Genomic DNA, 144,179 nt, shown 5'->3' on the forward strand with positions numbered 1-144,179 from the left:
CAAATTGCTCCTGAAATCCGCATCTCACCCGACTTTGAAATCGCGTGACTTCGCTGTAAGTTGCACAATTTCAAAGTCAGGCTTGATGTCACTGGCGAGGGGTTAATGCAATGCAAGAGGCACAGTGACCTGAAATAAGGGCATGTGGATGTGATTGTGTTGCACGCAGAAGACTGTATGTGCAGCACATCTGCTATTCATGATCCATTTAGCCTCCCGGGTCAAACATTAACAGTTCCTGAAGAAAAGCTGATTTACAGCACACTTTAAACACTCCACCCCCTTCCTTTGTATTGCACAAGTCTCCTGAACAATCTCACATGGGAAAGCTCAGACTACCTCCAGCACTGTGCAGCCTGCAAAGCTTTTCAAACTACTGCTCAGCTATGAGGAAGGAGGGGCTGCAGCGAATCCTGGAAGCTCTTCCACAAAGCCCATGACGTAACTGAGCAGCACACCAATCACATATCCTCTTATATCAGTGGCTCTATGGTCTGCTCATGTGATTTCTCCTTTTACAATCACTTTGTATGAGTTCTCAGCTTACGATCATGAGCAGTAGGTGCTGGGATCAGCTGTGAGTCTGTGTGGAGCACACTCTGTATTAAACGTATTCAGGACTCATGAGTCAGGCTGTAAGGAAGAATCGCCTCCTATAAGAAGTTGGCATAATGAAAGTGGTGTTCATGATGCTGGTGGTGGTCTCCTGTCTTGGAGGGTCACTCTCAGGACGGAGGTTCCAGCCACTATCCCACCTAAAGCCCCAATCCAGTGACACCACACAGTCCTCCGCTGTACAAGATCTGCTACGTCGCCTGATCGGAGACCGCGCCAACGATTTTGTGGTCACTGTGGACAGCTCTTTGGCCACCAGCGATGGACTGGACACGTATCGGCTGAGTTCATTGGCTGGAGGAAAAGTGGTTGTGGTGGGCAGCAGTGGAGTGGCAGCTGCCACAGGATGCTACAGCTATCTGAAATCTTACTGCGGCTGCCACATTTCCTGGTCAGGGGTCCAGCTGAGAGTGCCGTCCCCTCTTCCTGTAGTGGCATCGCCCATCATCGTGACAACGCCAAACAGGTGACAGCTTTTGTATTTATTTGGAGTGAAAGGGGATACCTATGAGAATCCACTGTTGATAAATAGGATTTCCATTTCACCTTTCACAAAAATATTCGTGGTAAAGCTTGTATTTACTTTGAGCTGTAAGTAAACCTCTAACTGGCTAGTTCAGGTTGGAAATACTGGCCATGACAGGAAGCCACGATCACAAACAAGGGAACCTCAAACTAGCAGGAGGAAAGTTCTAAACCTTAAAAAGTATGATTTTACCAAGAGAAGCTGAGGTTGTGAGTCAGTGATCAGTAAATGGATTCAAACTTGCTTGGGACATCCATACTCTGACACAAAAAAGTAAAAAAAAAAACAAAAACATCTATTAACTCCTTTCCTGCTGCCCTATAGCAGAAATACTGCTACTGTGTGTGTGATATTTTGCATTTCTGAGTAGGCTGGTGATTTGCTTGCCAGCATCGGGTGATAGCTGAGTATTACCAAAAAAAAAAAAAAAAACAGATCTCTCCCCTGTCAGCTCCTGCACACTGCTTTGTATGGCTCTGCCTAGCACTCACACAGCTTACTGTGAAAGAGCACACAGTTAACCCTTTGATTGCCCCAGATGTTAGCCCCTCCTTGCCCAGTGCCATTAATACAGTGTCAGTGCGTTTATTTTTTTTATTAGCTCTGATCACTGTATTGGTGTCACTGGGGATGTCAGTGACACCAAGTCAGTTCTCACCAGTGTCAGAATGTCCGCTGCAGGCCCGCTATAAGTTGCTGACCGCTGCCATTATTAGTTAAAAAAAAAACAAATTCCAGTATCTATACTGCCATTTGTAAACGCTATAACTTTCACATAAACCAATTAATTTACACGAGGTATATATATATATATATATATATATATATATATATATATTTTTTTTTTTTTTTAGCAAAGATGTAGCAGAAAACAATTTGGCCTATGTTTATGATGAAATTAGATTTTTTATTTTTATTTTTTTCTTACTGGACATATTTAATAGCAAAATGTCAAAAAAAAATTTTCTTTCTCAAAATTGTCTTTTTTTTATAGCGCAAAATATAAAAAACCGCACAGGTGACCAAATACCACCGAAGAAAGCTCTATTTGTGGGGGAAAAAAGTAAATTGAAAAGCAAATCTTTTAGGGGGGTGAAGTAAACATAAGAAAATGTAAATTTCATTTGGATGCAGCATTGCATGACCAAGCAATTGTCAATTAAACTAACGCAGTGCTGTATCGCAAAAAAATGGCCTGGTCAGGAAGGGGGGTAAATCCTCTGGCGGGCAAGTGGTTAAAAAAAGGGGACGACTCCATGGACCACTTGATCTTTTTCTGCCATTACTGTTCTATGTTTCTATACATAGGCAGAGGATTCTGCACACCAGGCAGTAAGGACATATACATATTGGCAGCTTAAAATGACATGAAACTCCAATTTGTTTTTTTTTTTTATAAAATAAATTCAATATGTTTAAATATGACTAGAAGGTACCTTTTTTTTATTTTTCTTCTTTTTGCTACATCTTTCAAATGCAAGCATTTTTTTTTTTGCTACTCTTAGATTTCCTGACTTCCCTTTCTTGTTCACCTTGAGGTGGGCTACGCATGTATGTGCAGATGCATTCAGTGCTGTGGGAGTTGTAGTGCACATATAGCACAGCATGTGACAGTGGCAGTGAGGTGCTTCAGTGGAGAATAGGGAGCGTGCCCAGGATAAAGAAAAAAAAAAAAGCCTGGAACAACAGAGCCCTTTCACACCTGTGATGGAGTTTGATGCCTTCTGAAGAACAATCAGTGTTCAGATCACTGTTCAGAGGTCATTTGACTGGCAGTGAGGATGCACTATATATCTACGCACAGCCTGATTTAACATGATTGCATGTAATATTCTAATTTTCTGAGATTGTGGATTTGGGGTTTTCATGAGCTGTAAGCCATAATCATCACAATTATGACAAATCACCACTTGAGCTATCTTGCTTTGCATGTAATGAGTCTATCTCATATATTAGTTTCACCTTTTAAGTTGCATTACTGAAATAAATGAACTTTTGCACGATATTCAAATTTTTTGAGCTTCACCTGTATTTGACATTTAAAAGTATTGTAGTTGCAACATTGTATCTATTTGTATCCGAATAGAAACATCTGTATCCGAAATGGATACAGTTCTTCTTCTTCTTCTTCTTCTTCTTCTCCCATCATTGCTGTGAAAATTGGCTGATCGACAAAATCGGCCGTTTTTTTTCCAACATAACCAATTAAAAAAAATGTGTCAAAATCACAAAAAAACAGTCGACAAATTAACCCACTTAACGATCTGAAAATCGGCCGATTTATTATTTCGGCTGATTTTCGACCCATCTATGGCCTGCAGAAGTGTCCTCATAGAAATCCGCTTTATTACTGTTCTGGTGACAACCCAAAATTTGGTAAACAAGACAAATAGGGTGATCCTCCCTAACAGCGACAGATACCGAAATAAAAACCTACAAGGGTTCTAATCCCTCACTCTATTCAAAACTAAAAAAAAGCTTAGTTATAAAGTTTTGTTTGTTACTCTTTTTCCACATCCCCAGCCCCTTTATGGGTCCTTTTATATAATCAGAGTCTCTGGGGTGAGCAGTGCTCAGCCATTCATAGGCAAAAAAACCCAAACTCTGATTTAACACGTCTTCAGGAGGTTTCTATCTGCATGTACACTATGTATGTAAGCTCGAAAGAGTAGGGCCCTCTTACCCCTCGTACGTTGTTTGTTATTGTTGTACTGTGCCATGTATTGTCCCCCCTATATTGTACAGCGCTGAGCAAACCCTTTGGCGCTATATAAACTCGATGTAATAATAATAATATGTAACATAGCATTTTCTTGTGGTGGACAGAGAGGTCCTCCTTAATACCTTCCTTAAATGTAACCCTTTACCCAACTCTGAATGTCAACAATCAAATATGTGATATAAAACCCCAAAACAAAAAGTTATTAGTTCCCAGTTTATTGATGTGGTGGCTGCAATTGTTTCCTTTTCAGGCATTTATTTTCACCTAAAGATCCTGCCTGTACGGCTACTTGCTTTAACCACTTCAGCTCTGGAAGGTTTTATCCCCTTCATGACAAGACTGTTTTTTTGCTATACAGCACTGCGCTACTTTACCTGGTACTGAAACACTGTACCCAAAGATGATTTTTTTTTTTCACCCAAATAGAGCTTTTTTTTGGGTATTTGATCACCACTGGGTTTTTATTATATAAATGAAATGGGCTGAAAAACATGAACAAAAATCACACAATATTTTTTTACTTTCTGCTATAAAACATATCCAATGAGGAAAGCTAATTTCTACATAAATTTAGGCCAAAATGTTTTCTGTCACGGTAACAGAATATCCAATAAGGGTATATTGATTGGTTTGTGAGAAAGTTGTAGTATCTACAAAGTATGATCTATATACTGGAATTTTTATTTATTTTTTATATTACTAATGGTGGCGATCAGCGATTTATAGTGCTGCGGGCAATCTGACACTAGATGGCACTGGGTGGGAACTGAATAACTGACACTGACATCACCAGTGACACTAATACAGTGATCATACTATACACTGTAGCTGTACTAATGACACTGACTGGGAAGGGGGTTAACATCTCGAGGTAATCAAGGAGTTAGGTGTGTGCCTAACAAGTGTTAATGTACAGTATGTATTATGTGCTCCTTTTTACTAAAAATCTATTTGTTTCTCTGTACAGAGCCCTGTGTTGTTTTCCAACACAGGACTCTGGGTTGTGATTGGACAAAGCCGATCAGCAGGTCCTGGCCATGAATCATTGGCTGGGACTTGCTGACAAAATTCTGCTGTGTCTACTCACAATGGGAGTCGGCGAGAGGGGGCATGGACATGTTATCTGAACCCAGAAGCAGGGAGCGATGTACAGGTACATCTCTGTTCCTGTAGGAGGTATCCATCTGCAGTTCAACGTGGGCGGGCGGTCCTGAAGTGGTTAAAAGACAAAGCTGTCCAGCAAACGTGGCAGTTAGAGGGTTGAGTCAAACCATTTAACATTGATTGGGTGCTTATGATCAGCTTTTATTCGTTTATAACCTTTATCCCAAAAGCAAAAAAAAGTTGCTATAAGTGCGTAAAAAGTGTTTGCTGGAGTTTGACAATTAGTCAAGTCGATGTAAATTTGCTAATGCATCTAACATTACCCTCCCCCCAGACTGACAATTCTGCTGTGCAAAGATGTCTCCTTCCCGAGTGGAGAACCCCAAGGCCCCAGGCACACTGGGCGTTTAGTCCTGGTCCATGGGGCTCTGGCGTTTAGCAGCAGCCAGAGGGTACAAATATCCCATCCAGTCCCTCTGCTGGCAAACTGACAAACTCTAGGAGAGGCTGGCACCTTCTGCGACTGGATGGGGCACCTAGCATACAAATGTTTAGGGCAGCAATAAGGCCAGGGATGAAAGCCTTAAAAGCAAGAAGTCTACATTCCTGGCATTTGTCCCTGGCCACATCCTGCTCTAAACGGCAATGAGTATACACAGTAAAATAATTGATGAGTAACCTTACTGGGTAAACATGTTTTCGAAGGTGCTAGACCAGCCTTCCCGTTGCTGTACTTTTTTTTTTTTTTCTGTACACCGTCAGGAGATCTGTGCAAAATTATTTCATAATTTCTCATTTATTAAGCCTGGGTTCACACTGATGCGGTGCGGCATATCGCATGTGATTCGCACAGGGACCGCACTGCATTCCTGTGCAAATTGCATGCGAATTCTGTGCGGTGCAATTTGAGCCATATACTTTGGCTCTAATTGCACCGCATCCTCACCATAAAGGTGCTGAACCCTTTTTTTGGTCCGCCATAGAATCGGGTCGCATGGGTATTCACACCCATGCAATATGATTCTGCGCATTGCACTGTGTTTTGCGAACCAATTTCGAGGTGTTGTTAACTTAACATACACACCCACAGCAGTTTGCATGAACCGGGTGCGATTGTGATGCGGTGTGGAATTTGCACAGAAACCACTGCGAATTCCACACCACATCAGTGTGAACCCAGGCTAAAACAAGTTTTTTGTAAACCGTGAGATTTATTTGTATTTGGTTGTGCAATGTTAGTCTTCTATAACAACAGCTTAAGCCAAAAACCATACACAATGGCTACAGGTACAGTAGGGTGGGGGTGGATTGGGTTGCAGTATTGCAAAGCCGTACATAGACTAGATCTAGACCAGGAAGTTAACTAGAAGCAAAACCCAGGCTCTGTTCACACCTTGGTGTGAGTGAATGTGCACACATTTCCACGCATTGCCTGTAGGGCAGCTTGTTCATTTCCATGGGCTTCGAAAAAATGCCCAATGCTTTTGCAAAATTGTGCTGCACTGAATCACATGATGCTGAGGCACTATGTGTTTTTGAGCTAGTTAACAAATGTATGGAGGTGCTGTTAAGAATAAAAGGCACTGCCGCACGTCTGCTAAAGGGCAGTGTGTTTCTGTGTGTGCCGAGAAACAAATGTGATGCTCAGAATTAAAAGAAGTCTGTGGTCGCAGCATGCACTTTCATTTTATAACATCAGCATTGTAATCACAATAAAACGGGAATTATTTTCGACAATTTATTATTATACATGATTTCTATAGCACCAAGAGTTACATAGTTAGTCTGGCTGGAAAAAAAAGTCAAAAGTTCATCCAGTTCAACCATTAAAAAAAAAAAAAAAGTTATAATCCTATACCCACAGTTGATCCAGAGGAAGGCAAAAAAACCCCAGCAAAGCAAGATCCAAATTTCTCCTGCAGGAGAAATAATTCCTTCCCGATCCCCCGAGAGGCAATCGGATATTCCCTGGATCAACTTTACCTATAAATGTTAGCATCCAGTTATATTCTGTGTATCTAAGAAGGAATCCAGGACTTTTTTAAATCAATCTACTGAGCTGGCCAGAACCAACTCTTGAGGGAATCTATTCCACGTTTTCACAGCTCTTACTGTGAAGAAACCTTTCCGTGTTTGGAGATTAAATCTCTTTTCCTCCAGATGCAAAGAGTGCCCCCTTGTCCTCTATGATGACCTCAGGGTGAATAACTCTACACAGAGTTCACTATATGAACCACTGATGTATTTATACATGTTGATCACATCCCCCCTTAATCTCCACTTCTCAAGAGAGAGTAACTTTAGTTCCTCTAATCTTTCCTCATAGCTGATCTCCTCCATGCTTCTTATCAGTTTGGTTGCCCTTTATCTGCACTTTCTCCAGTTCCCCAATGTACTTTTTATGAACTGGTGCCCAAAACTGAACTGCATATTCCAGATGAGGTGTTACTAATGATTTGTACAGGGGAAATATGATATCTCTCTCTCTCTGGAGTCTATACCTCTTTTAATACAAGAGAGAATTTTGCTCGCTTTAGAAACCGCAGCTTGGCATTGCATGCCATTATTAAGCTTGTGATCTACCAGAACCCCCAGATTCTTCTCCATCTTTGATTCCCCCAGTTGTACTCCCCCCAGTATGTATGATGCATGCATATTCTTAGCCCCCAAGTGCATAACCTTACATTTATCAACATTAAACCTCATTTTCCACATAGTTGCCCAATTACACAGTGCATTGAGGTTGGCTTGTAAATTGGAGACATCCTGTAAGGACGTTATTCTACTGCACAGCTTGGTGTCATCTGCAAAGACTGAAATGGAATTTTTAATCCCAAACCCTATTTTGAGCAGCACTTTACAATATAACAATCCAAAATAACCTTATTTGAACATCTCCTTTTCATGTTGTGAGTTCTGTCTGTCTGCTGGTCATCTCATTTACAACTGTCTGGATCCCCTGCATGCTTTGCAGCTTCTCCTCTGCTATTTATTTTCAATTTGTAAGGACTACATATCCCATGGTACCTTGCCTTCAAGCAGTAATTACTGTACTGACTCCGCCTCCTGAAACTCCTTCTCTCAGCACCTCTGTAGTTCAGAAGGCAGGCTCTGTGAAATGGCTGACATAGCAGTGCCTACGCACAGGTCATAATGACTACATGTCACAGAATTCATGGAAGTAAATGTGTAGATATTGTCACAAAGTGGGTTTATAAACTTCAAGATCATTCAGATTAGCATGAGTAGCCTAGAAATAATTGAATTGTGGAAATGAATAAATGATTTTATATTTTGATCGTAGCTAGGCTTTCATTGTTCATATTTTCAGTGTTGCATGAAACCAGATTGCCTCTGTAACTGATACATTTCTGGAAGCTAGAACTTTGGTTGTTCTCAACAGATAAAAACCTTAAAGAAGAACTCTGAGATAGGTAAAAAAAATCACTCATTAGTACATCTCCCTACACTAAATAGTTAACAATTTTGTTTAAAATCCTTACCATTTATAGGATGCAGTGTGTTGTACACTCCTGTAACTCTTATTTAGCTGACGTCACTCAGCCGGTCCAGACTGGAGAAAGATCCTGACTTTAAAGTCAGGATCTACCCCGGAGTCTGGAGCCCTGGCTCAGCCTGTCAGCGAGCTGCTAAGAGCCTGAGCCAGCCACTCCCTCCCCCTCCACAGTCCAGCACTCCAGTGAGCGCTGGGGGTGCTGAACAGACAGCAGTGAGTAACAATCCCGCTCTCTGCTCAGAGAGGTTATGAGAACTCAGCAATCATGTGATCAAGGTTTTCACTCTTAGAGCCGGCGGGGGACAGATGCAGCATTAGATATATGCAGCATCCACCTAGGTAAATATAAATAGGAAAAAAAAGCCCTACTTTTGTTTTAAGACAAAAGTCTTAATTGAATTTTCATGACCTCATCTCTTTAATTCAAAAGATAACAGTATCTGTTCTGCCGAGGAGGAGGTGTAACAGCAGGGATTACATCATATCCTCTCCTTTCTTTGCAGTAACCATTCGCAGCCTCTGCTGTGAATCACCGGCTCCTGGCCCGTGATTACTCTTTGGCACCTGGTTATCGCCAAGTATCTCCAAAGAATAAACAATACAGAGCATAGCAGAGCCATCCAAAGCAGTGTGCTTACAGTAAAGCACACACACAGCCCCCATAGTGAAAGAGCATACAGGTAGTCCCAGTATATACAGTGAAGGAAATAAGTATTTCATCGCCTGCTGATTTTGAATGTTTGCCCACTCACAATGAAATGATCAGTCTAAAAATTGAATGGTAGGTGTATTGTAACACCGAGAGACAGAATAGCAACAACAAATTCAAAATAAATGCACGTCTAACAAATTATGCACTGATTTGCATGTTTATGAGTGAAATAAGTATTTGATCCCCTATCATTCAGCAGGATTTCTGGCTACCAGGTGTCTTTCATACAGGTAACAAGCTGAGATTAGAAACCGTCTCTTAAAGGGAGTGCTGGTAATCTCATTTTATTACCTGTATAAAAGACACCTGTCCACAGGAGCAATCAAACAATCGGATTCCAAACTCTCCACCATGGCAAAGACCAAAGAGCTGTCCAAGGATGTCAGGGACAAGATTGTAGACCTACACAAGGCTGGATTGGGCTACCAAACTATCGCCAAGCAGCTTGGTGACAAGGTGACAACAGTTGGTGCAATCATTCGCAAATGGAAGAAACAGAAAACAACTGTCAGTCTCCCTAGGACTGGTGCACAATGCAAGATCTCACCTTGTGAAGTGTCAATGATCATGAGAACAGTGCGGAATCATCCAGAACTACATGTGAGGATCTTGTCAATGATCTCCAGGCAGTCACCGAGAGAACAATTGGTACCACACTACGCCGACAAGGATTGAAATCCTGCAGTGTCCACAATGTCCCTCTGCTCAAGAAAGCACATGTCCAGGCCCGTCTGAGGTTTGCACTGAACATCTGAATGACACAGAGGAGGACTGGTTGAAAGTGTTGTGGTTGGATGAGACCAATATCGAGCTCTTTGGCATCAAATCAACTCTCTGTGTTTGGAGGAGGAATGCTGCCTATGACCCCAAGAACACCATCCCAACTGTCAAACATGGTGGTGGAAACATTCTGCTTTGGGGATGTTTTTCTGCTAAGGGGACAGGACAACTGCACCGCATCAAAGGGACGATGGACGGGGCAATGTACCATCAAATCTTGGGTGAGAACCTTTTTCCCTCAGCCAGGGCATTGAAAATGGGTTGTGGATGGGTGTTCCAGCATGACAATGACCCAAAACACACAGCCAAGGCAACAAAGGAGTGGCTCAAGAAGAAGCACGTTAAGGTCCTGGAGTGGCTTAGCCAGTCTCCAGACCTTAATCTGATTGAAAATCTTGGGAGAGAGCGGAAAGTTCGAGTTGCCAAACATCAGCCACCAAACCTTAATGACTTGGAGAGGATCTGCAAAGAGGAGTGGGCCAAAATCCCTCCTGAGAAACCTGGTGGCCAACTAAAGGAAGCATCTGTGATTGCCAACAAGGGATTTGCCACCAAGTACTAAGTCATGTTTTGTGAATGCAAATCAGTGCATAATTTGTTAGACATGCATTTCTTTTGATTTTTTTTTTTTTTTTTTGCTATTCTGTCTCTCAGTATTACAATACACCTACCATTCGATTTGTAGACTCATCATTTCTTTGTGAGTGGGCAAACATTCAAAATCAGCAGGGGATCAAATACTTCTTTCCTTCACTGTATACCGCCATTTTAAACGCTATAACTTTCATATAAATCAATTAATTTACATGCATTGAGACTTTTTTTTTTTTTTTTTTTTAAGCAGACATGTAGCAGAATACATTTTGGCCTAAACTTATGACGAAATTTGATTTTTAATTTTTTTTTTTACTGGACATGTTTAATAGCAAAAGGTTTTTTTTTTTTTTCTCAAAATTGTCGGTCTTTTTTTTTTTTTTTTTTTACAGCGCAAAAAATAAAAAACACTACCAAAAGAAAGCTCTATTTGTGGGGGAAAAAAAGGATGTACATTTCATTTGGGTGCAGCGTTGCATGACTGCGCAACTGTCAGTTAAAGTAATACAGCGCTGTATTAGGTAGAATAAAGTAAATTTCCTTTGAAATTTAACATTGAAATAGTTATCAGATGCCTGATCTTTTTCTTTTCTTTTCTTTTTTCCAGACATTTAGCCTTGGTTCACATATGTGTGGACCCGTAGGCGGGTGCCATTAATTCTAATGGTACGCCGCCCGCACTGGAAATCGCAACCGCACTGGGAACCAAGGTTCCCGTGTGGGCTGCAGTTTCTAAAGAAGTGCAGGGAGTTCTTCCCTGTGTGTCCCAGGGCACAGGAGTCCATTCAAATGAATGGGCTCTCGTGTCCACGCAAAATGCGGCCTACACGGACGCATATATGTGAACCAGGGCTAAAGCCTATGTAAATAATTACACAAGCATTTTTGTCAGGGGCTATTTCCCCTCTCTCAGCTTCACAAGTCATAGCTTTGTGTGCTCATTGTTGACAAACAGCATGGGTCCTATTAGGCTCCATGCACACTGGGCGTTTTAATAACGCTGGTAACATTCGCTGTGTAAAGTCACGTTTAAAAACGTGAGGTTTTTTAGCTTTTGTGTATTAGCATTTAGCGATGTTTTGCTGCATTTATTCGCATTTTGCATTTTTTTTAGAGTTCTATTTGCACAGTTACATAGTTTAGTTAAAAAATAAGCATCCAAAAACACTGGTTTGCAACAATGTACCGCATTTTGCTGCTTTTTTCAGCGTTGGAGCGTTTTACAGCAAAAAAACTCCCCTAGAAACCCATTATTCTTGTTTTTTTTTTTTCCAGCCAAAAACGCCCCTGCCAAAAAAAAGTTGAATATAGTCTGTGTGCACGGAGACCTAGGATAACATGTTGGGGAGCTGGCTGTAGAAAAAAATGTCAAAAACCGCAGCTGTAAACATCCAGTGTGCATGAGGACTTCTAATTGAAGCTTCCCTTTTGATACTTCCTTCACCTGCCCAGGAATAGCGGGACAAAAGAAGTACCGTATTTTCCGGCGTATAAGACGACTGGGCGTATAAGACGACCCCCTACTTTTCCTGTTAAAATATAGGGTTTGAGCTATACTTGCTGTATAAGACTACCCCTCTTCCAACGCACACCAAATAAAAATGAAAAAACATCAGATTTGATTTCAATATGGTATGCTATTTCAGTATGGTATTCCAATCATGGGGTGCTATTCTTCCCACTGACACCACTGATGGGGCACTATTTCATCCACTGACACCACTGATGGGGCACTATTTCATCCACTGACACCACTGATGGGGCACTATTTCATCCACTGACACCAATGATGGGGCACTATTTCATCCACTGACACCAATGATGGGGCACTATTTCATCCACTGACACCAATGATGGGGCACTATTTCATCCACTGACACCAATGATGGGGCACTATTTCATCCACTGACACCAATGATGGGGCACTATTCCTCCCACTGATACCAATGATGGGACACTATTCCTCCCACTGACACCAATGATGGTGCCCCATCATTAGTGTCAGTGTGTGAGGAATAGTGCTCCATCATTAGTCAGTGGGAGGAATAGTGCCCCATCATTAGTCAGTGGGAGGAATAGTGCCCCATCATTGGTGTCAGTGGGAGGAGTAGTGCCTCATCATTGGTGTCAGTGGCAGGAATTGCGCCCATCATTGGTGTCAGTGGGAGGAATTGCGCCCCATAGTTGGTATCAGTGGGGAGAATAGTGCCCCATCGTTGGTGTCAGTGGGGGAGGAGGAATAGTGCCCCGTCGTTGGTGTCAGTGGGGGAGGAACAGTGCCTCATCGTTGGTGTCAGTGGGGGAGGAACAGTGCCTCATCGTTGGTGTCAGTGGGGGAGGAACAGTGCCTCATCGTTGGTGTCAGTGGGGGAGGAACAGTGCCTCATCGTTGGTGTCAGTGGGGGAGGAACAGTGCCTCATCGTTGGTGTCAGTGGGAGAGGAACAGTGCCTCATCGTTGGTGTCAGTGGGAGAGGAACAGTGCCTCATCGTTTATGTCAGTGGGAGAGGAACAGTGCCTCATCGTTGATGTCAGTGGGAGAGGAACAGTGCCTCATCGTTGATGTCAGTGGGGGAGGAACAGTGCCTCATCGTTGATGTCAGTGGGGGAGGAACAGTGCCTCATCGTTGATGTCAGTGGGGGAGGAACAGTGCCTCATCGTTGATGTCAGTGGGGGAGGAACAGTGCCTCATCGTTGATGTCAGTGGGGGAGGAACAGTGCCTCATCGTTGATGTCAGTGGGGGAGGAACAGTGCCTCATCGTTGATGTCAGTGGGGGAGGAACAGTGCCTCATCGTTGATGTCAGTGGGGGAGGAACAGTGCCTCATCGTTGATGTCAGTGGGGGAGGAACAGTGCCTCATCGTTGATGTCAGTGGGGGAGGAACAGTGCCTCATCGTTGATGTCAGTGGGGGAGGAACAGTGCCTCATCGTTGATGTCAGTGGGGGAGGAACAGTGCCTCATCGTTGATGTCAGTGGGGGAGGAACAGTGCCTCATCGTTGATGTCAGTGGGGGAGGAACAGTGCCTCATCGTTGGTGTCAGTGTGGAGGAGGAATAGTGCCCTATCGTTAGTGTCAGTGGGGGAGAGGAGCGGCTGCTCCTTCTTCCAGTGCGGCCGCTCGATTTTCGCGGGGCCGCTCGGCTCCGCCTCCTCGCCGGTGATTGGTCGCCTGTGTGCCTTTCCAGTGCATGGCGCCCAATCACCGGTGAGGAGGCGGAGCCGAGCGGCTGCGTGACCATCGAGCGGCCGAACTGAAAGAAGGAGCAGCCGCGCTTCCTGGACCGGATCGTCGTGGGACTGGAGCCAGGTAAGGTACAGCAGCCCCTCTGCCCACCCCTGTACTTGGTGTCCGTTGGAGGAGGAGGAGGAGGGGGGGGCGGCGCCGCGCCGCCCCTCGAAAAAGTGCCGCCCTGACCTGGCTCGCACCGGCGACCCCCGACTTTTCAGAAGATTTTCAGGTGTTTAAAAGTCGTCTTATACGCCGGAAAATACGGTAATAAATAAGATCTACAAATGTTACATTTGTGTTCTTTAACCTCTTTACGCCGGCCGAATGCAAATGTGCGGCCTCCCGGCATCTGGGCCTAGACCAGCAATGGGCAAACTACGGCCCGCGGGCCGTATACGGCCCGGCGGACCTTTTAATCTGGCCCGCAGAGCTAGGCTCCTCTCACAGTCCACCCTGAAGACCGGTGTAGCATGAAAATCTGTCTCCTATGAGGATCTGTCCCCCTCGACGTATCTGCGCTTGTGCCGGAGATCGGCTGCTAATGCCTGAAACTGGCACATGCGCAGATACGTCGAGGGGGACAGATCCTCATAGGAGACAGATTTTCATGCTACACCGGAACGGCGCGGGAACACGGTGAGAGGAACGCGCGGAGCAAAGGTAAGTGAATTGACACATGGGGGATGAATTAATATGGGGAATGAATTACTATAGGGGGGATGAATTACTATAGGGGGGATGAATTACTATAGGGGGGATGAATTACTATGGGGGGGTGAATTACTATGGGGGGGTGAATTACTATGGGGGATGAATTACTATATGGGGGATTAATTACTATGCTTACTATGGGGGAATATTTCTATACTTACTATGGATGACACATACACATCATTCATCTACTCTTGGTCCGGCCCCCGGGTCCAATATATGAACCCATTGCGGCCCTCAAGTCAAAAAGTTTGCCCACCCCTAGCCTAGACGCTGAGCGGCCGCACATTTGGGTTCTATTAAAAAAAGACGTGCCGAGAGTGCGCGCCTTGCACGCTCCCAGCACACATGTCGGGTACTCACGGAAAGGTCCCGATCTCCTCTTTCAATCGGGACATTTCCCGATCATGTCACTACGGTCACATGACCCTAAACCCCGCCCCGCGTTTCGGCTTCTGAAACTTAAAGGGCTGGGAGGCGCCGGTGTGAAGGGGTTAAAGGATAAGTTCACCTTTTGGACAAAAATAATAAATGCACATTTTTTTTTATTTGCAGGTAAAAAAATGTGCATTTATTATTTTTGTCCAAAGGAGCCTGAAGTTAGCACTTGGCCTGCCAGTACTAGGGTCATTGGTTTGAATCCCAACCATAGCAACACCTGCCTGGAGATTGCATGTTCTCCCTGTACCTGCGTGGGTTTCCTCCAGGTACTCCGGTTTCCTTCCACACTACAAAGACATGCTGGTAGGTTAATTGTCTCCTGTCTAAATTGGACCTAGTATGTGTATGTATGAATGTGAGTTAGGGACTGATGTGAATGTACAAAATATATGTAAAGCGCTGAGTAAATTGACGGCGCTATATAAGTACCTGTAATAAAAAAAAAATATCTGTTGGGATGTACGAGGAAGCAGATATACTGACAGGAAGCTTCAATGAACTACCACAGTGCTCCACAGCGCCATGGTAGTTCATTGAAAACTACAAGTACACAGCCGCTAATGCTGTCAGGACTTGCAGTTCATTCATTCACGGCAGTCCATCTGCACTGTTTTCAAATGTAATTAGAGTACGGGCAGTCTCCCCATACTATCTGTCGGGATGGGGGGGGGATTGCGGCTATGGGAACATGTTACATTTTCCACCCTAAACATGGGTGGAACATGTAACCTGTTCCCGAAGGTGAACTTATCCTTTAAGGCTGGATTTAAAAGTGCATCTAAATCCATGTGTTCAAATCGCTTTCTAAAGGTGACTGACAGGTGGTGAGGGGGCAACGTGATGCCTCCTCACTGCCTGTATTATACACTTTTTTTTGCCAACAAACATGCTGCAACTGTATTCATTGCACATGGTTGTGAGGAATGTGCAGCACTTCTTAGTTTACTTGAATGGGTCGCATTTGATGGGCTTTCTGCCCACTAATCACATTTATGCCGTGGGCATAAAGCTAAGCATCACAGCCAATTGCGTGTGCGCAGCCTTGTGTGATTCAGGTGCAGCTTAAGGGGGGGGGGGGGACAAAAAACATGGCTCAACTGCATATTTTTACTGCCCCCCAAGTGCATGTTAGAGTTGGTGTTAGTCCACCCAGAACTAATGCCATTTTGTGATAAATCATTTATATTCTAAACTTCAGTCATTAAACCTTTGCTTGTTTTAGCCTGAATTGGTCAGATCAGGAAAGACTCTTGGGGGAGAATTACTAAAGCTGGCACACTCAGAATCTGGTGTGGCTTTGCATGGTAACTGTAAGGAAATATGTCTTAACTGGCATCCATTTTGTATAATGCCTCCATTGACCCGAACAACCTCAGACCCATCTCCCTGCTCCCATTCACATCCAAACTCCTCGAGCGCCTAGTCTACACCCTGCCAGACACACCGCCTCGGCCGTGTACGCTCCGCCCCTCCCGTTATTCTCTGCTGGGTCATCGCCTTAGGCACGGTATTTCCGGTGATCGTGCACCTCGCTCGGATGATTGATTAATGTTAGGAGAGCGGACCGCGGCTCCTTCTTTCCCCCAATGCTGCCGTCACCAGGGTAAAGAGAAAATCCACCACAGCCTTTGGCCTGTGGGTCCTTTTTTGTACTGAGGTAGCCCGGGCCCCTTTTTTTGAAGGTGGTCATATATTTCCTGTCCATCTGCTGGCTGATGACCTGGTTAATACCTCCATGGGTGGTTTCTGTTGTCTGTGGATTTCCTACCTTTGCCTGTCCTGGGAGATATGACACCTAGTGGCAAGATCTGAGATGACAACTACCTATCCAGTGGCCTATTTCCAGAGTACTATGAGTAGGTCTTAATTACTCCATGCTTCATCTGCTTATGCATCTGGTTAGTGCATCTTACTCTCAGTATAAGTACCACAAGAGTCACGAGCATTCCAGTTTATCAGATGCCGATACATCACAGAAGTCAGGTTTACTCTGTTTGATCTACATGCTATGATAACCTAGAGGTTTCTTATCATATCATATCTCAACTTTAATCATTGTATCTACTCATTTATGTTTAATCCTAAGCGCTGCATACCTTTATCGTTTATAGTCTACACCCGCCTAAGCTCTCACCTCAACGACAACAACCTCCTCGATCCCCTACAGTCCGGCTTCCGTCCCCTACACTCCACCGAAACTGCCTTACTCAAACTCTCCAATGACCTGCTAACCGCCAAAGCTAATGCCCACTATTCAGTGCTCCTACTCCTTGACCTCTCCGCAGCCTTCGACACAGTCGACCACCCCAGCCCGCACACCACCCCCCATTGACTTCTCCATCATGTCCAACAACGCCACCATCAAACCCGCCCCGCAGGCCAGAGTACTTGGTGTCATTCTGGACTCCAACCTATCCTTCCAGCCCCAAGTCCAATCTTTAACAAACTCATGCAGACTCCTCCTCTGCAACATCGCCAAAATACGCACGTTCCTAACCCCAGAAACCACTAAAAAGCTCATCCACTCCCTCATCATATCACGACTCGACTACTGCAACTCCCTCCTTACTGGCCTGCCTCGCCGCTGGCTATCCCTGCTTCAGTCGATCCTGAATACGGCTGCCAGACTCATTCACCTTTCCAACCGCTCCGTTTACACCACCCCCCTCTGCCAATCCCTCCACTGGCTTCCGATTGCGCAACGGATCAAATTCAAAATCCTAACACTGACGTACAAAGCTGTCCACCATACTGCCTTGAATTACATCACCGGCCTAATATCCAAGTACCACCCAACACGCACACTCCGCTCCTCACAAGACCTCCTTCTCTCTAGTTCCCTGGACTCCTCCTCCCATGCCCGCCTCCAGGACTTCTCCAGGGTGTCACCCATCCTCTGGAACTCCCTGCCCCAACCCATCAGATTATCACCTACTCTCCTCTCCTTTAGGTGCACCCTGAAAACCCACCTCTTCAGGGAAGCCTACCCCACCCCCTGCTAACTTGCCGACCTCCTCCACTCTTCCTACCACTCCATCCCCCACAGCTTTCTCCTCCTGTGCCACCATCTCCTCCCTCCTAGATTGTAAGCTCGAAAGAGCAGGGACCTCGATCCCCTCATGTTTTGCATTGTATTGTTATTGTTCTGTCCCCCATTGTAATGTACAGCGCTGAGCGAACTATTGGTGCTTTATAAATACTGTATAATAATAATTTCTTGTGTGAACAGTTAGTTTCGGTTTTGTAACTTCTCTCTTGTTTTCTTAGACTAGTTTCATTTCTGTAAATGGAACTATATGGTATCCCTCAACTATTTGCAGTTTCTGTTCTTCATGTAACTATATTGACAAGAATGGAATGTTTCATTGGTCATCCTGAGATTAAGCAATGCCTACTGAGTTCTGTATAACCGTTCTTGTTTTGCATTAAACTTTCAGAGATTTAGCTTGCACACTTCGGTGTCTGGAGCTTTATTTCTCCCAGGCCTGAGGGTGAAAATAACAAGGACAGGGGCTACAGACATAGGCTGATTCCTATCAGTAGCCATACAGCTTCTAACTTCAGCTTGTTTATTTGAGCTTTGACAAAAAAAAAACTGGAAGCTGATTAGTTTCAATGCACAGCTACACCACATTTTAGTAAATCTCCCTCTTGGTCTCTAAAGGTGCCAATATGCTGCCTTTGGCACTTTTTATGTGGACCTCCGAATGCCTGTGTTTCCCTATTGCCCTGTTATGTGCCTCCAGCCTATGACCGTCTTCTGAAGCATGTACCCAGTCTCCAGCAAATCCTATAGCATTTTCACAGTCTGACAGTTTCCTGAAGAATGTTTGCAGTCTCTGACCATCTCTTCCATCCTTTTCTGCAATCTCTGACAATCTTTTGTATCATGTCTACAACCTCTGACCCTCTCTTGCATCACGTCCGCAGTCTCTGACCCTCTCTTGCATCACGTCCGCAGTCTCTGACCCTCTCTTGCATCACGTCCGCAGTCTCTGACCCTCTCTTGCATCACGTCCGCAGTCTCTGACCCTCTCTTGCATCACGTCCGCAGTCTCCTGTATTCTTTCCAGAGTCCCTGGACATCATTCGTATCCTTCCAATAGTCTTTGGCTATATTCTGTTGTGTATCACTGTCTGTGATAATGAATTTTCACTGATTTAATGTGTGGCCCTTCGCTGATGTCGAGAGCCACCCTTGAGCTCCCCCCATATCAAGAAAGTTGACTACCACAGCTATAGGTAATGATGGGCAGCATCAGCTGATCTTGCTGACCTTAGTCTTTGTTCTTTAGGGTAGCTACTAAACAAATACAGATGCATTTTATGGCATCCAGGAAGGAGGTGTGGGTCACTCCCCCTTCCCCCACATTAGCAGATAATGTAACATATGTTTAACTCAAAACAGATACACACAGAAGACTCATTTTAGAATCATGTTTAAAGGATAAACTCCTCTTTTAAAGCTGCCCATTGATGGATTGAAATTCAGCCAGTTAAGCAGGGACCGGCTTAATTTTGTTCCATGTATGGGCACTGTGATTGTTCAGAAGTCAATCTATTGACGGACTTCTGTGTACAACCACCTTGCTGGAAAATTTCCTGCTGGAAAGTATCCCCGATGTCAAAATACAAATACTGTGGGAGTATTGCCCCCATCCACCTTGAATATGTGGATGGGGAATTGGGTCAGTTTTTTTGTTGTTCAACCCACTGACTGAACAAAAATAACCAGGCCCATCTATTGCCAGTATACCTCTACGGAGATACTTTATATTAGTTTATGTATTCCCAAATGCCTGTGAATTGATGCCGCTGTAACGTAACATATCCTATAGCTCAGGATTACTCAATTAAAGTTCATGGAGGTCCGGTCATTACAACTTTCATTCAGCAGAGGTCTGAGTTTCGTGTGTACTATGCCTCAGGTTCTTCATATCTCAGCCCCACCCCCTTACATTAGTTTCCCATTTACATCACAGCCCTCTTCGCATCACAGTCCCCCCCCCCCTTTATACCACAGTACTACCTTTTAAAATGGCTGAACCCCCTATTTACATCATGGCACCCCCCTTTTACAATACAGCTTCTTCTTTACATTACAGTGCCTACTTTACATCACAACATCCCTTTGCATTCAAATCCCCCTATATTATATCACAGTGCCTCCTTTACTTAATTGTCCTTTGTCTCTCCTTCACATCCAAACCCCACCCCCCACCACCACCACCTTTACATCATCAGTGTCCTCAGCCCCCACCTCACATCACATCAATGTCCTCTGTCACCCCTTTACATCACAGCCCCCTTACCTAAATTCCAGTCCCCGTCACAGCCCCCCTTCCTTGCATCCCAGTCCCCTTTACAGCCCCCCCCTTACATCTCAGTCCCCTTCACAGCCCCCCCCCCCCTTACATCTCAGTCCCCTTCACAGCCCCCTCTTCCTTGCACCCCAGTCCTCTTTACAACCTTACTTGCATCTCAGTCCCCTTCAGCGCACCCTGTCTTGCACCCAAGTCCCTTTCACAGCCCCCCTTTCTTGCACCCCAGTCCACTTTACAGCCTCCCCCTTACATCACAGTCCCCATCACAGCCCCACTTCTTTGCACCCCATTCCCCTTTACAGCCCCTCCTTAGTTACATCTCCGTTCCCTTCACAGCCCCACTTCCTTGTACTCCAGTCCACTTCACAGCCCCCCTTTCTTGCACCCAGTCCCCTTTACAAACCCCTGTTACTTGCATCTCAGTCCCCTCTTGCACCTCCAGTCCCCTTTTAAAAAAAAAAACAACCCTTTTTTGTATACTGTTCCCCTTTCACAGCCCCCACCTTCCTGTCTTGCAGCCATGTCCCCTTTTTATATGAATGCCCCCTCCCCTTATATTTCCCCCCTGCCATTCACAACCCTGCTTTTCGATCCTACCTTACACAGGTAGAAGGCACGGCATGCCTGGACAGATGGCGGGACATGCTTTTCATGTTAACAGGCAGGTCATTGCTTGCTAGGAACGCCTAGCAACGAACCATCGGCTTGTTAACTTGAAAAGTTGGATAGCTCCCGCCCGCCGGCTGGACATGCTGTGCCCTTTTGCCTTCAATAAAGATGAATGCTGTGGCGGCAGCTCAGCAGCTGTGGCAGGGAGTTTGGGGGTAGGATATCAGCTGTAGAGGGAGGACATCCAGACTGCTAAGTGTCGGAGCCGCGATCCGTATAGGATTGTCATTCAGTCCGTTTGCAGACCGCGGTCCATCATTAGTGATGCCTGCTATAGCTAAACTTATCCTTTAAAAAGGAACCTCCCCTTTCTGTTAATCTCCATCTACCTGTCATGCAGCATTGTCCTATATGCTGATAACCACCTGCCCAGTGGATCCAGCTTTTGCCTGCTGTGATCTGCTTATCATGTGCAGTAATCCGGGTCCAACATCTCCATCTTGGTCTTCCTCAGTCATCAGAGGCTGGCTGGCTCTTCTGGGTTCAGGCAGCTGGCCTCCAATGATGACCACAGCTTTGCTCACTGGCCACTGTTATTCCACACTCCTGCAGCCTCCTAGGATAGGTGGCGTGTAATCCCAGGAGGCAGGGACACATCATTCTTATCTAAGTAAGAATGGTGGGGAGACAGTACAGTCACAATGCAATACAAGAGGGTTAGGAGGGCCCTGCTCAGTAGTTGGGTGGTTAATAGGGTGGGACAAGTGGTAAATAAAGGTAACAATTGTGAGGAGGAATGAGCTAGTGTAAGAATTAAGTTTTTATTGGTGGAGGCAGGATGGCTTCCCTGAAGAGATGAGATTCAGGGATCAGCTAAAGGTGGACACGGTAGGAGATAGCCGGAAAGCTTGAGGTAGAGTGTTCCAGAGGATGGGAGAAGCTCTGGAGAATTCCTAGAAGTGACCAGGGCACTAAAGAGCAGGAAGTCTTGGGAGGGTTTGGGCAATATTAGTGATGTAGCTCGGGGCAGAGAATGAATGGCTTTGTTTGTTGTTTAGTCTTTTTGAATTTAATTTGCTGGGCAATGGGAAGCAAGTGGAGGGATCAGGATAAAGCAGTGGTGGACAATGAGTGGTTGGTAAGGTAAATGAGTCTGGCAGCAGCATTCATGATAGACTGAAGAGAGGATGGTCTGTGTAGAGGTAGGCCTATGAGAAGGGAGTTGCAGTAGTCATGGCAAGAGATCACAAGGCAGTGAATGAGTAGCATGGTGGTTTCATTGGCTAAAAAGGGTGAAATTTAGAGGTGTTATGGAGGTGAAGTCTACAAGCTTTTGACAGTGATTGGATTTGGGGGTGACAGGGCAGATCAGAATCTAGGATTACACCTAGCACCCTGGCAAAAGGGGAGGGACTGATAGTATTGATCTGGATGGGAAAGTCAGGGAAAAGGGCATGAGCAAGGGTGAATATTTAAGAGTTTTAGAAGGGTTTAGTTTGAGGAAGTGGTGAAACATCCATGCTGAAGATTTGGGTCCCTCTATAGTCCTCCACAGCCAGGCAACATGCATTTTCCACCGACTTACATTACAGAGACAGTAAACAGTCCTTGAGCTTGTTTTTTTTTTTTAGTTTTATTAGGGAAATTGAACTTGGATGGGGTAAGGGGTGTATGGGATGCCCAAGGGAACTGCAAACCAAGGACAACATCCTGTCAACTATATACAAGTCTTTATACAACAAAACTCTTTTAGGAGAGCTCTCCAGCCTCTCCTGGTGTACCACCCCAGATAAATCCTCTTCCTTACCCAGACGTCTCCCCGTACCATCTGTCAAATTTGACGAGCAAGCAGATATTCTGACAGGAAGCTTCAATGAACTACCATGGCGCTCCAGAGGTGAAGTCGTTTATTGAAAACTACAAGCCAACAGCCGCTAAGACTGCTGGAACTTGCAGTTCATTCATTCACGGAAGTGGGAAGCCCCACATGGCCGCGCTGTTTTCAAATTTGACAGATGGTACGGGGAGACGTCTCTCCGTACCATCTGTCAAATTTGAAAACATATCGCAGGCAGTTGGGTCTCCCCGTACTGTCTGTCAGAGGGAGGGCGGGCGGCGATACGGCTATGGGAACATGTTATATGTTCTACCCATTTTTAGGGTGGAAAATGTAACATGTTCCCAAAGGTGAACTTATCCTTTAAGATGTGATAGAGGAAAAGGGTGACTGTAGAAGTTGTGAGGGAACAGGGTCCAGGAGACAGGTGGTTAGGTGGGCATCTAAGAAAAATTTGGTATCCTCTCCTGTAGTAGCAAAGTCAAAAGAGGAAAGTATTGAATGTCCTGTTTGAGAGCCTATGTTAAGTGGAGAAGATATATGTACAGTGGAAATGGTCTCACAAATTGCATTAATTTGGTGGGAAGGGGGAAGAAGGGGCAGCTGTGCATAGAGTTTCAAATGATGTCTGGGGATGAATGTCCACTTTTTTATATATTTTGCCTTCCTGGTTCTTCGTTCCTCCTAGCATCAATTACATTTTTAATAAAACCTTTCTTTTTAAATATACTTAATTTCAGACCCAGTTATATTGTTTGTGGGTCTCTGTGCTTCTCTCTGCAATGCAGGAAGATCTTGGCTGGTAGAAGGAGCAAGTAGGATGCTGTACATAGCTTCCTGAGAATCTCTGGGTTGGCTCTTGAGAGGTAAACCTCAAATGCTTTGATGGGTTAATGTCAGTCTGGAGGAATAGATGTTCCTAGGTAGACTGTATTTGCATGCAGATAGCCTTAGGTAATGCCCACATGTACTGCTGAACCCTACATGGGGTCAGGAAGGCAGTGTACAGGGGGGTCAGGTAACACAGTACGGGGGGGTTAGGACGGGACAGTATAAGAGGTTGGGCACATACAGGGGACTCAGGAGGCCACAGTGCAAGTGGCAGTAGTCTATAGTACAGAAGTGGTTTCTTCCATGTGCAGAGCAACACGGGGAAGCTGCTGTGACCAATTTCTTCCTGTTCTGGCATGGTGATCCCCAATGGTCCTTCTCTCTCATACATCCCTTTTGATGTCACATACAAGCGCTTGGGATGGACTCTTCCCTGTGCTGCTTTGCATATGAGGGAGGAGTATTTTAGATGGAGTGTGAGCTAGGTGGGGATGCTATCTACCCATCAACTGCCTGCAATCAACAGATCACAGTGGAACCCTTGGGGACATCTCTTGGAACCCCGTTGAGATATCCTAGGCTAGATGATGCTGGATTTCCTAATGCACACTTTAAGAAGCTGACAGTGTGCAGTATAATCAAAGTAAATGATTTTAGTACAAGAGAGAGTCTGCACAACTGTGTAAGACTAAAGGAACATTTGGAGTTCAGCTTTAACCACTTGACTGCTGCGCTATAGTAGAACTACTGAGGCAGGGCTGCACAAAATCATATATACATACGTGAATTCCATTTCCATTGGTGGTTAGGCATGTCAGTCACTGGGTCCTGGCCAGAGATTCCCTGCTGGCACCTGGAGATTGCCATGTAGAACTGACAGGGGAGAGACCTGTGTGTAAACATCACAGGTCTCTCTCCTGCCACCATGCACAGCAAAGAAATACACCGCAGCATGTATCCCTAGTAAAACACACACACAGCACCCTTTGATCAACCTAGATATTAATCCTTTCCTGCCCAGTGTCATTAGTGCAGTGTCAGTGCTTTTTTATTAGCATTGATCAGTGTATTAGTATCATTGGGATGTCAGTGGCAGTTAGTTCCCACCGAGTGTCAGAATGCCCAGCCGCAGTCCCACTATAAGTCACTGATCACCGCCATTACTAGTATAATAAAAAATTCCAGTATACCACCATTTGTAGACGCTATAACTTTCATGTAAGCCAATTTATTTACATGTATTGGGTTTTCTTTTAGCAAAGATGTAGCAGAATACATTTTGGCCTAAATTTATGAAGAAATTTGAGTTTTATGTTTGTTTTATAGTGAAAAAGTCAAAAACATTTATATTTTTTTTTTCCAAAATTGTCGGTCTTTTTTGGTTTGTAGCTCAAAAAATAAAAATTGCAGAGGTGATCAAATACCACCAAAAGAAATCTCTATTTGTGGGGAAAAAGACGTAAATTTAATTTGGGTGCAGCGTTGCATGACCGCACAAAAAAAAAATTTCAGTATCTATACAGCCATTTGTAAACACTAATAATTTTCACAGAAACCAATTAATTTACACACATTGACATTTTTTTTTTTTAGCACAGACATGTAGCAGAAAACATTTTGGCCTAAATGTATGACGAAATTACATTTTATAAATTTTTTTACTGGACATGTTTAACCACTTCCCATCCGGCCGTTGTATATAAACGGCCGGACGGTGGCACTGCAGGGTCGGGTGGCCGTCTATAAACTGCCTCCCCGCACCCTGCTTGTGCGTGCTCCCTGGGAGCACGCAGCACCGCGATCCAGTGCCCGCTGTGTCCCCCGGACACAGTGAAACACCGATCGTCGGACGGGACCTCTGTACTCAATCAGTGATCACATGCAAAGTAGTAAGCAAGATGTCACTTGTGACATCATTGCTTACTACGTGTGAAATCTGTGAATGATCACAGAGGTCACATGGTACAAGGCTATTCACAAAAGCCTTGTACCATGTGACAAGCTGTGACCAATCACAGCTCACTCAGTACTTCTCAATGAGTGCAAGAATGCACACAGAGAGAAAGAGAAATGATTGCTTTTACATCCTATATGGGTGTAAAAGCAATCAGTGTAAAAAAAGAAAAAAAAAAATCTTCATCACCCCCCACAAGTAGTACAGTGTCACCATGGTGACACTGTACTGCTAGGGTGACCGTATGTAAAAAAAAAAAATAAAAATAAAAAAAAATATAAAAATGTAAAAAAAAAATGTTTAAAAATTATAATTTTTGCTTATAAACTAATTTGGATTTTTTTTTTTTTTACTACAAAGATAACGGAATAAATTTTGGCTAAGATTTATGATGAAATATTATTTATTTGCAAAAGTTTACAAAAAAAACACTTTTTCAAAATTTCATTTACATAGCAAATCCCAGTGGTGAATAAATACCACCAAAATAAAGCTTTATCTGTCTCAAAAAAATGGTAAAAAAATCATTTGGGTACAGTGGTGCATGACCGCGCAATTGTCGTTCAAAGTGTGATAGCGCTAAAAGCTGAAAATTGCCCTGGTCAGGAAGGGGGTAAAAGTGTCCGGACAGGAAGTGGTTAATAGCAAAAAGTCAAAAATATTTATTTTTTTCCCTCAAAATTGTCAGTCTTTTTTTATAGTGCAAAAAATACAAACGCACAGGCGATCACATACCACTGAAAGAGCTCTATTTGTGGGGAAAAAAGGATATCAATTTAATTTGGGTGCAGTGTTGCATGCCCGCGCAATTGTCAGTTAAAGTAATGTAGCGCCATATTGCAAAACATGGCCTGGTCAGGAAGGGGGGTAAATCCTCAGGAGGGCAAGTGGTTAACATCACCTTAATAAAGTACACAGTCAGAATTATACCTGTGAAAAGCAAATAAGAGGCTGGATAGTAAACCAGCTCACATGCAATTGAAAGACCGGATGTTGTTTAGAACTGGAAGTTGTGATAATGTTTCAGTACAATTGATCTTTCACATGATTTCCTTGCAATGTTAAATTAGCAGATTTTTAAAGCTTAAGTTTTTAATGGGGTTTTTATTTAGGACAGTACGTACCATGAACAGAAAGTGTTCCGTGTGCTGGTGACTGCCATGTGAAAATAAAATCCTCAATCCACAGCCCCAGATACCTTCACAACAGATATGTGCTAGTGCTGCAGGGTTTCATATTTATGAGAGGCACTTGTCAAGTGCTGACTATGCCCCCCCTTTTCTGCTCCTGTGCTCCTTTCTTAGAAACCCTAATATTGGTTCCCACAATAAAAACCTCTCTATGAATGGCGGAAAGGAGGATGAAAGAAAGGGCCATTGTCTCTATTCCCAGAATGCTTTTTATTGGCCAAACGGATAGTACGGCTTTCATGAATGGAGCCCAGGTCAGATAGGGTGGGCATAGCTGGTATCAGGGGCAGAGGACCAAGGATTTCTACACCACACACCAATCACCAGCACAGGGGGCCGTCTTCATTTATATTAAATTGGTTCTAAAGGCTGCCGGTAAAACATTTTTTGTTTGCAGCTCCCCCTCATCCCCCCAATACTTACCTGAGCCCCATCATGATCCAGCGATGTGCACAAGAGCATCAGCTCTCCCAGGTGTTTTCCTTCCTCATTGGCTCAGACTCAATCACAGCTTGTGAGGAGAGAGCGGGGCGGGCCAAGCTGTGCACTTTCTTGTGGACACATAGAGCATGGCTCAGGAGTGAGCATGCATGAGTGCCCCCAGGGCAAGCAGCTTGTTAAGGTGGCATTCAGCAGGGGGGAGGGGCCAGGAGCACCGGCGGAGGACCCAAGAAGAGGATTTTTTTTTTTCATTTTGTACATTTTACAATCACTTTTTGTACTGTACCTACACTTCATCTTTAAATTAGTTCTATGGTCATAGCGTACACTTTCATTTTAGATCATCAGCATTGAAAACCAAAACAAACAATTTTATTTGACAATCTAATGTAACCTTACTTGAAAAATCTCCTGCATATTGAGTTACCTGTCTGTCTGCAGGCCATCTCTTTTCACAACTTCTTAGATTCTCTGCATGCTTTGCAGCTTCTCCTCTATTTACTTTCAATTTCCAGGAACTACGTATTCCATGCTACTTGCAAGCAGTGATTCCTGTACTGACTTTACCTTCTGAAACTCCTTTTCTCAGCTCTTCTGTAGTTCATAAGGCAGGCTCTGTGAAATGTGTGACACAGCAGTGCCTACTCATAGGGTATAGTGAACACGTCACAGAATTTAACCACTCCAGTACCTGGCACTTTCACCCCCTCCTGCCCAGGCCAATTTTCAGATTTCAGCGCTGTTGCACTTTGACAATTGTACAGTCATGCAATATCGTACCCAGATGAAATCTTTAATTTTTTTCATACAAATAGAGATTTATTTTGGTGGTATTTAATAACCATTGGGTTTTTTTTTCTTTTTTTGCTAAAATAACCCCCAAAAAAGACCAAAATGTTGAGAAAAACCCATATTTTTCTTTTTTACTATTATAAAATTTTGCAAATTATTGTTCTTCATAAATTTTAGGTCAAAATGGATTCTGCTACATTTCATTGGTGAAAATAACCCAATAACTATGGTATGTAAATAAACAAAAGGGGGTAAAACGAGCGCTGGATGATATTAGAACAGGATATAAAGCGGCTCGCATGAAAGGCAAACCTCAAAACGCCTCATAAGATAACAGTCACAAAGAGAAAAAGCATGCAGCGCTAGAATATTAAGATTACCTCGTAATGCAATATGACAAACTCAATGGAGATAAACGCAGCTAGCATATAAGTACTGGTATTTACAACCCATACTGGAACACACTCTTAATCAAACTAAGGTGTACATGGTGACATGGGTGTCAAAGTCAATATATCAAGGTGTGGACCATGTGGACAGTGGTGGTAAGTCAAATAGCATCTCTCTAACGCGTTTCGTGGCAATGGCACGTTGTCAAAGGCTTTGACAACGTGCCATTGCCACGAAACGCATTAGAGAGATGCTATTTGACTTACCACCACTGTCCACATGGTCCACACCTTGATACGGGCAGCCATTCTTGTACCTACCTGGAATTGTGAATATATCATGTAAGTGCTTCGTTTGTTTTTACACCCCTTAATAAAAGTTACTACACTATCGGAGGCCTCTCTTTTGGGTTTATTTCCGAGCCTTCAAGGTGACTCCTGTCTTATGAGCGTGCACTGCACCCCCTGGAGGTTGCTGTCAGAAAGGATTCCACAACATATCGGATGAGCGTTTATCGATACAGATGTTTCTGGTGACTGTGGCAGAGACGACCAACACTCCGGCAGAGTTCCCTATCCAGTGACCAGGAGTAGGTCATTTTACTCCAATGCGCTATCAAATGCGCTATCTGGTTAGTGCATTCCACAGCCACACTACCTACCACAAAAGTCACAGATTTCCTTATGTTACTCCATTGATATATTGACTTTGACACCCATGTCACCATGTACACCTTAGTTTGATTAAGAGTGTGTTCCAGTACGGGTTGTAAATACCAGTACTTATATGCTAGCTGCGTTTATCTCCATTGAACTTTGGTATGTATCTGAAAATCCATCAGTCCTGATGTACCAATGACCTATCTCATTTCTTGAGGTCCGAAAATGTCAGGACAGTACAAATATTCCCCAAATGACCCCTTTTTGGAAAGTAGACAGTCCAATGTATTTAGTAAGTGGCAGGGTGAGTAAATAATCTTTTTCCAAACTTTTTTTTTTCTTTTTTTATTACATTTTTGTTTTTCTTTTTTATGATTTTTTTTTTTTTTTTAATATAGACTTTTAACCTATAGATTTTTTTTTTTTTTAACATAGAATTTTTCATTATGTATTGCTGTGATTGGCCACGGCTAATGACATGGTACAGATGAGCTATGATTGGCCCTGTCTGTACCATGTGATCAATCACAGCTAGCAACACAATTGTACACAATGAATGGCATGAACGAAGCCATTCATTGTTTACAATTTGTCGTGATCTGCAGTGATTGGCCACAGTGATCAAATAGTACTGGTAGTGGGCTGGTACAGTGGTCTGCCATTGGTTGTGTCTGGTGGACACAGCCAGTGAGAGATCATGGCCGGGCATGATGTGCGTTCCGGGTGGACGTCATATGACGTTCCCCTGGAACGACGAAAATCCCCGCCTGCCTGTCATTTTGCAATAGGCCAGATGGGAAGTTGGTAAGGAAGTAAATATGTGTTGTGATCTGGGAGATTATTGCTCTGCATTTGTACAGTGAGTCCATGGTAGACAAGAACTATAGTTAAGGGCGTGGTAACCCACTTTTATTAAAAAAAAAAGAAACTAGAGAAACAGCCTTTATAACATAGGGTTTCCCATGCAGGGGGTTTCAGCTTCACACAAAACAAAAATGCCTAGTCACCTGGCTCTTAAGCTTTATTTGTGGTACCACGCTGAACACTGCACTACACTGCACCTAGCTAGAGGTTCTTTTGATTCCCCAGGTGCTCTTACTCCAAGACTCAGATTCCTCTGGACTCTCTCCCAGTTGCCTTAGCTATAGTCTCATAGACTCTCTCAGCTAGTCCAATGGCCTGAAACCTCTCCCACACGGAGTGCTGTTCCGAGGATTTTACCTTGGTACACCTGGACACTGGATTGAAGGTTCCATCCTGCCCAATATTCTTTGGAACCTTCAAGCTCCCGGCACCAATCCAGAACTACCAAATCTAGAGAGAGGATAGAACACCCCTTTCTCCATTCACAATCAACCTGCCAGAGCTTCTCAAATTTCAACTTTGAAAATCCGGTGTCACTTTTATACCCATGTACATACTGGCAGGGTCTCACACTGTCACAGTGGGGTTCTTCACAAAGAAAGTTTACAAATGTCAAGATCATTCCAGATTAATAGAAGACGAGAAATAATTAAAATGTGGAGAAACTTTTGGCCTTGCATCCTAATTCCTTTTAGGTGCAGTATGTTCACAAAGACCAGTCAGGCTTCATATCTGGTTGCCAAACATTGGATAAGATTCGTTGGTCTATCACTTTGATATCCGCTGCCTGCTCTAAATGGGATGCTCCCCTCTCAAGGGAACTTTTTTGCTTCTTTCTATGGACCTTCATAAAGCTTTTGATAGTTTAACTTGGGAATATTTTTTTACTACCTTACAAGCTTTCGGATTTGGTCCTATGTTTCTTGCTTTATTGCATTCGCTATGCAATACTTGGCTCAAGTTTCCATTAGAGGGCACAGATCTTCTGTGTTTCCAATTCGACGCGGCATTAGACAGGGTTGTGCACTCTCCCCATTGCTTTTCGCATTGGCGATTGAACCCTTAGCTATGGTGATCCATTCCCACCCCTAAATCCATGGTATCGGTTGTAGACAACAGGAACATAAATGTGCCCTATTTGCTGACTATGTATATTACCTCCCCTTTGATCACTGTACCTAATCTCCTGTCTCTTTTGTGCCAATTCTCTGACCTTTCTGGGCTTTCCTTAAACTCTCATAAAACGACAGCCCTTAACATTTCAATACCCTCTGCTTTAGAACTACTTATAACTTTCAATGGGCATGCAACTCTTTGTCTTACTTAGAGATCCACCTAACTGCTTCTGCTGAGACCCTTTATCAAGCTAACTACCCCCCTCCCCCTTTAAAAAACTTAGACTATCTTTGCAATTGGGCTGATTACTTTTTATCCTAGTTTGGCAGGATGAACTCCATTAAAATGACTTTTTTGCCCGATTTGTTATATTATTTTAGAACCTTACTGATACCATTTCCGAGACGGGTGTTGCAGCATATTAAAAGCTGGGGTTCTCCACTTTGTCTGGAGCAATAGAAGACCCTGGATGAATCAAAAGACATTATATGCCTCAAAACTGCGAGGTGGGATTGGCCTTCTTAATCTTCAAGCATATTTCCAAGCTGCTCAAATTGCCTAACTGGCCTAGACCACTGCTAAGGGATCTACTCTCCTCCGGGTTTCTATCGAAGCTCTTTCCTGCCATCCCTTAGCAATCCGCTCTTTACCTTGGCTTCCAAATCGATCTCGCCCCCCTATACTACACCCACTCTGTCATATTCTTTGATAGTCTGGGATAGAGTGCGCCACCGCAAATCATTCGCATCTCCACACACGCCCTTGGCGCCTGTTATTTGTAACCCTAAATTTTGTACCTGGTTTAGTTGCTTCCCCATTCCTATGGTGGATTATTGTGGATAGAAGACTATCTTGAGGGTGATTGAACTCACTCTTTGCAACACTTTAAAGATAAATTGCAAATGGCCTCTACTGAAATCTTTAGATCCAGCCAAATTGTCTTTTATCCACTCAAAGATCGCTTTACTGGATGAACCACCCATACTTGCCAATTTTGAACTTTCCTGCCAGAATAGGGATTTCCATCTGCCTCACTGCTTCTGGCATTGCGACCAGATGGGCTCTGTGTATCACATCTGGTGGCAATGTCTGATGGCAACCAGAATTTGGATCCACATGTTTAATTTAATCTATATGGTGACGGGTGAATATTCGCAGATCCCCAGAGATAGCCCTCTTTCATAAATTCCCAGATACTGTTCCCAGAGAATCCCTTAAACTGATCACCTATATGCTGTTGGCAGCAAGAATTACTATTGCTAGACATTGGAAGCAAACGGTCATCCTGACTGATTATGTTGAGAATAAACTGAATTGGATTTTGATTAATGACAGTCTCACCTGCATTCTGCACAACAATACTAGAAAATCTGATAAAACAAGAGTCTCTTGGATTCAATATATTTCTGTGCCTTAATCACTCCCGACTTGACCTCTTTCTCTTCTTATATCTATTCCTTTTTCTTCTTACTATTTCCTTTTTCTCTCCTCAGAAGTTGGTTTCGCCTACTCCTTTTTGTTCTACATCATTTTGTCATGCCTCAATGGACACTTACTCTGTGTTTATTCTCAGGTCTATGAACAATGGCTTTTTTTTTTCCCCTCCTCTTCCACTATGTCCCGACTCCCCCTATGTACCTGCTCCCTTTCCAGCTTCCGTCCCTCCTCCCTTCCTCCATCACTGTGTCCGTCACCTGTATATGGTTGGAAAAATGATGTGGACTTTCTATTTGGATTATCCAATAGCTGCTCTACAGAGTTTCTAGTTTCCTAATGTGTGCATTATGTTCGATAAACCATGTTCTTTGCGTGGTGTTGAAGTCTACACATTGTGACATGACTATTGTTTGTGTTATTTGAAAATTATTCAATTAAAACTATTGGAATATAAAAAAAACTATGTGGAAACGAATATAGGATTTTACACTTCGACCATAAATACACTCTAATCCATATAGTGTTCATATATCTGTATAGTGGTAGGCTGAATTGTCAAGGAGCCCCTGTGCAGGACCAATTTTCCGAGCCACCAGTTAACCACTTGCCGCCCAGCCACTGCATAAAAACGTTTGCAGGGCGGCACGGCTGCGCAAAAGCACGTTTTTAAACGTGCTCTCGAGGTTTTCGCGGGCAGGGGGCACGCACGCTCCCGCCAACCCGCGGGTGTCACGATTTGATAACCGAGGGATCAATCATTCGGTTTCAGCCAGTGATGTCCGGCTGAAATTGGATGATCAGTCCCTGTCCTATCCTGTCCTGTGTTGACAGTTACACAGGACAGGACATGATGTCATTCTTCTCTGCCTGGACACATTCGTCCCAGAGAGAGAAGATGACAGAAGAACTGTGAATACAAAAGCACTACACATTCAGTTAGAACACACCCAGGACACATTTAACCCCCTGATCGCGCCCCCCCCCCCCAGTTAACCCCTTCACTGCCCTGTCACGTGTCATTGATCAGTGAACAGATTTTTACTGATCACTGTATCAGTGTCGCTGGCGACTTCCAATAGTGTTAGTGCCCCTCCTAGATGGCACCAGTTTGCCCGCTAGTACACCAGTAATCCCGTTTAACCCCTTGATTTCCCCCCCCCCGTTAACGCCTTCACTGCCCTGTCACCAGTGTCATTGATTACAGTGAACAGATTTTTACTGATCACTGTATTAGTGTCACTGACTTCCGATAGTGTTAGCGTCAGCGCCCCTCCCAGATAGCGTCAGATTGCCGCTAGTACACAAGTAATCACATTTGACCCCTTGATTGCCAGGAACACGCTCACTTGCACGCTAAACCTCCATTGCTAGTATAGTGTCTGATTGGATCAATATCTTTGATCAGATCAGCGCTATACCAGCGTTCACATTACTATAGTATCCCCAAAAATGCAGTGTTAGCGGGATCAGCCCCGACACCTGCCAGCACCTGCGTTTAGCCCCTATGCCCATCCCCCTTCTCCCCCAGCAAGTGCAGTGTCAGTAGATAACTGTCACTTGATACATTACACACAAACCGCAGTGTTCACAGAATCAGGCCTGATCTCTGTTAGCACTTGTCGGTAAATTTTTTGTAGCGGTTCAAGCAGTCCCTGACAGCCAGGCGCTCTTTTTCCCATGAGTCGCACTAGGTACCTGTAATTTTAGTGGCAAAAATGTCCAACCAAAGGTACACTAGAGAAGAGGCCTATAGGATTCTGAGCATGTCAGGTGAGAGCGAAGGAGAAGACTCCCTGACAGAATCAGGCTCAGAATACGAACCTATAGACAGCAGCGGCACCCTGACAGATAGCTCAGACGACGAAGAAGAGGTCCCTGCTCAGATCAGGCGTCCCCGACCCCATTCCCAGGTTGCTGAGGTGGTGCAAACGCATGATGACTCTCATATGCAGCAGAGTGTCAGTACTAGTGCCGCACTACCTTTTGGTGAACTGGTGAGCACCAGCGGCCTAGTACATCCTGGTCTTATACATACCAGCACTGCAGTATCACTTGGTGACGTGGCAAGTCCCATAAGTGCAGTACAAGCTGGTGCAGTGGTGAGCACAAGTAGTGTCCCGCGGCCACCAAGAATTCGCAGACAGGCCCATAGAGCCCCTAGTATCCTTACGGATGTGCTTGCAAATCCCGATTGGCAGCCCACAAATTCTGCAGCACACTTACTTCCCCCATTCACCGCCCAACCCGGAATTCAGGTGGAAACAGCAAATTTAAATACTCCCCTTGATTTTTATTTTTTAGCTGTTTTTCACAGATGATCTTTATGCATTGATTGTGGATCAAAACAATTTATATGCACGACAATTTATCGCCGCCAACCCAAATTCAAACCTTGCCAGACCATTCGCATGGAAACCCATTGCGGTTTCTGAATTTAAAGTTTTTTTGGGCCTAATCCTTAACATGGACATTAATAAAAAAAAATCAATTGCGGTTGTATTGGTCCACAGACCCGCTTGTTCATATGTCTGTGTTCTCTACTGCCATGGCCAGGCATAGATATGAGACGATAATGCATTTTATGCACTTCTACGACAACACACTCAGTCGTCCTCACGATGACCCTGAATTTGACTGGCTCCACAAAATTCGGCCCCTCGTAAATCACTTTAACCAAAAATTTGCAGATGTGTATACTCCCCATAAAACATTGCATCGATGAGTCCCTCATTCAATTTTCTGGCCGCCTTGTAATCAAACAATTTCTTCCCAGCAAGCGTGCCAGATATGGGGTCAAGATGTATAAGACCTGTGAGAGGGCAACAGGCTATACATGTAAGTTTCGTATTTACAAGGGAAAAGATAGTCACATGGAGCCCCCCGGATGCCCACACTACATGGGGAGCAGTGGCTAGATAGTTTGGGACTTGGTGTCATCCTTTTTCCATATGGGGTACCACTTGTACGTGGACAATTTTTATTCAAGCGTGCCACTATTTAGACATTTGTTCAATCTGGGAATTTGCGCATCTGGCACTGTGCGACCTAATCGCTGGGGCTTCCCCCAACGGCTTGTAAATACCCGTCTTAGAAAGGGGGAAAAAGCCTGCTTGAGAAACGAAGAATTGCTCGCAGTGAAGTGGAAGGACAAACGGGATGTTACCTCCTGTCTTCCATTCACGCAGATACGACCGTCCAAATTGCCACGGCAGCTGGTGTTGTTGAGAAGCCCCTCTGTGTCCACGATTATAACCTTAACATGGGAGGGGTGGACTTCCACGACCAGATGATAAAGCCGTACTTATTTTCCCGAAAAGCCAGACGCTGGTACAAAAAAGTGTTTGTTTATTTATTTCAATTGGCTGTATATAACGCTTTTGTTCTCTACAAAGCAACTGGACATAGTGAATCCTACCTAAAGTTCCAGTTAGAGATCATCAGGGCCCTTTTGTATCCAGAAGGTGCTGCGCCCCAAACCCCCATCCCAGATGCAGTTAGCCGGCTGCATAAAATACATTTTCCCAATACCATTTCTGGTACCCCAACCCAAAGAAGACCCCAAAAAAGATGTGTCTGTAGCAAACGTGGAATTAGGCGTGACCGCCGCTTTTGTTGTCCCTCCTGTCCTGGCCAACCTGGCCTCTGCGTCAAGACCTGCTTCCGCCTCTATCATCCACTAGTGGACTATTAGTATAGGGTACAGCACGGCACAATTCAGGGAACATTTACACAGGGTCTTGAAAGATGTTAGGTAGTCAGGAAACTGGCTATCACATTTGGATAGTTTGAAAAAAAAAAAGTTAAAAGTACAAATCCCCCCAAAAAATAAAAAAATTTAAAAACCAAAAATAGTTTAGTTTTTTTTGTTGTCATTTTTGTGATTGTTCTACTTTTACTGTTTTATTGTTAACCATTTCTGTTTGCAGGAATGCTTTCAGCTGCAGCACTGACCTGTTTATTCTGACAGCAACAGGAACTTGCTCTCAAAATAGACATAAATCAGTGTGGGCAACGCTGTTGGATGAGATTTTTCATCCGCAGTTAAAAAAAGAGCATATATGCCGAAGCATGGGGGGTGGCCAGTCAGTGGATGGCCCCTATGCTTCGGCATATATATTTTATATTTGTTGGCACATTTCATGTGTGCCCACCATTAGAAGTGGGTGGATGAAGGGAGATTTTCTAATGGTGGGCATACCACACACTTACCGTGGAGACATGAACATCAAGGCTTTTGGAGATACTTTTGCAACCCTTTCCAGCTTCATGCAAGTCAGCAATTCTTAATCGTAGGTCTTCTGAGAGCTCTTTTCTGCGAGGCATGGTTCACATCAGACAGTGCTTCTTGAAACCAGTAAACCCAAAACAGGTGTGTGTTTTTTAAGGGCAGGACAGCTGTCAGCAACACATCCAATATCATCACACTGATTGGAGTCAAGGTTGGCTCACTCCTGGCTCCAATTAGCTCTGGGAGAAGTCATTAAGCTAGGGCCTCACATAATTTTTCCTCCCTGCACTGTGAATGTTTACATGTTATGTGCAATTAAACCATGGCAACATCTAATGTTTGTGTAGTATTATGTTCAGCAGACTGTGTTCTTCTATTGTTGTGACTGAGATGACGTTCAGAGCACATTTTATGCCCAATTCATGCAAAACTCCACGTAATCCCAAGGGGTTCACATACTTTTTCTTGCAACTGTATACACCCAACAAGGACCAGTGACGTACTGGTACATCACTGGACTTTGGTTATACCAGGGTGATGCCTGCAGCTGCAGGCATCATCCTGGTATCATTTTTTTCAGCCGGCAATGGGCTTTTATGTAAAAGCATTCCTAGTGGTTAATTAGCTGCAGGATTGCTTTCACAAGCAGCGGGAGAAAATGCCCCCCCCCCTCCCTGCGGTCGTGAGCGTTGACCCTGTGCCAGTATGGAAACAGCGATTGCACCATGCATGTGAGGTATCGCCATGAACGTCAGATCAAGGGCAGTAATAATAGCTCTAGACCTCCTCTGTAAATCTAAAATGGTAGCTTGTAAAGGCTTTTAAAGCGTTGCCTACAGATATTAAAAATGTATGTAGTTTTTCGCCATTGCACAGGGCATGCACAATTTTAAAGCATTTCATGTTTGGTATCTATTTACTCAGCATAGCATCATCTTTTATATCATACCATATAATTGGCCAATATATTGTGTTTTTGTGCATTAAAATTAAAAAAGTGTATATTTTTCAAAAATATTGCGTTTGAAAAATCGCTGTGTAAGTAATATGTGAGATAAAAAATTGCAGCACTTACCATTTTATTTACTAGGGTGTCTGCTCTAAAAAAATATATATAATGTTTGGGTGTTCACTTTAATTTCCTAGCAAAAATACTGATTTTTTTTAATGTGAACAAAAAGTGTCAGAAAAGGCTTGGTCTTTGGGTGGTTAGAAGAGTGAGTGATGTGTGGCATAAACTTCTAATGCTGGGCATAAAATGCCCCCACCCCCCAAAATGACCCCTTTTTGGAAAGTAGACACCCCAGACTATTTGCTGAGAGGCATGTTGAATCAATAGAATAATTTATTTTTTTTACCATAAGTTTTTGGAAAATGACAAAAAAAAACAAATTACAGAAAATTGTCATTTTAAATAATGTATTGCTCACACAAGCCATATGTATATGTGGAATTACTCCCCAAAATACATTCTGCTTCTTCTCCCAAGTATGGGGGTACCACATGTGAGAGACATTTTGGGAGTCTAGCCAAGTACAGGACCCCAAAATCCAATAAGCAGGCTTTTAAAGGACTTTATTTCCTCATTACACTTCCTGACTACCTATCACAGTTTCGGAGGCCCTGGAATGTCAGAATAGCACCAAACCCCCCCCCAAATGGCCAATTTTTGGAAAGTAGACAACCCGAGGAATTTGATAAGAAGCATGGTAAGTATTTTGCAGATCTCATTTGTTGCCACAAGTTTTTGAAAAGGAAGAAAGGAAAACAAAAATATATTTTTTTTATTTTCTTTTTTATATTTCAAAACCTTGTGAGAAAAAATGAGATCTGCAAAATACTTACCATGCCTCCTTTTTAAATTCCTTGGAGAGTGTACTTTCCAAAAAGGGGTAATTTGGGAGGGGGTTGGTGCTATCCTGGCATGTCAGGGCCTTCAAAACTGTGATAGGTAGTGAGGAAGTGAAATGAAGAAGTTACGCACCTTCAGGCTTTCAAAGTGGTCATTGAATTTCTGGCTCCTGTATGTGGCTAGGCTCCCAAAAAGTCTCACGTGTGGTATCCTCATACTCTGTAGAAGTAGCAGAATGTATTTTGGGGTGTAATTCCACATATATCCATGGCTTGTGCAAGAAATAAATCATTTAAATGACAATTTTGTGTAAAAAAAAAAAAAAAAAAAAAATGTTTTTGTCATTTTCCAGAAACTTGTGGAAAAAAAATAAATCTTCCATGGACACAATATGCCTCTCAGCAGATAGCTTAGGGTGTCTACTTTTATGAAAAGGGGTCATTTGGGGGTGTTTGTTCTATCCCGGTATTTTAGCACCTCAAGAGATGTGATGGGCGGTCAGAAAGTAAAAGCTGTGTAAATTTCAAATTATCTATACCATAGTTTGTAGACGCTATAACTTTCACACAAAGTAATCAATATACACTTACTGGGATTTTTTTAAATAAAAACATGTAGCAGAATACATTTTGGCCTAAATTTATGACGAAATTTGAGTTTACGATATATTTTTTTATAGCTGAAAGTAGAAAATATTGTTTTTTTTTCAAAATTATCATGTTTTTTTTGTTTATAGCGCAAAAAATAAGCGCACAGGTGATAAAATACCACCAAAAGAAAGCTCTATTTGTGTGAAAAAAAGGATGTAAATTTTGTTTGGGTACAGCATTGCATGGCTGCGCAATTATCATTTGAATTAGTGCAGCGCCAAACAGCAAAAAAAAGGCCTGGTCATTAAGGGGGGTAAATCCTCAGGAGTGCAAGTGGTTAATAACTATCAAAGTTAAAAATATTTTTACCAAATGTGTTATGAAAGCGATATAGAAGTGAGCAGTATCCAGGTCTATGTGGGACCCTGTAGCTCTTTGCTTTGCTTCACTGCAGTGTAGTCTGCATCGAGTTCAAGAACCTGGCAGGGGTGTATAAATAAAAGCCTTGACTAAATAGAATTAAAAATACATCTACCAGGTGAAACTGAGGCCGTATATGTATTTCAACTGTGTATTTAGCAGTTTGTATGGAGTCCAACTTTAAAGTGATTCTAAAGGTTGTTGTTTTGTTATTTAACAAAAAAACACGTCTGTACTTCCCTGCTGTGTGCAGTGGTTTTACACAGAGCAGCTTGGATCCTCCTCCTCTTCTCAGGTCCCCCACCTGGCGCTCCTGGCCCCTCTATCCTGTCGGGTGCCCCCATTCACACACGGAGCCAAGGGTCCCCCCCCCCCCCTTTTCTCGTTGGCTGTGAATGACAGTAGTGGGAGCCAATGGCTCCCACTTCTGTCTCAGGCAGTGAGGAGAGGGAGTCCCAGGATAGCCGAGACTCCAGCGCACATCGCTGGATCGAAAGGGAGCTTAGGTGAGTATTAGGGGGGCTGGGGAGGATCCTGCTCAGAGAAGGTTTTTTACCTTCATTCATAGAATGTATGAAGGTAAAAAACCTTGAGCCTTTAGAACCACTTTAAAAGAAGTTTGGACTACCTGAAAGAAAATAATCAAAGGGTTAAAACAACTACCCTCCAGATGCCAATAAAATTCCTAGGAACAGGCATGAACTAATGGCACGCAGGGGGTCCGGAAGTTACAGGATTACAGATGTCCTATTACAACATACGGTTTGTAAAGTCTTGTACTGTGACACTGGATGCCCAATGTTAATGAAAACATTAAGCTAGTAAGCCATACTGAAGAGCTTAACTTCAAAAACACTCTAATGTAAAGCAACATCCTTTCTACTGTGTGGGGTTTTTTTGTTTAGGCCTGGATAACATCTATATTAATTATTTTCATGCAGTGTCATTATTCATTATTAATATTATACTAGCAAGAGTAGGCATATAGATTGGGTCTATGTGCTTCTCTATGCAGTGAAGGAAGATCATGGCTAGTGTGAGTATGGAGCAGCAGGGTGCTGCATATAGCTTCCATAAAGTGTTAGTTTACCCTTTGTAGACTGGATGCCGGACTGTTCCCGCTGTTCTTATCTGGGGATGTCGAGCTGTCAGTGCCCCTGAAGCTGGTCCAGTGGTCTGGGGATTTGAAATCTTTTTCTCCCTCTTCTCTGTGTAGTGCTTCCAGGATGGATCAGAGTGATGCTCTGTGATGATGTTTGACCAATCAGAATAGCTCTGATCCATCCCAGAAGCACTGCACAGAAAAAGAGGGAGAAGATCAGGGAACTGTTGGACAAGCTAAGGGGGCACTGACCTCTTAGCATCCCTAGAAGTAAGTACAGTGAGGGATGGGGAGGGTATACAGTGTTCACCTGTACAGAAAAAAAAAATGTAAAAAGGTGATTTAACACTTTAAAACAACACAGCACCCTGCTTTAGTGCTTCTCAACCATGAAGCAATTAAAGATCTGGCTTTTCGGAAGAGGTATGGAAATATCAAACTTCCTTGATGGATTGATGTCAGTCTGGAGGAATGGACATTTTAGACAAGCTGCATTTGCATGCCAACTGCCCTATGTAACACCCACATATAATGCTGAGCCTCCATGAATAAAAGAACTGAAATCCATTGATGAAAGGGGCAGGCCAAAGACAGTAAGTCGGGGGAGGGGGAGAAGAGCAAGATGATGCTGGACATCTTCCAACCAGAAAATGACTTGCTGCAGCTTCAAATGCACACTATGAGAAGCTTGTGGTGTACAGTGAAATGAGGGTGAGTAATTTCAGTTCAGGAGAGTAGTCTGTACAACTGTGCAAGACAGAGTTTAGCTTTAATATCACTTCAATAAAATAAACACACAGAGGTGTGCGTGTGAAAATCAAATACAAGGCTGACTATTTATACAGATCTTGTGTTACAAAGCAAGGCAAACATGTGAAACCTACTGGCAAATAAATATTGCGAAATGTGCAAATAAATTGTGAAAACAAATGTGAATATAATATATACAAATTATATAAAGAGCTTTATCATATACAGTGTAAATAATATAATAATGTTTGGGACTACCTGAAAGAAAATAATCAAAGGGTTAAAACAACGACCACGTGTATAATATCTCAAGAAAACAATTGGTGAAAAGAACTTGAGTTCCTAAAGTGCAATGGTGTATATGTACAAATCTTCTTTCCGTCTGACTAGTCACCAACGTGAACAAACCACCACCATGTGGACAAAATGGAGGCTTACCAGATGAAGAGACCCCTTAACTACAGGGGCTCATTAAATGCTTTGTGTCAATATAATGCCATCCCGACTTCTATGCCAAATCTGAATCCAGGTTCCCCTTAGATTAGTACACCATTCCCCTGGCATTGTCAGAACAATATCATGGAAAATAAAACATGCCTCTCATATTTTCATTATAACATTTCTTATTGACTTGTAGTGTTCTATTTTAGAATGCGGGCACTTCCGCCTGACAGTACTAGGGTCGCTGGTTCAAATCCCAACCACGGCACCACCTGCCTGGAGTTTACATGTTCTCCCTGTGCCTGCGTGGGTTTCCTCCAGGTACTCCGGTTTCCTTCCACACTCCAAAGTCATGTTGGTAGGAGAATTGGCTCCTATCTAAATTGGCCCTAGTATGTGTATGTATGACTGTGAGTTAGGGACCTTAGATTGTACACCCCTTGAGGGTTAGAGACTGATGTGAATGTACAATATATATGTAAAAAGCACTACGTAAATTGACGACGCTATATAAGTACCTGAAATAAACAAAAATAAATATAACTGGACGCTACATCTCCATTATTGGTCATGATGCAAAACCTTGGTTTCAAAACCAAAGAGAGGTTTTGTATCAACCCAGAGATGACAAAGGATTATGCCTTTTTGTTCTTATCTCTATAAAATTGGAAATATGCGTAACTGTTTTCTGTGTTGGCTTACTTCTTGTAGTGTAAGACTGATCTGCAGAAATACATACTGGTTTCAAACTTTTCTCAGTTCCTATGTTGAAAACATGAGGTAAAAACATCTCACCTATAGCTGTACAAATATGTGTTGGTATGTTTTCCTGAAAATGTCTTTTTGATACATCTATCTGAATGTGTTTGGATGACAGTGTTTTGTACCATATAGGATAATTTTCACAATACTTTTCTGTTGAACCATCTTCCCTTGACTGCAAAGAAAACACTTAACAATTTTTTCATATGTGCATCAAAGTTTTTCTCCATATTTGTCAAAGTTCTTGAGAAGAAACCTATTATTTTCTGATTACCTTCTTTTAATTGTGACAAAGTTGCTGAGATTGCATTATTGGAAACACTGGTTTCTAAAACAAAGGGAATTTTACTACAAAATTCAACAGTACTTAATGTAGTAGCATTCTGAAAATCCCATTTCAATAGTTCAAAAACTTCTTTCTCAGTTTGATCCCATTGATCAAATACACCATCTTCTTGTCTCAAAAGATCAAATAATGATCTAGACTTCTCTGCAAAATTGGGTATAAAATCTTTACAATGATTTACTTCACTCAAAAACTGATCCAAAGCCTTGCGATTTGTTGGAATTGGATAAGCAGAAATAGTTCTAACTTTTTCTTGCAACAACTGTCTCTGTCCATGACTAATTTGCATATGAAGGAATTCCACCTGTCTTTTCATCAACTGAACTTTCTCTGTATTCAATTTCAATCCTGCTGTTTGTAACAAAGTAAATATTTCAGACAAAAGAGTGATATGTTCAGTTATATTTTGTGTAGACAAGAGAAGCTTGTCTACATGCTGGACAATACATTCTGGCCCAGAGAATTTAGATAATATTTTTCCCAAATACAAATGAACAATTCCATTACTCACATCCAAGCCTGGGGCTAATCTTGTGAATGTATACGTTTCTTTGTTGAAGCTAAAAGCAAGTTTATATTGACAACTCTTAGCTAAGGGTACTGACAAATGGCTATTGGCGATTTCAAGTACTGAGAATATTTTGGCCTTGGCATCCAGATGTGACATTATGTTACAATCAGGAACAATAGATTTGTTATTTGTGATGCATTTGTTCAATGTCCTGAAATCAACTGATAAAGAATATGAATTATCAGCTTTGATAGGCCAAATACAATTATTCACCAATGATTGTACTTTCTTTAAAATTCCTTGCTGTAAAAACTCATCTACAATGGAAGAAATTGGATTAATTGATTCTAATGGCAATTTGTATTGAGGTTGAGGCTTAGGGTCTCTACCTTCAATGTCAACTTCAAAATCTGTAAACAAACCTGCATCATTTTTGCTTTGACTCCAAAGATCTTTGTGATCTAACCAATTGTCCCAATTCAAGATTGGTTCCTGTATGTGGCCATTTATGATCTGAAGACATGTCAGCAGTTGCTGTACAAATACTTCCAACATTACAGTACATGGAAGAATCAATTAATGTTGATTTGGGCCTTCCACTTTCATCCAATAAATTTGGAGCAACATATTCCAACTGTAAGGAAGAAGAATCTCGATTTGATCCTGATTTAAATTTCGGCAATGGCAATAAACCACTCCTATTAATGACAACAGCACTGTTTACCATATTGTTTAAGCTGTTGTTCACTCTCAGTGAACTGATCTTTTTAGGCAACTCAGACAGACTATTGTTGGAACATGGAGGAGCAGATTGTTCAGAAATTATATTTTCATCTTCTAATTCCAAAGTTTTTCTTTGTAAATCTAATTTATAATGAATACAATCTCTTTTCAAATGACCAAATCGTTTACAATAGAAACAAATGGTACTTCCTGTCTGCTCTGAGACTCTCGTCCTGCCTATGATGTGTTCATCATCATAACTGGGTGTGGCTAAGCACATGGTCTCTCTCTGTTCTCCATTTTGAACAATTAAACTTTTCTTCTTCTGATTGTTTAATTTAAGTTGCCTTCTAACTGTATCTATAACTTTGGCTGCTTGATCTAAATCATTTTTTCCAGTAGCAATAATAAAAGAGGTTGGATCAAGATACTTGAATTTTTTAACAAAAGCATTTACCATAGAAGGAGTCTCATTGTCTAAATTAAATATTTTTTATACTTTAGAAAATCTATTTTTAAAATCAAAAGGATCATCATTAATCATAGCTCTTAAGGAGTCTAAGATTTCCAAAGAAGGAGTTTCCTCTCCAGTAGTAAATATCAATAATTGACACAGTCGGTCTGATGCATTGCTATGCATTTCCTCATCATCCTCAATATATGGCGTTTTGATTAATCTACGTGCCATAACGCTGGGGAGCCATAAACATAATAGAAAATTTCTTTGCTCCTGATTTAAACAAAAATTATTACAAAAATTTTCATAAACCTCCATGTTATGGAAAGCATCGGCTTCCTTATCATAGGCTGGCATATCCTTCAAAATTTTCATGAGCTAATCAAGGATTTTAAGATTAAGTTCTGCAGCTTTATCCCTTAATTTTCTCTTAAACATTTCTTCCTGATTGGCAGGATCTCCTTCTATAGACTGGATCTCTGGTACAAAAGATTTTTGTTTCTCTGCCTTAGTATTCACACAAATTCTTTTTACATCATTCTGCAGGTCAGATAACTGAATGTCTTTTGTTTGAATTGCACTTTGCAGATCATCTATTTTCTCAGTCAAAGTCTGGCAAGTAGCACATACACTGCTCTGATCTTGCTTCATTACACAAGCAGCAGTCTTAGGAACATCAAATATCATGGCGTTAAAAACATTAACTAACTTCATTACATTTCTAACTTGTTTGCTCAGTTTCTTAGATTTTTCTATCTTAATATTAGCCTGTAAGCACTCATTATACATGTACCGCCAAAGTTCATCATCTTTAACAAATGTAGACAGATTCTTGAATTCTAACTTACTCTCTCTAGATAATTCATCAATAAAATCCATTGCTTACCGATTAAGAAGGTCTTTCTTCACGTAACGCGTCTTTTCTCTCGTGGCGGGAAATGACATCACTAAGGAACAGCGTTTCTTGCAATTGCGCAAAATTCTCACCAATTCTGCATTTAGGTTCTCGATTATGCCGACAATTCATCTGTTGAAGACTTTTACTTCTCCTGAAAGCTTGACTTCATAATTTGTTGACTTACAAACATCTTCCCTCTCATCAAGGTGAAAGAGAAAAAAGTCAAAAACAATCGATCCTCGGAAACTAATCGAACTGGTGGCTCGCCACTGTAAAATATCGTATTGTCTCGATATTTTATTAACTTGTATTGATGAGAAATGTTCAGATAGAAAGTCCTTCCACTTCTTGCATAAACTCAAAAAGATGATTTAATAATAATGTTGTATAAAATTAGAAATAAAATATTGGCATACAGAATGTTTAAATAATGTCCAAAAAATATAGTTAAGTTCTTGATAATAAGATTGTATATATGTGTGTGTGTGTGTGTGTCGCATCAAGGCTTCTAGCAAAGAGTGTCCTTAAAAAGTCTTTGTTTTGCTCTTAAAAGAGCAATTCAGCCCCCACCATCTCCTAAAAATGGGCTGATCTTCTCGTGTTCCTTGTAGTCCCACCAAGATAATTGGAAACAGATGTGTGTGTATATATAACAAACCTCCAGTCTACTTCTCCTAAAGTCTGAGTGTAACCTAAGAAGGCCTAGACATTCCATCAATCAGAGTAAATTAGATGTATTACACACACACACACACACAATAAATATATATATATATATATTCTCCTAAAAGTAATCTTAATAAGAGTTATCTCATATAAATATCGTAATCAAGAAATATTACAGTATAAATCTTGTAAACCTAACATGTATGAAATAGATTTTTACAATTCTCTAGTTAGTGAAACATAATCTCTTACATAGATGGGGGAGGATGGCTAGACCAATTGCTACCACGTGTGGCTTGAATGTAAAGAAAATCCAAGATATATGTTCATGTTTATATTCACAGACTATGAAGTCTAATTACTTACTTTTCCCAATCTAGAACAAATATAAATATAATAACTCAATTATTCTATTAAGATCCAACTCATTCATACATGTTAGTACTGTTAATAAGCAAATATTAGATATTGGGTTAAGGAAAGCTTCTAACACTCTCATACTGCAGTAAAACCAATGTGCTTTTATTGCGCAAATATAAAATCCTATTTACAGATGTAAAGAGGAATAACAGCATTCATAGACAGTTTCCAAAATGGCGGTCAGCATGATGACATCAGAGAGAGGCTCTGTTTCGTTAAAAGACTTCTTGCAGGGCTATATTTACAATTTATTTTTTTTTTAAGAGAGGATGTCCTCTTAAAGTGTTTGCAGCTTTGTGCATTGTAATAGTGGGGAATTTGTGCAGTTGAATTTGTTTTGCATGTGAAACCTACTGACCAACAGGTAAACCAGCTCACTTGTAATTGAAAGACCAGGATATTGTTTAGAGGTGGAAGCTGTGAACATGATTCGGAACAGCAAGTTCTTTTTGTTTATGCTCTTCTTGCTACATGAAAGCATTTATACACTTAATTTAATATAGTGGTGGGCTGCACCGTTAAGGGATCAATTTTTGGGGCCAAAACTACATATTGTTTAATAGTCAGACATGAGCAGTATCCAAGTCTGTGTGACGGTGGAAGAGATCTCCGTACCCATCTGAATCGCATCTAGTAAAAATTGACCCCTAAGTCCCAGAGGGCCATTGTGCAGCTGCACAATCTGCACCAATGGTATGTTTGCCTCCAATCCACTACTTAAGTACCTAAAATGTGTCCTTCCATTTAAAATACACAGTACATAAGCTTCTATGTTGCTAGCACCAGTGATATAGAGGCAAAGCAGAGGAAGCTCCCTCTACATCATGGGAGCTTAGCCTTGGTTCCTTATTCAGCCTTGCTCAGCTATGATCTTCAATGTGTATGACAGTTTGACGCTCAAGAAATGGATAAGGAAACTTAAAAAAAAAAAAAAGTGTTGCTATAGTTTCTAGTGTGCAGCACACTCTCAGCACAAACACAAGAACGCATATATGTGGCCTCACAGAAAGAGACCCACTTCCGTGAGGCCCTCTATATGCGTACACTCCTCAGAAAGTTGTCGGATAGAGGCTGTACTCATCACAGTGCTCAATCTTGGAATAATGGGAATGCCTCACATGGTGCCGTGCCAGAGCTGAATGCAAAGTCACCAGCCAGGGTCATACCTACAGGAGTCACAGGGGTCACAATTGCAACCTGGCCCCTTGCTCAGGGGGCCCGTGCAGCTCCCATGTACACCTTGATAGAAGGAGCAGTGGGGGCGGCTGCATACAGAGGAACCAATCTCTCTTCATCTCTGCTGAATGCCCAATTCTCCTCTTCTCCCTCCTGCAGGCATCCAACTTGTTTCTGCTGCCTGCCTGTGTGCTCCCTGGCCCCTCTGCGCTCTTTCCTGGCCTGTCTGTGTTCTCTCTTGCCCCCCTTATTCCCCACAGCTCTGCCAGCTTCCCCTCTCCTGCCAGGCGCTGCAGGGGATGCTGTCAGGTTGGAGAGCAGGGAAGAGGCTGATAAAGGTGTCATTTACCAGCCCCTTCCTTGACTTAATGAATAGATTCAGTGATCTGTACCAATCATTCATAACTGAGGCATAGTAAACTGTGTTTACTATACTTATGTTTATAAATCAGGAAGATCTGTACAGAGCTATTCCTGTCCATTCATTCTCTGCATCTGAAACTGCAGAGATGGAGATTGAGGGATGTCTCCTCAATCTCCATTCTGCGTCTCAAACTTGGAACTTCAGAGGTCTGTTTAGAACCCTGATGTTTCACCCAAACAAAGTGTAAAAAAAAAAAATGGTAAAAAAATAATTAAAATTAAATAACTACTGATACCAGTGGTGGAACTACCGGGGTCAAAAAGGTCGCACTTGTGGCTGGGCTTTGCATTTCTGCCACCAGGCTTGGAGGGAAGGGCCCTATCCAAGGGTCAGGGGGACCCTTCATGGTTTCTTGCATCAGGGCCCTGAAGGTTCTAGTTACCCCACTGTCACCAGTGTCCAGATATGTGTTTCATTGGTTTATTGTGAAGACCATTGTTTCAGGCCTTGCATGGTCCCTTTCTCAAGGCAACATACTGTAATGACATAAATAAAACAGTTTAACATAACTTTTTAGTACGGTGTTTATAAAGTTAAGAATTTCAATATGACTTACTAGCCTAATGTTTTCATTTACAGTAGACATGCACTGCCACAATACAAGACATATGATCCTGATGTACCAGAACATCTGTAATGCGGTACAGGCTGTAACTTCTGACCCCCTGCATGCCATTAGTTCATGCCTGATTCTAAGAATTCTATTGACAACTAGCATGCCATTGTTTTAATTCTTTGAACCATTGAAGAACACAAAGCCCAAAAAAAAATTTTTTTACATACATACATATTTATACACACACTCATCGACCAATTTTTATTAGGCACACCTGTTCAATCGCTTTGTAAATTGCTAATCACATGACAGCAACTGAAGACAACACTTTGATTAAAAAAAAAAAAAAATCTATACCCCAATTGTTTTGTAAAATATGTAAGAGGATGTTACTGCGAGTAAATAGATGCCCAACATGTCATGCTTTAAAATTGTGCATGTTCGTGGAATGGCATGAAATGTGGTACATGCGATACTTAAAAAATCTCCATGGGTGATGCTTTAAAAATTTCTACAGGTTAGCAGTGTAATGTTACAGAGGAGGTCTAGTGTGACAATTATTGCTCTTGCTTTGATGTTCGTGGCGATACCTCACGTTTGAACACTGTTTACATATGTGGGCATGGCCTACATAGGTACATATGCATTCACCACTATGTGCAAGCATGGGGGGACGGGGGCACTTTAAATTTAAAAAAAAAATTGTATTTAATTTTTTTTTTTTTTTTTTGCAGTGTACCTTTTTTAAAAAAAAATTTGTAATCACTTTTATTCTTATCACAAGAAATGCATTCATCCCTTGTGATAGAAATAATTAGTGACAGGTCCTCTTTATGGAGAGATGTGGGGTCAATAAGACCCCACATCTCTTCTCTGCAATGTAAAGCATTGATGTAGTACTTTAAAAAAAAAAAAAAAAAAAGACTGGTGATTTTTTTTTTTTTTTTCTGACGGACTCATTGTCGGGAACCATAAACCAGGCAGAGACAAAGTGCAGTTAAAATCCCACCTTTAATGAAATGGCAAAAATAAAACCGTACAGGAAAGTAGTGTAGCACTTCCCCCTTAAGAGTTACTGGATTGTTTCCAGGCTCCCTGTTGCTCTGGACCCTTCTCTGAAAGCCCTTCCCCTGCTGAAACCACTGTTCCCTCTTAACCGGTATAGATTACCACCAGTGAGTAAACTCACACACTGTAGTAAATGGGTAGGAGGTTTATGGCAAATTTTAATGAAGCTTGGTAACACAGCATAAAATCAGTTAATTATGTCAACGTTAAACAAAAAAGGCAACGCGGCCTTTGTGTTCCTGCCAGAACACACTGATCAGGGGGAGGGGCTTGAACATGGCGCAGTGATCAGCGTGAGCTCTGGCCGCCCGCCATGATTAAGTGAAGCCCGGTTCCTCGCTGCCTTGAGCTGCCAAGTACTGACCTAAGGGAACCCTGGCAGATGAGGAGCAGGAGGCGACCGTGGTGCACCTGTGGCCGGAAGGTGCTGATGACAGCTGTCAGGAGTGGAGGGATCCTCCTGGGGTGGGGTCCTCTGAGTGTCTGGAAGGTCTTTGAGAGGCGGCCACAGGGACAGTGGGTGCTCTGGGTTCCCGGCGGTCCAGGAGCAGGAGGAGGCTGCTGGGTAGCCTTGGCGACAGAGGACCTCCGACATCGCAAGGAAGTCTTAAAGGTCCGGGAGAGCAGGGATGCTCTACGGACGAATAATTAATCGAGCTCTGAAAGGATACCCCCTGGGATGAGACATTCAAACTAAGAGACCCAGAGGCCCCCCTGGATCACTGGTAACGCTTAGAGTCCCCCCCACAGGTGTGATTGGAAGTCTGTTGTGGAGGTCACGACAGGAGTCAAGAAGTGAACAGAGACTGATTGGTCCTGAAAGGTCAGTGTAGAGGGAGATGGTGAGTTGCCATGGGCAACGGCAGGACTTTCAGTCTTAATTTTGATTTGTCACAAATTATCAAATATAACATAACACACATGAGTTCTTGGGGGAAACAGAGGATTAACCTGCAGGGGGTTCTCTTATTGGCAGTGGAACTGTTTAACTTACTCTGGCCCCTAAGGTAATAGAAATATGGGCTGCAAAAAAACATCAAAAGTAATAGAAAAAAGGGATTTCTCTGGGGGACGATTCTATTGTATTACAGCAGAAAACCTACGTGGGGACGCACTGGTGATTACATAGCAGGGCAAAGCAGTTAAAGGAGGGGCTCAAAAAGTCCCCAATTAAATGCAAAGGCTACTACAATTAAAAACTACATGCCCCTTCAGGAGAAAAGCCCAGAGAATCGAACTCAGGAAAACAACAAAGAGGGAGAAAATTTGACGGAGACCATTCTAGACTGTCAGCTGGGTCACAGGAAGGGAACCTGACTAATGAATCGATGAGCTTTGAAAGTGTCAAGGAACAACAAATAGCTATGTTACAAATGCCTACAAAAATTGACAAGGCGGAAATGTTTGCAAAATTGGAGATGTGCCTGAAAAATGAGATGGGGCTATTATGCAATGATTTGGGTCGGATACTAATGCAAGTGGAAGAGGCAGAGGAGAAAATGAAAGCACACGCTCAATTAATAAACTGGAAACACAGGTGGAGGAGATACAGAGAGAGCTTTCATTTAAATTAGAGGACCAGTAGAACCGCAAAAGAAGAGGGAATTTAAGGATCTGGGGCCTACCAGAAGAACAGGAAGAGGATCTAGAGGAAAAAAATAAAGTGTGTGTAATCCAATAATGGGAAGACCTCTGACAGAAAACCTGCAGATTGAGAGAGCACACAGGATTAGATGGCCATTAGGAGTATCGGTAAATAGCCGATACGTGAGAAGTGATAGGAAACAAAGTTGTACATATAAACATAAGTATATGGAGAGCTAAAAGCCTCAGTTAAATAAATAAAAATATTGACCATCTAAGTGCATAATTATCAATTGAAAACGAACCCAGTGTGAACAATGCTTGATGGCGCTGAAATCAATAATGTAAAACAATCTCATGTATAAAACGTCAAAGGTGCATATAGTGGCATTAGTGACAAAGTCAATCTATCCAATGGTAGTAATATATGGTGAAAAATCCGTGACTCCTGTGGCTGTGAAAATGGATGTGGATATTATGAAGTATCAAAAACACAGTGAGCGCTCCAATGGTCAGCAGCTGAACATTCAAGGAAAACACATAAAAGTCCCAAAAATATATATATAAAGAAAATGCAGCGCTGTGTGATGTTACTGTGTTGCGGGCAGATATAAATAATAAATGAAACCAAAGCAAATGAATAAATCAATAAATAAATAAATCACAGTCCAGTAATGGTGCTCGCTGATTCCCAGTGCAAAAGTTAGAAATGCGCACTAACCAGAAACATATTAATAATACGCATGTGTATATGATATGGAGATTCCCCTCTCTTTTCTGGTCTGGTAATGGGCAGGAGCTGGAGATAGTAGAGATGAAGCGCCCTCATGTGGCGAAATTGAGGTCCAGCAGGTCACAGAAATCCTTACAGAAGTGTGTGAAGTGGAAAATTCCTCCTCTCAAAGGCTGGTGCAGGGATCAATCTGGGTCTGCAGAAGCTGAAAAGGCTCATCGCAGAAGACACAGGAAAGAACCCATAGTGTAGTAGGTTGATGAAAATGATTTTATTCAAGAAAAACAGGAGTGTTCAGAAAAAACTCACAATGGTGCCAGGTTTAATCAAATGACTGACCCTTTAAGATTAAAGATGGCCGCCGGGCCTCCACGTGGCACCGGCGGCGTAGTGTCAATGGCGTCCTGGGCTCCAGCTGACGCGTTTCGTGCGCACGCACTTCTTCAGAGGTAGAGCTGAGGATCGCCTAATGTTTATGCTATCTCTCTGATGGGTTTGTTTTGTTTTTTCAGCCTAATGATGGCTTGCTTCACTGATAGTGACAGCTATTTGGATCTCATCTTGAGAGTTGACAGCAACAAATTCCAAATGCAAATAGCACACTTGAAATGAACTCTGGACCTTTTATTTGCTCATTGTAATTGTGATAAAGAGGGAATAACACACACCTGGCCATGGAACAGCTGAGCAGCCAATTGTCCCATTTACTTTTGGTCTCTTAACAAGTGGGAGGCACATATGCAAACTGTTGTAATTCCTACACCGTTCACCTGATTTGGATGTAAATACCCTCAAATTAAAGCTGACAGTCTGCAGTTAAAGCACATCTTGTTCGTTTCATTTCAAATCCATTGTGGTGGTGTATAGAGCCAAAAATATTAGAATTGTGTCGATGTCACAATATTTATGGACCTGATTGTATAAGACCTGTGAGAGGGCAACAGGCTATACATATACGTTTCGGATTTACTAAGGAAAGTGGAGCTCCCCCGGATGCCTAGACTACATGGGAAATAGTGGCAAGATAGTTTGGGACTTGGTGTAATCCTTTTTCCATATGGAGTACCACTTATACGTGGACAATTTTTATTCAAGCGTGCCACTGTTTAGACATTTGTACATTCTTGGAATTGGTGCATGTGGCATGGTGCAACCTAATGTATGCCAACCATTAGAAGTGGGTGGATGCAGGGCGGTATATTTTAATGGTGGGCATACCACACACTTTTTATGGCAGAAATGTCTTTTCTTCTGCTTTTTTTTCATTCAGTCCACAGGCTGCATACAAAAAAAAACATAGCATATATACCCAACAAGGACCAGCGATGTACTGCTACATCACTGGACTTTGGTTATACCAGGATGATGCCTACAGCTGCAGGCATCATCCTGGTATCGTTTTTTTTTCAGCCAGCAATCGGTTTTCATGTAAAAGCAATCCTAGTGGCTAATTAGCAGCAGGATTGCTTTTACAAGCAGGGGGAGATTATGCCCCCTTCCCCGCTGCCTTCCACGGCCTTCCTGGGCAGTCCCGTGCCATTGGGGGAACCTGAGAATGCAGCCGGTGTTTCTGCCAGCTAACCATAGAGCTGATTGGAGACTGGAATGGTGCCAATCATCTCTATAATCTAAGAAATCGGAAGCTACGAGCATTTCATCACTTTAGTTTTGCAGGATATAAAAAGCGCCATTTGTAAATTGGGAAAGCATCTGATCACACTGATCTTGGTGAGATTAGATAATGTAAGGGCAGAGGAGATATCTAGAGTCTGATAGACCCCAGATTTCTCAAAAAAGAATGACAATACCCATTGAAGTTATAGAGGTGAGTCACTGTGGAGACAATGAGTAGCTGGTAATTAACCGACAGCTGAGCAGCTTCTGAGCACTGAAAGAAAAGAGCTGCTCATTAAGTAGCAGGAACCTATCCCTGACACTCATCTCCCCTTCAGCTACTCGAAAACATCCAAACAGCTATTCAGATGCTTCAGGCCTTCGGTTGGGTGATCAGCTTTCAAAATGTTGTCCTCCAATCTACCCATTGCCTTGAAAACTTAGACCTCTCGACACAGCCTAGGCCAAAGTCTTTCTTCCGGAAAACAAATTTCTCTCTCTATAATCTCATGCTGTGATCCTCATATCAAAGAGATATCTTTTAATGAGATCTGAGGTTGATGGGCCTCATGGTAGCTTCATTGGAGACCATACCCTTCACAACATCTTGTTGGCCTGGAACAAACATGCTTCTCCTCTGTCTCCATATAAGCCTCTTCAACAAGATAGGAACTCCATATCTTAGTGGATTTCCAATACAGCCTTGACAATGGTGAAGCTGATTCTACCACACAATGAAGGGTATATGAGACGCCAAGCCTCACGTGCTGGGGAGGAGTGTTCTAATTTCTCACAGTCCGGGAATAGGGTCACCCAAGGAAGCTAAGCTCCATATCAAAATCCTGGAGCTCAGATAAAACTAGCTCTGAATCCATGAACCCACATCTCAAGGGTCACCCAAGGAAATGTGCACTTCATCCTGACATCTTCAGTCTCCTATCTCAGTGGGGAACTCCAGATGTGGACATCCTGGCCCCTGATGCAATATCAAGCTACCACTGTGTTCATAGCCAGGACCTAGGATTCTCTGGAGCGTATTCCAGTTCATATATGCCTTCCCTCCATTGAACAAAAGAGAAGAAGCCAGTGGTTTTCATTGCACCAAAGTGGTGAAAAGACCAAGAGAACCTGCCACACATACTCAGACCTCTACGAAATGATCTCTGACTTCTCCCAAACAGACCAGACCTTCTAGCACAGGATCCACTTTTCCATCCTATTTCTCACTTACTGGTATTAATGGCATGGCTGTTAAAACCCAGGTCTTGGGAGATGTAGGGTAGGGGTGTCTTCGGTTCTGTAATTTCCAGATTGCTCAAAACCAAAAAAACTACTTTCAGAACAATGTTACCATCATAATCTGGAAATCCTCCTTTGCCTGGTGTGAGCACATTTCAATTTCAATGCCTAAGATTTATCTGTGCCTCAATTGGTACAATATGTACATGTCCAGAATTTGGGTTTAAGTACTCTTAAGGGATGGGTTTCGGCCAAGTTAAGGTCAAGTTTGGATTTTTCCTACACATTGATTTCAATGGTTAGTAAAGATAATCTCATTGGACAATTAAATGGCATGTGGCAGGGCCTAGCTATGAAATCAAACACAGCCTCCGTAACACAATAACAGCATAAAATTAAATCCGAGAGGGACACATAGGAGGCTTTTCTGTCATCCAGTGGTGTGTGTGTGTGTGTGTGTGTGTGTGTGTGTGTGTTTTGGGGCAAGAATTTTGCTTTTAAAATCTTAAAGTGAATTAGATATTCGATGTAATAAATGTTTACGTTACAAAATGGCGCACTTGACTTCTCTGTTTGATGTTTAGGTTTCGCTACTATCAGAATGTCTGCACTTCCAGTTATTCATTTGTCTGGTGGGACTGGGCCAGATGGGAGAAGGAGATAGACTGGATGGCTCTGAATGGAATCAATATGCCCCTCGCGTTCACAGGGCAGGAAATTATATGGAGAAAGGTAAGACCTTTTTTATGTGTCTGCTGGACAAGTATACATGCACTCTTGGCTGATGTAAATACCCCTACTGCTGCCAGCGTAAGTTTTACATTGGAGGCAGTGAATGGTATTCTATTGACATTTGTAATTGTTGGAGTATATTCACTGTGTACAAAGATGTCTTTTAAAGTGATTGTAAACCCTCACCTTGTCAAACCCTCACCTTGTCAAACAACCCATTCAGTTTAAAATAGCAATGAAAGGCAAAACATTTGTGTATAGATAAAAAAAAAAGGTGTATATAATATTTTTTTATAAGTATAAGTGGTTACATTCCCACTGTTCTCTGTTCTCAGCTGTATAAGAACTAGGGGAGGAGAAACCGCATCGCACTGATCTCAGGGAAAGGCTGTACAGGGGGGTGTCTCAGGACAAGTCTGTTCATCGGAGAAGAGCACACTGAGTTCCCAGCACAGCTAGAGAACTGACCAGTGTGTTTCCTGCTTAGTGTGGTCAGCTTTTAATGCGGTAATAAACAAAAATAAAAAAATCCCCGGCAAGGTAATGTCATAATGTGCTAATATGCATCACATACTAGCACATTATGAATGACTTGCCTTAAAATGAAGCCCTCCAGCGGCACGCTGTCACCGCTGCAGAGGCTTCCATCTTCACCTGGTCTTTCTTCCGGGTTCGCAAGCTCCATCTGTCTGACTGGTCGGGCCACAATGACGTCACTCCTGCACATGCACACAAGAGTCTCCGGCCACGGCACAGTACTCTGAAGGTACGGCATGGCTATACCAGTCCTTCAGAGCACATGCATCGGCTCTAAGAAAGAAAGAGAGATTTTTTTTTTTTTTTTTTTTAATATAAGCTTACCTGTTGGTAAAAGTTAAAAATAAGAGTTTACCACCACTTTAATAGGAAGGCAGAGGGACTGGCAGGTATGCCAGGGATATCACACAAAGGAAGCAATACAAAGACAACAGGATACTTTCATACAAGTACATGGTACAGCAGGCATACTGTAGAGGAAGATGAAAGAAAGAGCGCACAAACCTTGCGCATTACCTCAATAAATAGTGACTAATTTTATTAATAAGGAAATATACTCACAAAGTGATGGTATAACAGGCATAAGTAACCATAATCCAAACAGGGTTACAGGTAAATCGAAAAGGGGGGGGGGATGAAGGCTAACGCGTTTCAAAGGGTGCTCCCTTCTTCATCAGAGCTGGGTTGAGCAGATAGAGACTTCAGTATGGCAGAGTTCCCATGGCAAGGAGATATTCAGCCACTGAGTGTCAGTATTACAGCAGTTCAGCCTGTTTAATGGCATACACCAGGAATATGAAATCTTGGGTTTGCATATTCTTTAACTCAAAATTGTCAAGAAGTGGCGAGTGAGTGACGAGATATATAAATCGCACCACATCCCTGGAATTTGAAAATGTTGAACTAGATAGTGTGGGATTTTCAGGGTGCAAATTTACAGTGATAAACCGATTTAAATACCACAATAAATTTTATTTAATCTTACAAAAAAAAGGGGAAAGCATAAATTACAATACTGTAAAAACAAAAATTGAAGCTTGGCTGTATTGTTGCAGTGATTCCCTACATGTTTTGCCCAACAAGGGCTTCTTCAGGGGAGAGGGACAAAAGCTTCAACCGCAATACAGTCTACAATATATCAAAAAGAATATACATAAACAACGGAGTTATGACATACATCCACACAATGAACATAATAATCAAGAGTATAAAAGAACATGCCGGCTCACCCTAGATGTCAGGCTCACTGAGCTACTACTGCATATTAAAATGCGCTATTAAAGAACCTTGACAACCCAGACACAGCCCGTCTCCTCCACTTAACCTCCTCCTTTGCACTTGCACAGTGCATACAATCCACCACCCACTCCGACGGTAATATCCTTGATTTTGTCTTCTCCAACCGCTGCGCTCCCCACAACCTCACTAACACCCCCTTCCCTCTCTCTGACCACAACCTGATCACCTTCTCTATCTCCTTGTCCTCCAACGCCTACCCCTCCAAATGTCACACTACTACCAGCCGTAACCTCCGCAACCTTAACCCTGCCCCCCTCCACTCTGCAGCTGATCAACTCCACGACCGCATCCTCCCCCTGTCCTGCCCCGACTTGGCTATGACTGCCTACAACAACGCGCTGTCAGCAGCCCTTGACTCACTAGCGCCTTTAACCACACGCAACATCAGACTCCGACCGCTCCAGCCCTGGCAGACTGATCACACCAAAACCCTCAAACGACGCAGTCATGCCCTGGAGCGACTATGGCGCAAAACAAAATCCCAACAAGCTTTCACCTGCTACAAATCTGCCTTCCGCACCTACACCTCCTCCCTCCACGCAGCCAAACAAGCCTACTTCCTGACCCTCATCAAGGCCCTCTCCTCCAATCCTCGCCGACTCTTCTCCACCTTCAACTCTCTACTCTCTCCACCCCCACCTCCACCCAGCACCTCACTCACCGCCCTTGAGATTGCCAATCACTTCAAAAACAAGATTGACACAATTCGCAAGGACATTGCCGCAACTAACACCCCCTCTCAACCCGTCCCCTCTCACACAGCTACCCCCTCATCCCCCCTCCCCCTCGACATTACCCGCAGGGACTTCGTCACTGCTCAAACTCCCTCCAACCCTGTTCCCCCTCACTCAGTTTCCCCCTCATCACCCCTCTCCCACGACCCCACCACTGCTCTGACCTCCACTCCCACCCCACCCTACATTCCTCATACTGAAGCTCCCCCAACACTCCACACCTTTGACCTTACTACCATCGAGGAAGTCTCCAAGATCCTCTCTGATGCCCGCCTCACCACCTGCCCCCTCGACCCTATCCCCTCACAATTCCTACGACCTCCCTCCCCCTCCATCCTACGCTCCCTCACCCACATCTTTAATCTCTCCCTCTCCTCCGGCACTTTCCCCTCCCCACTGAAGCATGCACACATCACCCCCATACTTAAAAAGCCCTCCCTGGACCCCAATGACCCGAACAACCTCAGACCCATCTCCCTGCTCCCACTTACATCTAAACTCCTCGAGCGCCTCGTCTACACCCGCCTATGCTCTCACCTCAACAACAACAACCTCCTCGATCCCCTACAGACTGGCTTCCGCCCCCTACACTCCACCGAAACTGCCTTACTCAAACTCTCCAACGACCTGCTAACCGCCAAAGCTAATGGCCACTATTCAGTGCTCCTACTCCTTGACCTCTCTGCGGCCTTCGACACAGTTGACCACCCCCTCCTCCTCAAAATACTACACTCCCTCGGCCTCAGAGATTCTGCTCTCTCCTGGCTCTCATCCTACCTGTCACAACGCTCTTTCAGCGTTACCTATAATGCTACCACCTCCCCCTCTCTGTTGGGGTCCCTCAAGGCTCTGTTCTTGGGCCCCTTCTCTTCTCCATCTACACCTCCTCCCTTGGCCAACTCATACACTCTCACGGCTTCAACTACCACCTCTATGCCGACGACACACAAATCTATCTCTCAACCCCCCCACCTCACCCCCTCGGTCTCTGCCCAAATCACACACCTACTGAGCGACACATCAGATTGGATGTCGCTCCACTTCCTTAAACTGAATCTCTCCAAAACCGAGCTCCTTGTCTTCCCCCCAGCCCGAACCCCACCCCCCATTGACTTCTACATCACATCCAACAACGCCAATATCAAACCCACCCCGCAGGCCAGAGTACTTGGTGTCATTCTGGACTCCAACCTATCCTTCCAGCCCCAAGTCCAATCTTTAACAAACTCGTGCAGACTCCACCTCCGCAACATCGCCAAAATCCGCGCGTTCCTTACCCCAGAAACCACTAAACAGCTCATCCACTCCCTCATCATATCACGACTCGACTACTGCAACTCCCTCCTTACTGGCCTGCCTCGCCGCTGGCTATCCCCGCTTCAGTCGATCCTGAATACGGCTGCCAGACTCATTCACCTTTCCAACCGCTCCGTTTCCGCCACCCCCCTCTGCCAATCCCCCCACTGGCTTCCGATTGCGCAACGGATCAAATTTAAAATCCTAACACTGACGTACAAAGCTGTCCACCATACTGCCCCGAACTACATCACTGACCTAATATCCAAGTACCGCCCAGCACGCACACTCCGCTCCTCACAAGACCTCCTTCTCTCTAGTTCCCTGGTCTCCTCCTCCCATGCCCGCCTCCAGGACTTCTCCAGGGTGTCACCCATCCTCTGGAACTCCTTCCCCAACCCATCAGATTATCACCTACTCTCCTCTCCTTTAGGCGCACACTGAAAACCCATCTCTTCAGGGAAGCCTACCTCACCCCCTGCTAACTTGCTGACCTCCTCCACTCTTCCTACCACTCCATCCCCCACAGCTATCTCCTCCTGTACCACTATCCCATCCCTTCTAGATTGTAAGCTCGAAAGAGCAGGGCCCTCGATCCCCTCATGTTTTGCATTGTATTGGTATTGTTCTGTCACATGTTCTGTCCCCCTTTGTAATGTACAGCGCTGAGTGAACTATTGGTGCTTTATAAATACTGTATAATAATAATAATAATAACTTAGTTGGCCTATGTGTCCATGAAATTGTAGATGATATAACAGGGATCAAATATACATCTAAATATAGGTATAAATAAGTGCAAATTAATTAGTTACATTTTTGCCAATATGGGGCAAAAAGAGAACTGGATACACGAAGAGAGAACACCAGGTAATGTCAAGTCATTGAAATAGTAAAAAAAAAATGAAAAATGAATGTAGCTGTAAATTATCACAATTCAGGAAATAGAAGAAACGAGAGCAGTTTTTGACTCAAATTGCTGATATACAATTCAGCCACTATGCGTCAGGAGAGCTCACAAGTTGATAGAATATTAGCTGTAAAAATCAAAGAATACTCAGAACAATGTGCTATACAGAATCACCCAGGTGACTGAGTAGACACCATTTTCCTGAAGCCCTCCCCTCAACACAAGTCTCTCAAATTACCTCCAGGGGGACTCAAAACATCTTGTGAGATCCTACATGTGCACAGTTGATTAGCCAAAGGGCCATATCTTTATTCCCGTCCTATTTTATACCCTCCATGCTGGCTGGCCTGTGACGTCATAGGCCTGGTGCGGACGTCTGACATACAACTGCGCATGCGCAAGGTCTCTATTGCGCATGCGCTAGCCGAAGCCGACGAAAACCTAGCCAGATCTTTTAATAGGAGCAACACCTAAGCAGGACCACTGAATTAAGGGTGGCAATACAAACAAACCACCCAGCCACAATGTACATAATTCTGTCTGCCATCTAGAGGCAAATTTAGGAAATGCGGAAGCAAAAACAAACTGAAAAAAAAAAGAAAAAAACACATCCATTTATACCATGAAAGGGAAACATCCCATTATTTCTATAAAAGCCTGTTCAGGTCCAATCCAAACAAAAAATAATTAAGCCAAAAAGGTAACAATTCCAAATCTAAGTAAAAGGGGGCCGGAATTACGGTTCGCAAGTTTTGTTTAGGCGAGCACTTCGGAAAAGCAATCTTCCGGTGCAGCTACGCCCTGGGCGTCTGCAACTTCTGCCATAATACGTCCCTATGTGCAATTGTGTGAACACTAGAGATTGTAAGTAACATCCGGGGCAGCAAGGCAAGTTACTAAATCAGAATAATTTTCTATCAAATAATAGCATTTATTCTTTAATTTTATTACAATAGACAAAAAATGTACAGAATAAACAAAATATTACAGCATTTGTGTTTATCGTTTCATGAGCATAGCATTAAAATATAACAACTTTTTAATAGGTCCTTACTGTGGGGTGATGGATAGGCAGGATAAGTGAAATTGCAAAATCACAAAACACATTTAAAGCTCAGCGACTCATTCAGACCTGGATAATGAGTAGTATTGAACCTATGAATTCACTGTGTTTCAAATTGTAGAAGTTTTTGTTCATAATTCCCTCCTTGTACATGTGGGGGGATGAGTTTTCAATGCCATGAATCTAATTATTCCCAGATTAAAGTTATGATATAGACCTACATCTCTGCTAATGGGGTTTCAATTTTGTGGTCTTTAAGTGAGATATGGTCTCTAATCAGCTCCAAATATTAGTGTTTCATTTTACCCACATAAAAGCAGCCACAACCGCATTTCATCAAATAAACTACAGCTGGTGTTTGACAGATGACTCTATATCTGATACGATGAACTGTACTATTGGGAAGATCAACTTCTTTACAGTTAGCTGCACTTATGTCAAGAAAAAGAGCCAGTAGAATCTGTAACATTAGGTTTAACTTTATTATGACTACGGACCAGTTTGTCTATTATTATTACTATTATTATTATACAGTATTTATATGGCGCCAAAAGGTTTGCTCAGCGTTGTACAGAGTATTCGGGGACAGTACATGAGACAATACAGTAACAAAACAATACATGAGGGGTTCGAGGGCCCTGCTCTTTCGAGCTTACAATTTAGGAGGGAGGGGATAGTGGTACAGGAGGAAGTGGCTGTGGGGGATGGAGTGGTAGGAGGAGTGGAGGAGATTGGCTGTTAGGTGAGGGTGGGGTAGGCTTTCCTGAAGAGATGGGTTTTCAGGGTGCACCTAAAGGTGAGGAGGGTAGGTGACAGTCTGATGGATTGGGGTAGTGAGTTCCAGAGGATGGGGGAAGTCCTGGAGAAATCCTGCAGTTGGGCGTGGGAGGAGGAGACCAGGGAGCTAGAAAGTAGGAGGTGGTGTGAGGAGCGAAGAGTACGGGTTGGGTGGTATTTGGGTATCAGGTTGGTGAGGTAGTTTGGGGCAGTGTTATGAATGGCTTTGTATGTCAGTGTTAGCAGTTTGAATTTAATGCGTTGGGCAATTGGAAGCCAGTGGAGGGAATGACAGAGGGGGGTGGCAGAGGCGGAGCGGTTGGTAAGGTGGATGAGTCTGGCCGCTGAGTTCAGGATAGACTGAAGCGGGGATAGCCTGTGTTGGGGTAGGCCGGTGAGAAGGGAGTTGCAGTAGTCCAGATGTGAGATAATAAGTGAACGAGTTGTTTAGTAGTGTCTGGGGTTAGGAACTTACGTATTTTGGAGATGTTGCGGAGGTGGAGCCTGCATGAGTTAGCCAGCGATTGGACATGGGGTTGGAAGGACAGGTTTGAGTCTAGAGTGACACCTAGGACTTTGGCTTGAGGGGTGGGACTGATGGTGGCGTTGTTGGTCGTGATGGAGAGGATGAAGTGGAGGGGCGGGCTGGGGGGGAAAATTAGGAGCTCCGTTTTGGAAAGGTTCAATTTGAGGAAATGGAGTGACATCCAGTCTGATATGTCGCTCAGTAGGTGGGTGATACGGGTGGAGACTGAAGGGGTGAGGTGAGGGTAAATTTGCGTGTCATCGGCGTAGAGGTGATAGTTGAAGCCGTGGGAGTGTATCAGTTTGCCGAGGGAGGAGGTGTAGATGGAGAAGAGAAGGGGCCCGAGGACAGAGCCTTGGGGGACCCCAACAGAGTGGGGGAGGTGGTAGCGTTCTAGGTAACGCTGAAGGAATGTTATGGCACGCGCATTTGTAAGTAACAGTAGGATTTGAAGAAATGTATTTACTTGGCGTAGAATTGGCCAATAATAGGGGCCAATATTTTTTTAAGGATCTTATTGATCTGTGAATGCTGTTTGGTATAAGTGGTTATTAACCTTACTCTAGAGCAGCAATGGGCAAACTATGGCCCGCGGGCCATATATGGCCCGGCGGACCTTTTAATCCGGCCCGCGGAGCTAGGCTCCCGCTAGGCTCCTCTCACAGTCCGCCCTGAAGAACGGTGTAGCATGAAAATCTGTCTCCTATGAGGATCTGTCCCCCTCGACGTATCTGCGCATGTGCCGGAGATCGCCGATCGGCTGCTAATGCCTGAAACTGGCACATGCGCAGATACGTCGAGGGGGACAGATCCTCATAGGAGACCGATTTTCATGCTACACCGGAACGTCGTGGGAACACTGCGAGAGGAACGCGCGGAGCAAAGGTAAGTGAATTGACACAGGGGGGACTTAATATGGGGGATGAATTACTATAGGGGGGATGAATTACTATATGGGGGGATGAATTATTATGGGGGATGAATTACTATGGGGGATGAATTACTATGCTTACTATGGGGGAATATTACTATACTTACTATGGATGACACATACACATAATTCATCTACTCTTGGTCCGGCCCCCGGGTCCAATATATGAACCCATTGCGGCCCTCAAGTCAAAAAGTTTGCCCACCCCTGCTCTAGAGTCATCCTTCAGTTTACAGTTACCGAAAAGTAACACACGTCGATTCTGATTTTGAACTTTATGATATGCTTTTTTTCAAGAAACAATGGCTGTATCCTATTTGCCGTAAGCTAGTGTAAAGAAGATTGGCTTCTTTGACTTGTACGTTGTGGCTGGGTGGTTTTGTTTGTATTGCCCCCCTAATTCAGCTGTCCTGCTTAGGTGTTGCTCCTATAAGAGATCTGGCTGTGTAAAATAGGGCGGGAATAAAGATATGGCCCTTTGGCTAATCAACTGTGCACATGTAGGATCTCAGGAGACATTTTGAGACCCCCTGGAGGTAATTTGAGAGACTTGTATTGAGGGGAGGGCTTCAGGAAAATGGTGACTGCTCAGTCACCTGGGTGATTCTGTAGAGCATATTGTTCTGAGTACTCTGATTTTTACAGCTAATATTCTGTGAACCTGTGACCTCTCCTGACATCTAGTGGCTGAATTGTATATCAACAATTTGAGTCAAAAACTGCTTTCTTGTTTCCTCTATTGCCTGAATTGTTATAATTTACAGGTAAATTCATTTTTCATTTTATTTTTTAATTATTTCAATGACTTGACATCACCTGGTGTTCTCTTTCCCTCTATCTGGTTCACTTTTTGCCCCATATTGGTAAACCTTTAATTCATTTGCGCTTATTTGTACCTATGTTTAAATGGATATTTGATCCCTGTTATATTTTCTACAATTTCACGGATGCATAGGCCAACTAAGTTCTTTGATAGCGCATTTTGATATGTGGTAGTAGCTCCGTGAGCCTGACATCTAGGGTGAGCTGGCGTGTTCTTTTATACTTTTGATTATTATGTTCATTGTGTGGATGTATGTAATAAATCCGTTTATGTATATTCTTTTTTATATATTGTAGACTGTATTGTGGTTAAAGCTTTTCTCTCTCTCCCCTGAAGAAGCCCTTGTTGGGCAAAACATGTAGGGAATTACTGCAACAATACAGCCAAGCTTCAATTTTTGTTTTTACAGTATTGTAATTATTTACTTTTTTTTTTTTTCCCCTTTTTTTCGTAAGATTAAATAAAATTTATTGTGGTTTTTAAATCTGTTTATCATTGTAAATTTGCACCCTGAAAATCCCACACTATCTAGTTCAACATTTTCATATTCTTTAAGTCAGTAGCTCTTCTGAGTGTGAGATTCAGTTTTTCCCCAATAATTTGACCAGTGTTTGTTCTAGGGATGCACTGATACCATTTTTTAAACACTGAGTATTGATACTTTTTTTTAAAGTATTTGCTGATAACTATTACTGATACCTATTGCCTAGGAAGAGTACGTAAAGGAGAAGTGGGGAGGGGAGTTAGGGAGTTGGGTGGCAAAGAATTAAGACTTAGTGGCACCCACATGTGTCTGCAAAAGGCAGCACATATTTGTGAGATACGTGAAAACACATGATTTTGCACATGTTACTGCACTGCACTTGGTGGGGACAAGCCCTGAAATGTACTCTGTGAAGCAGAGTTCAATTGCCTGCACATTGAGAATTCTTTATTTCCAATAGGGTAATTTGCCAGGAGTCAGATTATTCCTTTCCATTATAAACCAAGAATGTGTAGTGCGCTAACTTCTCATCCAGACATATAAATGAAATAAAATAATCCTCCAGTAATCCCATGCAAGGTAAATCCAACTACAGTAAAAGTCCAACTCCTAAATCATAGAATGTCCAGATTTAGTGCATTTTACAATCACTTTCCAAAAGACATGCTTGTGCTCAAGATACTCTCCCTGCTCACCTTTAAGTTTGACCTACAAATTATAATAGGTCAAATGCGTTTTTACAGAAGTGAATCCTTTCATGTGGTGACGAATCCAGAATTTCTTCACCCAATCACGACTCCAAAAACGTGTATAAAAAAAACAAAAATATATATCGTAGTGCAACACTGTTTAAATTAAAGCTAATGGTTGAGTGCACAAAACATATGTGCTCACATTACAGCAAAACACACCGTGCTCCACAACAGTGTTGTAAAGTGTTCACTTCATCCAACATATACAAAAGTGCTTCTCATCAATGAGTGTGCCATGCACTCACCTTCTTCCTTGACCCATATATTATATAGGTCATAAGCACTATAAACGTTGGTAAATATTTTGCTTGTCCACCGCTATCCCTTAGTAGCTATTTCCTTGCTAGTGGCCCTTTAAGAAACCAGATATCAGCTTTCCTCTGGGATGGTAAATGCTCATGGGAAAAAGAGGACAAATCATAGTGCAACCTCATAAAAAAGATTTTCTTTATTAAGCTATTAAAATCCACTCACAAAGTGCAAAACAGCGAAGGCATGTAATTCCAATGACAAAAATGGTTCCTCTCACCACACTTCCTGGTTTGCACAATACCGGAATGACGTCACTAGGCTCCACCCATACATTATGTCACTGGTCATGTTACTTCCTCAGAGTCAGGGTCCAGCTCAGTCAAACTAAATTTGTCAGGAAATATTCCTATAATTTCTGTTCAAGGTAGAAGACATTTCTGAATTGGCTGGAATTTGGCATCTGGGAAGATGCATCCAAACTCCGGGGGATAGAATGGTGGATAGGTCCTGCAATGTGACCTTACACCCAGTACACCACTGCCGAATATATGAGGATTACTCTTACATGTTCTGTATACTTAGGGGGTTTCTGTCCCAGTGCTGCAACAATTTTAAAAGTCTGTTGTAGCCATCCCCTGAGACTATGAAAATTTAGGTAAGTCTGTCACACAAGTCATTCCCTGCAATACTTTTTTTCTTGAATGTGTTGCACACACTTCATTTGGGACTGAGGCCAATGTAGATGATATCACCCACCTCCTGGATTATGAGCTGCAACACTTCAGTTGTGAATGCCTGCCCTCTCCTCTCCACATGAAGCCAGCTCCCCACAAGGCCTGAGATATTTCCTCCTTGTAACTGACACAGAGTGACCTGGTCACAAGCGCCATTAACCCTTCCTGCTGCATAAGCGGTTCATGAATACCATGCTGAGATTCTCTCACTAGCTTGAAGGAATGGCAGATCAGAAGTACAAAAGTAACTCTTCTGTGGATAACACTGGCTTGTGATCCTGGAACAATACTGGAGGGAGGGGATAGTAGTTCTTTCCTCAAGTGGGCAGATACTAATCACCCAGAAACGTTTTTCCCTGCTGGAGTCCATCCCCTATTTAAAGTGAACTCTTTCGTGTGCTCCATCCCCCTCTTCTGTCCTGTCCAGAAAGGTATTCTCAATTGAAATGTCAGAGTACATTTCAAAAGTCTTGCTATGGTTGCTGATTCACAATGCAGTGGCCACACGTATTTACAGATGCCATTTCCACCTGAGTCTGTTTAGGTTAGTACATGTGCTGTCCTACTAACGGTTAGCCAACAGATAGCTAACAAAACTGACAGAAGCAGCGTTGTGTTTCATTCCAAAACTGAATTTACTTTTGCGAATATGTAATTATATTGCAGCTCACAGAACTAAACTGAAGTTACAATATGCTTGTGAATGTGTCTCTCACAAATGCTTACAATGAACACATTTCTTACAAACAGCTACTGACAAATCACATTAAATACATTTAAAGGCAAATTTTTCTTTATTATATTTTGCACCAAATTTGAACAGAACAAAGCATAAATTAATAACATGTACAAGTAAATGAACGTTAAAATATCACAGATGTAGCGATGCTCCATGTGGATGAGTGAAAATGATTCCATAGAACAGCAAGATGGAAGGATCAATAACAAAACATATTACAGAGGTATGAAAAAGCATAGTTTCCAGGGGGGCATCCCCTGGCGAGATGTATGAAACCATAACTCTGTACAACCACATGTATAAACCCAAGCTGAAAAAAAAAAAAAGGTTAAAGAGGAGAGAAGTAAAAAAAAACAGTTGTAGAAATAGTGAAGGATGAGAAGAGAGGGTCGGGAGACGGGAACGGTGAAAAGCAGAACCAAGGCGGCCCTCCACCAGTATCCCACCGGAGTGACCCCGCCACCCACAACAATCCGCAGGGCCAATTCGGCGTGCATTCCAAAATGAAAATTAATCAGGGGAGCAAGGTTCAACTCCCTTAGGGCACAGCAGGGGAACACATCTCGGAGAGTCGAAGAGGAGGAGAAATGGAGCCAGACCGACCACAGTATCTTATGTTTATCATAGATATCATTGGCAAATGCCAGCATTTTCTCCATACGTATGATATCATTAAGCACAGAAACCCACATCAGAAGAGGCGGGGGAGTGGCCATTTTCCAAAAGAGGGGTATCAATTGGCGGGCTGCAGATAGAAACGCAACAGACTTTTCTTCTGCGCTGCCAGTGAGCCCAGTAATATAGAGAGCAATCTCCGGTGAAGAGGCCAAGGACTCGCCATAGATCCTGTTATATATAGTTGTGTTCAAAATAATTGCAGTGTGTTGAAAAAAGTGAATAAAGCTCAAAATCCTTCTAATAGCTTTTATTTCCGTACACACAAATGCATTGGGAACACTACACATTCTATTCCAAATCAAAACATGAAGAAAAATATATCAAATTTGTGGTGTTCTAAAAAAAATTGAAGAAAAGTGAATATTAGACTGTTCAAAAAAATAGCAGTGTTTGTATTCTTTTTTACAAACTCAAACATTCACTATATAAACTAAAAAATGTTTGAAGATTTTGCTTTCCTTTGAATCACTTAATATTTAGTTGTATAAGCACTGTTTCTGAGAACTGCTGTACATCTGTGTTGCATGGAGTCAACCAACTTCTGGCACCTGTGAACAGGTATTCCAGCCCAGGATGATTGGACTACATTCCACAGTTCTTCTCTATTTCTTGGTTTTGCCTCAGAAACTGCATTTTTGATGTCACCCCACAAGTTTTCTATTGGATTAAGATCCAGAGATTGGGCTGGCCACTCCATAACGCCAATTTTGTTGGTCTGGAACCAAGATGTTGCACGTTTACTGGTGTGTTTGGGGTCGTTGTCTTGTTGGAACACCCATTTCAAGGGCATTTCCTCTTCAGCATAAGGCAGCATGACCTCTTCAAGTATTCTGATGTATTCAAACTGATCCATGATCCCTGGTATGCGATAAATAGGCCCAACACCGTAGTATGAGAAACATCCCCATAACATGTTGCTTGCGCAACCATGCTTTACTGTCTTCACAGTGTACTGTGGCTTGAATTCAGTGTTTGGGGGTCGTCTGACAACCTGTCTCCGGCCACTAGACCCAAAAAGAACAATCTTACTTTCATCAGTCCAGAAAATGTTGCGCCATTTCTCTTTAGGCCAGTCAATGTGCTCTTTGGCAAATTGTAACCTCTTCAGCACATGTCTTTTTTTCAACAGTGGGACTTTGCCGGGGGCTTCTTGCAGATAGCTTGGCTTCACATAGGCGTCTTCTAATTGTAACAGTACTCACAGGTAAGTTAAGACCTTCTTTGATCTTCCTGGAGCTGATTGTTGGCTGAGTCCTTGCCATTTTGGCTATTCTTCTATCCATTCGAATGGTAGTTTTTCACTTTCTTCCACGTCTTTCAGGTTTTGGTTGCCATTTTAAAGCATTTGCGATCATTTTAGCTGAGCAGCCTATCATTTTCTGCACTTCTTTATATGTTTTCCCCTCTCCAATCAACTTTTTAATCAAGGTACGCTGTTCTTCTGAACAATGTCTGGAACGACCCATTTTCCTCAGAATTTCAGAGAGAAATGCACTGTAACCAGCATGTACAACATTTGCTGCCTTCCTTCCTTAAGGGCAATAATTGCCACCTGTTTTTCGAAGAATGAATGACCTCACTAATAGAACTCCACACTGCTATTATTTTGAACATGCCCGTTTCAATTAGTGATTCAATTACACAGAATCAGCAGCATGCATGTCATGACTGTTGGTTCTGTTGGATTTCTATTACTCTACTATACCTGCTAGTAAATTATTTGCCATGTAGAAATATCATTTCTACCAAAAACAGTGATTGATCAGGTTAGTGATGTCTGACTGCTATTATTTTGAACACAACTGTACAACAAAAATCTGTTGCCAGAAGGGTTGTATTTGATCACAATTCCACCAAATATGAGCTGAGTACCAACAGGTTTAGTACAGCGCCAGCAGAGGTTAGGTGTAGAAGGTGAAATTTTTTGTAGGGAGAGGGGGTCCCTGTACCATCGAGAAAGGAGCTTAAAATTATTTTCCTGTAAATATCAAATGGACAATTTATGAGTGAAGTGGAATGATGTGGACCAGTCCGCTGCCTTCTCAGCGTCAAATGAAAGGAGACATGCCTTTAAGCCGTGCTGCTTAATATAAGAGATAAGATGGATTGTTTTAAAAGTATTATCCCTAGCTTCGCAACCAGGAACAAAGCCAACCTGATCATGGTGGATCAAAGTTGGTGGAAAAGGTGAGAGGCGGTTCGCTAGAAGTTTAGAAAAGAGATTATTGTCTAGATTAAGTAGGGAAATTGAGCGATAGCTACCGCAAAGAGAAGGGTCTTTATCCGGCTTCGAGAGAACCAAAATATTGGCGGACAAAAAAGCTGATGAAGGTACGTTCAGATTGTCGATAACAACAAAAGCTTGGGCCAGAAGCAGGGCCAGTTGGGCGGTTAATGTTTTGTAAAATCGCGGGGTAAACCCCGTCTGGACCCGGGCACTTACTAGTATCCAGAGCCTTAATTGCCCCAAGAACCTCCATAATCGAGAAGGGCTCCTCTAGACCCAATGTGTCCTTGGCATCCAGAATTGCAACTCCGTCTTCGCAATGTATTGGGACATAGCCAGAAGGGAGGAAACGGGAGGAGCATCAGGATTCGCCGAAGATGAATTATAATGTTGAGAATAATAATGCTCAAACGCGGATGAGATTCCTTTTATTGTGGTAGAATTTTTAGTATTGTCATTGATATGCTAGATCAGACGACGAGACGGTCGAGGGTGGAGTACACGCTCCAGGTGTTAGACACATTTATCAGCTAGGGAGTAATGAGTGTTGCATGCTTTGTCACGTGCAACAAGGGAGGAAGAATCTAAAAGTTGGAGTAAGTCTAAAAGTGTTAGATAAGTCCACCGCAAGCACCGGGTCCAACGTGCGTTTGTGGGAAGACTCTAGACGCACTACGAGTGAAAATAGTCTACGCATCTCCGTCATCCGAGCCTTTTTTAAGTGAGAGCCATGTTTAATAAGAACACATTTAAGGGATAGTCTTCATGACTTCCGCGATACATAGAGAATCTTTGAGCAGGGTATCATTCAGGTTCCACGAAAAGTGACATAAAGACTATGGTCGGTCCCCAATTGTAAGATGGATTGGGGCATGGTCTGGCCATAAGAAATGACCGAGAGAATGAAGTTGGAGAATCTAGAAAGGACTGTGAAACAAAGAAATAGTCTTTACGACTGTATGACGCAGGACCTGCAGAATAAAAACTATAGTCTCGCTCCGAAGGATAACTTGAGATAAGACCGATGAGGATAAAGAAGATTTACCCACGGAAGTGTCTAGGTCTGGAGAGAGGGCTATGTTGAAGTCCCCTCCAACAATGAAACTGGGACCCCCAAAAGCGGACCGCTTAGAGAGGGCCGCCGCTAGAAATGGAGTGAAGTTCGCCACTGTAAAAACCAAATCATAATATTTCAATTTGTGGAAGAGATAGCACCAGCTGGATCAACTAGTGAGTCTAAGACATCCGGGTCGAAGGTATGATGAAAGACCATCGACACCCCCCCTAGACATGGCCTGCGGGTTAGTATTATGATACCACAGAGCAAAAATGAGTAGTAATAGTAACTGAGGACTGGGATACCATCGGAGCAAAAATGAGTCTCCTGGAGGAGTAAGATCTGCAATCCATGTTTATGGAAATGGCAGAGCATCTTGCTCTGCTTCTCCGGAGTGTTAAAGCCCCCGCAATTAATAGAAGAAAATTTAATCTGAGTCATATTTGTCCGTGATAGAGCAAACCAGAAAAAAGTGTCACTGACAGAGCTCTGCCCAGCCGCCCCCAACCCCCAGAGAGAAAGGAGAAAATAACAGTAAGAGGAAGGAAGAGAATTAAAGAAAAAGCTAGCGGGAAAAGGATAAAAAGCCAAGAAAGGAAGAGGAAAATGAGAAGAAGAAGAGACTAATAGACAGGCAAGCTGTCTAAATCACCTACAGTGTGATATTACGTAGTACACTGAAGGCCTAGGTGGGGAACGTCAGAGGCGCATGTATCCGATTCCGACCCAGGCCTCCCACAGGCAAATGATAACCTTGAGTGAGGCCGCCCTCCTACAAAACGTGTTCAGTAAACCCTCAAACATGCATGAAAAAACAAGCCCCCTTCCCCTACAAATAGACCTAAACCTAACTCGACAATGACAGGGTATAAACAAATCAAATAGTGAGAGGGCCCAAAGCTCCTGAGACTTACCGAAAGCGTCCCCCCATGCCAATGCAAACGGCGGTGGTGGAACCCAGGAATGAGCCTCAAGCCATAGTCCCAGGGCCTGAAAGACAACAGGCACAAATATAAGTCACAGATCCAACAAGAGCAACCAACAGAATGTATAAAATCTGTAGGAAAAAGAAGAAAGGAAGAAAACTCCCAATTTATGTGGATAGGGGATCAGCCCTCTGGGATCTTCTGGGAGGAGGATCTGGAATGTTTCTTCTTCTTTCGATCAGACCGCTGACAGGAAGAAGGAAATGGAAGGCCTGGGGTCAGGAGCTGGAAGGGCCAGTACGGGAGGGACACCTGACGTAGCTCGAACACACCAAGAAATGTGGGCAAGTCCCCGCGAGTGCAGAATTGAGCAGATTTGCCATTCTGTGAGGCGTTGAAATGGGAATTGTCACTGGTAGCAGATATGCAACATCTGAGTGAGAGGACGCAGGGCCCTGTGCATGGCCAGTGTCTGGTGGGAGAGGTCAGGGAGGAGCATCACCGGCACTTCATTGAATAGGATGGAATCTTGTGTGCTGGTTGCATGCATAATGGCATCCTTGACCTTGAAGTAGTGAACCCTGCACAGAGTATCACGAGCAAATGATGGATTCGGGTTCCAGAGGTCCATCGTGTGATGTACGCGGTCCAACTCAATATGAGTGTCTTTAGGTTGCTATAGTAGTGATTAAATATGGCGGTAACTGCCGCTGCTAAATCTTTAGATTCAACGGTTTCTGGTATGTCCTAGATCCATATATTTTTACGGCGGTTCCTGTTCTCAATGTCATCTTGTTGGTACATGAGTTGTTGTATTAAAACCTCATGTTAAGGGTCTCCACGGGATTGTAAGGCATTACATAGACCATCAGCAGTATTTTCAATCTCTCCATACGCACACATATTATCTAGTTTAAGATCAGAAATTTCCTGTTTGTATGTATTTTCAATATGTTTCGCACAAAGTTCAAAATCCGCCTTTGTAAGAAGCAATTTAATATAGGTGTGCAGGGACCTCATGTGGTACTGCAAATCCCAGCCATCCTCAGAGCAGAGAGATGCTGGAGAAGGGCTGCGGGACACCTGTGTGCCCTGTGGTCTCAAAACAGGATACCTAGGAGGAGAAAGGGAACCCCGAGGGCTTATCTGCCCGCTTTCATAGAGCCCTGTGTCCAAGGGGGGCGAGGATGGGAGAGGTTGCGGCGCCATCTTAGAGGCTGAGGCGCCCGAGACCTCGGCTGAGGATCGGGTCAGGAACCTGCTCATATCGCCGCTGGACCCCCCCCCCCACCCCCCCCTTGCTCTCTGGGAGGTCCGGTGTTGATTTTTCCATGAGGAGGGCGGAAGAGAGCCTGTGAGGGAGAAAACAGGCCTGCAGCAGAGGTCTGGGCTGGGAGCTGTGCAGACGTGCCACTTATCGCTCCATGTGCCAAGCCACCCCCCCCATTAAATACATTTAAATGCAATCTGGATATACTGTATTCAAACACAACAAATGAACTTACAGGCATATGTGTATCAAAGGGAAAATGGAGGAGACCTTCACTGGTGTTCTTCAGAAAGCTAAAATTGAATGCAGTGGTAGATGGAATATCTTTTTTAACAAGACACTCCCTATTCTTGTTGAAAGGAATAATAAAAACAGGTCTAGTTGCAGTGAACACCCAATAGATGGCTCTCTACTCAACACAATGAGGATATACAGACCAGTGCAAGAGCAGTCTCTGTCTACAGACAACACATTTTGGGTTCCTGTGAGAGTCCCAGCCAATTAAAGCTTTCCCTGTACAATCACTTGTACAGTCAGAGCTGTACAAGGATTGTCCTACTCATAATAGGGTTTTTACCAAGCACTTAGCTCAGAGGTATACCATCAAGGAGGGTTTCCTTTAAAAAATGTCTATTTTCAGTGGCAGATCCAGTCATTTAATGTCTTCTCAAGACACATACTATCCCTGTCAAGGATGCCATGGTATTCAACAAGTACCCAATGGAAATTGCCTAGAGACTCTTTCAAAAATCCTCCTCGCCTTGTGTGGCCCTTCCTTTTTAGCCTGCAATCGAGGCTGTCTGTCAGGCCTTGAGTGTCTAGGCTCCAGACAATGCTGGTGATCCAGATTTGGTACTCCTTGGATCCCACTGTTCTCCAACACTTGTTGCCTATGCCGACAGCCTGAGTCTAGGGTTTCTTTCAGCTCTCCAGGTCCAAGACGAAGTCTGAGCTCCTGCTCTGCCACAAGGCTTTGATCTTCTCTCAGTGAGGGGATGCCCCATTTTCACCTCATAGTGGGGGGACAACTGCTGTCTTTGCAGCCATTTCAGACTCTAAAGCGTGTTTTCTGAGGGTTACAAGATATAGTTTTGCTTCATGATGTCCAACCTTGAACAGTCTGAAGCCACTGCTTTAAGCACAGATAATTCAGGGAGAGCGCACTGTGTGCACTTACAGTTTAGTCAGCCTGCAGCTGCCACTAGGGGCACATTACTGTAATGTGCCTGGGCATACACCGTGAGGGGTTCCACTTCATTCCTGTCCAGACCTGGATGACCTTCGATGACATCAGGATATTCATATACAAATGCACATTTTATTATGCGCTCTGGTGAGTGCGCATTCTTCTAATTTTTGACTGCACAAGCACCAAGTTCCAGTTGAACACAGGATTCTCGTTTACAGCACCAGTCACCTTATGAACTATTTTATACATTGATTTGAATAGATTATATTCATAGCGCTGCACTTTATTACTGTTTGTCTGTTTGAGGTTTTTACTGGTTACCTTAGTGCGCAGCAGCTTACCGTTTTTTACTTTTTTTTTTTATGTTTTATTAAGTTTACTATGTATTCATTGCTAATAAAATGAATAAATTCAAATGATAAAGCTTACATGAAAGAAAAGGTTTCTACACAGTCAAGAGACCTATGTGTGCTCCTCCCTGCTCCACTAGTTACAGCTGTTGCCTGTTACACACTATAACAAACCTCCATTCACAGATCTAGTACATTAAAAAGAGAATCTGGTTGCTTTGGTTAACTATATGGATAACAAACTAATAGGCCACCTCACTGCTCATACATTGCATACTTCTACAAAAGAATCCTGTGGTGTTTGAAGAGTTTCACATACACATGATCACAATTTAATTCTCATAGAGGGCTTCTCATGTTGACATCCGTAATTGTAGAAACGTTTTCTTGCTGTGCAGCGTTCTGCAAATAATTGTATACAATGTATCACAAGTGTAATAAAAGCGCCACACCCTTAATACTTTAAAGCAGCAATTCCACCTCAAAGAAACCAAATAAATTTCTTAGTGCTATAACTTAAATAAAGGAATGCGCTAAAACCACAAACTATTCCTAATTTAGTGTAGAAACATTAGTGCAAAATATATATATATCTATTCTCAATTAATATCAAAAAATATCAAAATTATGTGCAAAACTATTTTTTAGTACACAAGTAATTTAAATTCAATTTGCGAATATAAAAAAATGTCCAATTCTGAATTTCTTCAAATGTCCAAACAAATCCTTTTCAAATTCAGGTGCTCTCAAAGAAATTGTGCCAAAAATCCACCACCAAAGTAAAGTTGGGTAACTCACCAGAGCTCCATGCTGATCAATCTTTAGATCAGCAAAAAATGCTTTTTGCTCTGGGAGCAGATGCAATGAATCAACTTCTCAGGTGTGATGATCAATAGCTACACAATCATCCATAAGATAGGTATCCACCACTCAATATAATGGTTCCAGGAGCATTATATCACTCTCTCTTTTTATATCTCTCCACCGAGGTCACGTTTGGGAATGAAAGAAAATCATGGTGCAGCCAGTTTTTTTATAAAAGTATCCAACAATTTAATAAATATTTACACTCACAAAAAGGGTGTCTTCACCGACACTAGTATAACAGCATAAAACAGCAAATGGTATAACAGTCTCCTGTTCCCCACACACTCACTACAGCGCTCGTGACTCAATTTTCTCCACAGACGTCAGCATCCAGGAAGCCCTACTAGTTTCGTCATGAATGACGTCTTCAAGGGACGTCATTCATGACGAAACTAGTAGGGCTTCCTGGATGCTGACGTCTGTGGAGAAAATTGAGTCACGAGCGCTGTAGTGAGTGTGTGGGGAACAGGAGACTGTTATACCATTTGCTGTTTTATGCTGTTATACTGGTGTCGGTGAAGACACCCTTTTTGTGAGTGTAAATCTTTATTAAATTGTTGGATACTTTTCTAAAAAAACTGGCTGCACCATGATTTTCTTTCATTCCCAAACGTGACCTCGGTGGAGAGATATAAAAAGAGAGTGATATAATGCTCCTGGAACCATTATATTGAGTGGTGGATACCTACCTTATGGATGATTGTGTAGCTATTGATCATCACACCTGAGAAGTTGATTCATTGCATCTGCTCCCAGAGCAAAAAGCGTTTTTTGCTGATCTAGAGATTGATCAGCATGGAGCTCTGGTGAGTTACCCAACTGTACTTTGGTGGTAGATTTTTGGCACAATTTCTTTGAGAGCACCTGAATTTGAAAAGGATTTGTTTGGACATTTGAAGAAATTCAGAATTGGACATTTTTTTATATTCACAAATTGAATTATTTAAATTACTTATGCACTAAAAAATAGTTTTGCACATAATTTTGATATTTTTTGATATTAATTGAGAATAGAGAGATATATATATATATATATATATATATATATATATATATATATATATATATATATATATTGCACTAATGTTTCTACACTAAATTAGGAATAGTTTGTGGTTTTAGCGCATTCCTTTATTTAAATTGTATACAATGTAAATGTTTTTATCTAAGCATAACAATATGGAACTTTTTTGGGATTTGGTGAAATATTACGACTCCGATATTTAATAATTTAGCCAAGATGTTCCTTGAGATCCTTTTACAAAAGAAAAATAAAGAACAGCTAAACAGCATTATGAGCACAGTGATTGTTGATTCTAGGGTTGTGTGCAACTTAGGATTCATGCTGAATCAAAATTAGGCAGCATGGTTTAAGATATTTTTAATTCTCTTAGTATATAATAAAATCCAAAAATTGGTGAATATGTAGGTTATAATCTTCAGATTGCTTAAATATATGTGAACAAGCTGTACACCAAAAGCGGTTACAGAAAGGACCATGCGGTAAACCATGGTAAATATAACAACTGAATTTATTTTATAATATGGAGTATAAATAAATAGAAATTGCCAATTATATAGCAAAAAAAGCAATTGACCATAATTAGCCAGGCAGTGACTACCACCGGTCATCTATCAGGCTATACACCACCCTATGGGCTATCTATACTGGAGTATGAAGTTTGTTGCATGGGCTTGATGAGTTCTCTAAAGACTGTCCAACTGTAACTGTGTTAATCCGATTGTCACATACATATCATGTGACATAACGTTCAAATGACTAGCTCCTTAGCTGGTATAAAGAAACTTTAATGGATATGATGGTATATCTGATCCCACAGCACAAGTCACTGGATATAGTGTGCAAATAGGTGGAAAGCAAAGCAAGCAGCTGTTGGTACAGGTTTAAATATGCAGGTAAAGTTCTCAGCAGAGAAATAACAGCAAGGATTCATAATTGCAGAGATTGGGAGCCAGCATTGAACTGCCTATGCTTGCTTATAGTTTTGTGGAGCATTAGAGACTAGATTATAATCTTCAGGTTGGCCGTGAAACTGACCAGGCTCCCTTACGATGTTCCCCTTCTGTACAACTATCTACCAGTACGCCATCACTCAATTTTTAAACCTCCTATAGCAAAACCTTGAGGGTTGAGAGATAGTAAAGTGGCCCTCCAGGGTCTCTCTCCTGTCTGTGATCCCAATGAGGAAATTACTTCCACCCTGCTATTGTGATATGATAATCAAATCACAGCACTTGGCCCTTCCGTGAATTTTCTATGTATTCCTATAGAGCAGGGCTTAAAATTTAGAGTCTAGACCTACTAGCTAGACAAACCTTACTCTCCACCAGTTGCCCCACCCAACCTTGCCCAGGTCCTCCCCCAACACCGCCCCCAGCCATGCCCCAACCACGCCCCCTTAAAGCTTAAAAGTAGAAAACATACACGGTGTGCATATCCGGGCAGCTCAACCTCACTGAGTCTTTCGATTCTTTTTACCAAAAAATAATTTGTTGCAATAAACATTTATTGTTTTTATACCTGTGTACACACTTTTTTGCCTTTCAAAGTCTCAGGGGGATATTTCCATAGTTGTTGTCTGTTTCAATATTTGGGATGTTGGCAAAAACAGTGTAAATGGTGGGGCATTGTACCCAATTTCCTAGTCTTTGTAATCTCACCAGACCAGACACAGACAACAGTAAAATACATAGGTTCTAGCCCAGGGGTGGGCAAACTTTTTGACTTGAGGGCCGCAATGGGTTCATATATTGGACTCGGGGGCCGGACCAAGAGTAGATGAATGATGTGTATGTGTCATCCATAGTAAGTATAGTAATATTCCCCCATAGTAAGCATAGTAATTAATCCCCCATATAGTAATTCATCCCCCCCTATAGTAATTCATCCCCCATATAGTAATTCATCCCCCATATAGTAATTCATCCCCCATATAGTAATTCGTCCCCCATAGTAATTCGCCCCCCATAGTAATTCGCCCCCCATATAGTAATTCGTCCCCCATATAGTAATTTGTCCCCCATAGTAATTCATCCCCCATATAGTAATTCGTCCCCCATATAGTAATTCGTCCCCCATAGTAATTCAACCCCCATAGTAATTCATCCCCCCTATAGTAATTCATCCCCCCTATAGTAATCCATCCCCCCTATAGTAATCCATCCCCCCTATAGTAATTCATCCCCCATAGTAATTCATCCCCCATATAGTAATTCATCCCCCATATTAAGTCCCCAAGTCCGCCCTGTGTCAATTCACTTACCTTTGCTTCGCGCGTTCCTCTTGTTCCTCTTGTTCCCGCTTCGTTCCGGTGTAGCATGAAAATCTGTCTCCTATGAGGATCTGTCCCCCTCGACGTATCTGCGCATGTGCCAGTTTCAGGCATTAGCAGCCGATCGGCGATCTCCGGCACATCCGCGGGCCGGATTAAAAGGTCCGCCGGGCCGTAGTTTGCCCATTGCTGTTCTAGCCCTTTCTCTCTCTATACAAAACTTCAAACAATTGAGCGGTGCTCCATTCTATCTGTGACAATGAGTAACAACCTGTAGTGTGCATGCAAGCAGCTCACCTTAAGCTGGCCATACACAAGTCATTTTCCCCCAAAGCGGTGGAGAGCAGGCCTCGTGTCCCCCGCGGCGGCGAAGAAGAAACAGCAAGTCGGAAACTGGAAGTTGGCTTCACAACGAGGCTTGGAGTGCAAGTGGAATGCAAATCGATCCCCGGGGCCTGGGGATCGCATTGCAAGCCGCCCGCTCCATTGCAAGCCACCTGCTCCATTTGTGCTTGCGACAAAGGGCTTTTCCCTCGCATTTGGCGAGCGGAAATTTCAAGCCCTGCTATAGAGTGTACATATAAAGAAGATGTTAACATAGTAATGATTCTCGCTTATGGATTTACAATAGGAACACTTGGAGACGGTACTCCAGAAAGGGCAGTTAGGATGTTTGGCTCAAAGCTGGCTCACCATTGGTAGATCAGCCTGCAGTCATTACATACAGTAAAGTCCCAGCAGCTAATTACAGTGTTAGCTCACCTTCAGAGCTCATGTACATCTGCTTTGCCCACAGAAGAGCAACCCACATTCGGGTTGCCCTTCAAAGAGCATGTGACCGACAGTGAAAAAAAGGCAAGTAGGATATTTGGCGCACTCCGAGACAGAGTAAGGAGGTAGATGCGGCATACAACAGTATGTATAACCATATAATCAACGGTAAATAATTGAAAAAGGTGAGCGCTAGGCAATAATAGGAAGCAGCTAGCACAGAAGACAGGTAACAACCCCCAAAATTGAATATGTAAACAAGTGCAGCACTATAGTACTAAAATAAAACAAAGTACATCACATAAAAAATGTATCAATATATGCTAAAGAGGAACACTAAGGTGGAGCCTCTTGCTGACGACACGCTGCTGCTGCCGAAGGACGGAGCGGCGGCCGTCTTGGTATTGATTTTATTCATTTTATTTGTGTTTCCACATGGAATTGCTATTCTTCTATATACAAAATAAACTACTACACTAAATACAATTCTCTGGCTCTTGTGGTGAGCTGTTTTCCTCAGGACAAAGGCTCCCCAGATGACAGTCCATTCTAAAGCTCTAGATGACAGTCCATTCTAACCTCTTGGCTGCCCCCTACCTCAAGAGGTGTTGCTTCAAATGCCTGTTACCAGTCACATTCTGGTGAGTGTACATCTATTAGAGGTGGCGGATTCCCCTACGTGATTTTTATCACGTTCACATCCAGCACTTTAGTTTGCTGCACTTAATTATTTCAACAGACACTTAATGTGGATCACACCATATCACGGACAATACTAATTTTGATTACCTATAATATTTTGCTATCTACCTAATATATGTTATGTATTTATATTGCATATGATATCACGGATATTATCTATGCATGTATGAGGCACTTTATAATTTTATTATTGAAGTATATTTGATTGTTTGAACTTTTTTATATGATGCAATTTGCTGTTCCATATTACCTATTCAGTTTTTATCTCATTAATAGTTGTGTTATACTATATGATTTGCGGATCTTTTTCTGTACTCTTGTACGATGCACTTTACTGTTCCGCTTTAGCATATATTGATACATTTGTTATGTGATGCACTTTGTTTTCATTTATTACTATAGCGCTGCACTTGTTTACATATATAATCAATGGTGATGGAATTAGGGAAAATAAATCATGAACAATATACTGTAATAAATATACAAATAAAATGTCCTTAGAGTCCTATAGGTAATTCTGATGCACCATGGAGTGGAGGCAGCCGGCCAATAATGAGCTAGAGAAGTCCTGTGGAAGATCTCTCTATGTACAGTATGAAAGATTTTTGATGGATAAAACCTGTAGTAATACTGGCCACTCACAAAGCATACGTAGGTTTGTGCTTGTAAATTAATAAGCATCCTCTGTAATGAAGGAGTATGAAGCAACTGGATGGATGGTGGTCACTGGCATCTGGCGGTGGTGCTGGTGGCTTCCAGCACGTCCTCCTAGTTCCGGGATTCCCTCAGTTGAGACGTCACTTCCAGTCACGTGATGGCGGGGGTTGGCGCACGTCTGGAGCATGTGTGCTCCCTCATCAGGCCATAAGGACTCCATCTTGCTGTGGGGCATTTGTACTCTCAGCAATGGGAGGATTAAGGGAATTCCTCCTACAGGCAGACACAGCTTGAGGAGTAAATGACCCACAGCAAGAGGGCTATCATTAAGCGCAGGAGTGGACAATTAAGGGATAAAAAACGTGATAAAATGTAATAAAACTAAGTAAGAGAAAAAATATATATCACAAATGTTAATACATGGAAATTACTATTTAGCACTATGTCCATGTGTGAGAACTAATACATGTGAAAAAGGGCCCCCATGTGCTTGTATGCATGCCTGACAACGTAGTGGTAAGCTCCTAATGAGACAACGGATGGTGTCCTGGGGTATTTTCTCTGAGATCTGGACCAGGATATCACTGAGCTTCTGGACAGTCTGAGGTGCAATTTGGTGGCGTTGAATGACCAAAACATGATATCTCAGAGGTGTTCTATTGGATTTAGGTAGGCAAGCATGGGGACCATTCAATGGTATCAGATCCTTCCTCCTCCAGTAACTGCCTGCATACTCTCACCACATGAGGCCAGACATAGTGCACCAGGAGGAACCCAGGACTCATTGCACAAACGTAGGGTCTGACAATGGGTCCAAGGATTTCATCCCGATACCTAATGGCAGTCAGGGTGCCATTGTCTAACCTGTAGAGGTCTGTGCGTCTCTCCATGGATATGCCTCTCCAGACCACCACCACCAAAACAGTCATGCTAAATGATGTTACAGGCAGAATACCATTTTCCATGGCTTCTCCAGACCCTTTCACGTCTGTCATGTGCTCAGCCTGAACCTGCTCTCATCTGTGAAAAGCATAGGGTGCCAGTGGTGAACCTGCCAAATCTAGTGTTCAATGGCAAATGCCAATCAAGCTCTATGGTGCCGGGCAGTGAGCACAGGGCCTACTAGAGGACGTCAGGCCTTCGGGCCACCCTCATGAAGTCTGTTTCTGATTGTTTAGTCAGAGACATTCACAGCAGTGGCCTGCTGGAGGTCATTTTGTAGGACTCTGGCAGTGCTCATCTTGCACACAGGAGCAGATAGCAGTCCTGCTGATGGGTTAAGGACCTTCTATGGCCCTGTCCAGCTCTCCTAACTTCCTGTCTCCTGGAATCTTCTCCATGCTCTTGAGACTGTGCTGGAAAACACAGCAAACCTGGCAATGGCACATATTGATGTGCCATCCTGGAGGAGTTGGACTACCTGTGCAACCTCTGTAGGGTCCAGGTATCTCCTCCAGCTACCAGTAGTGACACTGACCCTAGTCAAATGCAAAACTAGTGAAAAACGATCAGAAAAGGTGAGTAGGGAAAAAAATGTCAGTGGCCTCCACCTGTAACATCATTCCTGTTTTGGGGGTCATCTCATTGTTGCCCATCTAGTGCACCTGTTATTAATTTCATTAACACCAAAGCAGCTGAGACTGATTACCAACCCCTTTGCTACTTAACTGACCAGATCAATATCCCAGGAGTTTAATTGACTTGATGCTATACTCTGATTAAAAAGTGTTCCTTCATTTTTTTTGAGCAGTGCATTTAAATGACAATCATTTTGAATCTCGGGTTCACTGGATAAATGAACATTCTTTTGATTTTTTTTTTTTTTTTTTTGGATGTAACATTGAAGGGCTATGATGGAGGTTCAGTCACTAACTTGTACAGGTAACCCCTCTCTGGTAACAGTATTTTAAGAGCAGACTCTTGGCATACGGCTAGGGGTATCCCTGTAGGTCAGTTCTTATGCTTGCGTAGAATATGCAGTAGGGATGATGACTTTGAGACCTACAATGGGCTTACCCTGAAAATATCATCAGGTGGTAAGTATAGCCAGAAATACGGATAGAGATAATCTGTTGGATAAGACATGTCACGTGCCAGGATGGAAAGAGGACCACCTGTGTTCTCCACTTTTTATTGAATGCCACCTTCCTATACTGTACAGTGACAATGTGTATGGCCTCAGAACCTGTGTAATTAATGTGTTCAGTTTTAAAGTGATGAGGTGGCAACCCTAGTCCCACTGAATGAGCTGTCAGTATGGCAGTGGATTCTGATGGGATGCATGACTCTGTTCTGTGTGTATTGAGTGCTGTAGCCAGTTCTTCTATTGAGCTGACTCAACACCGTAAGAAGTGAACGGATTACCCGTTGATGAATGTCAGCTGTATAGAACATTCAAACATGCACTTGGTGTTGGGGTCCAGTAGGTAATAAATGCTGCTGACAGCGTGAAAACGCATTTACCTTCTTGTACTCACCTGTTATCTCCTGTCACTTTGGATTTTTAACTTACAATAAAGTTGATCACCAGTGTGCAGCAGTATACATCAGTGTATATGATATATATATACATATATATATATATATATATATATATATATATGAATATATTGCTATGTGTTTTGCTATTCCCCCCCCCCCCCCCCCCACAAAAGTGAAGTTACTCTTGAGCCCTTTTTTTTATAGGTATATTTGTCTTTGGGATTGACTGAGAAAGAAGTTGATGAATTTTTCACTGGCCCAGCATTCTTGGCTTGGGGTCGAATGGGAAATATTCACACTTGGGGAGGTCCTTTGTCCTCCAACTGGATGAATGAACAGTATTCCTTACAGGTAAGATCCTAACATGTTCATTAGGAAACAATATGCAGAAATAAGACTTGACACACCCAAACAAAATCCGTTTATGAAGGACTTCTATTACCAATCTTATTACTTAAGCAGCAAATGTTGGTGGCAGGGTTTTGAAAAATACAAAAAGGGAACTAATGAACGTTACCATTGTAATTTGGTATTTTGTGGGGGTCGAAGATAAGAGCAAACACTTGGGACATGATAGAGGCTAAAGGTCAGAGGATAGAGGGAAGGATATACTTGAGAAAAGGTATATGTTTTAGGGACAGTAATCTAGGAACATAGAGGAACCTGCAGCAAAAACAATCTATGCAGGTAAGATACGGTACATCTGTTAGGAGTTCTAGGGGGAATAGTGGAGAACATAGAGGTATGTTGTGATGGGGAAGGTCAGCCTTTCCTAATCTCTTAACCACAGGGAAACCCTTGAAATAATTTTCAGGTCTCAGGGAATCCCTGCCAGTGTGTACCAAGGTGCATTGGGCAAATGTCCCTTACATTTGTAGTAGTTGGTGGGAAGAATGTATCCCTTAAACTGGTGGTCAGGATGTCACCCTTGCAGGCATGCCGCTTTCTTTGCCAAGTGCTGTTGGACCTGGAACTATGTAGGCACCATCAGATGGGAGGTCAGTTAGACACAGCTCATGGAACCACTAGCCACCTCTGGAGGAACCCTAGGTTTCAATGAATCCCTGTGGAGAATGACTGGTGTAGGTGAACATAATGAAAAAGTAACTTGTGCATGAATTCTCTTTTTCTATTCTATATTTTCAGCTTAAAATCCTAAAAAGAATGCGATCTCTTGGAATGATTACAGTGCTGCCTGCATTTGCTGGACACATTCCTTCAAGTTTACTCAGGTAATATATTAGATGTTGATGCCTGGCATGTCTTTCCCACGGAGCCCTGATAAATGTAAAGATAGTTGATAGAATGTCTGTATTGTCTCTACTTGACAATACATTGTACACCTCACAATAAACGTTTTGTTAGAGTTCCAATTCTAATAATAAAAAGAGAAGTGTGCACTTTCACCATTAGTGGTAATCAATCACTTTTCAATTAAAAGTTTAAAGTATTAGGTATTAAAAAGTATTAATCTGCATAGTAATAAAAACAGCACTGTTTCTGAAAAAAACTAAAACTAAACCGCTCCTGTAAAACACAATATGTTATACTTTGCCTATCTTAACACCTGTTTATAGAATCCTTGCTCCTTTTTGCAGAGCAAAGCTTGTCCAATGGATCTTCACATCTAAAACAACCCTCACCAACCTGGTAGGGGGGATGCAGGTTGGTATACAATAAGGATCCATTTACACCAGATGTGGTGGGACTGCGCTGAGCTGTTATTTCAGTGCAGTACCACCGCTTGACAAGGGAAAATGTCTTGTCTCCTCTGTGCCCAGTTCACACCACTGCATTGCGGTTGTGTGCAGGCACTGTGGACTGAAAAAGAGTAGTGTGTGAACTACTTTTTTTCAGTGCACCACAGCGCAGTGTGAATCACTACCTCACACTGCATGGCGGCCAACTGAACTTGATTAAATGTCTGTGTGCCATTTCAATAAAGTTCGTTAAAAGGAAGAGTACAGTACAGAGCGGTGATTCGTACCAGGCCCATCTCACACCAGCCGTTGCGTTATAAAGCAGTAGCTGGTGTCAATAGATCCTGAAGATCCTTCTAATAGCTTTACTCAGAAGTAGAATAAAGACTATATAAATGGATGTGTAGGTTGCCTAAGTTAGTTAGTTAGATAGTGGTTGGCCCAGGCAGGGGAAGGGGCTAAACTATTTGGGTGCTGTTTGCTGGCTTTTTGGACCCAGCTTACCTGCCGTTTGAACCATGTATAAGGGGAGAAGGCCAGGTACCAGGGGCTTGCTTTCTCTCCTTTTGAGACCTGAAGATGCTGTAACACTGCGCTGAGGAGGGGGGACCGCTGGTTCTTCAGTCCATCCAAAGACACTGGCTCCATGGAGAATCAGGACATTATGGACTTGTACCAAGTAATGGACCCACTCCCAAAGAGGTATGCCTGGGGAGCCACAATATAGAATAGTTAGAGGCAAATGCATTAGAATGTGATTTTTGCATTTATGCACTAGCACTACAAAGTTCAGTAAGGTTCATTAAACCGTTTCCTAAGCCTGGTCTAAATGTACTCACAAAGGGGTGCATGAAGGTTAAAGGCAATTACAAGAGCTTGGGTCAGCAAAGCACATATAGGGTGTGAAGCAAGTGGAGGAGCAGTTGCTGTGGGTATCCAAATACTGGTGTAGAGTGCTTCAGCAGCCTGTTGTGAATCAGGGTACCTGGGGTGAGCTGTCCTCTGGTAGTAAGAGAGTCGGTGATCCAGCCCCCTCTGCAGTGGTTGGTTTCCCATTGCAACGGGAATTGAACCCACAACCCAGAGACCCATAGCTTAGCTTCATAGTACAGGAGAGAATGTGAGGAGTTAAGTGAGAGCACGCATGAGGTCCACGCTATGTGCTCAGTGGGACCCTATTTTTTCAGTGGAAGTGAGGTGGCAGAGCTTTGCTGGGCAGGTGGAGAGGGCCTAGGCTCAACAATAGTTAGTCAGGTGTATAGTGACATATGGTGCAGTGCTTCACAGAGGAATACTACACACCATGTACAGCTCATCTCTAAGCCGGGGCCACCTTAAGGTTGATTTCACCTAAACGTGGCCTCTACCCAGTCATGGGCATTGGTGATTGTGTGTGCACACAGAAAGGTACCCCATGTGCAGCAGGGTGAGTGACCCCATGGGGTACATGGAGTATTTGGCAAGGATGTGCCTGCTCCACGCTGCCCACATGTATCGGGGAAAATTAGGTATAATCTGTTTCTTCTTACAGGAGCAGTTTTGGATTTATTTTTAGGGATTGCATTAGGTCAGTTTTAAAAAAAAAAAAAAAAGGAAAATCACCACAAATTTTTACCTGTCAGATTTCTGTTTCATTTATTATTGTTCTTATCAGCTTTAATGGAGAACAAATACTGTAAACTGCTTTCTGCCCATTTTGTCTACAGTACAGTCACTAATCTGTCATAGCAAATGGATCTTTGCTTCAAATGAGAGGGTAAATTATATGAAAAGTAAAAAATGTCTATATGTTGCATTTTCCTAGGCACTGAAGTGCTTAGAGGGTTTAAAATATTTTACCATGCTCTGTTTTTGTAAGTGCTGTTACTATCATGCCTTTCTCTGTCTGGTATTCAGTAGTAAAGAAATGTACAATGTATAATTATCCTGCACCTTCCAGATTATATATCTAAAATGTTGTTAATAGTGCCAATGTTCAGTAGAACTGGGGTGGCTGCAACCAACAGAAGTGTTCCCACAATAAAATGTTGATATCCCAGTATTTTTACTGCTATACTTCCCTATCTATATAATCTCAAATCAACAAGTAATATCAATGTGCTAAAAAGATCCCAGCCTAATATTACTCAATCCAGTAAATAAACATCCAAAATTTTCATACCAAGCATTGGTTAATTCATAAAATTCAGTGCTCATAAACTGTAGTGCAAATAAATATAAATCAATAATAATCATAAAACGTTCCCCATTCATAAAGTATGCATATAAATTCTTCAAAGCATCCGTGTTCCACTTCCTGTGTTTACTTAAAAACATACAAAGATTCTGCTTGCTACCACCATTCAACCCTGCGCTCACCTCCACTGCCCTCTTACAGGTTATTTGCGCTTCATCCCCTTATCTGGGATCCTTGGGCTGATGCCTCTCATGTATACGGTCTCTCTTTAAGCTGATGTCCGGTTCTGCATCCTCCATGCAGATCACTCAAATTCCTGGTGGCCTGGCCCTTTAAATTATTATTATTATTATACGGTATTTATAAAGCGCCAATGGTTCGCTCAGCACTGTACATTACAAAGGGGGACAGAACGTGTGACAGAACAATACCAATACAATGCAAAACATGAGGGGATCGAGGGCCCTGCTCTTTCGATCTTACAATCTATGTGCGGTCTCCGTTTTTTGCGGTACACTCACACAAACAAAGATATCCCCATAGTGTAGTACTTCAGACAATAAAATGTACTGAATAAAAATTGCACTCACATTAATGAAATTGACACGTGACACGAGAGCTGGAGCTCCGCTGTACTTTTCTGGTCTCGGCCTCCTGAGGCCATATCATCATGTGACTTCTTCAGTAGTAGTAGTGAGATTCCAATTTTAGTGCATCTAAAGCCAAAATCTTTTTTTCAGCTTTGAAAAGAATGATAAAGGGCTAGAACCTCGGTCTAGGCTTTTCTGTCATTGTGTCCCACTCTTTGTACTAGTGACTGTTGTCACTAAGACTTAAAATGATGAAAAGATGGAAAAATCCAATATTTTGAAAAGGGATATTTGTTATGGGAACACTTGTTCCAGGGACAACTCTCCCTTGCTTTGGAGACACAAGTTTAAAAAACAGCCAAGGGTTTTACACAATTCCTGGTTTATCCAAAATCGATAAGTTTTTTAACTATAAATATATTTTAATGTGAGAAAAGAATGAGAATTTATGTTCTTCAAAAAAGTAGCCACATATATACAGAAACCTGAAGACTTGACATTTATTTAACATGGCTGCACAGGATACTGCTTTTTAGCGTTGTCTGTTAAATATCAATAAAACTATGCTTTCCATCAATGAAGTTTATTAAACTTCTTTTACTTACACAAAATTTAGGTGATTTACTCTAGGTGTAAAAAAAAAAAGGGAGAAACCCACTGCACTGCCAAAAAAGGACGAACTTAAAGAAGGAAATGAAGTAGCTGCGAAGACCTGATTATAAACAATAGTGAAAGGAAATAAGTGAGAAAAAATGGTGCTACACTACTAAGGGTAAACCTAATTAAACAATACCACATTTGTAGGTCCGGACTATGTTTTTTAAATTATGCATAATGCTGCTCTTTGTGTCCTGTGTTTCCTGCTTGAGCTTCTGTAAAATGGCCACTGTGTTCTTGTCACATACCTGACCGGAGGCTGCAATAGAGAGAGGGCTCCCTTTACGGCTAAGTGCAGTGCGCCCCTGGAGGTGCAAACAGGAGGTGCAGTGCCCAAAGAAGCACGGGTTGCCAGTGGTGTTGCTGCTTGGAAATGTCTGATGAGTTGGAACCCGTGGGTGTTCCAGTTGCAGGAGGAGTTTCTCCAGAGAACACATGGATCCCGGAGGATGGGTAGAGTAGTCAGTAGCCAGAGCCAGGATCAATATGGAACAGCAGACAAGAGCAACATCAGGATCAAGCCGGGGTCTTACAGGAGCAAGCTGGGATCATACACAGAGCAGCAAACAGGAACAAGGTTAGGATCAAGCCAGGGTCATATACAGAGTAGCAGCAGACAGGAGCAAGGTCAGGAGCAAGCTGGGATCATACACAGAGCAGCAAACAGGAACAAGGTCAGGAGCAAGCCGGGATCATACACAGAGCAGCAGACAGGAACAAGGTCAGGATCAAGCTGGGTCGGTAACAGGAAATCAGCAGGATTGAATCTGTCTCCCCCTTTTCCGTCCATCCAAGATGGTTTCGACTTCAAACTCGATGTCTTCCCCTACCGTGACTGGCGGTGGGGGCCGTTTCTCTCTTTTAGGGATAGGGCACATTAAGGCTGGTTTGAGTAGAGAAACATGGAAGACCGGGTGAATCTTATAAGAGTAGGGTAAGTCCAGTCCAAAGGCCACAGGGTTAATCTCCTTTTTGATTTTAAAGGGTCCAATGAATCTGGGACCTAGTTTTCGTGAAGGGCAAGCAAGTTTGAGATTGGTTGTAGCAAGCCACACTTTGTCTCCCACTTTCCACCCAGGGTTACCCCACCTCCTTTTATCAAATTGTTTCTTGTAATCCTCCTGAGCTTTTTGCATAGTCCTCTGGAGTATCTGGTAATTGGATTGTATGAACGTTAACCTATCCTGGACTGCAGGTACTGATGCCTCTGGAATGGCATCCGAAACAAAGGAAGGGTGAAACCGTAATTTGCCCAGAAAGGAGACTGGTTGGTGGAAGCATGGACAGAGTTGTTGTAGACGAATTCTGCACAGGGAAGAAGAGATGCCCAGTTATCCTGAGAGAAGGTGGAGAAGTATCTTTGGTATTGCTCCAAAGTTTGGTTAGTCCTCTCAGTTTGCCCATTACTCTGTGCAAAACCCTGAATATCGAAGTATATCTCTCTTTGCTCATCATCCACAAAGATCTCCAAAATTTGGATGTAAATTGTACCCCCCCCTGTCAGAAACTATATTGTTGTGTATCCCGTGTAGTCCTACTATCTCCTTAATTTTGGACAGTCTATCCACTACCACCAGGATGGTGGTGAATCCCTCAGAGGGCAGTAAGTCCACAATAAAGTCCATCATCTTCCAAGGCTGTTCAGGAACTGGCAGGGGTCTTAGCAAGCCCCAGGCTCTGGTATGGCTGCCCTTATTGCGTAGACAAGTTGCACAGGAGTTAACATACTCTTTACAGTCCTGTCTCAGGTTGGGCCACCATTAGGATCTTTGGACAAGTTCAGTGGTTTTCCGTACCCCGAAGTGACCTGCAAGGAAGTGGTCTTGGCATATCTTAAATATTTGTGGCCTGACTTCTTGGGGAATGAAGATTTTGTCCTCATGCCACAAGAAATCCTCATGCTTCCTTAAGGATAATCTCTCAGACCCGGCATAAGAAAGTCAAGCTTGTTTAATTGATGCTTTTAGATCAAGCTGAATGAGTAGGAAATTATGTGGAGATAAAATAGTACTGGGAGCAGCTGTTTGAGGAGTGTCTGGGAACATACGGGACAGAGCATCTGCTTTCCCGTTTTTAGACCCTAAACGGTATGTTAGATGAAAATTGAACCTTGAAAAGAATAAGGTCCATCAAGCTTGTCTTGGTCTTAACCGTTTTGCGGTTCGAAAATATTTCCAAGTTCTTATGATCAGTAAAAACCATGATAGGGTGAGCAGCGCCTTCCAAGAGGAAGCGCCACTCTTCCAATGCAGCTTTATTGGCCAGTAATTCGCGGTCCCCCACATTGTAATTTTTCTCCGGTTGACTCATCTTTCGGGAGAAAAAGGCCACTGGGTGCAAGAGAGCCTTGGGCCCCTGACATTGTGAAAGGATTGCTCCTGTGGCAATCTCCGAGACATCGACCTCCAAGGACAAAGGGCAGAGTCGGGTTGGGGTGCTGTAGCACCCCAGCAGAGGTAAATAGAGTCTTCAGCTTGTCAAAGGCCCCTTGAGCTTCCGGAGACCACTGGAATCAGGTATGTATCCGAGTTAATTGGGTAATGGGAGCAATGATGGAGGAAATGTTCTTGATAAATCTCCTGTAAAAATTGGCAAAGCCCACAAATCTTTGGATACCTTTCTTATCGGTGGGGGCCGGCCAGTTGGTGATGGCAGTACCTTCTGGGGGTCCATAGAAATGCCATCAGTGCAAATGATCAAGCTCAGGAATTGGATTGATAGTTTTTCAAATTCGCATTTCTCCGCCTTTGCATATAATCCATGCTGTCTTAGGGTATCTAGGACTTTTTTGACATGCACTTTGTGGAGTTCCAGGGTGGCAGAAAAGATAAGGATATCGTCAAGGTAGAATATCAAGAAGTGATCCAAGAATTCCCGGAAAATGTCGTTCAGGAGGTGTTGAAAGGTTGCAGGAGAGTTACACAACCCGAAGGGCATAACCAGGCACTCGAAGTGCCCAAAGCGGGTTCTAAAAGCTGTCTTCCATTCATCTCCCTTGCGGATTCTGACTAGGTTATAGGTGCCCCGGAAATACAGTTTTGTAAATATTCGGGCATCATGGAATCTTTGGAAGAGCTCCGGGACCAGAGGGAGCGGATAACGATTTTTGATGGTTACTTTATTTAGTCCCCGGTAATCCACACAAGGCCTGAGTGAGTGATCCTTTTTCTCCACGAAGAAGATTCCAGCACCAGCAGGGGAAGAAGAGGGGCAAATGAACCCCTTCTTAAGACTCTTATCAATGTACACTCTTAGAGCCTCCAACTCAACTTCGGATAATGGAAAAATTCGCCCAAAGGGAATCTTTGCCCCTGGAAGGAGTTCGATAGGACAGTCATATGGCCAGTGAGGTGGTAGCATGTCTGCCTTCCGTTTATCAAAAACATCCAGGTATTCATGGTAGGCTGGAGGCACAATTTGACTGGTGTCAGGCACCGTTTGAACGGTCAGACAACTGGAAAAGTCTGAGAGTTCAGGGGGAAAGCAATGTTGTAGACCGTAGATGGAGGAAAAAGAAATCTTTCCTGTAGGCCAGTCCACATGAGGGTTATGGGCCCAAAGCCACGGTATTCCCAGGATGATCGGGAACATGGGGGAGCACAAGATGTCAAAGCAGAGAAATTCTTGATGGCCTGAGTCTGTGGATGTCAAAATAGGAAAAGTCCCATCAGCTAAATGGACTACGGGATTTTGTTTTTTGTCTCTCAGTGGAACCTGCAACTTCTTTGCTAGGGTGATGTCCAAAAAATGTCTGCAAGCCCCGGAATCAATGATTGCTTGGAGCTTGACTTCCCTTCCCGCCACCTGCAACAGGATAGGTAGAACAAGGTAAGCTGGTAATGATCCGGAAATGTGAGACTAAATAGCGCATGGAGGGATAGACTTACTAGGTCTTATGGGACAATTTCGTAAGAAATGTCCAGCCGCTCCACAGTAGAGGTATAGGTTGGACTGTCTCCGACGTGTCTTTTCATCTGGGGACAAGGAGGAGCAAACTAGGCCCATCTGCATAGGTTCAGTTTCGGCAACAGGAGCAGGTGGCACAGTGGGCAGAAGAGCAGAAAAGGAAGGCACCTTGGGTAGCATCCAGGAGGGATGGTAGGAATTGGATCTTTCCGATCTCCGTTCCCACAGGCGACGGTCTAGCTGGATGGCCAACTGGATGAGGCCTTCAAGGGAGGTAGGAGCCTCGACTCTGGCTAATTCATCTTTCAGTCCTTCAGAGAGACCAAGCCGATACTGGTATCTGAGGGCAGCTTCATTCCAGCCTGTGTCTGCTGACCATTTACAGAATTCAAACGTATAATCTTCCACGGGTCGGCAACCTTGTTGGAGGGAGTGAAGAGCAGCTTCTGCTGTGGCCATGCGTTTGGGATCATCATATAGTTGGGACATGGCATTGAAAAAGGTAGTAACATAGTTCAAAACTGGACTCTTTTGCTCCAGGAGGTGATGTGCCCAGGACTGAGGTTCATAAGTAAGTAACGAGATGATGAACCCCACCTTCACAGGCTCTAAAGAAAAAGTTGTGGGTTGAAGTGCCAAATATAACAGACATACGTTTTTAAACGTCCTGAACTTTCGACGATCTCCAGAAAAGCATTCCAGGACTGCTACTCTTGGCTCTGGTGGAGGTAGCATTACGGTGGGAGCAACTGCAGGGCCTTCTTTTAAAGAAGCGGAGGATGCAGAGGGTGCCCTGGGTGGGTTTCGATCGGCAAGAGCTGGAGGAGTGGCAAGATTCTGCAGGCAACCTTCTAATTGGAAATAGTCTTCTTGTAGGTTTTTGACCGCATGTGTGAGGGCGGCAACCTGCTGGCACAGAGCCTCTATCGCGGAGACGCCTCTCTCAGCCTCTGACATTATGGCTGGATTATGCTGTCACGTACCTGACTGGAGGCTGCAATAGAGAAAGGGCTCCCCTTACGGCTAAGTGCAGTGGAGGTCGAAACATGAGGTGCAGTGCCCAAAGAAGCACGGGTTGCCAGTGGTGTTGCTGCTTGGAAATGTCTGATGAGTTGGAACCCGTAGGTGCTCCAGTTGCAGGAGGAGTTTCTCCAGAGAACACATGGATCCCGGAGGATGGGTAGAGTAGTTAGTAGCCAGAGCAAGGATCAATATGGAACAGCAGAAAAGAGCAATGTCAGGATCAAGCCAGGATCATACACAGAGTAGCAGCAGACAGGAGCTAGGGCAGGATCAAGCCAGGGTCATATACAGAGTAGCAGCAGACAGGAGCAAGCCAGGATCATACACAGAACAGCAGACAGGAACAAGGTCATGATCAAGCCAGGTCGGTAACAGGAAATCAGCAGGAAACTCAGGAACACAGGAACTGGAGGGGCTGACGATAATCCAGAAATCACTGAGCAGAGCTGCAGTACTTATAAAGGCCACTGAGTGTCCGCAATTAGTGCACACTGCGTGTGCTGGTGTGTTTTCGTGCATAGGAATGCTTTATTACGCGTCGCCCGCCTATGCGCATGCGCACTTCTTTGCACGAATTGGTGTGGCCATATTGCACATTGGTGCATTTGCCTGGGCTTCCTTGTCTTTTCCTCTGACAGTTCCACCCCTCTGATTGCAGCTGCTGACTCCTTTTATATGGAGTCTGCCTTCACCACCTTCGTAGCCCTGATGAAGTCATGTGACTTGTGACGTAACTCGTAGGACGGAAGTGTGGTGACGTCATTACGGTACGGACGGCAGCCGCCATCTTGGTACACCCTGTGCTGTTACAATATAGTGATTTCTTTCTGCAGACCCATGTACTTTTTGTGAGTAGTTCCATTGTTTACTTACTAATAAAACCTTTTACATACTACACTATGGGAGCTATTTGATTATATTTGTAATATATATATATATATATATATATATATATATATATATATATATAAATTTTCCACTCCATTTGATGGCCCCTGGCCAGCATTTGTGCCAAATGTATTCTGTCATTTCCCTAATTTTTTTTGTATTTATTTATTTTTTTGTGATTATTCACTCATTTATCAGCAGCTTATGTGGTATTGTTTAATTAGGTTCAACCTTAGTAGCGCAGCACCATTTTTTCTCACTTATTACTCTAGGTGTAGCAGCCACTTATAGAGGCCTTTCATTTTTGTGATTGTGAGTGGTTATATTCTCACGTGTTTTCTTTCTTGTGATGAGTTAAGTATTCCTGCTCATAAAGGAAAATAAGTATACCACAAACACAAAACTGTAAGATTTGTAACTGTTAAGAGAAGACAGAGAAACAATACATCTTCGATTTTTCAATTCTGTTTGTTTGTCTTGTTGCCTAGGGTCTTCCCGAAAGCTTGTGTGACCAGACTTGGTGGATGGAGCAACTTTAATTGCACATACTCCTGCAGCTTTGTTCTGGACCCTGAGGATCCCCTTTTCCAAAGGATTGGGGGACTTTTTATGAGTAAGCTCATCCAAGAGTATGGAACTGACCATGTTTACAATGCAGACACCTTCAATGAGATGACACCAACTAGTTCTGATCCCTCCTATTTGTCTGCGGTCAGCAATGCCATCTTTAAATCTATGGTCAATGGTAAGGCCAAAAAAGAAAAAAGTAAAATGTTTTATGGTTAGCTATTTATGTTGCTGTTAGTACTGCAAAAATATTTGATTGTGGGTACACTCAAAAAGTGCCACATCCTTATTTGTAAATAGAACAAACACTTTTATTTTTTTTTGGCATATATGTAACAACAAATAGAAAAAAAAATATATTTTGCTAATCGTCACTTTTTTAAATTAACATGCAAATGTTAAAAAGAAAAAAACACATATACGGCTTAAAAATGACTGTGTATCAACACCTATAGTGACATAGCTGTCAACATATAATTGTATGGTTCATGTGACTTCATATACCTTTTTCCAATGCGTTTCAGAGATTTATAATGCTTTTTTCAGGGGTATTAAGGGTTTTCACATCTCTACAATATAATTAGATATATATGATGTTATATTATATTACATGCATCTTTCAATATAAATTTAGCTTACATCTGTATGGAATGTTACAAATGACAGCGATACATGAAAACAAGAAGACGTATGGATACAATTAAAAACAATGTATGTTAATTAAAAAAGTAATGATCTTTTAGCAAAATATGTATATTTTTTCTATTTGTTGTGACATACGGTATATGCCTAAAAAATCCCAAGAAAATGGGAATCATTGTTCTTAGTACTGCAAAAGTTACAGGCTTTGTTTTTGGAAGACTCTGCTGAAGAAGCTATTTGAATGAGCAGTGAAACCTCTTCAACATTGGATGTGATAATGGATGTGATTAAGTATTACTGGGTAATATACCAGTCATAAAGCCGTATTAAACCAAAAACCAAAAGTGTAATACAGTATATTGCAGCTTACCAATCCATTATATGTGGTAGCTGCATCTATTTTTCTTTTGTTTTGTTTTTTTCCCCTCTGTTTTCACCTGGTGATCTGGACATTAACACAACTCCAGTATTTGTGAGACGCAACTCTGAAGGAATGAGCTAGGAGACAGCATACAGCAGCATTGTCAGTCGGGGGGGTAGATGGGAGAGTATTAAATTTGAATGCAATAACAAATTGAAGCCAAACTCCTGCTCACACAACAGTTACAGCAAACCGTTTTTTCCTTTCGGGATAAAGGTTTTGCACGAATAAATAAAAGCTGATCCTTTTAATCACCCCTGCCAGTGGTAAATGGATGGTTTCATCCATGTAAACTGATACATTCTGCTGGTGAGTTTGAACTTCTAAAAAACAGCAGACCTGCTGGCTGAAAGAAAGATTAACCCCTTCACGCCTAAGGGTAAAAGAAATCTTAACGTCTAAGCACAATTTTGCAACTTTGACATATTTTAGCAAAACCGTACATATCATCTCAACTACTTTGTGCATCCAGGTGGATTATACCTTGTTTTCTTCAGGACAAATTGGGCTTTCATTTGGTGGTAAATGATAGTAGATATCTCCTGATTTTTTTTTTTTTATATTATCTAAGAAAAACTGGCCCAAAATAGTAAAAAAAATCATTTTTTTCTTAAATTTAGTTGTATATTTCTTGGTATTACGATAACGTACCACCAAAGAACAACCGAAAATAATTTCTCCTGCTCCTCATGATCGCAGCGATACCACATGTATGTTGTTTTGTACCCATAGTACGGCCCAGAAACAATAGTGCGTATTTCGCTTTTTTTTATCTTGCCACTATCTGACACTGATACTAATGTAAAAATTTAGAAAAAAGATTCTGTCAAAAAAAATAAAAAATACTGACCCTGACCCTTACCTTGACTCAAACACTAAGCCTGGTAAAGACCTAGATCAAACCTTGAGCTAGGTATTTTCTAAATTTCAAACTTTTTTTTTTTTAATTATTATTTATTTATTTTGCACACACTTTGTTGTTTTTTTTTTGTTTTTTTTTAAAAGGACAGATAGAGACACAGTGATCGTGAATCAGAGGCTATCACAGCGATGAGGTGACCCGGAATCAGAAGTTCCAGGACCCAATAGTTAGAACGGGACCCAGAGCTTTCAGTGAGACCCCGGCCTCTGTGCTGGAAGCGCGTCATGCAGCGACGCTCCCAGCACAAAGACAGGTACGCAAATTAGCAGCCCCACAGAAAAAGCCCAGTCCAGTGGGGCCGCGTATTCGCGTACGGTCGTCGTGAAGGGGTTAAAAAAGAAACTAATACAGCCATCACATCTAAGAATTGGTAAGCTACAATATAATGTTTGCTTTTGGATTTCATGCTGCCTTAAGACACCAAGACAGAGGTATGAGCACAGCAGCAACAGAATTGGTTTAAAATGGAATGTATAGTATATGTTAACACAAACCGTGAACTCTTATTTGCTCAGTTTTGGTCTGCTGAATAATATATTGAAAGTGCTGTATCTGTTTTGATAGGTGCAAAAAGTCTAATCCTGCCAGAAATGTTGGCAGATGATACCTTCTTAGCTCTCTGCCTGTGCTGTATGATTGTCAGTTACTGTATATTGGGCAAGGGGCGCTCTCAGTAGTCCTGTTCTGTTTCTGTTCTGATCAAGAAGGGTGCTTGAGCGAAGTCACCCTGAAATACAGTGCTGTAGTAATGATAAATACATGCACATAAGTGTTCACAGCCTTTGCTCAATACTTTGTTGAAGCACCTTTAGCATCAATTACAGCCTCAAGTAGTTTTGAGTATGATGCTACAAGCTTGGCACACCTATTTTTGGGCAATTTCTCCCTTTCTTCTTTGCAGTACCTCTCAAGCTCCATCTGGTTAGATGGGGAGCGTCGGTGCACAGCCATTTTCAGATCTCTCCAGAGATGTTCAATCGAGTTCAAGTCTGAGCTCTGGCTGGGCCACTCCAGGACATTCACAGAGTTGGCCCGTAGCCACTCCTTTGTTATGTGGGCTGTGTGCTTAGGGTTGTTGCCCTGTTGAAGGCTAATAATATCTCCCTCCTCAATTATATTTTACACACCATGCAATCTAATCTTCTTTTTGATGGATCATAAATAAACCTTACCTAAAGTTTCTGCTCATTTAGACCTTTAATTTCTTTCAAAATCCTAAATGCACACCTCTTTTCTGATGATTGTTAGGCCACGTAGAGATGTGACAGATATACAGATGTTTCTGTATATAGTGAATCATAAAAATAAACCATATTTCCATGCTATGAACCAGAGTTCATACAATATTCTAAAAATTGATTAAAACAAAATAAAACATTTTAAATTTTTAAATCTGTAAAGCCAGATCTGGAATTAATAGGACTTTGAACCAAATTACAGGTGGTATTTTTATTCCAAGTGTTCCTTCCTGTTCCCAGTGTACGCGAGAAACACTTAGGATGTGGCACTAAAATATTACCCATTTTTGGAAGTGATCTAGCACCTGGATACACTCCATTTTTCTTTTTTCTTAGGGTTGTTGTCCTGTTGAAAGATGAACCGTCGCCCCAGTCTAAGGTCCAGAGCGCTCTGCAATGGGTTTTCATCAAGGATGCCTCTGTACATTTCTGCATTCATCTTTCTTTCGATCCTGACTAGTCTCCCAGTTCCTGCCCCTGAAAGCATCCCCACAGCATGATGCTGCCACCACCATGCTTCACCGTACGGATGGTATTGGCCAGGTGGTGAGTGGTGCCTGGTTTCCTCCAGACATGACACTTGGCATTCAGGCCAAAGAGTTCAATCTTTGTTTCATCAGACCAGAGAGTTTTGTTTCTCATGGTCTGAGAGTCCCTCAGGTGCCAGGTGGGCTGCCATTATCTTTTACTGAGGAGTGACTTCCGTCTGGCCACTCTACCATACAGGCTGATTGGTGGAGTGCTTCAGAGATGGTTTTTCTGGAAGGTTCTTCTCTCTTCACAGTGAAACACTGGAGCTCTTCAACAAAGTATTGAGCGAAGGCTGTGAATACCTATGCACATGTTTTTTTTTTTTTTTTTTATTAAATTGCAAAGATTTCAAAACAAACTTCTTTCATGTTGTCATTATGGGGTATTGTTTGTAGAATGTTGAGGAAACATGAATTTTATCTATTTTGGAATAAGGCTGTAACATAACAAAACGTGGCAAAACTTAAGTGCTGTGAATACTTTCTGGATGCACTGTACATCTAGTTCTGACTCCCTGTATCCAGTGGGGCTGGAATTTGTCTGGGTTGCAGTAGAAGTATTAGTGCATGTACATCTAGTTCTGGCTCACTGTATGCAGTGGAGCTGGCCTTGATTTTTTTGCTGTGATCTGTGTTCCATAGTTTGCATGATTGTTTCCCCCTGTTCACCTGGAGGGTAATAGAGGCAGTAGGATTCTAATCAGTAGCTCAATATTTATGTAACCCAACCAATCCCCAGAAGTCCTCGCCCAGAGGATTCTGGGAGAATGCAAAATTATCTTGGAGCCTAGAGCAGTGGGGTCTATTTCTAAGATCACACCTGGGGGGGGGGGGTATTGTATGCCTTCCCTGAGTGCTTCTGCTATGTGTTTGCCATGTGGAGTTACTGAAGGGTACTGAAGCTGAGGGGCTATCCTCTGAGGTTCTAGTCTGGTGCTACTGAGAGCAAGTGCCTGCAGGATACTGGTAAGAGGCATCTATGAATACAGACAAGGGTGAGCGAGCCAAGGGACTGAATGCTGCTGCCACCCCTCTGGTGTACTAGAAATTCAGCTGAGTGTTTGCAAAGTGGACATTGCAACTGGCGTCCCAAAGAGAATAGTCTATCTAATTCTTTGTGAAGCTACTTTGCTTGGATTGTCCACAAAGGAAGATTTTACATCCTCAATACTGTCACTGCAGAGCCTGTCCAATATCTGCTTGTACAGGGACTGGGTTCAGTGTTCTAAGTAAGTTTAGTGTCCTTAAGTTTGTTACTAGGAGTCATTGGAGTATCCCACTAATTCCCACTCCTATTCAAGTTCAAGTGTTTATTAAAGTATCAAAAAATCGTCCCCTAGACCAGTGGTCTCCAAACCAGATGTGGCTTCTTGCTTGCCTTTATACAGCCCTTGGGGCGCTTTTCCTCCCACTGACACGAACAATGGGGTAATGTTCCTCCTACTTAGTATCAATATTCCCATTGCACACTTTCCTGGATAAGGTTTTAGGAGTAGCAGGTGCCTTAGCAACAGCCAGCTGGAACTGGAGACGTCGCACATCAAATACACATATTTAGCAGCACACCACTCATCGTCTAATAATGTCCAAATCTTTATTGAAGAATGATCACATCACAAAAAACAATGCAATGTGATAATGCCTGCTGAAAGGGTCCTGCGTGACTACAAAATGTTGCACTATGTTTCATTCTCCAATAAAGATTTGGACATTACTAGACTATTCCTCTTACTGACACCAACAGCAGGTCACTATTCCTCCTACTGACACCAAACATGGAGCACTATTCCTCCCATTAACACCTATGATGGTGCATTATTCCTATGAATGCGCATATATGCAGGCTGGCCTAATGCTGAAAGGACATTCACTTCTCTCAAGCTTTTTGCCTAAATGTATCCTATGAAAGAGGAATTTTCGAAAAATGGAATTTCCAGTAGTAGATCCTGCTATTTTGGTTCAGACCTCTGCAACCAAGCCCCCTTTAGGTGGGGCGAAATGTATCGGTAGGCATGGCTGGAGTGACAGCTGAGGCCATCCACATCATGGTGTCTTCACAGGACTCCTTGGGATGGGTATGAGAGGCGTCCATCCTCTCTCTGCACACTGCTTAGTTTCTGGTACAACTTGGGGCGGTGCTCCCCTCTCCCTTGCCTGGGGGGTGATTGTGTCTCGTCCAGCTTTGAATGGCGCCATATGCTGGCTAAACTGCTAATAGGAGTTTTAAACCCTCCTAAAGACCTCCTTTGACCTTGTCTATTTCCCACACTATTTCAAATTGGATAAGACCGTTAAATATAGAATATGAACTTATCTTTGATGACCCTGTTCTCTTGAAACAATTGCAGCTGATGCCCTAAGCCTGATTTTATGGTGTGGACACAGTAGAGGATGTAATTCACCAATTCTTTAGAAGATCTTTGTGCATGCGCAGGTTTTCTGCCCAATACTAGATGTAAGGTCTCATGACAAATTTCTTTGTGTGCCAGAATTACAGATAGAATCAGCAAGATCTGGCATTGCTTCTCCCAGATAAGGGGAATTTCCAGTGTCAATAAACATACTATGAAAGATCTACTTATCTCCATATCCTCTCTACAGCTGTGCTTTCTATTCTTTGTTGTAGAAGGCCAGCAATTCCAATTTCACTTAAAGTGGTTGTAAATGCCTTTTTTTTTTTTCTGAAATAACAAACAGGTTCATGCTTACCTGCTCTGGAATTGCACAGAGCGGCCCCAAACCTTTCCCCTCAGGTTCCCCGTTGGTATTCCTGGCTCCTCTGCTCTGGTGAGTGCCCCCATATAAGACACTTTCTATGGGGGTGCTCATACGGGCTCACTCCCAAGCCTCACTGGCTGTGTCTATAGATACAGACAGTGGGACTCGGCCCCACCCCCCCTCCCTCATCATTGGATTTGATTGACATTGCCTCCCATTTGATTCAGCAAAGCTTGTAGGACCATGTAGTGAGGCAACAGAAGAGCTGCAGATGTGCACAGCGCAGCACATCAGCGCCTCAGGTAAGTAAAAGGGGGAGTGAGGGGAGACAGATGCCTAAACATTTTTTACCTTAAAGTGGAGCTTTACCCATAACAACCTGATAAACAATGTTCTTTAACGAGGACATACCAAAATTAGTGTGTGATGTAAATTGCCTCCAGCATTGCTCCTGTTTCTTCTTGCTAGAGGCTGCCATTTTGCTGAAGCCCAGAGCCTGAGCAGCAGTAAATCTTTAAGCTGTCAGCAGATCAGCCTTTAGTGGCTCTGATTTTAGGCACAGTGCTGAAAAATAGAGAGCAAGTGAGCATCTGCAGAGCAGGGTGAGATAGTGTATAACTGGTATTTAAACAGTATTGGCAATTATTTTTAATGGTTTACGTAACTACAGTATACCTGTAAAAGGGGCCAGCTCAAAGTAATATAACAGGACTTAATTTTCTGACTAAAGTTTCACTTTAATGCAAGAAATGCATTACCGTAAAAAATGTTTGGGAGAACTCACATGTAAGGTTGCCTTCCTGGTAGCCGTAACATGTGTTAGGTGTGTTCTTGAGCTCGCAGCCCTTTACTGTATGCAGCAATTTCTTGTACTGCACAGGGACAAGGTGGTCTTGAGACCAAGACCTTCTTTTCTATTTCTTTGCTCCACCCCAATAATTGTCCTGTCTTTCCTCTGTCTGTCAGGGATCCGGGTGTGACCAGAAATGTGTGGACTGACATAGGGAAGTAGCAGGCTTCAGGAACACAGGCGTAGTCAGGGCTGGAGAGGTGGAATGGTCAGACGGGCCGTAAGGTACCGTCAGGCACCGCCCGGCGGGATCTCTAGTGACCCACAGAACAGGATTCCCCAGGGCGCGGAGTCTAAGCCCCAGTCTGCCTTTTCACCAGAGCCCCTGATGGTGGGCATGGAATTGGCGCAGGACTGAGACCAGGTTGCGACCCCTGAGTGCACCCAACTGTGGTAGAGGGGTCCGCCGAGGGTATGTACCGGGGGAAAGCCTGATGTGAAGGGGCTGGCAGGTTTGCACAGTAGTGACTGGATCCGTGCGGGATGGATGGATCGTCTGGGTAGCGTCAGGCAGGCCAGGTCAGCAACGTGCGGGCAGTGAAGTACTGGAGGAGCAGGCAGAGAATAGTCAGGGTCACAAGCCGGGTTCAGTAACTCATGGGCAGCGCGGTACAGAGGATCAGGCAGAAGGATGGTCAGGCAAGCCAGGGGTTCAACAGGAGACGGTCAGCAGAGGTCAGGATCAAAGCAGGGTCAGCAACTAGGCAGGAACGCAGGATACCAGGTACAGGGGCTTATGGGAAACATCACCAAGGCCCTAACTGCAGGTCTGGCCATTCCTTAAATACACCTCCTGCAATCAGCCCCAGGTGTTGGCTGACTGCAGGAGTGAGCTTCTGGCTGCTGAGAGCACCCGCTGGTCAGCCCTGGTACTGCAGCCCACACGGCAGGTGAGTCCCACCACCAGTGTTGAGTCCATTCCTGACAGTACTCCCCCCCCCCCCCCCCCCCCCCCCCCCCCCCCCCAAGGAGCGGCCTTAGGATGCTCCAAACAGTCCGTAGTGGGCAAAATGTTCCACCGCCCGGGTCAGGTAACTGGCTGGATGCTGGATATCTTACTGCCGGAATCAACCGGCTGGCTGGGTTTCCTTCTGGCAGACTTCTCTTTCTGTAGGGCAGTGTTTCTCAACTCCAGTCCTCATGGACCCCCAACAAGTCATGTTTTCAGGATTTCCATTATTTTGCACAGGTGATTTGATCAGTTTCACTGCCTTAGTAATTAACACAGCTGTTTCATCTGAGGGAAATCCTGAAAACATGACCTGTTGGGGGTCCATGAGGACTGGAGTTGAGAAACACTGATGTAGGGGAACCCAGAAAGGCAGGTCGCTGGACACAGGATCTCCAAGAGCAGGCTAGGAATCAGTTATTGGCCAGTTTAGCTGGACATCAGGGGCTGGCACGCCGGGCTGCGCAGCGGGCAGAGGCACGCCGGGCTGCGCAGCGGGCAGAGGCACGCCGGGCTGGGCACCAAGTCATCTGGCACAACAGCGGCACCGAGTCGTCGGGCAAGTCAGCGGGCACCGAGCCATCTAGCAGAACCGCGGGCACCGGGTCACCAAGCTCGACAGCGGGCACAGAGTCATCTGGCACGACAGCGGGCACCTAGCCACCAAGCTCGACAGCGGGCACCGAGTCATCGGGCATGACAGCGGGCACCGAGCCATCTAGCAGAACCGCGGCACTGGGTCACCAAGCTCAACAGCGGGCACCGAGTCAGCTGGCACGACAGCGGGCACCGAGTCAGCTGGCACGACAGCGGGCACCGAGTCATCTGGCACGACAGCGGGCACTGAGCCATCTAGCAGAACCGCGGGCACCGGGTCACCAAGCTCGACAGTGGGCACCGAGTCATCTGGCACGACAGCGGGCTCGACAGCGGGCACTGAGTCATCGGGCACGTCAGCAGGCACCGAGCCATCTAGCAGAACCGTGGGCACCGGGTCACCAAGCTCGACAGCGGGCACCGAGTCATCTGGCAGGACAGCGGGCACCGAGTCATCTGGCAGGACAGCGGGCACCGAGTCATCTGGCAGGACAGCGGGCACCGAGTCATCTGGCACGACAGCGGGCACCGAGTCATCTGGCACGACAGCGGGCACCGAGTCATCTGGCACGACAGCGGGCACCGAGTCATCTGGCACGACAGCGGGCACCGAGTCACCAAGCTTGACAGCGGGCACCGAGTCATCAGGCTGGATTGGGTCATCAGGCTGGATCGGGTCATCAGGCTGGGTAGGAACATTAGGCCGGGAAGCGTACACTGGGTCATCAAGCATCAGGGCATCAGGCTGAGTTGCGGGCGCCGGGGCACCAGGCTGAACAACAGAAGGCGGGTTCTCAGACGGCAGGCTGACCGATTTAGATACTGGCAGGATTGTACTGCTTGGAAAGAATTTTTGCCTTTTCCTGGTTTTAGTTACTGGAGCACTGTAAGTAAATGCAGGTCTGTAAATGGATAGAGCAGCTGAAGGCGGAGAAGAGCTGGGGGATGGAACAAAGGAGCAAGTAGTTGCTACAGATGACTTCTTTACAGGGTTAAAGGCAGGATAGGTGCAGCGAGTGGGAATAGGCGACTGACATGTGGTAGATAGCAGGGTATACAGGGCTGTCATTGGGGGTGCTGTCGGGAATGCAGGAATAGAGCTTTGAGCAGAGGAATGATAAGAAGCAGGACTGGATTGTTGCAAGCTAACTGAGGCTGGGTGTAACAAGTCTGACCAGGACTGTAGTATTGGTTGAACAAAGCTCAGCTTGCACATAGCCTGTCTGACTAAAGACTGCACTGCGTTTATACAATCCATTAGCACCTGTGGTGAACATGCTGAATAATGCTGCAAGAAGCAATCCACATGCTGCAGGAGTGAGCTTCTGGCTGCTGAGAGCACCCGCTGGTCAACCCTGGTACTGCAGCCCACACGGCAGGTGAGTCCCACCACCAGTCCTGACACTGTCCCTCTCCAAAACACACGAAGGAAATGTCCTTGCATGGCTGAGACAGGGCTGTTAGGGTCTAGTTGTAGCTACTGCTTCTATCTTCAAGACTGTGCCCTTTTTTTTACCTACAGGCTCTTGTAGAGGACATCCTGCCTCCTGCTCCACCATTGCCAGGTGGATAAAACAACCTATTTGCAGGGCCCCTGCCCTTAGGAACAGTGTTTCTCCTTTCAGTATCAGAGCTCAATTCACCAGATTGTTGGTTCTTTTTGGGCTTTAACCAATTTGATGTTCCGGCCTCCACTTAGGCAAGCTTTAGCCACAAGGTGCTTCAAGCTGTCATCTGAGTAATTTTTTTTTTTCTTTTGAGTTCTTGCCCTTATTTTTGTTGGCCTTTTGGCAGTTCTGTTTGCTATATCGTTGCCCACCCCTCAGTTTATTGCTTTGTGACATCTCATGTTCATTGACTTCAGCCCGATTTTAAGATAAAGGGAATTTTGACTTACCTGTAAATTCTTTATCTTGGAGTACAGTACAGGATACAGGACCCTCCGCTTTGTTCCTTTGGTCAATCCTTGTTGCTTGGGGACATCCCATGGTTAATTACTACAGACCTGTGTCCTGTACTGTATGGTTATGATAAACGGAATTTTGACTTGTGTTTAAATTCTATATCTTGGAGTATAGTACAGGACACAGGATCCTCCTGTCTGTTTCTGTGGTCATTCTCTATTGCTTGCCAAAAAAATGGAGCCTCAAAGAGTGAGTGGGGTTTTATGAGCATGGGGTAGCCCTAGCAAAGACCTTTTGTTAGTGTCCAGTGACATGAGGTAGTCTGTATATAACCCATTCTCTATGACTACAATGATTACAGTCCTGTACTGTACTCCAGGATACGGCATTTACAAGGACATCCTTTATTTTATTTTTTTTTATAAACAAACTTTTTACAAATTATTTTTAATGTGGTTGTAGACCCTTATCTATAACCACTGAAGTAACTTGCCTCAGATACACATTGTATCATCATAGATTTTAAATCCTCTTACATGAGCTGTACATGTTTATCCACAGCCCTCTTCTCTGTGCCGCCTATCAAAGAGTGCAATTTCAACAGCTTTCAGAAAGCGGCGGGGGGGGGGGGGAGGGTGGGCAGGGAGCTGAAATTACACAAAGGAGTGAGGCAGCAGAAAGATATGCCGCTTGGTGTTCTCAGCTGAGACAAGCACACACTAGAGAGGGATATGTTTTGTCCATATTTTATGTCTGAGGTTTACAATACAAACGCTTTAAGTGAAGTCTGAACTCCATGTTAGAAACTATTGGTCCAGCATTGTATGTGATGACAGCGCAACAGGCGGCTGTACTTTAGAAATGGGCTTTGGGCAAGCAGACACATAGGATAGAGGAAGCCTGCCAAAGCTGGGAAGAGATGAAAGCATTACACCTTATTCCTCTACCCTTAGACATAACAAGCATTAAACCCTTTCAGTTTAGGGGACCTTGATTAGAGTGGGACTTTAACAAACTTAAAGTGATTCTAAAGGTTGTAATTAACCACTTGGCAACCGCGCTATAGCTGAATGATGGCTACAGTACGGTTGTCCAGTTCTGGGAGGGCGTCATATGACGTCCTCCCAGAATGGCCCCTCCCGTACGCCCACAGCGGCATGCACCCGGTGATCTCTGATCGTCATGTCCTATGGACACAGCTGATTACGTGATGTGGTAAAACGCCAATCACAGCGGCTTTTTACCATGTGATCAGCTATGTCCAATGACACAGCAGAACACTGGGTAAATACAGTTGCCAGTTATTGGCTGCACTTTCCTCACGCTGTCACAGCGTGAGGAAAGTACTGCCGATAACCGGCAATTGTTAGAGAACAGATCGGCACAGATCATCAGGGCACTGATGATTAGTGCCCTGATGATCAATGCCCAGCAGTGCTGCCCCCCAGCAGTGCTGCCCATCAGTGCAGCATCATCAGTGTCAGCTCATCAGTGCTGCCTATCAGTGCAGCTTCATCAATGCACATCAGTGAAGGAGAAAAATTACCTGTTTTGCAAAATTTTCAGTGGCAATTAAATAACACCAAATGAAAGCTCTGTTTGTGAGAAAACAATTATAAAAATATCATATGGGTACAATGCTGCAATACCGCGTATTTGTCATTCAAAGTGCGACAGTGCTGAAAGCTGAAAATTGGCCTGGGCAAGTGGTTAAAAATAAAAAAAAAAAAAAAAAGGAAAACTTACTTGCTCTGTGCCATGGTTTTGCACAGAACAGACCTGATCCTCTTCCTTTTGGGTCTCCTGCCAAGTTTCCTCAATATAAAGTATAGTTCTTGTATGGGGACACTCAAGCGAGCTTTCTTCACACACACACACTGCATCCAGGTTTTTTATCTTAATGCATACAATGCATTTAAGATAAAACCCCTTCTGCCTTTAGAACCACTTTAAGCACTTCCTGCATTTCTTTGTTCTTTTTTTTTTTATTACTTTTTTTCTTTTCTACGATTTTATTTTGGTGATAGAATTTCGTTTATGTACCTGTCACACACAATGTACAATTGTTTTTTGAATTGAGGAATGTAAAGGGGCATTGGCACTGGGAAGACAACAAGCTTTGTACTGAGATAAAGCAAGTTATGTGTAAACTCCCTACTAAGAGCAGAGGTCTCTGGGACCAAAAACAGGAAGATGAATTTTGGTCTTTTACCATGCAACATTATGTTATATTTATATGGTTACTTGTAAAATTCTAACATTCATTATTTATCTTTCTACAGTGGATCCTGGAGCCATCTGGATGTTGCAAGGCTGGCTATTTGTTAATAATCCAACTTTCTGGAGACCGGCACAGATTAAGGCCCTTCTCCATGGCACCCCAATTGGGAGAATCATAGTTCTGGACTTGTTTGCAGAAACTATTCCTGTTTATCAGTACACAGAGTCTTTTTATGGGCAACCATTCATTTGGTGCATGCTGCATAACTTTGGTGGGAACCATGGTTTATTTGGAAAAGTCGAGAGTGTAAATAAAGGACCCTTTGATGCCTTGTCCTTCACCAACTCTACTATGATCGGAACAGGACTTACCCCTGAAGGCATTGAGCAGAATGACATGATATATGAGCTGATGAATGAAATTGGTTGGAGATCCAAGCCTGTCAATCTCACTGTATGGATCTCTGATTATTCTGACAGGCGTTATGGCCAGAAACATCCCTATGCACGGGCCGCATGGCAGTTGCTTCTAGGTAGTGTGTATAACTGTACTCAGGACTGGAAGGATCACAATCACAGTCCTTTAGTTAGACGGCCATGTCTAAATATGAACACAAATATTTGCTACAATAAAACTGACCTGTATGCAGCTTGGAAATTAATGCACCAAGCAGGTACTTCCTTGGCAAATAGTAGCACTTTCCTCTATGACTTGGTGGATGTTACCAGGGAAGCTATGCAGCTGCTGGTTACTGAATATTACCAGGAGATCAAGACTGCTTATAAAAATGAGGATCTAGAAAGAGTTATGACAGCAGGTGGCCTGTTGGTGTATGATCTCCTGCCTGAACTTGATAATCTGCTTTCCAGCCAATCTCAGTTTTTGCTTGGCCGATGGTTAGAGTCAGCTCAGAAGATGGCAAGCACCAAAGATGAGGCTATTCTGTATGACATGAATGCTCGTAACCAGATTACATTATGGGGTCCCACTGGCAATATTTTGGACTATGCCAACAAGCAACTAGGGGGGCTAATTCAAGATTATTATAAAAAGCGTTGGCGTCTCTTTCTGTGGTACTTAGTTGAGAGTCTTAATACAGAAGTACCCTTCCAGCAAAGCAAGTTTAATCAGGCTGTCTTCACTGTGGAAAAAGGGTTCACCTATAATGGCAAGACCTATAGTTCCACTCCCACTGGAGACACCATTGCAATAGCCAGAAATATTTTTATAAAGTATTTTCCAAAAAAATAAAAGATATATATACCACCCAAGGTGATAAAATACCGTACATTTTTTTTTTTTAGGAAAACAGACATTTTAAGCAGAATTTTGGAGTTACTAAGTTTTTTTGTATTATTTGATGAAGTAACATGCATTGAGCAGTGAAACATAAAACGTGCATAAAGTCATACAGATCACACACCAGACACATTTTTTTTACAAACAATAGAACAAACTTTGAACAGTACTGTTTGCCAAAAGTTAGTTTAGTAATGAATGTTTTCACTTAAAGCTGAACTCGAGGAAAAATATTAATTTAAATAAACATCCTAATGGTCACAAATGTGTAAATCTTTCTGAGCACCTTTTTACCCTTGCAAGTCAAGTTATCACCATGTAAAAGTAGCAGTGACATCATCCCTGTGCTCCACACATCGTGTGCAAAAAGTATAGCTGTGGGAGGTGCCCAGAAGCTTTTCCCACCACATGCTGGTGGATAAAAGACCAGGATACCCTACACATGGATAGGAAGCAGCAGTGACTGTTTTTTTAGTGCAGGAAGTTCCTGCTCAAAGGAAAAGTTTCACACTAGATTACTGCACAGATCTGGAAGAAACACACAAAGCACACCAAGATTCAAGGAAAAATACACTTGTCCTGTAATCCTGCAGTTTAGCTCTAAAGCCAAAATGAACTCTCAATTCAAGTCAACTAAATATATTACAGATGCATCAAAACAAAAGGTGAGCAAAGTCTTACAGTTTGTTTTTTTTAGAATGCAGCTGCAGCCTGAGCAGAAAAGCCTTTGCTCTGCAAGACTAGAGATGAACCCCTGCTCTATATACAGAAGCCGTGATCTCTCTGCAGTGCTCTGACAAACCCCCTGCTGATTCAGAGCTGGAGCTCTCCAGCTTGCAAAGCTCATGTTCACTGGTGATTTAACCCTTATGCCACCACTAACATATGTCATACCTCAGCAGAAACGGGCTTTTATACACACTCCTTCCTGCTATAGTTGTCAGGAATTCATGTAAATGTCACTAGCCAACTGTTGACTTTTAGATTAATTCTATATGGCAGCTGTACAGCTACTGGATCACTTCCTCGGTCTCCTAGAATGTGTCCATCCCCCATGAGACCTGTCTGTCATGTTTTTCGGGCTCTGCTGTCCCATTTGTGGACTTTTAACCTGTAGAGATGGGAAAGCCTGGAAAAAGAAACACAGAAAAAAATGGGGGAAAATTATTTTTCCAAAGCCATTTTCTTTTTCTTGAAAAAATTATAAAATATATATATAAAACATGAGTGTGTAATGTGCGCTTAATATAATACATTTTATATTTTATGAAATGGTATTCAAACTATATAACATGAAGACCATAATGAAAGATTCCTGAGACTTTATGTAAAGTCTAAATTATTAAAGTTCTCTCAGCTGAAGATAAGAAAATCCTGGAATATAATTCAAGTAACACTGTATGCCGTCAAGTAACACAAGTAACACAGTTATTCAAGTAACACTCAATGCCGTTCTCAAACAAAATAAATATGCATTTCTGCCACTATGGGACACTGCAGGGAAAAGGATCCAGTTTAGTTGCGTGTAGGCTCCATCCTGTACCTCCTACAGTTGGGGGATTATTGGGATACAGTAGATGATTTTTTTTTCTGTCCTCCTCTCAGGCATCAAATGACAGGTAAGAGGGTAAATTTGACAAATTAGGTTACCTTTATAACCTTTAAATGATTCCTATAAATGTTCTCCACCATCACAACATAATGTTTTTCTATAGTCTGCTCAGTAAATTAATTTTTCTTTTCCTCCTCTCAGTAATACTGTATGGTGAGACCAACATCCAGAGTTTGAAAACATTTCTACAATGCAATTTCTGCTGAGAGCAAAGCTGTAATTTTCAATTTAACAAAATTACTTTCAATTTGTATAACTACCCCACACTGATTTTGTTTTAAATTTTTCTGAAAATCTTCATTGTTTATTTCCATAAAAAAAATTGAGGAAAATGTTTAATTCTCATGGCTTCAAAATTTCCAGAAAGTTTACATGTCTAAACCTGCATGACAGGAGTAACCAGGTAGAGGTGAGGGGAGACCAGTAAATGTCTATTCACTGATCTCCCCTAACTAGTAGGAACCTGGAAGCAAAGTGTATTATGCCATTTCTGGTTTTGGCTATCAGAAGGTAATAGAGGATAATATGGGGAGCTTAGGGTAGACATCATCCCTCATGTACATACATATATAACCACACACGGTGGGGGTGCACTTGGTTATCTGACTTCCATAAATAAATGTGGAAATATGCAGCGCTAAAATACATATGCATATAAATATGAATGTTGATAAACATGAGAGAATTCTCACAGCACAGCAATCACAGAAGTCGCAATTTATACCATATTGACTATCACTTTTGTCGCTATATGCACCTAATGGAATTTTTCCAATGACTGGTCTCTTCTCCTTTGCGCGTTGTTAAACACTGAGTTGGGAACATTGATTCATTATCAATATCATGTTTATCAACATTCATATTTAATGAATCAATGTTCCCAACTCAGTGTTTAACAACGCGCAAAGGAGAAGAGACCAGTCATTGGAAAAATTCCATTAGGTGCATATAGCGACAAAAGTGATAGTCAATATGGTATAAATTGCGACTTCTGTGATTGCTGTGCTGTGAGAATTCTCTCATGTTTATCAACATTCATATTTATATGCATATGTACAGTGGGGATCGAAAGTTTGGGCACCCCAGCAAAAAATTTGTATTAATGTGCATAAAGAAGCCAAGGAAAGATGGAAAAATCTCCAAAAAGCATCAAATTACAGATTAGACATTCTTATAATATGTCAACAAAAGTTAGATTTTATTTCCATCATTTACACTTTCAAAATAACAGAAAACAAAAAAATGGCATCTGCAAAAGTTTGGGCACCCTGCAGAGTTAATATCTTGTACTGCCCCCTTTGGCAAGTATCACAGCTTGTAAACGCTTTTTGTAGCCAGCCAAGAGTCTTTCAATTCTTGTTTGAGGTATCTTTGCCCATTCTTCCTTACAAAAGTCTTCCAGTTCTTTGAGATTTCTGGGCTGTCTGTCACGCACTGCTCTTTTAAGGTCTATCCATAGATTTTCAATTATGTTGAGGTCAGGAGATTGTGAAGGCCATGGCAAAACCTTCAGTTTACGCCTCTTGATCTAATCCCCCGTGGATTTCGAGGTGTGTTTGGGATCATTATCCATTTGTAGAAGCCATCCTCTCTTTAACTTCAGCTTTTTCACAGATGGCATCAAGTTACCATCCAAAATTTGCTGAAATTTTATTGAATCCATTTTTCCTTCTACTCGTGAGATGTTCCCTGTGCCACTGGCTGCAACACAACCCCAAAGCATGATTGATCCAACCCCATGCTTAACAGTTAGACAGAGGTTCTTTTCATTAAATTCTGTGCCCCTTCTTCTCCAAACGTACCTTTGCTCATTCCGGCCAAAAAGTTCAATTTTAACTACATCGGTCCACAGAACTTGTTTCCAAAATGCATCAGGCTTGTCTATATGTTCATTTGCAAAGTTCAAACGATGATTTTTGCGGTGAGGACGTAGAAGAGGTTTTCTTCTGATGACTCTTCCATGAAGACCATATTTGTACAAGTATCTCTTTATAGTGGAATAGTGTACCACAACTCCAGTGTCTGCCAGATCTTTCTGGAGGGATCGTGCAGTCAAACGTGGGTTTTCAATTGTTTTTCTCACAATCCTGCAAGCTGTTCTGTCTGATATTTTTCTTGGTCTTCCAGATGTTGCTTTAACTTCCACTGTTCCTGATGACTGCCATTTCTTAATTACATTCCGAACAGAGGATATTGACATCTGAAAACGCTTTGCTATCTTCTTATAGCCTTCTCCAGCTTTGTGAGCGTCAACTATTTTCAGTTTCAGTTTTCTAGACAACTGCTTAGAAGAACCCATGGTGCTGATTGTTGGGGCAAGGTCAGATGAGTCTGGGCATTTAAAACCTTTGAGATTGACATCACCTGGTCTTCCCAGACGATGATTGAGAACAATCCATGACACTGGCAGGTCTCAGCTTTGCAAAGGGGGCAGTGCATGCTATAAATTCTGCAGGGTGCCCAAACTTTTGTAGACGCCATTTTTTGTTTTCTGTTATTTTGAAAGTGTAAATGATAGAAATAAAATCTAACTTTTGTTGACATATTATAAGAATGTCTAATCTGTAATTTGATGCCTTTTGGAGATTTTTCCATCTTTCCTTGGCTTCTTTATGCACATTAATACAAATTTTTAGCTGGGGTGCCCAAACTTTCGATCCCCACTGTATTTTAGCGCTGCATATTTCAACATTTGTTCTTTATTGGAGGATTCTGAGGTTCTTCCTCTTTATGCTGGCAGCTATCCATCTGTACCACAACCCAGCGCGTATATATTTTGTCTTTTTTAGTATCTGACTTCCATGTTGAAGCCAACGTCCATATTGTTTATGTGATGTCAATCAACAAACAAACCCACATTTTTAACAATAACTCCTACTGTGACATATGAGCATCTACTGAACTCATTCTGGATGAGCAGGTATTTTAGTTTAAAGACATAAATAATTCTGGACTGGAATAATTTTTTTTATTTTCTTAGGAGAAAATGAATGCATTACATCTTTTGTATTCATGTGTTTATAGAGTAAAAATGAGCAGCACTGTTGCTCTCTCTCTCTTTTAGTAGGCTCTCACCTTTTCATGTAATTCTATTTTCTGGGTCTGCTTGCCAGTGCTGTCTTTTTCTTTTTACGTGTTTCACTTAGGGCCTCTGATACTACAAGGGATGTTCAAGTCAATCAGGGACTTTTGAATTTATATAATAAAGGACAAGTTTCAAGAAGTAGAAACCACATTTATTTTTTTACATATTCCCCTGCGACATTTATACACTTATCCCAGTGTTTAACCATTTGACAACCGGCTATAGCTGAATGACGGCTAGAGCGCAGTTTTTCAGTTCTGGGAGGGTGTCATATGACGTCCTCCCAGAATGCGCCTCCACTGGAGCGCATTCGGCGCTGCCTGTGATCGCTGTGTCTTACAGGCACAGCTGATCACATGACAAGGTAAAAGGCCAATTACAGCAGCCTTTAACCATGTGATCAGCTGTGTCCAATGACACAGCTGATCACAAAGTAAATTCAGTTGTCCGTTATCAGCAGTACTTTCCTCATGCTGCCAGACCGTGCGGAAAGTACTGCCGATAACCAGCAAGTGTCACAGAGGACATCTGCATTGATTATCAGTGCCCTGATTATCAGTGCAGCCCCAAAAGTGCCCAGCAGTGCCACTCAGCAGTTATGCGTCGATTATCCAGTATCAGGACCATGCACTAAATGTTCACAGGAATGACTCCTGTGGCAGGGAAACACCATGGCTGGGATCGTCAGTGACGGATGTACGACCATCTTGACACCAAGATTCAAATATCTTGAATCTTGGTGTCACAAGACACAATTCAAATATGTTATTACAGCTGAGCGCCTCATCATTGTACTGTGCTTGAAATCTTCTGTAGATATCCATGGGTTTTATGCCTTCATTCAGAAGAAACGTGATCACCACACATTGTTCCATGCACGCACTAACAATGTTGTCTGCCATCTTGGTTAACGATCTCTGGACTGACCACAACTGCCACTTACTATTGTGTGTAGTACCACCACCACGCTAGCATTCCTTTTTTATACCTGTAAAATTAAAAGTCCCACTTTGACTTGAACACCTTTTGTTATGGTATATTTTGATTTACTGGTATAAGTTGTGTAACATTTTTTATCACTGTTACATTTTGCCACTATGAGTGGCAAGTACGGACCCAAGTGTTTGATCCCCCTGAATAATGTCACATGTCCCTCACTCGCAGACCTCATAGCTTTTAACTTTGTCACCCTGTGGTACTGTTTTATTGTATGGGGTGGTTTTTTCAATACAGATGGATTGTATATGAAGCCATAGATACTGTGCTCCTGCAGCAACCTTTTGCTCCCTCTCTGCTTCTGCTCCAAGCAGTCTTGCATCCAATGATCACCCGACACTATAGAAATGTGTGACTGACCCTGGGAGGTACAGTATATATGTACAGTATATTGGGGCAAACTGTTATGATTTGGATCTCTTGCCCTTGTGGTCTATCACTATGTTCCCTGCTATGATTTTGAGGGGATGATGATTGCTCTTTTTCCACTGAATCCCTCTTCTATTTGGTTTGTATTGCATCTTGGAAGTTCAAGCTGCTATTGGATTTTGTGTTTCTTCTGCTTTTACTATTTACACCTTATTCACACCTTTTCCTTTACCCTATACTAGCTTGTTTCCCCTCTATGGCTGGAGATATGAAAATATCAGTTCACTCTGGAACCTAAGCAATATTGATAGTTTACCTTTCATGCTAAGGTGCCATTGCATACACAGTCTCAATGTTCAGGGCCTTAATCATCCTATTAAGCACACCAAGGCCTTTAGGTATTATAGGTCTCACATTTTCTTAGTTTTTCACCCCTACATAATTTGAACTGTATCCCTCCATTTATACGGCTATTGAGGGAGAGTCTTAATAGGTTTTAAACACTTGTTCCACTTTATGGGTTTGTCTTTGGTGAAAGATCCGTCAGGTAGATAGAATTCTTTTTGGCCTTCTTCAGGACCAGGAAGTATCCATAGTCTTATACTGTGCCCCAATCATAATCTCTTGCTCTTTCCTACATATCTTTTTCAGACAGTCTCCCAACACCTGAGGGGGAACTATTTCTTTTGGGAAATACAACCAACTGATATACTCCCACTTCTTGATAAATCAAAGCATACTGATCCTGCAGAATTAGACTCCCCTTCTGTTATATCTGTATTCTGTAGGGGTGTCAAACTCTGTTTGTGAGACAGAACAGAATTATAGTTGCCCTCAAAGAGCCAGTTGTATCTCTCAGGCTAGATGTCTAAAGCACCCCAATTCAATACTGAGTTGTTAATTTGTGTGTGGTGTGTGTGTAGTTACTCAATATTGAGCTGGCCCACCCTTTTCACCTTTTACAGCTTCAACTCCTCTGGAAAGGCTGTCCACAAGGTTTAGGAGTGTGTCTATGGGAATGTTTGACCATTTTTTTAGAAGCGCACTTGTGAGGTCAGGCACTGATATCAGACAAGAAGACTTGGCTGTCAGATGAGAAGACCTGGCTCACAGTCTCCCCTTTAATTCATCTAAAAGGTGTTCTATCGGGTTGAGGTCAGGACTCTGTTCAGGCCAGTCAAGTTCCTCCACCCCAAACTCACTCGTTCATGTCTTTATGGACCTTGCTTTGTGCACTGGTGCGCAAGTCATGTTGGAACAAGAAGGGGCCATCCCCAAACTGTTCCCACAAAGTTGGGAGCATGAAATTGTCCAAAATGTCTTGGTATGCTTACACCTTAAGAGTTCCCTTCACTGGAACTAAGGGGCCAAGCCCAACCCCTGAAAAACAATCCCACCCCCTAATTCCCCCTCCACCAAACTTTCCACTTGGCACAATGCAGTCAGGCAAGTACCGTTCTCCTGGCAAACCCAGACACATCCATCAGATTGCCAGACAGAGAAGCGTGATTCGTCACTCCAGAGAACACGTCTCCATTGCTCTAGAGTCCAGTGGCGGCGTACTTTACACCACTACATCCAACGCTTTGCATTGCGAGAGAAGGCTTGGATGCAGCTGCTCGGCCATGGAAACCCATTCCATGAAGCTTTCTACACACTGTTGTCGTGCTAATCTGAAGGCCACACAAAGTTTGGTGGTCTTAAACTATTGACTGTGCAGACAGTTGGCGACTTCTGAGCGCTTCAGCATGCACTGACCCCGCTCTGTCATTTTATGTGGCCTACTACTTTGTGACTGAGTTGCTGTTGTTCCCAGTTGCTTCCACTTTGTTTATAATACCACTAAGTTGATCGTGGAATATTTAGTAGCAAGAAAATTTCATGGATGGACTTATTGCACGTTTGAATTCAATGAGCTCCTTAGAGCGACCCATTCTTTCACAAATGCTTATAGAAGCAGTCTGCATGCCTAGGTGCTTGATTTTATACACCTGTGGCCATGGAGGTGATTTGATCACCTGAATCTAATGGTTTGGTGGGGTGTCCCAATACTTTTGGCAATATAGTGAATATTAGGGTAACTCCGCAAGGGGGGGGTGCAACTCCCTGGATGAATTTACATCACTTCAAACAGACATGGTAAACTAAACCTCTTGGCAAAACACATGTGCAGTTTATCCACAAAAACCATGTGCAATATGTACAGGAACAAAAACAGAAAAAAAAATATATGGAAACAAAGTTGTGTTCCTAGTACAAACTCAGTGATGTTATTACAGATGAAAATGAAACATTTTTAAGTTATGCATTCATATTTGGGTTATCATTCACGCTACTAAATGAATAAAAACCCTAAAGGCATTTAGTACATACATTATATATTTTCTAATTAAGGCTACTTTTTAAAAAAATTGTATATTGAGTAAAAAGCGCACAGCGGGAGGCCTGGGTCCTGTACTACCAATTGGAACGTGGGTCTCCCAGTTCCAGGTCACCTGATTGCTATGATAGCCTCTGATTGGCTATCACAGTGATCAGTCACTGTGCAGCCCACCCTTGTGTTTACATTCTTTCTGAATGGAGAAATAGTTACATTGTATCTCTCTCTCTCTCTCTCTCTCTTTGCAAGGAGAAAGCTATGTAAACACATATGTGTAAAAAAAAAAATAATTTTAAAAATTAAAAATAAAGAAAATATAGCTACATCAAGGATAGATCTGCGTTAGTGTTAGGATCAAGTAAGGGTCAAAGGTCAGGGTCAAAGATCATGGCCAGTATAATTTGGGCAGGATTTTTTTTAAAGCATTTTTTAAATTAGTATCAGTGTCAGTTAGTGTCAGGAGAAGGAGAATTTATTTTTGACTGTTCTTGGTAGTAGGTTATGGTAGTAACAAGAAATACACAGTGAAATAAAAAATATATATATTTTTATTTACTATTTTGGGCCAGTTTTCCTTTGATAAAATCTATAGGACCTATAAAAAAACAAGGTAAAATCTACCTTGATGGACAAAGTAGTGATATGTATGGTTTTACGAACACATGTCAAAGTTACAAAATTGTGTTAAGGCATTAACATTTGTTTTACTCTCAGTCACTAGATATTCATATAAAATCCTTGTATAATGGCAATGAAATAATAAAAAGTAAAAGCATGCTGATTCACTAAAGGAATTGAGAATCTCCACTCAATTAATTGAATGAAAATTCACTGTATTCATTCAATCATGGGAAAAGCAAATTCCTGTTTATTTCATTTGCACAAGAGTGGGTGTTCCAAGCAGAGACCACTTCAATTTATTGAGTGAAAATTCTCAACTCCTTTAGTAAATCAACCCCAATGTAACAGTCTGACAGAAGCTTTGAGCAACTACTAGACCGAAGTCCATTGAAGACAAAATTCTACATTTACAGCCTGCGTGTATATATAATCTAGAGTTATACTGTATGTGTATCAGGGGCTTTTCGTCTTTCTGAATGGTTTCCTGAGATAGTTCTATTGTCAATAGATAGTCAAAATAAATGTCACTCACATTATTGCTGTTTTTGATGACCCCAAAAATTACAGTGTATTTACTTAAATTATATTTTTAAAAATAATTTCTTTGCCTACAATGCCAATAAAATTATTATTGTAAATAATTGTAAAACGTATTATTTTTGTATAAATTGACAATGGCATTTATGAAACTGAACAAACACAAATGCTGTATAAGATACTGCTTTTCACATATACAGTAGCAGCACATTTTAAAGTGTATGTAAAGCAGAAACTTTTCTGGATGGTGTAAAGAAGGGTTAAGACTCCTGTCAGGTTGTTTTTTTACTGTCTATGTCCTGTTGGGGAGATTTCCCTTTACTTACTGTCCCCAAGATAATACAGGAAATCTCTCCAAAATCCCCCCAAGGCTAGGTTCACACTTATGTGATGCGTTAACATATGCCTGTTAAGGTATGTTGCATAAAAGCAGCTAATTAATTTGGATAGTCTGCCACAGTGCTGGATTTATAAGGGGGGGGAAATGGGGCAACTGCCATGGGCCCCCTTGACAGAAGCCCCCCCCCACACAAAAATAATATAAACCATTATTTTAAAAAATTGCATTCTGAAAAATATATATTAATAAAAAGGACTTTTTATATTAATGTATGTTGGGTACTATCCACCAAAATGAATCTGTGCATGTAGGTAAGCACCCAAAACAAGAAAATCACATGCTCCACATAGTGTGAAAATTACATGCATTTATTTTAAAACCAATTAAAAATTCACTCCCACGGTTAAAATAATATATAGCGCTGTACAGAAACCATCCAAACATGTACAAAGCACATTACAGATAGTTTTCCAGTGTACTGCCGACCAAATTGATGCTGCCACAGCAAGGCTCCGCCCAACGTATTTCATCATAGCTGACATCTTCCAGGGTTCATGCTGGATCATCACGATTTATATACAGGATACATTAAAAGAAATGAAAATGGCCAAGCCTCAATATAACTCAAGGCCAACTTTAACAAGTCTAAAAGCCAAGCCTCGTTCGTAATCCGCTACCATTTTTAACACGTATATACAAGCTATTAAAAAGGAAGTTGAATTGACCTAACCTCAATCATAAAAAAACAAACCTGGCTTAAAACTTGTGGCCATCTTATGGTCGACCTGGCTATCTTTAAAGCAAATGCCAGAGAATAATCCAACAGTGGCCATCTTAGAGTAAAGAAAAACAAGCATCTGCCTTACACTGGCACAAAGGGTGACACCATCGCAACCATTTTTCACACATATATACAAACTGGCACAAAGGGTGACACCATCACAACCATCAGCAGAGACACCATCAGCAGAGCCATAAAAAAAGGATAACAGATGTGTAAAAAATTATTTATTAGCAAATTAATGAAAAATAAAAAAAATAAACAATACATGATAAAAATGGAAAATAAATTCCCTCCCACCTTGCTGAAACAAATAATAAGATAAAAAAAAATTACCATAAGAGGGGGTAAATTAAATTTACCACCAAGACCAAATATCGTCAACCATTGTTAATAAAAGCATTTATGTCCCAATCTATGTTTAGGCCATAAGGGGAGTAGGTTTTGAATTGGTAGATCCATCTTGTCTCTATTCTAGAAACCACTCTTTTAAGAGCACTACTCCTCCAATGGGGGAACACATTTTTCCAAATCCAATAGGATAGTCCTTGTTTGGTCTTTACTGTGGACAGCTGCGTAATGTTTTGGCACACTGTGGCCCTTTAAAGCCATTCCTATTGTTTTTCAGATGTTCACCCAATCTAAAACTCAGAGCCCGTGTGGTCCTGCCCACATATTGCAGACCACACAGGCACTGCAATAAGTTCGCAACATGGGTGGTGGTTCAAGTAATGGAGATCTTAATATAACTCCTCGAACAGTTAAAGGAATTAGTTTTACTACATCCCAACTGATGCACCCTACAAGCTGCACACTTTTTAGAAAGAAAAAACCCAGTAAGGTTATGAAAGAAGGTTGATCTCACAGGAGCATCAACTGCACTACGGGCAACAATATATCTGAGAGAAGAAACCCCTCTATATACTAATTGGGGCTTTTTTGGCAAGAGGGGGCCCAGGATATTATCATTTTTCAGGACATGCCAATGTTGGTTAATTATTTAATACTATATTGTGAAGAAAAAGAGATGATAAATGTTCAAGAGAACACCCCTTCTTTATTGATTTTGGATTTCTCCATTAAAAAATTTAGTCTACCTATCCCCTCACCTCTAAAATAATATTATCCATATCACTTTCATCATACCCTTTATCTAAAAATCTTTTTTTCAAAATATCTGCTGGTATTTACAAATCACTATCATGAGCGCAATTCTCCTTTGATCCTGGTAAATTGATTACAAGGACAGACATAAGTTAAGGTTGGTGATGATAACTTTCTAAAAGAATGAAGGAATTACGCCTTAAAAAAAGTATTAGTTATATAGGCATTACCCTCTATCCTGATATTTAAATCTAAGAAGAGTATTGCAGTAGGACTAGCCTCATAGTTGAGGATTGTACCTCTTTCGTTATTAAGCTCGGACATAAAACGAGAAACTCTGGATTGGCCTTCCACAGGGGGAGGATGTCTTCTATATAACATGCCCATCGCACAAGCTCCTCCCTCCTGTGCGCATAGATGATGTCCTCCTCCCATATGAACAAATTGGCCAAACTAGAGGCATATTTAGCCCCCATGGCTACACCCCTGCTCTGTAAAAAGAATTGCCCCCCAAACCAAAAATAATTATGCATGGCTGCAAACTTTAACAGGTCCATAACTAAAGTTCTTGACACTGATATAACTCTGACTTACTATTCAAATAATATTCCACAGCTCCCAAGCCTAAAGAATGAGGGATAATAGTGTACAAAGAAGTCACGTCCGCTGTGACCAATAAACTACCCTCTTGAATTTCTAAATTGCTCAATAAATTGATAACATGCCTAGAATCCTTAAGGAGGGATGGCATTTTATTAGCAAGAGGCTGTATATAATGATCAATATACTTTCCCAACTGTGACATAACCAAGTCAATCTCGGTGGCATTCGGACACCCGGGTGGACCTATAAGGTTTTTATGAACCTCAGGTAAGTAGTAAATTATTATTATTATTTGCATTCTTATTCAGGATATTGTTTTTCATTCTTATTCAGGATCCCTTGCTTGTAACCCCTATCAACCACCTTTTTATAAGCTTCCTTTTTATAGGAATTAGTGGGATCACTTTTCATAATATCCCCCACCTTGTGTGCTGTCAGGGCTCCCAGGTATGACCAGAGGTGTGTGACTGATGCAGGGAAACGCAGACTTCAGATATGTGATAAACAATACAATTTATTAACACTAACCATACAAACATAAACGCAGTGCAATACTAAACATAATACAGTGCAAACAAACCCAACCAACCACCCACAGATAACAGTACATACAAGCAAGCGTCGTCAGGCAGGCCGAGTCAATATCAATTGGGCAGGTAGGTACAGGGGGAGCAAGCGGAGAATGGTCGGGGTCACAGGCCAGGTTCAGCAGGTAGCAAGCAGCGTAGTACAGAGGGTCAGGCAGAGGGATGGTCAGGGTCACAAGCCAGGGATCAGAACAGGTAGCAAGCAGCGTAGTACAGAGGGTCAGGCAGAGGGATGGTCAGGGTCACAAGCCAGGGATCAGAACAGGTAGCAAGCAGCGTAGTACAGAGGGTCAGGCAGAGGGATGGTCAGGGTCACAAGCCAGGGATCAGAACAGGTAGCAAAGGAACAGAAACAGGATGCAGGACAGATACAGGGCCCAGGACAAACACAACACCAAGGCAGAGTCTGCAAGTCTGGCCATCCCTTAAATACACCAGTATCATCAGTTCCAGGTGTTAGCTGGCTGAAAGGTTGAGTCTCTGATTGCTGGGAGCACCCGCTGGCCAGCCCTGGTACTGCAGATCAAAAGGCAGGTGAGTCCCACCATTGCTGGCCAGTCCATTCCTGACAGTACCCCCCCCTCAAGGAGCGGCCTCAGGACGCTCCAAACAGTCCTAGCTGGGAAAAATGTTCCACCGCCCGGGTCTGGTAACTGGCGGGATATCAAAGACTGGCACACCGGGCAGGACTCCGGGCAGCGGTACACCGGGCAGAGCCACACCGGGCAGAGGCACACCGGGCAGAGGCACACCGGGCAGAGGCACATCGGGCTGGACTCCGGGCAGAGGCACATCGGGCTGGACTCCGGGCAGAGGCACATCGGGCTGGACTCCGGGCAGAGGCACATCGGGCTGGACTCCGGGCAGAGGCACATCGGGCTGGACTCCGGGCAGAGGCACATTGGGCTGGACTCCGGGCAAAGGCACATCGGGCAGGACTCCGGGCAGAGGCACATCGGGCAGGACCCCGGGCAGAGGCACATCGGGCTACCAGGCAAAGCGGCAGGCAGCGGGCCACCGGGCGGAGCGGCAGGCACCGGGCCCCCGGGCGGAGCGGCAGGCACCGGGCCCCCGGGCGGGGCGGCAGGCACCGGGCCCCCGGGCGGGGCGGCAGGCCTCGGGCCCCAGGGCGGGGCGACAGGCCTCGGGCCCCGGGCGGGGCGACAGGCATCGGGCCCCCAGGCGGAACTACAGGTCTCGGGCCCTCAGGCGGAGCGGCGGGTGCCGGACCCCCAGATGGAGCGACAGGCCTCGGGCCCCCAGGCGGGGCGACAGGCATCGGACCCCCAGGCGGGGCGACAGGCATCGGACCCCCAGGCGGGGCGACAGGCATCGGACCCCCAGGCGGGGTGGCGGGCGCCGGACCCCCAGGCGGAACTACAGGCCTCGGGCCCTCAGGCGGAGCAGCGGGCGCCGGACCCCCGGGTGGAGCGACAGGTCTCGTGCCCTCAGGTGGAGCGGCGGGCGCCGGACCCCCAGGTGGAGCGACAGGCATCGGGCCCCCAGGCGGGGCGACAGGCATCGGGCCCCCAGGCGGGGCGACAGGCATCGGGTCCCCAGGCGGAGCGGCGGGCGCCGGACCCCCAGGCGGAGCGGCGGGCGCCGGACCCCCAGGCGGAACTACAGGTCTCGGGCCCTCAGGCGGAGCGGCGGGCGCCGGACCCCCGGGTGGAGCGACAGGTCTCGGGCCCTCAGGCGGAGCGGCGGGCGCCGGACCCCCAGGCGGAGCGACAGGTCTCGGGCCCTCAGGCGGAGCGGCGGGCGCCGGACCCCCAGGCGGAGCGACAGGTCTCGGGCCCTCAGGCGGAGCGGCGGGCGCCGAACCCCCAGGTGGAGCGACAGGTCTCGGGCCCTCAGGCGGAGCGGCGGGCGCCGGACCCCCAGGCGGTGCGACAGGTCTCGGGCCCTCAGGCGGAGCGACAGGTCTCGGGCCCCCAGGCGGGGCGGCGGGCGCCGGACCCCCAGGTGGAGCGGCGGGCGCTGGACCCCCAGGCGGAGCGACAGGTCTCGGGCCCCCAGGCGGAGCAGCGGGCACCGAGTCAACAGGCACGACAGTGGGCTCCGAGTCAACTGGCATGACCGCTGGCACTAGGTCAGACATTGGATCGTCTGGCTGGACAGCGGGCATCGGGTCACCAGGCATCAGGTCATTTGGCTCGACCGCGGGCACCGCGTCATCTGGCAAGGCAGTGGGCTCCGAGTCAACTGGTATGACCGCGGGCACTGGGTCAGACATTGGATCGTCTGACTGGACAGCGGGCATCGGGTCACCAGGCATCAAGTCATTTGGCTTGACAGCGAGCACCGGATCAGGTACCGGATCATCTGGATCAACAGCGGGCATCGAGTCAACTGGCCTAATAGGATCGTCAGGCTGGATCAGTTCATCATGCTGGGTAGAGGCATCAGGCTGAATGCCGGCGTCCGGCTGAGTAGAGGCTTCAGGGCGAGTAGAGGCTTCAGGCCGAGTAGAGGCTTCAGGCCGAGTAGAGGCATCAGGCCGAGTAGAGGCTTCAGGCCGAGTAGAGGCTTCAGGCCGAGTAGAGGCTTCAGGCCGAGTAGAGGCATCAGGCCGAGTAGAGGCTTCAGGCCGAGTAGAGGCTTCAGGCCGAGTAGAGGCATCAGGCCGAGTAGAGGCATCAGGCCGAGTAGAGGCTTCAGGCCGAGTAGAGGCTTCAGGCCGAGTAGAGGCATCAGGCCGAGTAGAGGCTTCAGGCCGAGTAGAGGCTTCAGGCCGAGTAGAGGCATCAGGCCGAGTAGAGGCATCAGGCCGAGTAGAGGCTTCAGGCCGAGTAGAGGCTTCAGGCCGAGTAGAGGCATCAGGCCGAGTAGAGGCATCAGGCCGAGTAGAGGCTTCAGGCCGAGTAGAGGCTTCAGGCCGAGTAGAGGCATCAGGCCGAGTAGAGGCATCAGGCCGAGTAGAGGCTTCAGGCCGAGTAGAGGCTTCAGGCCGAGTAGAGGCATCAGGCCGAGTAGAGGCATCAGGCCGAGTAGAGGCTTCAGGCCGAGTAGAGGCTTCAGGCCGAGTAGAGGCATCAGGCCGAGTAGAGGCATCAGGCCGAAGAGAGGCATCAGGCCGAAGAGAGGCATCAGGTTGCGTACCGGCATCAGGCTGCGTACAGGCATCAGGCCGAGTAGAGGCATCAGGCCGAGTAGAGGCTTCAGGCCGAGTAGAGGCTTCAGGCCGAGTAGAGGCTTCAGGCTGAACCACGGAAGGCAGGCTCACCGGTTTGGATACTGGCAGGATGGTATTGGTTGGAAAGAATTTTCGCTTTTTTCTGGTTTTAACTACTGGAGCACTGCAAGTAAACGCAGGTCTGCAAACGAATGGAGCAGCTGGAGACAGAGAAGAGCTGGAGGATTGAACAGAGGAAGGAACAGTCGCTACAGAGGGCTTCTTTACAGGGTTAAAGGCAGGATAGGTGCAGCGAGTGGGAACAGGGTACTGACATGCGGTAGATAGCAGGGCAGGAGGAGCTGTTGGGAATGCAGGAATAGAGCTTTGAGGAAATAGATTAGAAGCAGGACTGGGTCTTTGTAAGCGGACTGAGGCTGGGTGCAACAAATCTGTCCATGTCTGCAGTATGGGTTGAACAAAGCTGAGCTTACACAAAGCCTGTCTGACCAAAGACTGCACTGCGTTTATACACTCTCTAAGTGTCTGTGGTGAACATGTGGAATAACGCTCCAGAAAGTAACCCACATCATCCTCTAATAACCACACCAGGGACTCTACCTGGTCTGCACTAAATGGTGGCAAAAATTCATCCCTGCATTCGGGGGAACCAGATGAAACCAACTCAGCACAAACCTCAATCAATGGCTGCACCTCAGAGAACTCTGTGCCCTGATCTACTAGAACATGAGCGAGCCGTATACATTCTAGTAGTTGATCCCGGGGATACTCCTTCAGAGTTTGATAAGCATACTCCCTGTCATCAAACACTAGCAGATATAAATACTCAACCTCATCCAGATCCATCCTTCCCATCAACAAACCAAGATGGCTTCCCTGTGCAGCCACTTCTGGTCAGGATTGGCCTTGGTGTAATGTCAGGGCTCCCAGGTATGACCAGAGGTGTGTGACTGATGCAGGGAAACGCAGACTTCAGATATGTGATAAACAATACAATTTATTAACACTAACCATACAAACATAAACGCAGTGCAATACTAAACATAATACAGTGCAAACAAACCCAACCAACCACCCACAGATAACAGTACATACAAGCAAGCGTCGTCAGGCAGGCCGAGTCAATATCAATTGGGCAGGTAGGTACAGGGGGAGCAAGCGGAGAATGGTCGGGGTCACAGGCCAGGTTCAGCAGGTAGCAAGCAGCGTAGTACAGAGGGTCAGGCAGAGGGATGGTCAGGGTCACAAGCCAGGGATCAGAACAGGTAGCAAGCAGCGTAGTACAGAGGGTCAGGCAGAGGGATGGTCAGGGTCACAAGCCAGGGATCAGAACAGGTAGCAAAGGAACAGAAACAGGATGCAGGACAGATACAGGGCCCAGGACAAACACAACACCAAGGCAGAGTCTGCAAGTCTGGCCATCCCTTAAATACACCAGTATCATCAGTTCCAGGTGTTAGCTGGCTGAAAGGTTGAGTCTCTGATTGCTGGGAGCACCCGCTGGCCAGCCCTGGTACTGCAGATCAAAAGGCAGGTGAGTCCCACCATTGCTGGCCAGTCCATTCCTGACATGTGCTGGCCTCATAACTAACTAATTTCTCTCTCACAATTGTTGGATACCCGTTTCCAAAGATGTTTCCATCTGAGGTTTTTTAATCCTTATCTCAACATCTTTTAAGGTCAAGTCGCTAAATACTTTCAGTGAGGATGACATGTTCCCTGAGGGGGTTAAAAACACACATTTCTCAACCCCTATTGGTTGTATCTCAAACACCACCTTCTTATTTTTAACTGGATTAGTAATCATATACCTTTTAACATACACCTTTCGAATATATTTATGGACATATAGGATTGCTTGAAATCTACTCAAAGGTTTAGGTGGGGCAAAATTTAAGCCCCTATCTAAGGTATCTGTTTCCTGTTGGGTTAAGGTCACTGAACTGAGATTGAAAATGCCACCACCTCTTTACAGCTTTCTTCTTTTCCTTTCTATGTTTCTGTGACTTTGTGGAAAATGGAGAACCTCAACAAAGTTTTGAATTGGTCTCTGTTCATAATTTGATCTCATTCCATGGTGGGGATCATAGTTCCTTCCATCATACTCAGTGGTTGTTGAAAACGGTGGAGGAAGCCTTTCTCTGGAAGTCTATTGTATCCTTTTCCCCAAGAGACTTTGTGCACTGATTTTAAATATTATTTCACAAGAGACTTTATATTTTGATATAATTTGTAACGTACCTGGTGCTGGAGCCTGACATGTGGAGGTAGGCTTTTCTTACACCTCTGGCTCAGGAGTCCTGGTAAAGTGACAAGAGCACCTGAGCACAAAGTGGGCACGAGTGCCTGACTGGTATTCTGTTGCAGGGTGCTGGAGAGCTGCAAGTGGTTGGAGGATGAGCAGGTAGTGCATTGCGGTGGAGCAGGCTGTGCTTGCTGAATGGCAGGCTGGCTTTGCTGATGAGCAGGCTGTACGTTGGCTGTGGAGTAGGCTGTGCGTTGCTGTAGAGCAGAATGCATTGCTGTTGAGCAGGCTGTGCTGAAGGAAGACTGTCGTGGAAAGTGATACAAGTCAGCTGGTTCAGATGCAAAGAGCAGAGTCAGGCAGTTTGGGTTGGCAACTGAAAAGCAGATCAAGGTACAAACACGGCAGGCAGAAGAATAGTCAAGGCCAGGGTCAGCAACGGTAGGCAGATGGCTGTATAAGCAGGAGGAGCAGGCAGAGACGAAAACCAAGGAAAAGCCAGGGGTTGGTACAGGCAGTATTCAGGCAAGGTCAGAGGCAGATCAAGTAGGTAACAGAGTGTCAATACAGGAACAGATTTCAGATGCTTCAGAGAATGTAAAAGACCAAGCGGAACTACCCCAAGCCATAGTGCAGTTTAAATAGCCTGACCAAAAAAGAGATTTGTGAAAAGAGATTCACAAGAAAGTGGCTACATTATGGACAGAATGCGATACTCAGAAAAATTTCCAAAAATTATGCTTTATTACACATTAATGATTGACAATCGGGCAATTGCCCTGGTTTACCATCACCTTAGTATGAGACAATACACACAGACCTAAAACCATTAAAATCACACCAAGACCGGTCTGGATTTATGACAACTATAGTCTAAAGCATTTGCAGCACCGCACATTGGTTACACTCCCTGTAGGAGGTGTTTTCAAAAATTTATACCATAGGTATATAATATCACATGCTATGCATATAAGCACATATAGTTACCACATTGGTTACACTCTATAAATAGGAAGCTGAAAGGCAGGAATCTCATTGGTCCTGACGAAGCTGAGTGAGATACGCCCATCGGCGAAACGTGTTGACGTCATACGTCAGATACGTCACTTCCGCTCATGCGCATTGGTGATATGCACGCCGACCTACAAGGAGGCAGCCATTTTCACATGCCATGAGTCATGCAAAAGCTGTAAAGGCGCCATGGAGAGGTTGGAACCCGCGAAATGTCGGCTGATGTAAGCGGTAGTTCCCTGGATCAACTCGGCAGTACCTATGAAGGATATTTCTATTTTCTACTACCCATGGCACAGGTGATGAGTGGACTGTTACAGGAATAACGAAGAAGGCTCCTTGTTACTTATACTATATATACATCAGAGTGAGAGTACCCAGAGTGACTATTCTTATATTGTTTGTCTTATTACAGGATGGGGACATTATGATGTTTTATCTAGATGCAAGGCATACTACATATATTGCAACAGGCGGAAGACCTATTGGGCCTCATCTCATTTCAAATATTAAAGTGGTTTGCAGTCCACATGTTGTGGTGAAGAAACCATATAAAGCAGGCCTCTGCTATTTGCATTCATCTCTCCATCAAGACATCAACAGGGACTCTTTCATCTATAAGACTTTTTGCAACTATTTACGTATATCACAGATAGATGGGCCCCAACCACATGTGCCTCTACAGGGTTGTACTGCATGAATCCATCATTATATTATTGGGGTTTTTCCCCCCCTTTTTTCATTCAATTTTTTACCCATATTGCCTTATATAGGCTTAGGGTTATGCTTCTCTCCACGTGGTAACTGTATTTCCTTATATGCATAGCATGTGATATTATATACCTATGGTACAATTTTTTAAAACCCCTCCTACAGGGAGTGTAACCAATGTGGTAACTATATGTGCTTATATGCATAGCATGTGATATTATATACCTATGGTATAAATTTTTGAAAACACCTCCTACAGGGAGTGTAACCAATGTGCGGTGCTGCAAAAGCTTTAGACTATGGTTGTCATAGCCTTTGCAGCACATATAAATCCAGACCGGTCTTGGTGTGATTTTAATGGTTTTAGGTCTGTGTGTATTGCCTCATACTAAGGTGATGGTAGACCAGGGCGATTGCCCGATTTGTCAATCATTAATGTGTAATAAAGCATAATTTTTGGAAATTTTTCTGAGTATCGCATTCTGTCCATAATGTAGCCGCTTTCTTGTGAATCTCTTTTCACAAATCTCTTTTTTGGTCTGCATATTTTTTGGCTGCTGGATGGAAGCCATATATTGGGTGATACAGTAATTTATATTTGAACCTCTAAACCTATCTTTTACTAACAGTTTAAATAGCCTGCCTGGTGTTTATGCATGCTTGCACACTTGTTCACGCTCCTGCATGCTCCCATGCATCTGTTCGCACACCATGCGCACCCGCGAATTGGCTGTGAACGACTGTTCTGTGCACCGGAATGTGTCTTTCCTGACACTGCCCCCTCCCTACGAGCAGCCTCCAGATGCTTAACTGGGCCAATTTTTCAGGGTGCCTGTGAAAGAAAGCTTAAATTAACTCTTGAGCATGTATGTTTGAATCTGGTTCCCAAGATTTCTCTTCTGCCCCGTACCCTTTCCACTTAATCAAATACTGCAGTTGGTTCCTTCTTCCTTCCCGCCTGCAATCCAGAATGGTCTCTACTTCGTATTCCACCTCCCCATGAATAATAATAGGTTCTGGAGGACTAGTATTATGGTCTGGAAAGGGATCTGGGTCATGGGCTTCAATAATGACACATGAAATACTGGATGGATCTTTAGAGAGTCAGGTAAGGTTAGTTCATAAGACACATTATTAATTTTCCTTTTTACAGGAAAGGGACCCAAAAATTTAGGACCACATTTCTTTGTAGGGCATGCCAGTCTTAAGTTAACAGTAAAAAGCCAACCTGTTTTTCAGGATCAATTCGCCCCTTCACTTTTTGTTAAAAATCCTCTTGTTATCCTCTTGCACTTTGGTTATTGGTTCCTGCAGGACCTTTTGCTGAAAGAAATGCAAGGTGTCTTGGACCACTGGAAAAAAAGATTCAGGTAAGTCATTGGATAAAAATGAAGGATGGAACCCATAATTCGTACAGAAATGGGACTGCTTGGTGAAGGAATGTGTTGAGTTGTTATATGCGAATTCAGCTAGGGGTAATAAGAGTACCCAATCATTTTGGGAGAACGATGAAAAACAGCGGATGTATTGTTCTAGAGTCTGATTCGTTCTCTCAGCTGAAGAGAAAGAAAGTTCAGTCTTTAAAATTCCACAGTGCCTTCCAGAACCTGGATGTAAACTGGACTCCACGGTCCGAGACAATGTTGGCAGGGGTACCGTGAAGCCTTCTTTCACAAAGACTTGAGCTGTTTCCAGTGCAGAGGGAGTACCTTTCATAGGCATAAAGTGAGCCATTTTGGAATATTGATCCACCACAACAAAGATAACAGAAGTTCCACAATAAAATCCATGGCAATCATTTTACAGGGTCTGTTGGGAATTGGAAGGGGCCTGAGAACCCCCAAGCTTTATTCTTGCTGTTTTTGCTGCGACTGCAGGTAAAACTGCAGTTCACATAGGCTTTGCAGTCTTTAACCATGTCAGGCCATCAAACCAGATGCTGTATCAAGTCAGAGGTGATCATGAAACAGTTGAAACAGCCATTCGGGCACCTTTAGGTACAAAGATTTTGACTCCAGAGCACAGCAAACCTTCTCTTGACGTCAGAGAGACTCTTGGCGGAGAAGACATTCCAGCTGAGACCTGTTTAATGTGAGATAATAGATCTGCTTGTAATAGTAAAAAGTTTCCAGCTGACAGAATGGTATCAGAAGGAGATTGTTTGTTTAGGGTCATCAAACATTCGTAATAGAACTTCTGGTTTGACATTTTTGGACCCGGATCTATATGTTACATGAAAAACAAATCTAGAAAAAAAAGTGCCCATCTGGCCTGACGTGGCTTCAAACACTTGGCTGTCTTCAAATACTCCAAGTTCTTATGATCTGTGACGATCAGGATGAGATGAGTAGACTCCTCCAAGAGATATCTCCACTCTTCCAGGGCAGACTTGATCGCCAGCAATTCACAGTCCCCCACATCATAGTAGTTCTTGGGGAAAGTTTGCGTGAGAAGAATGCCACTGGATGAAGAACAGTCTTTAGCCCTTGATACTGTGAAAGAACTGCCCTTACTGCATTCTCTGAGGTGGAGACTTTCAAAATGTAAGGGAAAGCAGGATCAGGATGACTTAATATGGGTGCTGATGTGAAAAGTCCCTTTGTAAGGTTTCAAATGCGGCATGGGCTTCCGGATTTGAGCAGGAAAGCGTACCATGTTTGATTAAAACTTATATATAAAAAATCGAGCGCAGTGCATAAAATATGGTAGCCGCTGGCAACAAAAAAGGCACCTCGGGAACCTCCACAGTAAATGATAAAGAATAAAAGTGCAGCGCTACATAAATGGTGACTTTACATAAAAATATGATAAACACAAATGACTTGATGTCAGTGGATTAATAAAATGCCGGCGAGAGTTCATCAAAAATGCTGTGGTGAAATGTGCATACAGTCTCTGATATGCCAAAAACATAAGCATAAGTAGTGACTTTTCGTGGTGATAAGAATAGTCAAATAATGCACTAACCAGATAGCGCATAAATAGCGCATGGGGCATTTAAGACCTGCCCCTGGTACTCAGCAGCTGTGTCACTGGAACAGAGGGGTGTCATCTGTAGGGCCACCACTAGATGTCATCCGTCCGTGCAGAAGATGTATCCAGCCACTGAATTAATGGAACAAGCGGGTGTCATCTATAGGGCGACCACTAGATGTCATCCGTCCATGGAGGAGATGTCTCATAGATCCAGAGATGTCACTTGCAGATGTTATCTTAATGTGCACAGCCCTCAGCTACAGGACCTTCAAAGTTACAGGCTCCCCAGAAATAAAGAGCCCGTGGAAAAGAGGGCTCAAATAGTGTGATAATGTTTAATAAAGTATATAAGCAATCAGAAGTAAACTTACAATATTGGTTCAGCTGCTCTTGAATGGCCAAACCAGAGGTACATGTACAAGAGATAAACAGAGATTGGCACTTCCCTAACGCGTATCGTGTAAAAACACATCATCTGAGGGCTGTGCACATTAAGATAACATCTGCAAGTGACATCTCTGGATCTATGAGACATCTCCTCCATGGACGGATGACATCTAGTGGTCGCCCTATAGATGAAACCCGCTTGTTCCATTAATTCAGTGGCTGGATACATCTTCTGCACGGACGGATGACATCTAGTGGTGGCCCTACAGATGACACCCCTCTGTTCCAGTGACACAGCTGCTGAGTACCAGGGGCAGGTCTTAAATGCCCCATGCGCTATTTATGCGCTATCTGGTTAGTGCATTATTTGACTATTCTTATCACCACGAAAAGTCACTACTTATGCTTATGTTTTTGGCATATCAGAGACTGTATGCACATTTCACCACAGCATTTTTGATGAACTCTCGCCGGCATTTTATTAATCCACTGACATCAAGTCATTTGTGTTTATCATATTTTTATGTAACGTCACCATTTATGTAGCGCTGCACTTTTATTCTGTACCTTGTTTGATTAGCTGAGTAATGGGTGTAATAATTGCAGAAAACATAAATAAAAAAAAAATTTCCAGTAGAAATTTGCAAATCCTACGAAGCGTTGTACTCCTTTCTTGTCAATCGGTGCTGTCCATTTCAAGATGACGGAAACTTTTTGTGGATCCACCTTGATGCCTTCCGAGGAGATAATTAGTCTCAGGAATTGAATGCACTTCTCAAGATTTGCATACAGTCCATGTTGCCTAAGCTGCTCCAGAACCTTTTAAACATGTGTACAGTGAAGTTTCAAGGACTGGAGAAAATCAAAATGTCATCTAGGTATACGATAACAAAAACATCCAAGTAGTCCTTAAAGATATTAAATATTGAAATGTTGCTGGTGCATTACATAATCCGAAAGGCATTACCAGGTATTCAAAGTGACCAAAGCGGAAAGCCATCTTCCATTCATCCTCCTTCTGGATTCGTACTAGATTGTAGGCTCTCCGCAAGTCTAGTAGGGATTAAGGCATATCTGAGTCTTTGGAATAGTTCAGGAATTAATGAAAGGGGATACCGATTTTTCACAGTAAGTTTGTTTAACTCACAGTAATCCACACAAAGCCGGAGTGAATGGTCTTTCTTTTCCACAAAGAAAATCCCGGCCCCTGCTGGAGAGGTGGAACGCCAGATGAATCCCTTGCAGACTGTCATCCAGATATTCTTTCAAAGCCTCAAGTTCACGTTCAGAAAGAGGGAAGATTCGTCCGAATGGGATTTTGCACCCAGGCAGCAATTCAATGGGGCAGTCACAATGCCTGTGTGGTGGTAGAATATCAGCCCCTCGTTTGCTAAAGACATCCAGAAAGTTGTGATAGACATTTGGAACCACTTGACGCAGTTCTTTGTCAGTGTCCATACATAGCAGAGTAGGGGCCTGGATCAAAATCTTGGGTAGACGATGTTCCTGGCAATAGGATGATTGGAAGTTCACCTCTTCTGTGGCCCAGTTGATGCAAAGATTGTGGACCTGCAGCCATGGTAAGCCCAAGATGATAGGGTACAGTGGAGAGGAGATGACATCGAAGCACAATTGTTCCTTATAATTTGAAAAGGAGATAGATACTGGCAGAGTGATAGTTTCATGAATAACAGTCCCAGACTTCATGCTTAACCCATCGGCCAAATATACAGAAAGTATAGCTTAGGATTGCATGCCATTGCTAAGTCTGCGATCTACAAGCACCACCAGATCTTTTTTCTATCACTGACTCTCCAAGGGGAGCCCCTCCTAATGTGTTGTTTGCATGTGTATTTTGGCACCCAAGTGAATAATTTTACATTTCCCAATACTGAACCTCATCTGCCATGTAGCTGCCCAAGCCCCTATTTTGTCAATGCCAAAATTATTTCCTGGCCTAATTTGGTATTATTAGCAAACACTGAAGCTGAGCTCTTGATTCCAAACTATATAATTAAAAAACAAATTGAACAGCATTGACCCCCAAGATAGAACCCTGGGGCACACCATTCACAACTTTACACCATTTATTTTTTTTAAAGAAATGTTTATTGAAGCTTTACCAGTACAAAATATATCTGCATAGAAATGACAGCGTATACATACTGTTATTAAATCTGGATGACATAAACAGTGAAGATCAAAGCACTATATAAACTAGTAGAAAGTTCACATGTATCCATATTGATAACTAAAATCTAACATGAAGGGGGGGGGGGGGTGTTAAGGGAGAGGTGGGGGAAGGAGGTAGGAGGGGAAGGGAGGGGAGGAGGGTAGAAATGAAGAGGCGGTATAGGAGAAACAAAGAAAAAGGGGAGAAGAAGAGAGGGAAGAGAATGAGAAGGAGAGAGGAGAAGAAGGAATAAGAAACCCGAACCTAGGAACGCTAGTACATAGTAATATCTAGAAAGATCATCAGCGCTGACTCTCCAAGGGAGAGAACAGGGCATAAACAAATCAAAATTGCATAGAACCCTGATGTTGCATACCGTGCAAGCGGCTAACTGACATGTATGCAAGGAAGGAAGAGGGCTATAGGACTTCTTAATGCCATATCAAGAGTACAACAGTTGTGTATAATCTAAAGCTTAATACTTAAGACATTGGGGTAGTTTGGTATATAATTATCATGCCATGTCAATATCATATCAAAAAACCTGGCCGTGTCACGTCAAGAGCTTGGATTGGTCGGGAATAGGAAATGTTCTGGTAATATAGGTTTTCCATTTCTGGCTAAAGAGATCCATGGAGCGAGAATTAGAAAGCTGTAAGTTTAGTTTCTCTCTACGAAGAAGACTGTTTATGTCCTGTTTAACATCCTATATAGTTGGTGGATTAGATGAAATCCACTTCTTAAGAATGGTTCTCCTAGCTGACATGAGCCAACTTGTCAGCCAAGGCTTGATCTTTTGGCTAGACATAGAATGTAGACTGTGCAGCTGAGCATTAGAATATTCCAGATTAATCAAAATGAGTTGGAGAGGATTCTTAGATGGCTGGAGGCTGTTAATCGATGCTATAAAGCTTTCAACTTGGTCCTAGAACATAGCAATAGTAGGGCACGTCCATAGTCTATGTAGAAGGGAGGGCTTTTGAAGAGTACAATATGGACAGCCTTGGGTGCCTGAGGTCGTCTTAGAAAAACTGTGGGGCATATAGGCATGGTGCACAATTTTAAGTTGTTCACACCAGAACTCAATATAAAAGTGCAGATGGTATTGGATCCCATAATTATTTGATCTACTGAGAATCTATTGTGGAAGTCATTGATCCAAGAAGCAGTCGACGTGGACTCCAGAGACTTGCAGAAGTATAGATTTAGAGGACTGTAGATGTCCGAAATCATAAACTGCCAACGCAGCAGAAGAGTATCGATTAAGGAATTACGAAATCTAATGGATTTATCTGGGGTGAGGTTTTGAACAAAGTTCAAGACTTGCAGAACATAGATGAAGGGATGGGGAGGCAGATCTCTTTGTGACATGATGTGAGAAAAGGGTAATAGCGAGCCTGAGGAGACCTCAAACAACTATACAACATTTTCGAGGCTATAGGAAACCCACGTAGTACACGCAGTATATTGTTGTGTTTGAGGGAAAGAGAGATTGTGTATCGGAAGGTACCGGGATATCCATGGGGATACACCTAGTTTACACCTAGCCTCCCTCCAGGCTATCAACGTATCTCGTATAACAAATGTTGTTTAAGATGAGGTGGAAGAGAATTAACGTTGCAATGTAGCAAGGCCTGTAGGCTAAATGGGTGTACCATGTTTGTCTCCAAATCATAGTTGTGATATCTAGATGTCTAGATGACTGGTTCAGCCAGTCCAAATACTCTTCTTAGACAGGAGATATTGTATACTCTGATGTTGGGCAAACCCGATCCCTCCCTCACTCCTTAGGAGAAATAGTTTATGAAGTGCACCCCTGCCATAAAAATTTGGAAATCACCCTATTTAGTTTCAAAATGTCTCCGAGACGTAGCAGAAGGGGTATAGTTTGAAGGGGATAAAGAAGCTTGGGAAAACTGACCATTTTGAACAGGTGAGATATCCCAAGGAGTGATAATGGCAGATTCTTCCACATATCTAGTTCTTCCAAAAATGTGCCTATAATTGGTGTGAAGTTGAGGTGGTATAGTGAGGAGGGGAGTTGCCCTATCTTAATGCCCAAATATGTTATGTGATGCTTGGCTAGAGTAAAAATCGTGGTCAGCGCCCAGGGGGGAGGGACATGCATGGTAGAGAGGAAGATTTTAGCTTTTTGAAAAATGTATGCGTAGTCCTGAGCACTGTTTAAATGTGGTGAACACATCATAGATGTGAGGCATGTCTAGAGTAGGATTTGAGGTGAATATCAGTATATCATCAGCAAACAAATCAATGCGAAGATCCTGCTGGCCAATTGTGACTCCATTTAACTTGGAGTGATGTAGTATGAAATGTGCTAAAGGTTTCAATGCTAGATTGAAGAGAAGGGGAGAGAGATGAAATCCTTGTCTGCCTGAAAGCTTTGGGTTCACCTGACGCAGTTACTAGCCATAGAGTGGCAGGGTAGGCCAAGGTGAATTTGATGCCATTTTGATGCAAAGTTGAGCATATTGGTTGGAAGGCTTTGTACTTACATGACATGTCTTGCGAGTATTCTGTGAATAGTAACAACTTGTGGCCATCAATTTGAACTGAGCAGGAGTTACGGAAGGAATTGAGGAGAGCCACTCTATCAGAATAATTAAGATATTTAACGATCACTGACCTGGGTGTGTGTCTATCATTGGAAGGTGAGCCTAAGCGGTGGGCCCTTTCCACAATGCATGGCGCGGTAAGCCCCAGGGCTGCAGAGGTATGTGCGGAACACAGATCCATGAGGGAGCTAGAACTGTAGGACTCAGGGAGACCGATGATCCCCAGATTGTTTCTGCGTGACCAATTTTCTAAATGGTCTAATTTCTCTAGGATGTACTGCTGCGTGCGTGCGACTTGGTGAGCACCCACTTGTGAAGAGTTGGCCTCATCTTCCAAATCAGAGATATGTTGCTCAGCATCCGTCAATTGTTTAGCTTGTTCACCTAGCTCTCTTCTGAGTTGTTCTATGCCAGTGGATACCGCCCAGTCTACTGCTGTAATTGTAGGTGAGAGGAGAGTAGCTACAGCCTGAGCTATTCTCTCGTGCTAGTCTGCTGGGGGCCGCAGCTCTGGAGACTCTGACACTGGCTGGAGCGGAGGAGCTGCTGTGCCTGTCTCAATGCTGTTGGCCATCTTGGCTGCAGAGGAGGGAGAGTCGCAGGACTCGGGTCTCGGGACAGCAGCGGACCTTGTGTGTGCAGGTACGAGGTACCGCTCCATGCAGAGCGGTTAGGGGGTCCAGGGGGGAAGCCCACATGGACAAAAATGGGTTCCCCAGAGGCGGGGGGCCGAATTTCTCAGCAGTGAGAGCTGGAGCCGCTGTGTCTGCCTCCTTTACATGTGGTGCAAAACCGGAAGTTGTACACCATTTAAAGAATGAGTCATTTATCACTACTCTCTGGACCCTTTTATGTAAATAGTTTCATATCCACATAGTTGTACATAAAATTGCATCAACTCCAATAGACCTTATTTTATAGGTTAAATACTTATGAGGTACAATGTCAAATGCCTTGGCAAAATCCAGATAAACTACGTCCATTGGACTTCCACCATCTAATTTCTCATTTACTTCTTCAGAGAACTGTAGTATCCTCCTAGACAGGTTGCTAGGTAGTTAGGTAAATGTAGGTTTTTTGGCTCCTCTGTAATCAGTGGAGCATTGTCGATTTGCTTTTGTCTATTCTGTTTTTTTTTAACAAAAGGTTTTATTTACAAATAGCACACAGATACAGAGCCAAATAATGAAAACATCAGAAAAATGTATACATTATAGTATACAGTACAGCAGTAAGTCATGACAAAATATTAGAAGTGTCATTATATAAGTGGCGGTTGCAAAGAACCGAAGCCGAGTGTGAAAAATGGTTTTCTGACATTTTTTAAAATTCAAGCATAAAAACCAGTAACAGCTTAAGATAATTGAAGTGGAACCTGAGGGCAACAAGCCCTACTACACAAGAAAACCATAACCTCACGGAGTTTCTGTGCTTGTTTGACCCTAAAGCCAATAAAATGGTGAGAAGCCAAGACAAAGAAATACTTTGAGTCAGCAAAAAAAAAAAAAATTAGAAAAGAACCAGAAAGGAGAAGAAAGAGAATAATGTAAAATAAGAAGGGTCATCCACACCCTGGTTGAAAGTTGCAATTATTTCCTAGTTGCATCACAAGAATGGTGCTAGGGTAGGTAGAGTTCATAAACAGGAGAGACACGATGACCCCAAGAACAGTCATCAAGATAAAGGGAAAGGAAAAGAAGAAAAAAAAGAAAGGAGAATGGTCTCGGTGGCGGTAACGTGAACGGAAAGAATAGATGTCAATTTCTTGCTGACCATGATATTGTTCATGTGATGTTTTACCACTTTGAAACTGAGAGCAGGAGTTTTCCAAGCTTTCGCTATTGTAAGCTTCGCAGCATTAAAAAGATGCGTCGCTAACTCGTGTTCTACCCGGAAAAGTGAGTCAATGGGCTTAAAAAGGAGGCCCTCACAAGGGTTCCTTTTTTGTTTGAGTTAAATATAATATATAAGAGTGCGTAAACCCGGCTCCATAATCTCATCGCCTTAGGGCAAGACCACCATATATGGACCATCGTCCCCAGCTGAGAGCATCCCCTAAAGCAGGTTGGTGGATATTGTGGAATGATTTTGGCCAACCAAGCTGGTGTGTATTACCAGCAATACATAACCTTATAGGCATTTTCCTGTGTGGAGATATTTCTGGAGAATCTGGAGGCCGTTTGGATCATCATCTGCCAGTCCTCAGGTGTCAGGGTCACTGACAGTTCACATTCCCAGTGTTGTTGAAAAGAGCATAATGGAGAGTTCTTAGAGGAGAAGATAGAAGAATATATTAGAGAGATTATACCTGTTGAGCACAGGTGTGACCTGCAAATGCTTTCAAAAGCTGATAGGAGATAGGGAGCTGGGTGAGGCCTAATCAAGTTGTGAACAAAGTGACAAAGATGAAGGTAGCGAAAGTGTTCCCGTAAAGGTATCTCATAAGATGAGCGAAGCATGTCAAAGGTAAAAATCCTGGTCGGGGCAAGCAGGGAGTGAACGTCTGAAAACCCATGTCCCGTCCACCAGGAAAATTGGCCTGCTTGGTCTAGTCCAGGAGGAAATGATGGACAGCAGAAAAGGTGTGGGAGAGGCAAATGAGGCAAAATAAATCCAGCGGAATATTTGATTGAGTCCCAGAGCCTGAGTGTGTGTGACAAGGAAGGACCTATACCTGAGGGGCGGTGAACCGGAGGGAGCCAAAGCAGAGAAGGCAAGGGAGTTGGATAAGAGTCAACCAAGTCGATTGTGTCCGATAGGGGAAAATGATGAGTCTCATGTAAAGATGGAATAGAAGCAAGATTGGGATTGGAAGAATCTGAAAAAGTATAATAACTTGGGCAGGTATGTCATTAGGATTGCGTTGATTCTGCTGAATGAGGATAATGGAAGATGGTTCAATGAGACCAACAAATCCAACAACACTTTAAACAAGAGGGGGAAGTTGGCCTAGTACAGGCCTTCATAAGTAGGAGAGAGCTGGATCCCTAAATATGGCAGTGAGGCAGGCCATTGAAATGGAAAAGTTTAATAGAAAGCGTGTGATGTTTGCGGTGCAAGGGACACCGAAAGAGCTTTTGATTTTCCTGGATTAATATAGAGACCTGATGTTAGAGCAAAAGAATCCAAAGTCTTCATAAGATTGGGTAGAGAAAGGTGGGGAGATGTTAAGGATAACACTATGTCGTCAACAAACGGAGATCTTGTTGGAAGAACCCGCAACATCCACTCCCATCACATCAGGATTGCTCTGAATCGCTTCAGCCAAAGGTTCAATGGCCAGAACGAACAAGAGCGGTGAGAGAGGGCAACCCTACCGGGTGCCCCTTTTAATCGGGAAAACGGAGGATTCAAACCCATGATATCCAAGTTTAGCCTGGGGGGTGCTATACAAGGCATCTATCCAGTGAAGAAAAAACGGGCCAAAGTCATAATACCGAAGAGCATTAGTCAAATAAGGCCAAGAGAGAGTGTCAGAGGCTTTAGTGATATCCAGTGATAGAAGCATTATTTCCAAAAAGCGACTTTTAACAATACGAAGCAATTGTAAAACTCATTGGACAGCGTCTCCCACTTGGTGTTTAGGGACAAAGCTCACTTGATCTTAATAAGTCTAACTAAAACGGAATTGAGCCTATTGGCCAAAATCTTTGTGAGAAGCTTTAGATCTATATTGATTAAAGAAATTGGACGATAATTTGCCCAATGGTGGGGATCTTTGTCAGGCTTAGGGATCATAACAATATTCGCAGTCAGATGAGAGGGGGAGAAAATGCCACCTTCTCGGATATCATTATACATGGCTGCTAAATGGGGAGAAAGAACGTCCGCAAATTTCTTATAGAATAGTGCTGAATAGCCATCTGGACCAGGCCGTTTTCCTACTTTTAAATCTTTAATGCTCTGTTGAATTTCCATAACGGCCCTATGAGTCGGTATAAGTCTCTGGAGGGATATGTCCTCCAGAAAGAGGTCCATATCCTGGTCATGTGCTTGTGTAGGTGAAGTGTATAGAGACGTAAGGTGGTGCCTGAACTCATCTAGTATCTTAGTAGGATAGCTAGTAAGGACACTGTCTTGTTTGCAAGGTAACCAGGGAATGTTTCGGAGCAAAGGTAAAAAGTTGTTTTGCCAGCATCATGTCAGCTTTTTTAGCCTTCTTATACCATTTTTGACGGGTCCAACGAAAGGTCCATTCTGGCAAGTCCGTCAAATAAAGATCAAGTTCAGTGCGGACCCGGTCTACAAGTTTAGGGTGAGACCTGTTTCTTGGCCTACATTTTACCTCTGCATCAAGTAGACTATATAAGTCGACTGTTACTTTGAACCTTTCATACACTGATTGGTATGCTTCCCTGCACTCTTGTAAGGCTACAGACAACTGATCTAAAATAACATTGAGCGTTAACATCAATGCTTTGGTAAGTTTTGCTTGTTCTTGCATTATGTTTCAGGTTTAACCATCAGAGCAGTTTCAAGACACTCCATTTTGTCTCCCAATGCCTGAGATTCATATCTTACTTCAGGTGTTTGCTCTAAGTCACTTTCAATATCTCTGAGGGCATTTGGAATAGTTTTATCCATCTACAAGTGTGTATGGATCCAGGGGCTGAAAGGTTTGGGAAACAGAAAGTTACTTGTGGGAAATTGGGTGGAAGGAGTCAGGACAAAAACCCGCTGGTTAGGAGTTGACCTCAACACACCGTGCCACACACGTAAAGAAGAAAGGTCCTCTGCTCTGTGCCTATTTTGTTTGACACTGCTGATCCAGGGCCACTTCTGTCCCAAATTCAGCCAATCTCATAATTTCGGGTAAAACTTGAGTGTTGGATTCACCCCTTGACCCAACTAAACTGCAACCCACACACACTTTTTTAATTTTTTAATAATAAAACTAATTTTATAATGACATTTTTCATAAAAAGTCTAGGACTGGGGGGCTCCCTCTGGCAATTGCTCTTTTTGCCCCCTTTTAAATCCAGCACTGCCTGGCGGAGCTCACCCTGTGAAAAAGGGGTCTTTGGGATGAAAAAATAAAGAGTGAATAGGTGGGGGCCTGGGTAGTAGGAGGATGTGTTCATGAAGGGCAGAGTGAAGGATTGCAGAGAAAGTGCTAACGTTGCATTATAGGGATCGGAGAGGCTGTAAACTGGGATGGAAAGGGTGTCATACAGTTGGGTGTGTGAAATGTCCATGGAGGCTGCAGGGATGTGTGTAGTGCAGATTTATGGGGGGGGGGGGGGGGTAAAGCAGATAGGAGAACAGAAGCGATAAAGTGAAGGTTAGGAGGATTGGTGCTAACTTACTGCATGATTGTGCTGGGAAGGTAGAGAGAGATGCAGACGGCTGGAGGTGGGATGAGCTGGGTTATGTGAGACCAAGGAAGAAGGTGAAGTGACATGGGAAGGAGAACATGCTGAGGGTGAAAGTGAAGCTTAGAAGGAGAGGAGTCATTATTAGCTGCAGGAAGAAGGAGAGATGAGGCAAAGTTGGAGTGACTGGAATGGCAGGGTTGAGGGATTCGGTACACTGTGTATATGAGGGGAAATGACGGTCACTACTGTTAGGCAAGAGAAGCAGCAGAAGTTCCCTTCACCACAGATTAAGACAGCATCTGGGGCAGTTTCTTCACTGAGCATCCATGCTGCTTTCTGCCATCTTGTGGTACCCTGTGGTGGTAGAACGCAAGGGCTCGTTTGCTAGTGCAACCTTTGCAACCCTGGTAGTCAGCCACTGATCTCCAGTATGTATTGGGTGGTGTAATGTTTTGGTACACCTGTAGTCTTCGGGTCCAGCTGCAAACACTAGCACAAGCTTTTACAGCAGTTGGTATAACATTTGTTGTGAGTATAAAATATGCAGCGCTAAAGGACAATGTGTATTGGCAAATGACCGTGACCATAAATAATAAAATAAACATATATAAAACAAAGTTCTGGTGGCATTTAACAACGCTGAAGAGCATATAGAACAGTCGCATGCGTGAATCCTGAGAAGGTGTATATAGTGACAATTGTGATAAAGTCAATCAAGCCATATAGTGTAAAACTCTGTGACTCCTGTGGCTGTGGAAAGTGGATATATAATGCACGAACCAGATAGCGCAATCACTTGCACATTGGAGTATATTAGACCTAC

The 144,179-nt window shown here is 43.2% G+C and overlaps 1 protein-coding gene across 1 annotated transcript; it reads left to right on the forward strand.

Moving 5' to 3' along the window:
• The first annotated feature begins 510 nt into the window (after nt 1-510).
• On the forward strand, nt 511-110,079 carry NAGLU (N-acetyl-alpha-glucosaminidase). The gene is made up of 6 exons (XM_089668771.1): nt 511-1,081; nt 55,544-55,691; nt 84,221-84,367; nt 85,163-85,248; nt 95,445-95,701; nt 108,577-110,079. Exons 1-6 carry the CDS (start codon nt 672-674, stop codon nt 109,764-109,766), a joined length of 2,238 nt encoding a protein of 745 aa, XP_089524897.1. The 5' UTR covers nt 511-671; the 3' UTR covers nt 109,767-110,079.
• The last annotated feature ends 34,100 nt before the right edge of the window (nt 110,080-144,179 follow it).

The sequence above is a fragment of the Staurois parvus genome, unplaced genomic scaffold (assembly GCF_062004578.1).
Source record: "Staurois parvus isolate SC_StPar_1 unplaced genomic scaffold, SC_StPar_1.0 ptg000063l, whole genome shotgun sequence".
NCBI lineage: Eukaryota > Metazoa > Chordata > Amphibia > Anura > Ranidae > Staurois > Staurois parvus.

Coding starts and splice junctions, on each gene's coding strand:
- NAGLU (XM_089668771.1), top strand. CDS start 672: ATGAAAGTGGTGTTCATGATGCTGGTGGTGGTCTCCTGTCTTGGAGGG. Junction 55,692..84,220: donor AGGAAATTATATGGAGAAAG/GTAAGACCTTTT, acceptor TTTTTTTTATAG/GTATATTTGTCTTTGGGATT. Junction 95,702..108,576: donor CTTTAAATCTATGGTCAATG/GTAAGGCCAAAA, acceptor ATCTTTCTACAG/TGGATCCTGGAGCCATCTGG.